The sequence below is a fragment of the Cupressus sempervirens genome, chromosome 10, assembly GCF_028749045.1.
Source record: "Cupressus sempervirens isolate cs-2001-9-10 chromosome 10, ASM2874904v1, whole genome shotgun sequence".
NCBI classification, from domain to species: domain Eukaryota; kingdom Viridiplantae; phylum Streptophyta; class Pinopsida; order Cupressales; family Cupressaceae; genus Cupressus; species Cupressus sempervirens.
Genome location: NC_143127.1, coordinates 749,666,179 through 749,810,357, shown reverse-complemented (window position 1 = coordinate 749,810,357; position 144,179 = coordinate 749,666,179).

The window sequence follows — 144,179 nt, the reverse complement described above, 5'->3', positions numbered from 1 at the left end:
TTTAGAATCAATAGTCAACTCAATAGCATAATAGTTCAAATAATTAAGCAGTAGTTTGAAAATCCGTTATGTTCATCTGTATATAGAAAATCCAATCCACCCATTAATCTTTAAGATCCATGCCACACAAATGAATTAAATGGTAAATCTATTAGATTAGTAAATGTGGAGGTTACAAAAGATTCTTTCTTGTCTTTTTACTTTCCATTGGCCCAATGGTTACTTTCCTTTATTACAATTTTACTTTCCCATTTTTCACCAAGCTGTGGAGAATTAAGAACGGAGTACTCCGTGAGTAAAAATCTGCTCAGCCGGATTTTGAATAGAATACATTCCTCAATGTGATTGACATGCTTCCCTTATTTTTTTAGCCTCCTGTAATCAATTTGTCAAATAACCATGCTTGCAAGAGTGATTTTTTGTTGAATGCAAAAAACAACATTCATGGGTAGAAACCCCGTAGAGGAGAAGATGATTTCCAATTTTTTGCTTTTGCCCTCATTTTACCTTCTTTGCCCTAACCACTTTACTTTAGCCTTCAAAAAATATAAAACTAACTTCGCAAGTGAAATATGGGACCCACTAACTCCCTTTATTCTTTTACAAATGCTCTTTCAAAAAACTGATTTCTTGGTTCGAAGCCTGCCGAGGAGAAGCTATTTCTGAGTTTTCCACTAATGCCCTTTTTTATCACCTTAGTGAGTTTTGAAGGGTCCCCATAGTGTAAAAATGGCAATACTTTAATGATCTATCCATAAGATAATTCACTTTTCTTCATTTAAGCTCACAAATTGCATTTGTGAATCTCAGTGGAGTTTCACCTTCAGGGTGCGAAAACCCGCCAAGGGGAAGACAAAACTAGATTTTTGACCAGTTCAACTTTCCATATGTTTGAAACAAAATGAGCTGCAAGTAAGTTCATCTAAAGTAACATAATTTAAGAATGTCCATCGAGAAAGGTCCTAAACTACCCCAAAGACTCATGATGATAAATAAAACCCACCCGACCATACAATGTGAGAGAAGGGAAAAGATGAAAACCTGATGGAGATACTTATCACTTGAGGAAGAAAGGACCAAATAACTTGAGCAAACTAAACATAATACAAGTTATTTTCCATTTTGAAAAATTAGTATATGATGAAAAGTTGGGTAATAGCTGATTTTTGGTGACTCTGCTGGGGAATACGAACAATCGCTTGATTAAAAAAAGCCTATGTCATGAGGGAAAATGGTACTACTTCATGAAAAAATAATCCTAGTGCTCCAACCTAACCTTGGTTTTCAAGATGACCAAGAGGACACAATTTCATCCCTTAACACATTCATTTGGAGGCACATAAGGAACACTAAACATTATTAGAATGCTAGCCAGGTATTAGAGGAAGAAGAAAGAAGAGTTGAAGCCTTTGAAAGAGCTATTCAAAAGAGAGATATCTGGAGAGTAGCAAGACAATTAAGACAATAAGCTTAGAGATAAAACTAAACCCAACATCCTCGAACAATTTAGGTTCCTCAGAAGTACCGAGGAATAGGGTGGGCAGGATTCCACATTTGATAAACTTGCAGAGCTCGACTTTCCTATTTTAGACATCCCAAAGTGGAAAGGTGAAGGTAAAAGTTAGAGTAGATCCCCTTCCCCTATTGGAAATTAGGATGCTAGCACTTCACATTTCACTTGTCACATGTTAGCACTTAACTGAGTTACTACCCCTCTAGTTGTTAATTTTCCACCATACACCACTAGAACAATCATGGCTGCTCCATGGGCCATGGTGATAGGGCAGTTAGCATTGTACGCTTACCATCCACTCCCAGCTAGTTCAAGGAAGAATTTTCCTAAATTCTTAAGTGATTGAAAAGTCACTACAGATGAACACATTAAATCTTTGTGGCTACTCATATCTTAGGAGTGGGACATGAAGATGTTTCTATAAGATTGTTTGTAGAAACCCTCACATATAGTGCAAAAAATTGGTTTTATCATCTACTTGATGGCTCAATAACTGATTGGGATATAATGAGAACAAAATTTGAGACTAGATTCAAAATTGCAGAAGATGAACATGCCTTGCTAACATAGTTGACTTCAATTAAGAAGCAACTAACTTTGAGCATGAGGGATTTCATTGCCAAATCCAATAAGATCAATAGCAGAATACCTACTATTGATAGACCCACACCTGGTAATCTAAAAACTTTCTTTATTAGTTCTATGCCTCCAGATATCAATTATGATCAGAGAGGAGCACATCCCACTGATCTAGCTAACACACAGAAGAAAGCTATTGAATGTGAGGATGATTTAATTTCTAGAGGAAAATGGAAATGAGAACTTCAAACTAAAGGGATTTCTAGTAATACCACATCATTAGAAGAGATGATTCAGAAGTTGTCTAATGAACTAGTAGCAATGAAAAAATAGTTACGTGAATTCAATAGCTCTTATCAGCAGAATTACCAAAACTCACCAGGAAAAAGTAATGAAAGTAAATTTCTGCAGCTTACAAGTTCACAACCTAGGTTGCAAATTGAGGTAGCATCAAAAAAAGGAAATATGTGCATCTTTCATTTGACCATAGATCATGATAGTGAAAATTGTCTGGAGACTGCCCGCATGATGTAGTTGTTATGTACTAATGAATTAAACACTATAGCTCCTTATTCAGAGCCTTATTCTTATTCAAATGACAACTCTAGAAATTTATTTTTAGAATATGAATCAGATTCTAAATCAAAAGGTGAGTGTTATGCAACTATTGATGGAACTTCATACACAGTGTTCACTCGTGGACAAAGGTTAAAGAACCAAACCTCTGGTCACACTCATAGGAATGACTTCAACCCTTCAATGAACAATGTACATATTGATCAAGGGACATCTACTTCAAAAATAGGTAAGGACAAGACATCATTTGATTTCAATCAATTTTGTGAAGAGTCAAAAATTCAAATTTCCACTATTGATTATTTAGACTCACATCCTTCTGAGTTAAAAAGGCTTGTAGATTGATGTAAAGGAAACACATCAAATGCTAATTGTAATGTAATGGTTGAAAAAGAAGATGAAACCTTGACATCTAGTTTGTTTAATCAAGAAGATTCCATAGTTTTAGCAACCTCTCCTCGAAAAAAACCTGAACCTTTCTATATATCATTGTACATCAATGGATGTAAACTCAGTAATTGTATAATAGATTCAGGTGTGTTGAATAATGTTATGCCTTATTCTATAGCTAAAGATTTGGGTCTCAATCTTACTAAAGTGCATGGAAGATGCTATTCAATGGATGCCAAACAAGTTCCCTTACTCAGATAGATTAAAGATGCTTAGGTTCCTTTAGCTTTACATCCAAAAGAAAAGATCCTATTGACTATCCTAGTAGCTAATATCCCAACAAGCTATGGACTTCTGTTAAGTAGAAGTTTATGTCATGATGTAGGAGGAGAAATAAAGCTAGACTGGTACCAAGCAGTAATACCTATTGGGAATAAGAAAGTCAAAATAGAACCTAAAGAAAAGGCAAAGTTCACAGTGTTGAAATTAGACAACCCTAAAGCTCAGATCCTATATCAAGAATTAGAGTTTGGCAATTATATGTTTTTCACCAAAGAAAACCCAAAAGAAAAAATAGACAAAAATCCAAACAATAAAGTTCCCAATGAAAATAAAGATGTATCAGGTATATGGACACTTGAATTTGATGGAAGTTGTACTTCTTTAGGATCTAGAGTAGGTGTGGTATTGATATCCCCAAAAGGAAAACCTTAACCTATGGCTTTCAAATTGGGATTTGGGAATACAAATAATACTACAGAATATGAGGCCTTATTACTAGGAATAATGTCAGCAAAAGAAAAAGGAATAAATATTTTAAAATCCCAAGGTGATGCAGAGCTTATTGTAAGGTAGGTAAAGGGGCAATATTCTATTAAAAATCACAAGCTAAAGAATTTCAAGAACAGAGTCTAGGATGAGATTGAAGGTCTAGATGCCTTCTCTATTCAAGCAATTCTAAGAGAGATGAAAACTAAAGCTGATTCTTTAGCTGTCTTAGCCTCCCTATTATTTCCTCACAAAGATTTCCAAGACAAGAAATACAAAATCAAAATTGTGTATCAATTTCCCATTCCAGATAACATAGAAGCATGGCAAGTTTTTAATGATGATAAAATTTTGTAGATGCTCCTTGAGAATGACAAGTCTAGTTTTGAACATGAGTTTAGTGGAAGTGATCATGAAAGCTCTGATGCAATTGAGGAATAGAGCCAAAATGTGGAAGTTCAGTTGAAAAGTAACATTATTCCCCCATATTTTGTGGCCTTACAAAAACTGTTTAATAGACATGATGCTTACATAAAGCAGAAGAGAGTAGAAAAGGGGCCAACAATAGGTGAATATGAAGGAGTTAACATTGGAGATATTCATAATCCCAAACTGATTAACATTGGGAATTTTTTCTCACCTGAAGAAAAAGAGGCTACAAAAAATCTATTGATAGAATATAGAGATGTTTTCACTTAGAGATATGAAGATTTGAAAAGTTATAAAAGTGGAAAGGTAAAACATGAAATTCCACTAAAGCCTGATGCAACCCCTTTTCGGCAAAAACAAAGGAACCATAATCCTAAAGTCACTGATGCCATCTTACAAGAAGTAGATAAGATGTTAAAAGAAAGAATTATTTATCCCATTCATCATTCCACTTGGACAACCAATATAGTACCTGTCATAAAAAAGAATGGAGCAATAAGAATCTATGTTGATTTCTATAATCTAAATCAAGCATCCCTGAAAGATAACTTTGCTCTTCCTAATATTGACAATTTATTGCAAACAATAGCAGGATCTGAAATGATGTCTATGCTTGATGGCTTCTCAAGTTATAATTAGATTGAAGTAGAAGAGAAAGACCAGCATAAGATGGAATTCACTACTCCTTGGGGTACATTTGCATATCACATAATGCCTTTTGGACTTATCAATGCTAGTGCTACATTCCAAAGGTGCATGAGTAATACATTCACTGATTTGAAAGACCAAATCATAGTCATATATCTTTATGACCTTACAGTGTTCTCAAGAAAAAGAAAAGATCATATGGGAGATTTGAGGAAGGTGTTAAAAAGGTGTCAAGAGCTTGGAATATCTCTCAACCCAAAGAAGTCAATTTTCTATGTGACAGAAGGAAAGCTCCTTGGCCATATAGTGTCCCAAGAAGACATTAGAGTTGACCCTGAAAGAGTGGAAGCTATTCAGAGACTGAGCCTACCCTTACACAAAATAGGGGTTAAATCTTTCTTTGGGTAGGTAAATTTTTTCAGAAGATTTGTGCTTGATTTCCTGGAAACTACTAAGCATATAGTAGACATGATGAAAGTGAATTCAAATTTCAAATGGAATGAGGCTGGGAGGTGAGCTTTTCATGATATAAAAACTACTATTGCTAATGCTATAGTACTAAGTCATCCAAATTATAAGTGAGACTTTATCATTGATTTCTATGCTTTTGAGCTTACATTGTCAGCTATTCTTATGTAGGAGAATGATGAAGGAGTACAAGCTCCTATTGCTTTTATGAGCATACCTTTAAAGAACCATGAACTCAAATACTTGCAAATTCATAAGCATGCTTTCTCAATGGTCAAGGCTCTTAAATATTTTTGGTTCTATATCCTACATTCACATTCAATAGTTTTTATCCCATATGTAGCAGTAAAGAGTGTACTGACACAACAAGATATAGGTTGCAATGTTAGAGGAGAATGGGTAGCAAAAATACAAGAATATGATATAGAGATTAAGCCTACCAAGTTGATAAGAGGGAATGCTTTATGCAAGGCAATTGTAGGAAACAAAATCCTTGGAAGGTTAGAAGAATTGGGCAAGAAGCAATTGGTGTTAGCTGTAGGTCTCCATGATCCATGGTTTGAAAACATCTCTTACCTTTTAACATATGGTGAATGTCCAGAGGGCCTAAATGCAAACCAATGAAGAGATCTAAAACTAAAAATAGCTAAGTATGTCATCTGGGATGGTAAGCTTTTCAAAAACTCTATTGATGGTACTTTCCTTAGATGTGTAGATAAACAATAGTAAGAAAATTTGTTGAAGACATTCTATGATGAAGCTTGTGGAAGACATTTTTCTTCTTCAATCACAACATTTAAAATACTAAGGCAATGTTATTGCTGGCCTGGGATGTTTAAAGATGCATATGCATGGGTAGAAAAGTATCAAAAGTGCAAGATGTTTTCTAGACATCCTCAATTAGCTACTTTACCTTTCAGACCTGTTGTCATCAAAGGGCCTTTTCAATAGTGGGGCCTTGACTTTGTTGGTCCTATTAGCCCTACATCCATTGCCGGTCATCAATATATGATAACTGCAACTGATTACTTCACTAAATGGGTAGAAGCTAAGGCTACAAAGGAGACTACTTCCAAGGTGGTGTGTGAATTCATAAAAGAAAACATTTTTGTTAGGTTTGGTGTCCCTATTAAACTAGTGATGGATAATGCATCTTATTTTTCTTCAATCAAAATTACTGATTTCTCTTTTGAGTACAGGATCACCATTGGTCATTCAACTAATTATTTCCCTCAAGGGAATGGCTAGGTAGAGTCTAGCAATAAGAACCTAATTAATATTGTTAAGAAGCTAATCTCAAATAATCAAAAAATTTGGCACAAAAAGATTCATGAGGTACTCTGGGTAGATAGAGTAACACCCAAGAGGGCAAGTGGTATATCCCCTTTTTGAGTTGGTTTATGGAACTAAAGCCAACCTGCCTCTACCTCTTGAGTCAGCCATGAACAAAATCAGAATAGTATTTGAGGATGATGTCTATAAGGATGGTCTAGAGAAGAGGATCTTATATCTGAGCAAACTCAGAGAGAGATTGTAGACCACATTACACAACACCAGATGTGAGTGAAAGAGTTGTTTGATAAAAAGACAAGATGTAGAAAATTTATGATAGGAGACATAGTGTTGCTTTGGGATAAAAGAAAGGCTTTGAAAGGAATGCATAAGAAGTTTGATACTTTGTGGAAAGGCCCATTCAGGATTTATCAGGCGCTAGAAAATAATTCTTTCAAGTTGGCATACGAAGATGGTGCAGTACTACCCCTAACTTATAATAGTCAGGATCTCAAGCTCGATAAAATTGCAAACTAAAAATAGGTAACCCCTGTATTGTATTATAGTTACATTTTAGTTCTTGTCTATGTTTTCCTAGTTAGATTTTCATTCATATTTTGTCTCCTTGTTTGTCCTGCCTTATTTTTGTTGTGTTGCTGCCTTTTATTTCCTTTGCGAACTAGAGATTCTAAGTTCCTTACTTGGGTATACTCTACCCAAGTCCCCAGTCAGAGCCAATTGTTGCCTCACTTTTCATCATATACCAATTTTGAAGAATGAAAAATAACTTGTATTGTGTTTAGTTTGGTCGAGTTAGTTGGTCCTTTCTTCCTCAAGTGATAAGTATCTCCATTGGGTTTTCATCTTTTCCCTTCTCTCGCATTGTATGGTCGGGTGGGTTTTATTTATCATCATGAGTCTTTGGGGTAGTTTAGGACCTTACTCGATGGAGATTCTTAAATTATGTTACTTCAGATGAACTTACTTGCACCTCATTTTGTTTTGAACATATAGAAAGTTGAACTGGTGGAAAATCCAGTTTCGTCTTCCCCTTGGTGGGTTTTCTCACCCCAAAGATGAAACTCTGCTGAGATTCACAAATACGATTTGTGAGCTTAAATAAAGAGAAGAAAATTATATTATGGATAGATCATTCAAGTATTTCCATTTTTTCACTGTGTAGACCCTTCAAAAATCACTAAGGTGATAAAAAAGGGCATCGGCAAAAAACTCAGAAATAGCTTCTCCTTGGCGGGCTTCGAACCAAGAAGTCAATTTTCCAAAAGAGCATTTGTGAAAGAATAAAATGAGTTAGTGGATCCCATCTTTCACTTGTGAAGCCATTTTTATATTTTCTAAAGGCTAAAGTAAAGTGGTTAGGGAAAATAAGGTAAAACGAGGGAAAAAGCAGAAAAGTGGATATCATCTTCTCTTCTGCGGGGTTTCTACCCATGAAGGTAGTTTTTTGCATCTAATAGAAAATCACTCTTGTGAGCATGGTTATTTGACAAATTGATTATAGGAGGCTAAAAAAATTAAGGGAAGCATGTTGATCACATTGAGGAAGGTATTCTATTCAAAATTTGGCTGAATGGATTTTTACTCATAGAGTACTCCACTCTTAATTCTCCACAGCTTGGTGAAAAATGGGAAAGTAAAACTGTAATAAAGGAAAGTAACCATTGGGCCAACAAAAATAGTGAAAAGACAAGAAAGAATCCATTCTAACCTCCAAATTTAATAATCTAATATATTTATCATTTAATTTTTTTGTGTGGCACAGATCTTAAAGATTAACGGGTGGATTGGAATTTCTATATAGAGATGAACATAATAGATTTTCAAACTACTACTTACTTATTTGAATTGTTATGCTATTGAGTTGACTATTGATTCCAAAATTCCCACAGTTACAAAGTTCTACCCTCTATCCTATTTTGAGTTTTAGTATTTCCAATTTATCTTTACCTCAGTCAAGATGGCAACAAGATTTGCTAGATTTGATGGATTGGGTGGAATCAAGTCTACATGGCAGAATATCACAGACACTTCACTTCATTTCTTTGACATGCAAGATTTCCAAAGAAGGTTGAGGATGAAACCAATCCATCCCATAATGGAGAAAATCCTAGGAAGTGGGCTGGTAGAAGTAGCAAGATTTCCTATAGCAGTACAAGCCCTAGAGCTAATTATTGAATGTATCAATCACTATAACCCAGATACGAAACAAATCTTATTGCCTAATCAAATGGTGTTAATCTCAGTTGATAGGCAAGTAGTAGTCAATTGTTTGTGGATTCTAGAAAGAGAGGAGTTCTCTGAATTAGCAATTGGAGGAGGTATGTCTTAATTCTCTCTGAAGAAGATGGTGTGGCAAAAAGAGATCATGAGTTCTTGGTTCCAGAAGCCAAGGGGAGCTAAAAGTAAATTTCCTAAAACCATTTTTGGCACTAATCTCAAGCCCGAGATCATGGACATTCTAGTTCTTTTACATCGATTGAAAGGTGAGGACGAAGCCCTTAATTTTGTAGGACAATATTTCTTCTTGGTACAAGTTATTTTCTCAAATACACAATATGTGGACAAGGAATATGAGGTAAGTGAACATCTATCTATGGCTCTCAGTGCAGCTAAGTTCTACAACTCATTTTATATGTCTTCTTTCTTGATATATATGTTGGCTTCCCTACAATTATGGTCGGGCCTTCCTAGAGTAGAGAATTTTCTAGATGATGTAAAGAGTTATGAATTTTACCCATGCTTGCAATTACAAAATAGCTATGCAAAGTATATCAGAGTTAATGATGCATTTACAATGAGGCTTTGTAGGGAACTCCAAGGGTGTCTGAAGAGGAGATTCAACCCGGAAGCAATGGTGACCATCAGTCAATTTGGTAGTTATTTCATCCAATTCTCATCCTCCTCATATTTATGTCTTGTAGCTTTCGATGGATTTCCCCTCAAGCTGCCCAAATATCCAGATGACATGATCATGCTCATTGAGATTGTGAGACAAGCAATCTAGATGAATGTCCTGAGCACTAGTTTGAGGAAAATGGGATATGAATTTCCCATAAAAGTTGGGGCCTACAGTTTAGAGTCCTGATCAGATGCCAAAAACATGCTCAAAGTATTCGAGAAAAAGTTCAAATTAGAAGAATATGAAGTGGTGAGGCCTATGTTTGACCCAAATGGGTATGCCAGAGATGTGCTTCAAATTTGAAGCATGATCAAGCATGTTACTACTATGGAAGATTATTGGGTGGATTGTAAAGATGAGTTGGAAAGTCAAGATTGGGCTTTTGCTAGATTGACAATAAATCAAATAAAGACATATGGCATTAACTTAGATGTGGAAGGGCTAGAAGATCATGGAAAAAATATGTATAGTAATACATATTTGACCAAATTAAGAAATACTCCAATCAGTTCTAAGCCATATGTTGATATGGAAGAAGACCTTGGTGTTTTGATGGCATGTATCATCAAAAGAACTAGAAAATTTGGCGAGTGGATAGAAAAAAAGGGCTTGAATAGGAGCAAGACTAGTCAAGTTTCTCCAACCATTGCTACTCCCACTTCTTCTCAAAGTGCCACACCTAGTGTTTCAACTATGGCTACTCAAGGACTTGCTCAATCTATAGGAGGAGGTGACCAACCCCCAGAGAAAAAAATTTCAATAGCTCCAACTTGCCAAGGCGGTCCTCTACCAGTTATTGGAGCCCAAGCTAGCACTGAAGAAAAGAGGACTGAAGGGCCAAAATATGGTGTTACTACTCTAGTCTCACATCCTCATGTTACTACTCTAGTCTCATCTCCTCACATTACTCCAACTCCATCTCCTCATCATAGCCCTAACCCACCTGCAAGCGCTCCCCTTTTGAAGCCAACTGGTTCCCCCATTTAGATAGTAAAGATTAGGGATGAACAAAGCAGTAGTAGTGAGTCCACTAAATCTGGTGAAGCTACGAGGAAAAGTCAAGAGGAAGAGAGAGCCCCGAGTTCATCTAGGCTTCTTTTTCAAGATCCAAAGAATCCTTTTTCTATGTCTATAGTGGTAGTGACTCTTGTGAGGAAGAAAATGTTCAATATAGAGTCACTTGGGGCTGCGTCTAAGGTGATTAATATAGAGTCCTAGCTAGAAGACACCTTAGAAAGGAAGAGAAAGAGGAAAGAAGAGACCATCCCTAAAAAAGATATTGTGTCTCAAGTAGTTTGCTCTGGATCTACAATAGTGAATGCTAAGAAGTAAAAGACTTTATCAATACTTGGGCAAGATCCTAAAACAAGACACTTAACAATAGAGGTAGAAAAGCCAAACAAAATAGGGAGAATTGAAGACATGACACATGATGATTTCACTCTGCATTCCATTGATCTTGGAGAGGCTAGACATGATACAAAGGTAGACCTATGGAGATCAAGTAATGAGGTGATAGAAGAACAATTGGAGAGCCTCAAATTGTCAAAAATCAAGATGAAGGCTGAGATTGAAGAGTTGAAAAGATTTATTAGGCATTTAGTTGTTTTTTTGGCAACCATTACTTGTGTGCCTGCTATTGAGAACCCCACATTAGAGGAAGTGCAAGCTTTCATCTCACAACTTCAGAAAGATAGACATTTTGGTCATGTCAGAAGAGAATGGATTGAGAAACTCAATGCATATGGAATTTCTCTGATTGATCAAATTGGAAATATTATCCTTCGATTGGAAACTGAGAAGGACAATATCATATCTAATCACAACACTTTGGCTATAGAGAAGGCAAGATGTGATGAATGCATTTCTCTCCTAAAAATGATCATCCAAATGAAAGCAAAAGAGGTAGTCAAAGGAAAGATTTTTAAGAAAGGGACTGAGCCTCTATTCAAATGGCTTCAAAGCATGCAATTTAAGTTGGAGATGATTCAAGAAGCTAAAGAGGGACTCAAAGAAAGAAGTCTTTAATCATCTCATTTATATTTCTATTAGTATTTTTTGTAGGTTAGTTAAATGTTGAGTAAATGGATTCATAAGATTTGTCAGTTCTATTGCTTGGTTTATAGATTAGAAAGTTTTTCTTGCCTGAATCAAGTTCTGGTTAGACTTAATTTGGTTTGCCTCTTCTGCTCTCAGGTTAAGAGCATACCCAGCATTAGTTTTAAGGACAAAGCATAATTCCTTGAACATCATTCACATAGGGAGTTGTACCTAAAAATTTAGAGACAAGCCGGTAATCAGAGAATGGATTTTCAACTATTGTAAATAGATATTGTTCATCATTTGGGTATTAAGAGTCATATTTTCAAAGGAAACAAGAAAGGAAAAATTTGTATACGAACATGGTGAGAAGAGAAAATGACGGTAAGAAAATATTTAAATGTTGGAATTGTAATGAATTTGATCATTATGCATCTAAATGTCCTAAAAAGAGAAAAAGTATAAGGGAAGGTTTAACCCTAGAAGAGATAGAGTTAGAAATTGTTTGTATGTAAATGAAGATGAAGAATCTAATGAAAAATGTCAAAGTGAAAGTGATGATGAATTAGGATTTGTGGCTATCAAGGAAGATGATCTTGATAGATAGATTAGAGAAGAAAGAGCTCTAGTTATCCAAGTTGAAAAGAAATTTGATTGGATAATTGACTGTGGTTTTTCAAATCACATGACTGGTGATACGAATAAGTTTGTTAAGTTCAAGAATCATGATGGAGGAATTGTTAGAGTTTGTAACAATGCAACTTATCATATAACATGAATTGGATCCATTACTCTTGATTTTAAAACTAACACTAATGATGTTTCTTTTGTTGATGGATTGAAGCATAACTTGTTAAGTGTTGGATAGTTGGTGGACAAGGGTTATCAGTTGTAGTTTATTGAGAAGACCTACATTATCAAAGACAAATATGGTAAATTAATTAGAATTGGCACTAGATCCTAAGGTAATGTATTTCAGATGAATCCTACTGAGATGATTTTTTTGGTAGCTAAAGCTGATAATAGTTGGTTGTGGCATAAAAGATTTTGTCACATAGACTTTGATAATATTGTGAAGGTTAGTACCATTTTTGCATTCAAAGACTTGCCTAATATTGTTAATCCTACTAATGTTGTGTGTAAGGAATATATTTTGGCTAAGTAGAAGAAAGTATCATTCCTTAGCAAGAATTTCACTACCACAGAGAAGCTAGAGATCATTCACACTGATTTGAGTGGTCCTTATAGAACAAGAGGATTCTATGGTGAAAGTTACTTTATGAATTTTGTTGATGATTTCCCTAGAATGATGTGAGCATAATTTATTAAAGATAAATCTAAAGCTTTTGAGAAGTTTAAGATATTTAAGAATACAATTAAGAATGAATCTAGTGTTAAGATTAAGTGTTTGAGATCAGATAGAGGAGGAGAATTTACTTCTAGAGAATTTAACATATTCTATGAAGAAAATGGAATCAAAACACAACTATCTACACCTAGAACACCTGAGCAAAATGGGATTGATGAGAGAAGAAATAAGTCTTTGGCAGAAGTAGCTAGAGCTATGCTATTTGATAATGATGTTCCTAAGACATTTTGGAGAGAAGCAGTGAATAAAATAGTGTATACCCTAAACATAGTACATATTAGAAAATATATGGATAAGACACCTTATGAATTATGGTTTGGACATTCACCATCAATCAAATATTTAAGGATATTTGGGATCAAATGTTATATTAAGAGAGGCAATGGAATTTCTAAGTTTGATCCAAGAAGCAATGAAAGTAAGTTCCTTGTATACTCATTGAAAAGTAAGGCTTTTAGATGCTTTAAGTATAAAACTACGACAATAGTTGAGTGTGCAAATGTAAGGATTGATTTGAATTTTTGAACTAAAGAAAATATGGTAGATTATAATTTGGATGAAGAAGAGGATAACTCTAGAATTGTTAGATAGAATGTTGAAGTTTTCTTTAAGATTAAAAATGACTAGTAGAATGATGTGAAAATTGATGAGAAAAGAGTGGAGCAGAGATATAAACCTAGAGAAGAGATAAGAGTTGAGATAACAACTCCTACCCCTAGCAGGAATCTGACAAGGAATCACCCTTCTAAGAAGATCATTGGAATTAAAGAAAAAGGTGTAATGACAAGGAACATAGTAAATGAGGAGATATATGTCTAATATCTCAAGTTGAACCTAAGTGTGTAGATGAAGCAGTAAAAGATAATAATTAGATCCAAGTCATTAAGGAAGAATTGGATTAGATAGTGAGGAATGACACATGGAAACTAGTCCCTAGACCAAAATTAAAAAATTTGATACAAACAAAATGGGTTTTTAGGAATAAGATGAATGAGCAAGGAGAATTTATGAGAAACAAGGATAGATTTATTTCCAAAGTTTATTCATAGCAAGAAGGTATAGATTATGAGGAAACCTATGCACTAGTGGCAAGAGTGGAAGTAGTAAGGATGTTCCTAGCTTATCTAATGAACAATAAATTCAAGGCTTATCAAATGGATGTAAAATCAACATTTCTAAATGGAGAACTAGAAGAAGAAGTCTATATTGAGAAGCTTGATGTTTTCCTTTATCAGAAGACAAAGACGTGGTATGTAGACTAAAGAAATCTCTTTATGGTTTGAAGCAAGCACCAAGAGTTTGGTATGTAAGGTTGGACAATTACTTGGCAAAACTTGGATTTGATAAAGATACGAGAGATAATAACTTGTATTTGAAATAAATTGAAGATGGTTCACTGATCATTGTGATATTTATTGATGACATCATTTTTGGAGGTAATGATGAAGCTAGTGATAAATTTACTGAGGAAAACAAAAATGAATTTGAAATGAGCATGATAGGAGAAATGATTTTTTTCATAGGATTTTAGATTGTATAAAATGATGATGGCATATCCATTTCACAAGATAAGTATCTAAAAGACTTGTTGAAAAGGTTTGGTTTGGAAAGTTGCAAACCTATTGGTACCCCTATGATAACTAGTCACAAGTTATCCAACAAAGATGAGACATTTGCAGTAGAATAAAAGAAGTATAAATCAATGATTGGAGGATTGCAATATCTGACTCACACTAGACCACATATAGAGAATGTAGTTGGGATTATAGCAAGATTTCAAGTTGATCCCAAGGAATATAATTTTTTAATAGTAAAGGGAATATTCAACTATCTAAAAGGAATAACTTGTAATGGAATTTGGTATGATAGATCAAATGATTTCATTTTTGTACACATATATTGATGTAGATTGGGCAGGTAGTATGGGTGATAGAAAGAGCACCAATGGTGGAGCATTCTTTCTTGGAGGAAGATTAGGTTCTTGGTTAAGTAAGAAGTAAGATTGTATTTCACAGAGTAGAACTAAGGAAGAGTATGTTGCAGCAACAAATAACTGTAATCAAGTTATATGGATGAAACACATGTTAAAAGATATTTGAATTGAGATGGAAGAATCTAATATTATTTACTATAATAACATAAGTATAGTGAGTATGTCTAAGAATCATGTATTTCATTCTAAGATATAATATATTTATTAAGTATCATGTGTTGAGAGAGAAAGTAGCAGTAAAGGAGATCAAATTGGAGTATGTAAGTACTAAGGATCAAATTTCATATATATTTACAAAGCCTTTACCTAAAGATACCTTTGAGTACCTGAAAGGTATTCTTGGGGTTATGCTCCTTCCTATTTCAGAGTAGTTAATGCAGAGAGTGCATCAGTCCAGTGGTGTAGAGCACTATTATATGACTAGACTGGATGATGATGCTTCCCATATGGGGGAGTATATGGTATGTACTAAGTCATTAAGGACTCCTAGTATTTGGTATTTTGTATTTTCTATTTAATAATGTCTTTGGACACTCAAGCTATTTGATGAGTTGGAGTAGTTGATGTAACAATTGGTTGTAATATTGAGATTGAGATTGGGACCTTTAACATTATTGTTAATAGGGGAGAGTATATACATGAAAATAATCTCCTAATGCATGAAGGAGAATATGCATGAAAATAAATCCTAAGTTATATGGGAGTGATACTTCCTTAGAGAGATTTAGAAAGAGGTAAGAAAGTAGGAAGCTGGTCAGCAATAGCAGGAGAACAATTTTTGGTATTTTTGGAACTTGGATATTTTTCATCTATGTTGTCATCAATGCCAAAGGGGGATATTGTTAGCATGAATTTTGATGATACTATATTAGGTGAGTATCTTGAGCATTGGAAAATATTGATATGTTGCATTCATGACTATGTTCGTCATTGATCTCAACATAGCATTGTTTCTATAAAGATTAGCAGAGTAGCAGATGGAGATTGTGATGGTACAAACAAAAATTTGATTGTCTAGTTATGCAAAATTATGGACATGTACAACACAATGTCTTGATGATGTGGTTAACTGTGCAAAAGATGAGTCGAAGATGTATAGAAGTTATACTTGATTTACAAAGAGTAGTTTAGAGATAGAATCTTGGGAAAGCAATTCCTAATGTTTATTACATATCCTTTATAGGAGATGAAATGAAGAGATGAGAAATAAAGAAGTGACAGAGGATATCTATTAGTGATGTTAGTAAGTGTACAATATTTGGTATTGCACGTATGAATTTTTTGTATCAACTGTGAGTTGATAGTGCTATTGTAATAGTATTAATTTAATTATCTTAAAGCCTCAAGGCTGACTCAAGGAATTATTGTAATGATATGGTATAAAGGAAAGATGTTTTCCTTGTTTTTAATATGATGTGAAGTATTGTGATCATGGGAAGAAGTCCATAGTGTGAAAATCAATAGAATATTTGAGGAATGCATGTAAGTGATCCAAGGGATTATTAGATGTGCAGTTTGTGATCTAGTTACATGATTTGATGGAGCAGAAGTCCAGTTGATAGGATAGAGGAAGAGAAAGGAATAGTATAGAACCAATTCTATTATTCAACAGGAATAATACAAAGATTACTTGGATACTAGGTTCATTAGTCTTTCCCTCGAAGCTGTTTAGGTAATGGGTCCAGCTATATTCCATAACTCCTAACAAGGTTGGCACAACTCCTAACAAGGTCCATCCTCTAACAAGGAATATTTATATTAGTACATCTTCTTGTGGGTACCATCCCCATTGGGGTTTTCCCTCTAATCAAGGGTTTCCCTAGTTAACATATCTAGTGTTATTGTGCATGAGTATCTTATTATGGTTTTAGTCGATATTGCTCTTATGGTTAAGATTTTTTAAGTTTGATAATTGTGTTATTAGTTGGATAAAAAATTTAGCCCCCCCTCTTAGTTATATTAGTGGATTATATACTCTAATAGATCCAACATGTAGGTAGAAGATGGTGATGTCAATAGCAATGTAGCAGCATGATGATGAACCAACAAGTTCCACATGGCACAAAAACTGAGGCAGGCCCAAATTTCACAAGATCATAGTAGTCAAGACATGGTTAGGCCTAAACATGGTGATGGTGCAAAATGGTCATAGTTAACTACCTCATGACCTCACAATAGTTAGTGTGCAATTAGAGAAAATTGCAAAAAGGGCATGAAAATGCTTGGTCATATCATCACAAAGCAAACATATAGTTAAGTCTAATAGGTGCAATCGTGCAAAAGTGGCTAGTTAACTGCCAACCACATGATCACAGTGGTTAAGGTGTGGCTAGGAGTTAAGGCCCCTGAGGTTGTGAAAAATTGACATGTGGAAAGGGGTTGGTGACAAAGCAATGATGTACCAAATTCGACCTATCTAGATGCAACACATGGCCCTCATTGGGCAGTCAACTAAAAGTTTGACTAAAGTAGAATGAGGTAAATGTAAAATTTGAAATATTTAAAATATTTAAAAATTCCATAAAAAGGGTTATATATGCATTCTCAAGTTTGAGAATTTGGAATAAATTTGAGAAATATAGTATGGTTCAGACTATGTTAAAATGTTAAATATTTTTGACATTTAAATAGTTTGTTCATGGCCAATGACCTGAAACTTTGAATGCATGCCAGAGGTCTCATTTTTTCCCAAAATATAGAGTGCAATATACCATTAGAAAGGGGAGAAGATGAGCTTTCCAAATCCATAGTCAGAATATATGCAGGTCATCCATGGTAAAAGTTATAGGAAGTTTTGTAAAAATAGGGGCATTTTTAGCAAGACAGATATTTTTCATCATGGAGTTTTAGAATCAGTTGGAAAGCAAACAAAGAAGTTTGATGGATCTATCTTTTGGGAAAAATGTTTTTAAGAGTATCATTTTGCCTCTAAAGTCATTCAAAAATAATTGGCATGTGTTTTAGTAATAGATCTAGTATCTTTTTCAGTTAGTTTTTTCTCCACCATTTTGGTAATTTCAAGCATTTTCAAATAGAATGATCGAGATCTATTTTTCAATTGAAGGAAGAGAGAAGACATAAGCTTTGTAGTAGCATGAGATGAAGATTCAAGTGGACATGTGTCACTTCTAGATCAAATACAAATTCTTCTTCTTTCTCTATATCTTTCTCTTTTTCTCTCATTGTAAGGGTTGGTTCCAATTTATTGGAAGGTTTTTCATTTCTGTGATACCACCTAGGTTTTTGGAAACTTTTTTCTTGTAATCTATTGAGCTGAGATCTAGCTGTGATACTACCATGCCCAACATTTCTCTCTTGTATGAACAATAGTTAATGAAATTACAAAGATAGTTCTAGTCTATTCAGCTATTTTATGAGTTATTTTCATGCATCCTCATGTATTTGTTTCAAGGAAATAAATAAAATACCATAATTGAGTTTTAGCTTTAGTTTGATTTGTGTCTCCTATTAATGTTATTTGTAATCTTTTATGGTTTTTGAAAAAAGCGCACAAACCCAATTGCAATATGTTTTAAGTTGTATGTTTTGGTATTATTTTCTTATGATCCAAGGAGTCATTTAAATTCTTAATTTACCATAATGGGGTTGCAAATTTCATGAAGGGATAGGTTGAGTATGAGATTCAATTTTGATGTAGATGTCTAATTCACAAGGTGAATGGATAGATCTGGAATCTTGATATATGAGATGTATTAATGATTTTCAAGGATGTGTGTTAGTAATTTGTGGAATCGCCCAATGTTTTTTTGCCCATATCTTGGTTATGCTGAAATCAACACATTAATCAAAGTCTTTTCCCTTTTATGTTGAAGAGTTGAAAGGATTTTCCCTCACTTAGCTTGTCAAGTTCATATGTCATGTTATTGGCTATTTCATGTCTATGGTGTTTGCACAAAAAATAGAAGAATTGGGGTTTCAATCTATTTTATCTAGATTCAAATGTATATTTTGGAAACTGGTACCATATGATTGTATCTGAGGTTCACCTACCTAAGTCTTATAGAGCCTAAAAAAGAAGGAGTATAGCCTTATAGTTGTCCCCAATGTCTGAATAGATATGTTAAACATGGGAATCAGTCATGCCTAGATGTATTTGTTCCTATCATTGGGTTGTTGAAAATTTGTTAATTCAAGAGCCAAAAAATGGTGAATCTATTGGGGAGTATGTGAAGCAATTCATTGTTAAAAATATTGGAATCTCTAGTATAATCTGTGCATTTTCAATCATGTATGATAATAAAACATTGAGAATCTCAAAATGGATTCAACAAAGTAGGAAGAATTTTCTACAACATTAAGATTGTGAGTTTTTTTTCACTTCTTTGCTGAAGATTCATGCCTCCTAGTTATGCCTTATTCTTGATAGAAGTAGCTTTAAAGATTGGTGATAAATAATGTTATTAAGACCACTTTTGAGTTATCATGTTTTAATCCAAGTGATCATGAAGTGCTACTATAGATTTAAGAGTGAAGGAATATAAGTTTCTTTCACTTTATCAAGAATATGAAATTCCAAAGTTATTGAACAATTTTTTAAAATACCTACTATAAATTGGGACCAACTTGTTGTATTGTATAATTTGGGAAAATATTTTCTCATTGAGTGAGTGGCAACTCGAAGTTATATCTCTATACCAGTGCATTATGAAGTTGAAGGTATTGTGAAGGATATAACAAGGGGAAGAAAAATTTGAAGAAATGATTTGAAGTTCTTGGGAATAGTTGAAAAGATTATGTGGGATGCTATGTAAGAGTTACTAAATCAAGATGGGATTTGAATTTGTTGTTGTTTGCAGCATTGAAGTGGTTTTCAAGCATCACATATTAAGGTATTTTTCACTTTCATGACATTTGTTTTCCATGAAAGTAAGTTATACAAAAGTCTCTCCATCAAGTGATATTTTAGCACTAAGTAGGAGAATAGTTTGATGCATCTCTGCATACTTTATGAAAGATAAATTCAATAAATGTGTTTACATGTTGGATTATGTTAGAGTTTGAATTGGTAGAAAGAGTTTTCAGATCTGCTGCAAGTTATAAATTATGAAAGTTATTTTGGTGAATGAGTTGTAAGCTTGCAAAGAAATCTCAAATTTCTTTTCACCTAATATGTAGTCCATTGATAAAAATTGTAGACCTATTTTTGGCAAGAGGTACTTTCCATTACTTTTTGATGGTATTCATGGTTTCCCAAACACCATGCCATATGATCTTAGAAAGTATTTTCCTAACTTTAGTTGGAACCATTTGGATTCAACTAGTCATCATATTCAAATGTTTAGTGATTTGATTGGTAATTTTAAGATTTCTCATAAAGACGTACATATGGAGTTGTTTGTTCAAACCTTGGAAGGTGATGCTAGAGATTGGTTTTCCTTTCTACTAGCATGTTCTATTTCATCTTGGAGTGAGTTACATTTAGCCATTATGGAGAAATTTGGATAGAGAATAAGCATCTCTGATTCTTTTGAAAACTTCTTGAAGATCCAAATTAGGAATGGCGAGCTTACTCCTAAATTTAATATCAAATTTGTAAGACGTTTGAATGGGATTCCTAAAAAATTGTAGACCAAATGATCAAGTGTGTTTAGTAGTTTATCTTGATGCATTTGATGAAAAAATGAGTTTTATCTTGAGTGATAAAGAACCCAAGCCTTTTCATTGGGAAATCATGAACAAAATAGAGATTGAAAACAATATAAAGTATGCACTAACCAAGAGTCATTTCTCTAGAAATATTTGTTGGTAGGATGAAGTCAACAAGAGAAACCAATGTCATGTTGAGTGTTTAAATTCAAATTAGCATGTAGGTATCCATGCTATTGTAATTAACCATGTTGAGAGTTCAAATTTAATAACATGTGAAGATGAATTCTCTTTGTTGCAAAGAAGAGCTGATCATATTCTTGTTGAATAGAATGCATATTTTTGTAGTATTACAATAGTAGATGATAAGGTTAATTCACTTGATAAGTTAGATATGCAAGAAGTAATTTCAGTCAGTGTTTCTCCTATTGATGGTTTTCCTTGTGTTGAGAATGTTATTAATTATAAAGTTGAAAGACTTATGTCTTAGTCTCATAGGAGTGAAGAAGCTAAAAGTTATGTTTCAAGTGATGAAAACAAGGTTTTTGATCTAGTATGTCATGAAGTAGCATCATATGAAGAAGATGATGAGAGTGGTTACTCAAGTCAAGTTGAGGACGATTACAATATGTGCTCATCTTCATATGAGTCTGATGAAAATTGGGACGAAGAGAGAAACGATGGAAGTGAATGTTCTTATTCAAGAAAAGGAGTGGCCCTTTCTTCTAAATATAAAAATGGAATTTCATCTTTGAATTTAATGAATCAACATTTAGTTGATAGTTCTAAAGAGGAATTGTCTACATAATATGAGGATAAAGAGATTATTTACAAGGATGAATTACCAAGTTGTGTAGAAGAATACCATGAGGCTACAAGTAGTTGTAATTATTAGTATGAAAATGATTATAAGGTTGATATATCAACACCTATTGATAATTTAAGAGATGATTGGTGGTCTAGCCATATAAATCATTTTAGAGAAGACAATGCAAGTAATATTGATTCTTATTTTTCCTTTTCACATGCTGAAAGTATTCATGACAATGATGCTAGAAATGGTTTCAAGTTTTTCACTAATCCATTATATCATGAGGAGTTTGATGTTGATCAGCACATGACTTTTTATAATTCTTATCAAGGAGCTTTGCATGGAATTATCAACCCACTTTTTGAAGAGCACGTGGAATTCTTAGATTTGGTTAATGTTGATCTTGATGATGATACATTGTCATACTACTGTAGGAGATCATATTTTTTTCTTCTAGATGTGACAATGATTGTGATGCTAATATTGCATCTTATGAAGTTAATAATGAGTTGTTAGATGACATTTTTGTTGAAAATCAACTTGCAATTTGCAATGAGTTTTATGGTGAATGCTCTAATATAGTTGCTAATACATTTTTTGATTGTGAAGAGTCATTTGAGAACCCTAAATTAGTTTTAGATATTGACATCGATGAAATTTATGAGAATAAATTTGATTTCTTATTTGAATACCAACGAGTTACACATGAGGAGACACAATTCCAAGGTATGTGTGATCCCCTTCACCAATTTGAATATGAAGCTTTTGTATTCAAGGTTGATAGCATGTATCATTCATCTAATGAAGAGGAGTTTTAGTTTGATTCTAATATATTTGAGCATGCTGATCTATATTTTTATAGTGATAATTTTGTTGAAATGATTCCTAGTTTGTATATCTACTATGAATATGAACATGAACATGTAGATTTTGTTTGACCAAATGAGCTGATTGAAGATGTTAATCTGATTGGTGAAACTGATGGAAGTAACATTCTCATTTTACCTCATGAAAATGGAAATGAAAATTAGGTATATGACAGAGATAAGAAGTTTGATTGAAGTTTGGTGGCCTGGGGCCATTATTTGTATAATTTAGGTTGTCTTTTTTGATTTCAATAAAGTTATTTGAGAGAAAGTTTTAGAGCAGTCTACTTCTTCCAGAGATCTAAATCCTTGCCATGCCCAGAAGGGACATGCATCCCCAGAAAGAGCCACTATTGGCACTCAAAATTAAAGCCATAATTTTGAGTACCATTCTAAATTTTGAGTCAAATTGAGCTCTTATAAGAGCTTTTCTTGCATTTGTACCTGACTATCACTTTGAGGCCTATGAGGTGTTTTATGTTTCTATCACCTTTCATTCAAAATTTGCATGCATCCTATGATGAGAAATTTCTATTTTGAATCACTTTATGAAGCATCATTTTGAGCATTGTTCAAATCTGCATTTTTACCTAAGTGTTAAACAATGAAAGGAAGCCAAGTTTGAAATTAAATATCTTGCACTCGGTTATGTTTCATGACTCACCACTTTAGGAGTATTTAATATGCATATAAGAGAGCCTATGTTTTTGTTTTCAAGTCATTTTGATATGTTTTGACTAGGTTTTGAATCCCTCATAGTTGGTCATTTAATATTGTCATGCTGATGCATATTTCTCAAAATTCTAGGAAGCCTTGCTTGACTAGTTATAACTTTCAGCCAATTGACCCTATTGGGACTCAAAAATGCATTGTCGACTTGAGTACCATTCTAAGCTTTTAAGTCTTTTTGACCCCCTATAAGTGCATTTAATGCATGAGTACCCAACTATCCTTTTAAGGTGTAAGATGTGTTTAATGTTTCTAACACCTTGAATTTGGTATATCCATGCATCCCATAATGATAAATGTCCATTTTGAGTCATTCTATGAAGTTTTGTTATGAGTAATGTTCAAATATGCATTTTTGCTAAGTGTCAAACAATGACAAGAAGCCTAGTTTGCATTTGAATATCTCATACCTAGTAATGTTTCATGACTCATTGCTTTGGGAGTGTTTAGTGCACATATTAGAGAACCTATTTATCAATTTTAAAGGCATTTTGATATGTTTTGACTAGGTTTTAAATCTCTCAAAATTGGTTGTTTATTGTTGTCATACTGAATTTTTTAGAACTCTAAGAGGCCTGGTTTGACCCATTATAAATTGGACCCAGTAGACCTTAATGAGAAAATTATTTTTGAATTGCATTCTAGATGTTAGAGACTTGCTATGTTCTAGATTTGAGCTTATGACAAATCCATTTGATCAGTTTTCAAATGCGATTCCAAATGCAACTTGCGAAGTTTTACTGATGTCAAGAAATGCAGATTGATTGCTGCCCCTATTCGGGATGTCATAACTTTAAATACATGAGAGGTAAGATCAAATGGATTATACCACTATGTTCTACTTTGAAAATACTTTAAATGTGCTAGTTTTTAGTGTCTCTACAAATCCATTTGCACACTTTCCTAGGTCCATCGCATTTGTGAAAATTACTATTTTTCCATTGTTCCTAGTCCAAATGTGCACAATTATTCATCATAATCCCAAATCATAGATTTATATTTTTCTCACAATAGTTGACTAATGCTCTAGTTTTTAAGCCTTCAAGTGTCTATTTGACCTATTTTTGAAGCCAAAACTGAGCACATTTTATGGTTTTCTCACATGTTTGTTTGTAGGAAGTTTCATGAAGGAAACTTTGACAGTCAATATCTTTTGACCAAGGTACTTTCATGAAATTAGATCTAATAGGGTATGATAATGTCGAACAGACAATTAGTGTGTCAGATTTCAGGGCTTAGTTGTCAGTTTTAGTCAGTTTTTAAGGCCAGTTAGAGGACCTTTTGGCAGAAAATCATAGTTTGCATGAAAATGGTAAATTGAGTTTTAAATTGATCAATTATTGGTAGATTTTGATCTAGTTCAAATATAATCATTTTATAGAGTCTATTTATTGGATTTGATGGGTTAGGTGTTTCATTTTGATTTTTTTTAGTTGGATCCTCTTTAGGGGGCCAACTGAGTATGTCAATTTGTTAAGGTATTTGAATTTTAATATGTTCTAAAGACATGGTGATGAGGGTGCTAATCATTAGAAGGTCTAAGTGTGTACCCCTTTATTCAAATTAAAAGGAATGAGTGGGATTGTAGTATCATGGTTATTACTTATTAAACAACATGTGTTCTAGAAATAATTTTAGTGAATGACATGATTAAACCGAATGATAATTTTGAAGGATTTAAGGGAAAACAATAAGAGTGTTGCTATCTAACCTAGAGGATTCATTCCCAATGTGTAGTTAGTGAGAATATGAGGTGGATATCAAGTGGTGACTATAGTCTAATTTGAAGGAAAATCCAATAGAGTACAATGTGTTGTGTAGGATCCCCCAAGTTCGTTCTTAAAAGCTTGTTACTCTAGATTTTCAAATTGATCTAAGAACCTTTTCGAGGCTCAAGCTTGCTTGGAGAGTATAGGACAAGCTCTTGACATGGGGAATTAGAAACATTCACTTTGAAGGAAATTTGCAACTGATTGTTGCAACATCATCTTCAAGCACCATTGTTTTTTGACATTTCCAATATTTTCTCCAGCAGGTTTGGATAGTTTTGCCATGTTTCCACTCAAACATGATTTCACAATTTTTGGTGAACTTGGATTATTTTTTGTGAGGATATTGGTGGTTTTTTTTTAAAACACTCCAAGTGTTCCTTCCTAATGTAACACATGATTTGATATTCCTTCCTAATGTTACACATGATTTGATACTAGAATAGCTGCCTCCAACCAAATATGTAGCATCAACATCATATCGACAACATAATTGATAGAGCCTTGGTGGCCAAGGTGTGCTCCAACCCACAAAAATTATGCATTTTCTTATCTCACAAAATAAGCATACCACAAATAGCTTTTAGTTGTAGAGATTACCGATAGAGTATTTGAATCATCTGCTATGATGGCCAAGTTGAATTCTAGATTCAAGTGTAGTTTTAATTATTGGACTCCCACTATTTTTCAAGGTGATGGTATTGCCAAAGATTAAAAGGGCTATTTGTAGGATATCCAATCCAACCAAAAGTGGGGGACCTAACACTATTTCAAATTTACTTGTTTTTGGGGGAAGGTTTCTTCTTAATGAGTAGACTAGTGCATGTTAACATTTACGGGCTGTATGTAGGTTGCAAGTCAAAATGGATCCTTTGATCAATGTCCAAGTGATGCAATAGTTTATAGGAGGCATTGAAAAATGATTAAAGGCCAAGCTAGTGCAAATTTTCTCAGGCCTAGCAACATTTTTGAATGGACTTCCATAGTTGATCCACTATTTTGGAGGAAAATAGGCCAGAGTTTTGTCCCACATTGGTTGTGGGATGACCTTATTTTATGTATAAATAGAGAAAGACACAATAATGAAATCTCTAAAAGGCCATGCCTTTTAAGACATAAAGAAAAATATGCATAGGCCCACTTGGAAAAGTTGGTAGAAACATAAGGGAAATTTTGAATGACTAGGAAAATTGAAAATGATGACACAACACAATAACATGGCCTAACGATGAACCATAAGTTGACACATGGTGCCTAGATGGATGGACAAAAAAATACACATGGAAAAAATCTTAGAGCTTTGCACATAAATCAAGGAAGTATGACATTGTGAGATTGAAATGTGGTGAGCTCTAGTGCATTGTTGCATTCCTACATTGGCATGGTAGTTTGTTGACAAGGTATGCAGGGAAGCATTGTTGCAACACGTGGGAGTCGACAGTGACATGGTGACAAAAAGATCATATGCACAAGATGTTGACACATGTTAGATATAAAGGTTTTCACTTCTCTAGAAGATGAAGATGTAGGGAAGATAAGGAAATTGGGGAAGCATGGTTGTGACACATGGTAGTGGGCCATCGGGTGATGACAAATCAGTGTGAACAAATCAGATGACACCATGTAGCGATGACATGGCAAGGCACCTAGGAGGTAGATGACATTGTGGGATGACCATGTAAGGATATCTAATAGGAGATTGTCATGTGGTGTGTGTTAGGTGATAGTTGGCAAATCAGTGGACCAATTAGAGGGTGCCACATGTCAAGTTGGTCAAAGTAGGTTGCCCTAGATTGGATAATAGAGGGAAAATTCAAAATGCATAAAATTTAATTTTCCTCTGAAAATACACACACACACACACACACACACACACACACACACACACACACACACATGTTCTAAATTTTAAAGGATTATATAATATAGTTTCAACTTTGGTATAAAATCAAATATTTGTAAAGTTGAAAGGCCTGTTATACCAATTTTTGAATTGAAAGCTCTAGGAGCAAAATTTCTAGACTTGGAGTTTTTTTTTTGCATAGGAAACCATATGTTTGAGCTATTCATATTTTTTTTTCCTAGGTGTCTATTTTTCAACTACATTTAGTTAGGGCAGTTTAGACATAGTTTTTGGTAAAATGATGAATTGGGTGTTTGCCAAAGGTAGAAAGGATGTAGTTGGTGATGTTTTTTCACCTCCAAATTAGTTTAGTAAGAGATTTCACCAAAATTTTAGATGCATACCTGATATCTTTAACAAAATAAGGTTTCTAATGAGTTGGAGAAGACATTTTAGGTTTGTTAAAGCTTAATGATGAAATTCCTTTAAGATTTTGGTTATAGAAAGAAGATAGATGCTTTACAACAATAAGGGATGGAGATTCAAGTGGAAACATGTCACTTCTAGATCAGATCCAATTTCTTCTTCTTTTCCTATATCTTTCTTCTTTTCTCTCATGGTAAGGGTTGGTTCCAATTAGTCTATGAGACCACCTGGTTGGTTCCCAAGTTCTTTGAGCAAGCTTTTAGCTAGGTTTCCACCATTTTTTCAACATAGCCTCTTGTATGAATAGTAGAAATGAAGCTAATATCGATATTTTTGGTCTATTCAGTAGTTTTATGGGTTATTTAGATGCATCTTGAATGTATAATTTCAAAGAAATGAATACAATGAGTAGAAAACTTCTTAGTTTCATTATGATTCTCATCTCCTATCTATATTATTTGCAATATTTTTTGGTTTAAGAGAAAAGAACTTAAACCCTTTTGCAACCCCTTAGGGCTGTATGTCCTATGTGTTTTATTGTTGGAACAAAGGGCCAAGTAAATGCGTAATATATTTGATAGGGTTGTTGGTTACATGAGTATGAGGTCTTTATGAACATTTATGTTTGATTCACAAAGTGATAGGATAGATTTGATAATTTTATGTAGGGAATGTGTCACTGGTATCATGGTTGTATGTGTGTGATTTATGGAACTACCCAATAGATAAGACACTGATCAGCTATAGGATCAACATCTTCTTGTTGCTATATATTTGGGATTTTCTTAACTAAAACTTAAATTAATTATCCATTTCCCTTTCTATTTAGGAGCTTAAAGGATGCCCTCACTTAACTTGTGGATTTCATAGGTTATGAAATTTTCTACTACATATCTTTGTCATTGCATAAGTATAGGAGAAATAAGGGTTTTATTTTCTTTGTCCAAATTTAAGTGTGTGCTTTAACACTAGTACCATATGAATGAATTTTTGGTACACCCACCAAGGTTTTGTAAGGCCTAAAGTAGGAGTATATCATTATAGTTGGCCCTAGTATTTGAATAGGTACATTGAACATTGGAATTAGCTACCCATAGATGTATGTGTCCTTATCACTGGGTTATTAAAACACAGTTAAATCAGAAGCCAACAGACCCTACTGAGAAAATTATTTTTATACTACATTCTAGGAGTCAAATGGATTATATGTGTTGACAATTGGCTAGTGAAGATATGCAATTATTTTAATTTAAAACAACATATGATGTACTTGTTTATATGAAACATCAAAAATAAAGATACTTATCTTTTGGCACCAAGAAAATTGTCTAAGTATGAATTTGGTTTACAACAATGTATTATTTTGTATGTAACTTGTTACTTACATCATATTATGACTAGTGAAGTTAGATGGAGACAACATACATGTTGATGATGATGTTTATAACTTTGAAAATCATTACAGACTGTACAGAAATGAGATATTTGTGTTTTACTAGTAAAACAAGATAGTAGAATTATTTGTTTACAAAATAATTACTTGACCAATTAGGGTTGACATCCAAGATGTTTACACTAAGTTGGAAAATTATATTATGGTCTTAGCCAACCTAGCAGTAATTTGAAAAAAGGCGTGGTATTTATGCAAAGGACATCTTGCGATAAGATGGTGTGCTATTGTGTTGTATTAAGTGATATGTGAACTTTCTGTGAAGCGATATATGTGAAGTTTTGAGAAGCTAATGTTGTGATCCAAGATCTAGCTAAGGTCAAAGATTAGTTAAGAAAGAAGTTACAAGACCTATATGCCAGAGGACTAATTACATGTTTGGGTAGTGAGCTCTTCTTGTAATTGGAAGTGCATGTTTGGGTAGTGGGCTCATCTTGCATCTATTGTACTACAACTCCTAATAGGGTTGGAATTTCCTAACAATTTTTCAAAGTCTCCTAATAGGGACTCTCTATACTGAATTTTCTCATTGACTCCTAACAGGGTCCATCCTCTAACAAGGAACATATATATTAGTAAATTATCTAGCGGGTATCATCCCCATAGGGGTTTTCCCTTGGCTAATGTTTCCCTAATTAACAAAATATGGTGTTATGAGTTATCTTTGTGCATGGTTACTATTATTTTTTAGCATTACTTTATTACTTTCTTATGTATGGTTCAAAGTAATAAACAATATTTAGTTGGCAATTAAAGTTTGTAAATTACTAATTCAACCCCCCGTCTTAGTAATTCCTATTTCTAACAATTGGTATCAAAGCATAGTTACTTAGAAAGGGCTTAAAAACTTGAGTAAGATCCTTATGGATATGGAATAGTTGATGAAGAACCTTAAAGAAGCACTTGAACAAATTGATCTCCTTACTAAAGAAAGAGATAAGCTAAAGGATAGATATGAGGACTCCAAAGTATATATTGGACAATTGAAGGACAAGATTGAACATCTCAAATCCAAGCTTAAATCTACTAAATCTGAAACTGGTGATGATGATTATTCAAAGCTAAGGATAGAGTACAAGATCTTGAAGCATGAATTGAAGATTTCCAATCTAAACTTTACTTTGAGGAATGATCCTAGTAACATTGAATCTGATTTGAAGACTGAGGATATAGATCTTAGAGAAAGTCTAGCAAAGAAGACATCTAAATTTGAAACATTGAAAGAAGATCATGAAGAACTTCATATATACAACACTATTGTGAAAGGTGAACTAACTCAATGCAAGGAAGAATTTGAGAATCTTTATTCTAGCAAAGAAAAGCTTGATGATTCTATGTCAATACAAAGACCTACATATGATAATACTAGTATTGGTTATCTATGTAACATGTCTACAAAGAAACCTAAGATTAGATCAGATCTAAAAGAAAAAGATAAATCTGATGATAAGATTGAATCTAGTCAATCTTCTGATAAACCCAAAGAAGTTGGACAAAAAAAGGAAGTTAAGATTTTGGATGAACCAAAGAAAGTGAAATCTCCTAAGGAAATAAAGTATGAATTTAGAGGTAAGTGTTTTTCATGTAATGAAATAGGTCATATGAAAAGAGATTGTACAAATAATTCATTTAATCATGTTAATGATTATTATTGTCATAATTGTCATGGTATGGGTCATAAAAAAAATGATTATAGGAAAGCTAAATATGATAATGATAGAAAGAATAGTAGAATTTCTTGAAATATCAACCCTATAGATAGAAGAAGATCTAATGAAAGGACATCAAGTGAAGGAAGACCTTATGTAGAAAGAAGATAGATCATGTGTTATAAGTATAACAACATTGGACAAATAGCTTGGAATTGTCATGCACCTGATGATTAGTAGAATCCTAGAAGAAGAACTCTAGTATGTTAGTTATGCAACAACTTCAGACATACAACAAAGTATTATAGAATGGATAGAAGCTTTAGAAATAGAAGGAACAATGGAAGAAAATTCTGAAATAGAAGGCATGATCAAAGAAATGTCATAAAGGATAGAAGGATCCATGAAAGGAACTCTAAAACTAATCTAAAGACAATGAGGAACAAAGGAATGTAGTCAATAAACTTTGAGAAGAACTCAATGAGGAATTTTTAAAAGGATTAGACATCTTAGAAGAAAAGTTAGAAGATGATGAGATAAGAAGATTGAAGTCAGCAATCAAGTTTGATTCAACTAATTTGAATTAAGCTTTTCATAACATCAAAATTTGAAAACGTCATTTAGAGATCAAATAATGAGTAGCAAAGTTGGGACAAGGTGTATCAAGATAAATTTAGACTATATCTAAGCTTGTTCAAAATTTGGAGCTTATATAAACTAGTTATGAAGGAATTAAGAGTTACTATTATTATAGAGAAAGTTAATTCTATAGTAGAAGATGAAAACTATGTTCTTATTGAGAATTTCATGGAGCAAATTTTTGTGGAGCATTGTCATGATGGGATGAGGCTATGGTAAACCTCAGGTAGCATCTAAGGATCTGAAAGAAGATCTTGAACATATATTTGATTTCAAATGTAATTGACAACTTTTTCATGTTTGCAAAGTATGCAATTAATAAAAATTCAAGTTGATGAATAAAATAGAGTACAAACTCAATTACCACTTCATTGCAATCATATGTGAAACATAGTGAACTCATAAGTGACTTGATAAGTCTATTTTGAAGTAGACCCTATTTTTAGAAAGAGGTATTTTATCATTTATTTGCAAAAATTCTTTGATAAAATTGTATATTTGATAGAACCATGGATATATATGTTATTCATAATGTTGAGAATGAGGAGAGACTGAAATTGAAGGTTGTTTTCATCAAACCTATAGAAAGGAACCCTAGTTCAACATTATCCATTATGTCGAACAATGTAGTTTATTTGGAAGATGTAGGAAGTTATCTTAAAAACAAGTTTCAATCTATTAGGAGTGAGTATATGAATAAAGATATGGGATTTGTTGTTAGAATTATTTAGAATAACTAAGAGGGGGGTGAATCAGTTATCCAAGGTCTAATGATGTCCAATTAAACTTTTTCTACAAATCCTTGATGGCACATAATTGAAATTATCATGTATGCAATTGAACATTAAACATCCATGAAAATTAAACATGCATCACACCATAATACTAAGGATTTGATAACCCAGAAACCCTCCAAGAATAAAAAGGTAAAATTGAAGTAGGGATGATGCCCACAAAATAAATGCATAATTGATTTCAACCACTTCTGATGGTCTACCCTGTTAAAGGCCTACCCGGTTAAAGGCTACAACACATTGTTAAATGTGACCTTGTTAAAGGATTTAAGAACATTCAACTTGGAATGTTACCCTGTTAAAGGATTTACATAGAGCTGTTAGGCTCAGCCAAGTCCATGGGATTTTTAGTCACCTTCTCAAAAGAATCTTCCATCCCTCTCTAAGGATCTCTTATCCTCCTCCTAAGGATCTCTTTATCCATCTCCTAAGGATCTCTTTTCCCTTCTCTTGGGGATCTTCTATTCTTTTCCTGAGGCTTGTCCACCTAGCTGTTAAGCTAACCTAGCAATGTAGGGTTTCAATATCTAATACAATGGTAAGAAAGTATTAGAAGGGTTTTGACTTGATACAGATTCGCAACCCTCACTGTGTAGATTTCATATCACTTCTTCAGTTCTCTTCTTTTCTTGGCTTTCCTCCTTTGTAGTGTAGATAGCTTGTTCACCCTTCAAGATCTGTCTCCTTGAGTTCTTCCACTCATTATGCCAATGCAATCTCTTTGGTCACTTGGTCAACTTAGATTCTTAATGCTCTATTCTTACTCCTCTAGGCTTCTTCGTATGATCACACTTATGACTAATTTCCTCTCTTGCATGCACATTTTATCTCTAACCTATAACTCCTTATAAAGAAGTTATGTACTCAATTTCCCTCTCAAATCTTAATTTACTCTTGAGAAAGTGGTATTGTTTTCCCTCCAAATTGTTTCTTCTCGAAACTTCATGATGAATCCATTTGCATTCACCTTGGATTGATTTGCATGGATTACATAGAATTCTGTGACATCTACTCATCATTCATAACTTCCAACTACTTCACAAAATTTGATTTAACAACCTTATCACTGCTGATCTGGTGAATCTTGTCTTAACAAATAATGTAGCAACTCAACATTATTGGTTTACTGATGCTCAACACCTTTTGTGTTACTTGGCTTCTCAATGTTATCTTTACTAGTGCTCAGCACCTGAAGACTTACTTGACATCCATTATCTTTTTCTACTACTCGACACCTGAAGCATTTTGTGTTACTCAGCATCTGAGTAATCACTCGGCTTATAATAAAGTTGAACTTGCTCGGCTTCAACTGAGAATCTGTTCAGCTTTAACGAGGACTTAGTTAATCCTTGTGTCTTAGAGTATTTCATCAATATACTATTTCATCAATGGCTTAATTGATCCTTATACTTCATTATATCATCATAATTTCAACCTTTTCTCTAGGTACTCTAGTTACATCTTATTGATTGCCACCTCCTTGTCAATCAATCAATTAATAGTATTTGGATCACTAAAACAATTGTCATTCCTATAAGTAGCAAGTTTGACATCAATGACAAAAGAATGATTGAAAACATTCTTTACTAGTTCCATTATCCTTCATTCATGATCTTTTCAATCATTTCCAACAATCTCCCTCTTTGGCATTGATGACAAACCAAACTGATCAAATGATTAAGCTGTTCAACTTAGTTACCACCAAAATCTGAATCTTTTGTTTTGCTTCTCCCTCTGTATTGCTGCATCTTTACTCTGTATTCCTCTTACTTCATAGTTGCTTTTTGAATCTCTTATTTCTTCCGATTCTCCCTCTTTCTTATACATCTTTCTTATATATCTTCCTCTTACTTTATATTGATCAGTTTCTCATATTTCTCCCTCTTTGACATAAATGCCAAAGATGTAGCATCTTCAACATGCTAAATATAAGCTTTGTATTTTCATGTTTTTCTCCTTCTCTCACCATGCTCGTGACTAATCTAGAATTTCTATTCCTATTGTCATCCTTTGCATCATTCTTCTGATATTTCAATGATCTGCTCCTGTTGATGTAGGGCAGCTCCTATGTTTCTTTAGACTGCTTGAGTTAGGGGCATTACCCCCAACTTGCCTCTAAGATATTCATATGCATCCTTGGGTAATGGTTTGGTGAAGATATCTGCAGTTTGTTCCTTTGTGTGAATGTACTCCATCTTCACTTGTTTGTCTTCCACCAATTCTCTAACATAGTGATACTTGATTGTAATGTGCTTGGTTTTTGCATGCATCACTAGATTCTTGGATATGTTTATAGCACTTGTATTATCACAATACAATGTCACAGGTTTATTTACCTCTTCTTTCATTCCTTTCAATAAATGTTTATGCCACACAATGTTTGTGCAATTGACTACTGCTACCATGTATTCTGCTTCTATAGTGGATTGAGATGTGCATGTTTGTTTCTTACTAGTCCAAGTAACTAGCCTTTTTCCTAAACATAATGCTCCTCCACTTGTGCTTTTTGTGTCATCAATGTTTCCTCCCCAATCTGCATATGTATATGCATTAAGCTCAAACTTCTCATTCTTTTTTTAATATAGGCCAAAATCATCAGTTCCTTTGAGATACCTCATTATCCTTTCTATTGCCATGAGATGATCTTCTCTAGGATCGGCAGAGAATCTAGCCACTATTCCAACTGCTAGTGCTATGTTTGGTCTACTATGTACAATATATTGTAGTTTTCCAATCATGGATCTATACATTGTTTGATTAACTTTAGCAGATTCATTATTTTTAGATAGCTTATTACCTATTACCATTCGTGTACTAACTAGTTTGGAGTCTTCTAATCCAAACTTCTTGAGTATCTCCTTAATGTATTTTGATTGTGTCACAAATATACCATATTTTAGTTGATGTACTTGCAATGCTACAAAGAATTTGATTTCTCCAAACATAGACATTTCAAACTCATGTTTCATTTTGTCAGCAAAACTTTTGCAAAGCACTTCCTTTCCTCCAAAGACTATATCATCCACAAATATTTGAGATACAAGAATATCCTTACCTTCTTCTGATTTGATGTACATGTTGCTATTGTCATCAATTCTTTCAAATCCTATTTGCACCAAATACTTGTAAAGTCTCTCATACCAAGCTCTAGGGGATTGCTTTAATCCATATAGAGCCTTGTGTAGTTTACATACCTTATTTTTGTTCTTTACATCAACAAAACCTTTTGGTTTCTCTATGTAGACTTCCTCTTCAAGTATACCATTTAGAAATGCAGACTTTACATCCATTTGATAGACTTTAAAACCTTTATATGCAACATATGCAAGTAAAGTCCTTACTCCTTCCATTCTAGCAACTGGAGCAAAAGTTTCTCCATAATCTAATCCTTCTTCTTGTGCATACCCTTTGCAAACTCAAGAAGTTTGCATACTTACTATTTTTGGTTCCATTTTTTTGAGCAAACATGTTTCATTTCTGAGTCTATTCCTTTTCATTGGTCCTACCTTTTTATTTCCAATAATTTTATCTACAGGATGATGTCTTTTCACATACTTTGCCAATATAGGTTCTTTCCTTGTTTGCATGTTGTCTCTTTCAAAATTTGTAACCTTATGCATATTTTCATCAGGTACTTGTTCATTTTCTTCTTGTTGGATATTCTCAGAGTCTAAATGAATATTTTTTGTATTTTGCAGCTTGACTTCTGAATGTGTCTGTTGTTTGGCATTCACTATCTGTGACTCGACAGATAGTAGATTTTGTTGCTGATGATCATTCTGAGTTGCAACTTCACCATCATTAGGTATGCCTTCACAAAAGTATACAAAAGTCTTGTATTCCTCTGCTTTCTTGGTGTTTTCAATACTTTGAACTTTTGCAAGCTCATCAAATTTTACATTTGTGCTTTCTACTACTTTGTTAGTGTTAACATTCAAGTACTTATAAGCTTTGCTTCTAGTAGAATAACCAAGAAATGTGCCTTCCTCACTCTTTGCATCAAACTTTCCATTTCTAGACTCTTTATATATAGCATTTGCATCCAAATATTTTGAAATGTTTTACATTAGGCGAATGCCCATACCATAATTCAAAAGGTGTTGCATTTGTACCTTTCTTGACTTGACCTCTATTGAGTTTGTAGACTATAGTACTTATAGCTTCTCTTCAATATTTGAGTGCAACATTTTTCTCCATCATTAAGGTCTGGGCATAGTCAATAAATTATCTATTCCTTCTCTCTAAAATACCATTCTGAGGTGAAGTTCTAGGTGCTAATGTCTAACTTTTGATTCCTTTTTCATTGCAGAACTCTTCAAATTCTTTTGATGTGAATTCACCTCCTCTATCAGATCTGAGACATTTTAGGCTCTTTCCAATTTCTTTCTCAACTCTAGCCAAGTACCACTTGAACATTTAGAATGTATCTAATTTTTGTTTTAGGAACATGAGTATCATCATTCTTGAATAATCATCTACAAATAGCATTATATATCTATCACCTTTGTAGCTTTGTACTTCTATAGGACCACACAAGTCAGTATGAACTAGCTCTAATACTTCATTAGAAGTATAAGTCTTGCTTTTGAAAGTTGACTTGGTCATCTTCCCTAATTGGCATTGTTTGCACACAATGTTATCAGGCTTCTTCAACTTTGGTAGTCCTCTAATTTTCTTCATCTTGCTGATGCTTATCAGATTGTCAAAATTTACAAGACATAGCCTCTTGTGTCATAACCATACATCATTAGTTTGAACAATAAGGCAAGAAGCACCTTCCATGTCAAGGTAAAACAAATTACTCCTAGTCTGATCACCTTTTCCTATTAGACTTCCTTGAGAATTATAAATCTTAGCAATTCCTTTTTCAAATTCAACCTTACATCCTATATTTCCTAACTGTGAGACACTTAACAAGTTATAATTCAATCCTTCAACATAGTATGCATTATCACATGATATGTTTTCAGTAAGCTCGATACTACCTTTCCCTTTGATCTGACATGGTGTATTGTTACCAAATCTAACACTATTTACTTCATATTGAGTAAAGGAAATGAACTTACTTTTATCTCTAGTCATGTGATGAGAGCATCCACTATCTGTGATCCATCTATCATTCTTGTTTATGCAAGTTACCAAGACAGTTACTTCTTCTTCATCTGATTCATCCTTCATAGCCACATAGACTACTTCATCATCATTTTCATTAGAATCTTCTTCAAAAATGTAGCATCTTTTTCCTTTACCTTTATAGTCCTTGTTTTCCTCTTTCTTTTTCTTGAAGTTGCCTCCATCTTTGTAATTTTTCTTTTGTGTGCATCTAGCAGCAATGTGACCAACTTCATTATAATTGAAACAAATGATTGGTAGCTTACCTTTGAATTTGCCTCTTCTTTTATGAAATCTTCTTGCTAGTAATGCCTCTAACTGGTGTACATCATCTTCATCAGTACTGTTGTCACTAGATACATACTTTTCTTTTCCATTCTTTCTCTTGGTTTACACTTCATCATTGTCTTTTATCGTCATCTTAGCTTTGAATGCAGATTCAAAGTTTTTTTGCTTGTAGTTGTCAAAGTTGGATAAATCAAAGGTAGTGAGTCTTCCAATTATTCCTTCAAATGTCACTGTGTTGCTTGGTACACACCTTAGCTCTTAGATGGCTGATACTCTTATAGCATAGATGAGAAGTAAAGTTCTCAAGTATTTGCTACATACTATTTCTTCTGCTAACTATCCTCCTAGGCTTCTTATGGCACTGACTACTTCCTTCATCCTTGCACCATATTGAGTAGCATTCTCTCCTTCTTCCATTTTCATATCATCAAATTTTGCTCTTAGGATTTCTCTTTTGGCTCTCTTGACATTATCATCTCCTCCATAGATTCTTGATAATGTATTCCACATCTCACATGAAGTATCACATCCTTTGATGTCATCATACTCAACATAGCTTAGTGCTGAAGCAATATCCAACATTTCTTGATTGTGTTCCTTTTTCTTGCTCATGTCATCTATAGTGAGGGGTCCTACAGGGTCTACATGGTCAACTGTGATTGAGGTCTATGCATAGTTACCTATTGATTCGAGGTGTAGCTTCATCAAACTTTGCCATGCAACAAAGTTGTCTTTGTTTAGCTTGGGAACTTCTCTTTTGGACATCTTGATCTTTCTGTTGCTAGTACCTTGAAACAAATCAGTAGTCTTCTCTGATACCAATTGTTAGAACTATTTAGAATAACTGAGAGGGGGGTGAATCAGTTATCTAAGGTCCAATGATGTCCAATGAAACTTTTTCTACAAATCCTTGATGGCACATAACTGAAATTATCATGTATGCAATTGAACATTAAACAACCATGAAAAGTAAACATGCATCACACCATAATACTAAGGATTTGATAACCTAGAAACCCTCCAAGAATAAGAAGGCAAAACTAGAGTGGGGATTATACCCACAAAATAACTGCACATTAATTTCAACCACTTCTGATGGTCTACCCTATTAAAGGTCTGCCCAGTTAAAGGCTACAACACATTATTAAATGTGACCTTGTTAAAGGATTTAAGAACATTCAACTTGGAATGTCACCCTATTAAAGGATTTACATAGAGTTTTTCGGCTCACGCAAGTCCATGGGATTTTAAGTCACCTTCTCAAAAGAATCTTTCATCCCTCTCTAAGGATCTCTTATCCTCCTCCTAAGGATCTCTTTATCCATCTCCTGAGGATCTCTTTGTCCTTCTCCTAGGGATCTTCTATTCTTTTCCTGAGGTTTATCCACCTAGCTATTAAGCTAACCTAGCAATGTAGGGTTTCAATATCTAATACAATGGTAAGAAATTATTAGAAGGGTTTTGACCTGATACAAATTTGCAACCCTCATTGTGCAGATTACAGATCACTTCTTCAGTTCTCTTCTTTGCTTGGCTTTCCTCCTTTGCAGTGCAAACATCTTCTCCACCCTTCAAGATTTGTCTCCTTGAGTTCTTCCACTCGTTATGCCAATGCAATCTCTTTGGTCACTTGATCAACTCAGAGTCTTAATGCTATGTTCTTACTCCTCTAGGATTCTTTGCATGATCACACTTATAACCAATTCCCTCTCTTGCATATGCATTTGATCTCTAACCTGTAACTCCTTATAAAGAAGTTTTGTACTCGATTTCCCTCTCTAATCTTAATTTGCTCTTGAGAAAATAGTATTTTTTTCCCTCCAAATTATTTCTTCTAGAAACTTCATGATGAATCCATTTGCATTCACCTTGGATTGATTTGCATGGATTACATAGAATTCTATGACATCTACTCATCATTCATAACTTCCAACTACTTCACAAAATTTGATGTAACAACCTTATCACTGTTGATCTAGTGAATCTTGTCTTAACAAATAATGCTGCAACTCGGCATTATTGGTTTACTAATGCTTGACACCTTCTGTGTTACTCGGCTTCTTAATGTTATCTTTAGTGGTGCTCAACACCTGAAGACTTACTCAACATCCATTATCTTTTTTTGCTACTCAGCACCTAAAGCATTTTGTGTTGCTCAACATCTAAGTAATCACTCAGCTTATACTGAAGTTGAACTTTCTCAGCTTCAACTAAGAATCTGTTCGACTCTAACTAGGACTTAGTTAATCCTTGTGTCTTAGAGTATGTCATCAATACACTATTTCATCAATGGCTTAGCTGATCCTTATACTTCATTATATCATCATAACTTCAACCTTTTCTCTAGGTACTCTAGTTACATCTTATTGATTGCCACCTCCTTGTCAATCAATCAATTAATAGTATTTGGATCACTAAAACAATTGTCAGTCCTGTAAGTAGCAAGTTTGACATCAATGACAAAACAATGATTGAAAAAATTCTTTACTAGTTCCATTATCCTTCATTCATGATCTTTTCAATCATTTCCAACATTTGTATTTAATCATGATATGACTATGAAGCCTAGATTTGAACTTTTGAAGGAACTAGACCTGTTCAAATAACATTTATACCAAGAATTGGACACAGATGAGTGGAAAAATATTATATTAAGTAGAATACATGATGGTAAACTATGGATGAAAGATAATGTAGTTGATATTTTAGCTGACCTTATTCATGAGGTAACTAGTCTTAGTAAACAAGGTAGTGTACCTATAGGCGAGAAACTTGTTAAGAAAAAGGTTGAGAGTTACACAAAAACAATTTATAATAGAAAGGACATACTAATCAGCACCATTAATCAAGATGATATATGATTCCTAAGTAGAATTTTTTCCTACAAGTTCAAATATTGATGAATTGTTAGCCAGATTCATCGATGTAGCCTACAAGATATGTGTTGAGGAAGAACAAGTTAATCTTAGTGAAATTCTAAGAATGCAACTTCTTGAGAAACTAGAGAAAATTAAAAAGATTAAGAATGGCGTGTTTAGGTTTAAGTCACTGATCAATCATTCATTCTTTCATGTACTTAAGAGAATTCCATATTTATTAGTCATAGAGATTATGAGTAGTGATAGATGTACAATGGAGAAAATCACAAATGTATGTATAAGACATCTAGCAAATAAAATCTTGAATAGTGGGAATCTAATAATGAAAACATTTCAGAATGAGATGAGACAAAGATTCAGAATTGCACTTGCAATTATAGAAAGATTTAAAGAAGATATATGTGTTATGGTTTATACAGATTTTACTTATATTCAAGTAGCAAAACGTCAGGCAATAATTCTTGATCCCTTAGGTTATGAGATAAGTGATGATATAGCAATTGGATACATTGATTTATTGTTTAACTTTGAGAAGGACCAAGTTGAATATAGATTTGGAAACTATGATGAGATTACCCAGTCTGCTCATCAAGTATCCTTGGAGAAGGAATCTCATAAGAAGATAGAAACAATCATGAAGAAAGCTTTATAAGAGGCTAGTATGACTGAGAGTGAGTCACAGGAAGTCAGGCAAACTATGAAACAAGGTATAACATATGTGCAACCTTTGTCAGTATCTATTGTAGAGACATCTTTGGAATAAAGAATTCCATATGTTGTAGTATAATATGTAGGGCCAAGTGATCTGAAGAGGAAATTAGAGAGATTAGTGGAAGCTATGACTACAAAGACAAAGAGAGTCAAGAAACAAGCCACTAGACCTGGAAAGAGACAAAAGACATTGTTGACAATGGTTGAATCTAGTGAAGAAGAAGAAGAAGAAGAACTAGAACCTAAATAGGTAGAGAAGGTTACTAATTATAAATAATCAACAGGTAAAGCTCGACAACCCTAGAAGCCAAAGATAGAGAAGATTAATTTAGCTATTGCTAATGATGGCAACTTTGTTCAAATGCACATATTCTATGATTTCTATAATAATTTTGAAAAATATCAGATTTATATCTCTACTGTGAGATATATAATAGCCAATAATTTAAAACTTAAATATATTGAAGATACGATAAATCAAAAAGTCTATAATAGACTCATTGAAAAGAAGGCACCAGCTCAAGAAGAAGACATAGAACTTTGGAAGTCTATGCTAAGGATTATTTACAAGACTGATGATGAAGAAGAAATCAAGATTTTGTTGAGAAATTTGGCACCTTACTTAAGAAACAAAGTATGACCATTTCTATTTATGGTGGGTGAGAAGGATGAGATAAGAAGTGAAACAGTGAAGACCATGAGTCAGATGTTGATAGAATCCAAGGTAGCATCTTCACTAGCACCCAGAACCTCGGAAGTGTCAATAAGTGGTAACACAATGCATATAGATTAGACCAATGTAACCATTAACATTGATGATACAACCCTTTTGAGAGTTTAGAATAGCCTAAATCTCATGTCGAGGATATAGAAGATAAATTGAAACAAATTGAAGAGGAGAAGATGCTACTAGAAGAAGAAAAGAGGAAAATAGAAGAAGCCAAGCAGTAATTGCTTGAAGATTAAAAGAGAAGAGTTGAGGAAGAAAAGAAGAGAAAATTGGAGGAAGAGAAGAGGAAATTAGAGGAAGAGAAGAAAAGATTAGAGGAGGAAGAAAAGAGAGAAAAAGAAAGAAAAGAGAAGGAAGAGAAAGAGAAAGAAGAGAGAAGAGTCAAAGAGGTAGCTATAAGGAAGTAAATGGAAGATGAAGCTAAACCTTCTAGTTCATCTACTCCACTTTCACTTCCTAGCCTAACAACTAATGACTTGATCTCATCTTTGTCAAAACTTATTAAGAAGAATAGGAAAGTGAAGAGCCTATAGAGAATCTTGATGGAGGTTACTGATAGATTACATAGTACCCTGGTAGTCCAACATATAGAGGAAGATACTAAATAAAGAGCACAAGTAGTGCTAAAATCTTTTGATGAGGAATTCACAAATTTTTTGAATGCTATAGAATCTAAGGCATAGATTACACATGATAGTTAGTTCTTAATCACTATTTGTCAAAACATCAAGAACAATTTGATAATTCTTGATACTTGTATCAAGGAACTTCAGAAATGTCAATAGGATGGAAAGGTATTGAACATCAAGTGCACCCTATCTTACAAGTTCACCAAAGATCTTGATAGTCAGATTTAGGGTAAGATGAGTGAGATAGAGGCTCTATCTAGCCATATACAACATCCTTCTACCAAAGTTGATGACTTTGAAGGACAAGTGGCCACTATTCATTGCAATATCAAGAAACTGGAACATTGGAAGGAACAAATTTTAAATTTTTTTTGGATTTTAGAGAGTCTATTGCTTCAAAGATATCTATTGTAGAGAAATAGTTGGAGGAATATGTCAAGGCTAAGGATGCTTATTATAACATTTTATACACCGATCTTAATGCCATTGAGATTACATCATATGCCTTATGTGAAATTCTCACCTCTATTGAATCAATGAATGATACATGGACAAAAGGTATGAGTAGTCTTAAGGAAACTTTTGATGATTCCATGAAGATACCATTAGTTTAAGGTAGATGATTATAGAGTTTTTGATAGCAATTTTTGATTTTTTTTGGCATTCTGACCTTTGTCATTGATGTCAAAGGGGAAGAAGATATCGAAAATTGTAAATAAGGTAAAGGGGAGAAGAAAAAATTGTAAAGTATGAAATCATATTGTACGGGGGAGCATGTGTAAGATGGAAAAGTTGTAATAAATAATTAATATAATGTTACTGTATTGTTTTTGACAATTTTTTGGTACTTAGCCAATTTTCCCTATTTTTTTTGCCATCAATCCCAAAGGGGGAGATTGTTGACAATTGGCTAACAAAGATATGTAATTGTTGTCGTTTATAGAAACACATGATGTACATGCTTATAGAAAACCTTGAAAATAAAGATACTTAGCTTTTGGTACCAAGAAAATTGTCTAAGAAAGAATTTGGTTTACATCAATGTATTGTTTTGTAACTTGTTACTAACATCATATTATGACTAGTGAAGTTAGACGAAGATAGTATGCATGTTGATGATGGCATGTATAACCTCAGAAGTTAGTAAAAACTATATGGTAATGAGATATTTGTGTTTTACAAGTAAAATAGGATAAAAAAATTAAAGGAAAGGAATTATTTTGTTTACAAAATAATTATTTGACCAATTAGGGCAGACATCCTAGATGTTTACTCTAAGTTGGAAAAGTATATTATGGTCTTAGCTAACCTAGCAAAAATTTGAGAAAATGCATGGTATTTATGCAAAGGACATCTTGCAATAAGATGGTGTGCTATTATATTGTATTAAGTGATATGCAAACTTTCTGTGAAGTGATATATGTCAAGTTCTAAGAAGCTAATGTTGTGATCTAAGATCTAGCTAAGATAAAAGATCAGTCAAGAAAGAAGTTACAACACCTATATACTAGAGGACTAATTTTGCATCTACTATACTACAACTCCTAACAGGGATTCAAAGTCTCATAAGAGAAACTCTCTATATTGAATTTTCTCATTAACTCCTAAAAGAGTCTATCCTCTAACAAGGAACATATACACCAATATATTATCTAGTGGGTATCATCCCCACTAGGGTTTTCCCTTGGCCAGGGTTTCCCTATTTAAAAAAATATGGTGTTATGAGTTATCTTTATGCATGGTTACTATTACTATTTACCATTACTTTATTACTTTCTTATGTATGGTTCAAAGTAATAAATAATATTCAGTTGGTGACTAAAGCTTTTAAATTACTAATTTGCCCCCCCGCTCTCAATAATTCCTATTTCTAACAATATGTTCCATATTTAAGCCTATGATGAATTAGTTTGACTAGTTTTCAAACTTAATTCCAAATGCAATTTATAAAGTTTTGTTGGTGTCAAAAAGTGAATATTGATTAGTAGCCCTGCTCAGGATGTCATTACTCTAAACCTATGATAGATGAAACCAAATGGATTGTACCAATATGTTCTACTCTAAAAATTATTTAAGTGTGCCAATTTTCAACTCTTGATGAATTTGTCTACACATTTTTCTAGGTCCATTATATTTGTAAAAATCATTGTTCTACTAATGTTCCCAATTCTAAAAATTCAAGTACACCACTTCACACACTTTCCAAAGTTGCCTAGTTATTTGTCATGAGCCCTGTTGGTTTTCGATTTAACAGAATTTGAACAACCAAGTATGCAAGGCAAGAATGTGTCTATGGGCAGCTATCTCCAATGATGGATGCAATTTACCAAGAACCTGGGCTAACTATAAGGCTATACTCCTTCTGCACTTCAAGCTCTGCAAAACCTAGGTGGGTGAATCTCTTTAGATCTGACATATGGAACCAGTGTAATAAACATAATCAAGATCTATAAAAGCAGATGAAACCCCTAATTCTTCTATGCTTAACCAAGAGATCACAAGCATGAAATAGCCAAGGACATGACTCATGGAACTGGAAAGCTAAGTGTGGATTATACTTTGAATACCTTTCAACATAAAATGAAAATGATTTAATAGATTGATGATAGCAAGACCCAGGTATGAGCAACAGAATTTAATGATCCTATCTATGATCAGTGCCTTATCTATTGGGAAATTAAATGAATTATAACCATACATCTCCTGGAAATCTCAAAAATATTACTACATCTAGATCCCTGATCTATCTTTCACCTTGTGAATAGATATCTACATCAAAATGAATCTCATACTCAGAATATCCCATCTTGAAATTAGTAAACCCTGTGATAAACACCAAGCGGTTACATGGCTCTTTGTTCCATAAGAAAGGTATTTCAATCACATACATCAATAAATGAGATGCACCCTAATCTATGGTCTTTGATCATAAACTAGAAAAGATTATAGATCCACAAACAGGAGACAAGATTCAGACTGAATTTGAAACCATTGTTGCTCTTTATTTGCTTTCCTTGAAACCAAATACATGAAAGATGTACAAAATAATTCGTAAATCACCTAACAAACATGAACTATTTGCATAAAACTCAAAATGATGTTCAATACAAGAAGAAATGTTGAAGAATGGTCTCTCAGTCTAAAAACTGGAACCAATTGGTTTCTCAGTGCAAAAACTGGAACCCTTACAATGAGGAAAAGAAAAGAAGATATAGGAGAAGATGAAATTCTCGGATCTGATATGCAACTACCATCTGTCCACCTAAAAAAACCTTCTCAATAGGTTCAAAACAACCTTCAAATATTTTCCCTCGAATGATGAATCAAATCCTTTTCAGTTATGGCTCTAAAAGCATCAAATAGCTAAAATTATGATTGAACAAATAACTAATTTGATTCTTGATTTGGAATGGTAAAATTGAAAATCAATTTAAAATTCAACTTCTAAAAGCCAAGAAAATCTTCTACAATTGATTTTCATCACATACCGACTTTAAACATTATTCAAAACTGCTCTCTGACTGACTTTGATGCTCTAAGATCAAAACTGCTCCTTTCACTGAGAATGCCCCAGAATTTATAAAACTACTTATAGACTAAACCATTATTGACCTGTGCCTAATCTTACCTCAATTCTAGAAAATTCATTTCCTCCTAGTTCCAACGGTATACTGCACTGCCTATTTCGGACAAAAGATGCCCCTGATATGGCAATTTGAAAAACAGGCCTCCATGACTGAATCAGAACATTTAAAATGAGAAAATTTTAAAAAGTATATAGTTTGGACTATATAAAAATTCTAAATATTTGAAATTTTTCATTTTGATATGTTGATCCTCTTTGAAATTTTATTTGAGCTTTACTTTATCCTCTCCTTCAATCCGCTATTGCCACATGGCGAACTGTGATTGACTAAGCAAGATTTAAGATATTTTAAATTAATTAATATTTTAATATTAATTAATCTTCCTAAAGCCTTTCTCGTAGCCCTGGAGGCTTTTGAAAATTTCTTTACATTCATATGCTTGACCATCCTTTTACATGCTTACGACTTCAAGCATATCGTCGAAGCCGTGAAAATTTTGATTTACGTGCCTCCACTCATGCTATCATTTTTTGCTTTATGCTCATACGGGGAACGTTGCCCTTTACATTCTTACGTCCTCGAACGTAGCACCAGAGAAGCTTAAAGCTTCATTCATGCTCATACGGTGAGCTTCTTTCCCACGTGTCATCAAAAAACCTTGGAAATTCCTTTATGACTATACGGGATCTAAAATTTTTGGAGGAATGTAACCCTTTCATTTTACCTTTACGCATGTACGTTGCACGTATGATCATAGGCCTTCAAGTTTTTTCTCCTGATCATCCACTCAAGACCACCAATTCCTTTTTTAACATGGGTCAAAATACTTAGGCTCTTATCCGCGGGCCCCTCACACTTGAAGCTCGGCTTTTAAAAGCCGTGTGTCTATAAGACACAATGTAGTATGTTTAAAATTGCATTTAAAGACTTAGACAAACCTCCCACGACCCATGTGGGATAATCATTTTAAAATTGCCATCCCCTATTCCTTTACATGCCAAAACTTGACTGTGTGCTGACAAAGCTCCCTGCGTGATCTTATTTGGATCTTCTTTGTTTGGTGCTACTTCTGTGGGGTTGTCCTTTCGAAAAGGGGTAAACTCTATCCTTTAATTATTGGCAAATCTCATCTAAAACATTGCCTCTACGTGAGTACCCTGTCTTTACATCCATTGACTTAATTTGCATGGAGTCTCTTCTCTTTGACTGGTGTGAGTATTATTTCTAGTATCCGTTCCTTGCATGAGAAGTTTGTCTTATGCGCCTTCTTCTATAATATGTTGTGGGTGGTGATTGAAGATGCCTCCCCACTATTCTTTTATATGTTGAAGCTCTTCATTTAGCATGAGGTTTGTTTTACTGATGGCATGAGAGGTTTCTTTAGCTGATGGCAGCTCTGATTGACTGTGGCTTCCTCCTTTGGTGTGTGAATTACCTCTTCACAGCTTCTGCCTATTCTGTTGGAAAATGTGTGATCTCTGTTCCAAGTTGTTCATTCCTAAGAATGGATTGACTTTAGTTTTGACCGTTCACCATTCTTTCCATGCTCAATGGCACTTGCTTTGCTCCTTCCTACCTTTGGCTATGGCTTCCAACTCCTTGATGTGGGCAGTTCTGCTATGGATATGCTCTTTTTGTTTTTTTTATAGCTGTCTCTTCCTCCTGAAACAATGCGTGGAACTCTTTTTAACTACCTCCTCACGTGGGCTCTCAAATAGACTGTTGTCGCTCCTCTTCTTTCCTGAAGGTGCCTCCTCCTTTCAATTGTGCTATCTGAGATTGCCTCACTGCTCCTTGCATGTGGACTGCCTTGAAATACATGGTAAGCTACTTTGGCATGTTCTATTTTAATGCTATGGCTTTCTTTTAATGTGCTTTCTTGTCATAATGCGTACGTGTCTGTGTGGACTTCTTTTCTTTGATTGGCATCTTGGATGCTCTATTCCTTTATTGAGGAGCAGCAACAAGGTGAAAAACAAGTAATTAGGCTGCTCTCCCTGCTACAAATCCTACCTCAAATGCTGGAAGATCAACACATCCCAAGTCTCATTGCTTTCATAAACTTCAAAACTTAGTCCAAGGAAAGATGACAAAAGTAATGACCTCTAGTACAAACAAGTTGCAAGCTAGGTGCACATTCTGTATTACAGAGATTTCCCTTCATTAGATCCTTAGATGTTGTCGAAATAACAACGTTCCCAAATTTGATCTCACGAGCAACAATACCCACAAAGTCTCCTTTATCATCACCTAGCATGCCAGTCCCAATTTCATATATATCTTATTCTTCACATAGTTCATAAATGGCTTGCATTCACATTAAAAATTACAATCATTGTAATCATTATAATTCTTCTATTTAGAAAAATTTAACCCCAGTATACCTTATCAGTTTATTATCACTTAGTCGAGCCCCCAAAGCGGGTCTGACTAAAAAATTTTCATTTTCGAACAACTGAAATGCCAAGGTGATCCACTGGCCTTTTTAGACTGATTGGAATCAATTTTAATCATAGAATGATCATTAAAAAATCAGTTTATCACTTTCTGCAAACTATGAGTTTGGTGCTAGGAGGTCTATTGACTGCCTTTAAAAACTGACCTAAACAATTGACCAGGCTCTGAAACTTGACCTACTGATTCTCTGCCCCATGTGCTTTCACCCTGTCGAATCTCATCTTATGATGAATTCCCAGTCAAAAGATATTTTCTGTCAAAGTTGCCTTCTCAAAATTACTTGCAAGATAAATATGTCAGAAAGCAATAAACTAGGTTTAGAATTGGCTTGGAAAACTAGGCAAATGAGCACATCGGGAAACAAAAACTAGGACTCTCATTCTCTATCATGAGGACATTATAGATCTACAATTTAGGCTCATGAAAAATAACAAGGCGCAAATGGCGATCAGTCAAAGTGGGCTACTCAGAATTTTACAACTAGGAACACTGACTGAAAAGTGATTTTGGCAAATAGAATTGTCCTGGAAAAGTGTGCATGTGGATTCATCATGACTTGAAAACTGACAAGCTTGGAGTATCTTTCAAGGAAAATATAATGGTACAATCCATTGAATCTCACCAATCACAAATTTCAAGTTATAACATCTCGAATAGGGGTACTGATAAATTTGCAAATGCTGACACCAGTAAAAAGTCATAAATTGCATTTGGAATCGCATTTAAAAACTGATCAAACAGATTCATCAAGACTTAAAAATTGAAACATAGGAAGTCTCTGATGTCTACAATATAATGCAAAAGGAATTTCAAGATTTGGGTCAACTAGGTCAAAGTTATAGCACGGCAAACAAGGCTTCCCAGAATTAGGTGCAAAGTGCAAAAGCATGAAAACAATAATTGATCAACTTTGAGGGGTTCAAAACCTAGTCAAATGGACTTGAAACGACTCAAAATCTGAAAAATAGGTTCTCAGGTATGGATACTAGGCACTCTCAAAGTGGTGAATCACAAAACATTCCTGGGTGGGAGATATTCAATGGCAAACACAACCTCCTATCGTTGTTTAACACTTAGGGTAAAAAGCAGATTTGACAAATGCTTAAAAAGAGACCTCACGAAATGGCTCAAAATGTCAATTTAACTTTATGGAACAGGTGGATGGGCTAAATGGAAGGTGCTAGAAGCATTAAACACCTTTGGGGCTCAAATGGACAGTCGGGTACATATGCATCAAAAGCGTTTATAGGGCTTGATTTTCTCAAAATTTCAAACAGATGCTCAAAATGGAAATGCAATTTTGAGCACCAACAAGCCCAAACCCAAAATTCATACTCTCCTCATGACAGTAAATTAATGCCCCAGTTTCCATTTTCCCAAGTGTCCATTTGACCTATTTTCAAAGCCAACATCGAACGCACTTTATTATTTTTTGACATGTTTGTTCATAGGCAGTTTCAAGTGAGCAAATATGACGGTCAATATCTTTTGACCCAAATGACATCATGGAAAAAAATCTAACAGGGTACAAGAATGTAGAACAAAGAATTCATATGCTTATTTTCAGGGCTCGATTGTTTGTTTTAGTCAGTTTTTAAAGTCAGCTCAAATTCAGCTCTGACATACAGTTTATAGTTTGAAAATGGAGTAAAGTGATTTTAAATGACCAATTGGTGGTCAATTTTGATCTAGATTGAATCTAGTTTGTTTAAGGAGTCAAATCCATGGATTCTAGGAATTAGGTGTTTCAATTTGAATTTTTTTTCACCGGACCCACTTTGGGGACCCAACTAATTTTTTAGATTGATATGGTGCAATGTATGTAATGGTGATATTCAAGTCCAAAGGGGTATGTATTTACCTAATATTTCAAAAGAGGGAAACATATTCAGAGCAAGTGAATAGTAAACATCATTAAACTATGAAAATTTTAGTATTGACATTATTCATTTTAGAGGAAAATGGGTTTATAAGATTATATCTGATTATTAATAGTGAAGGTTCTTTTTTTTAAATGAACTGAAAGATCTCATGAATTGCACTCATTTGAGGGAAAAGTAATAATGGAGGACAATCTTGATGGATAATGTGTGATCAGTATATATAGGGTTTGACTTGTGCAAGGATTAAGTCAGTGGGATGAGTTTTATGTTAAAATGGAAGCTATTGTGCTAGATACATAAGAGCATTAAGAGATAAACAAAATGTAATTGACTTATCCTCCTTATATATTTGCACACAAACAAAAAAAAAAGAGTGGTTCAAATAACAAAACCAATGAATCATGATGAGGAATGTGGATTATATATCTATACTTGTTTCTCCCCCTCCCCAAGTACCTCTATCAGTTTAACTAAAGGGTGATCTGCATTTCTCTCCAAGCAATACCCTATTGGTTTTGTTGAGTTCCCTATAAGCTAGGAGGAGCCTATGTGGGTAAGGGTCATCCATTGTAAAAGTTCCCTGAAATCATTGGTTCCTTGGTTTGCAGTCCATTTAGGCTTGAGAAGTTAAAGTACGCATGAAGGGACGAGTGGAATTTGCATCATGTTTGAAGCTAGTTTAAATATCTTCGTAGTCATGTCTCTTACCTTAGCAAGAAATGGGAGAATTCTACCTATTTGCAGAGAGAATGAATAGGCTCCTATGTGCACAAGATAGTTATGCATGGATTGGTATGGTTGAGAGCCTCCAGGAAAATCCCTTGCATTGAACATCTCCTAACCTCCGCATATAGCCAGGCAACTGAAAAGGGGAGTGTAATGTTCTCCTCATCCTCTCCATTGAAATGTGAAACGCAAGTGCAAAAATTTCAAAGGGAAGTTCATAGATGTGTAAAATAGAGATGTTGAATGTTTTCATTAAGATATGCATTGCTAATAACAATATTTTACAATTATGGAGGATCGATGCGGGTCATCATTGATCCACTTATGGTTTTTAGGCAAGAACTGCATGTTTATGTTGGATACAATTGTTAATTGTGTATTGTCTTTGATGTTACACAAATGTCATATCAGCCATCAGACAGAGTCTATCGAGCTCAAATGGTTAGCAAAGCAATTTATAGTGACTACCGAGCATTCCTAAACATTACATAGGAAAGTTAACTTTTACCGAGCTCACTCGATAAGCAAAGGAAAGTTAGCTTTTACCGAGCTCACATGGTAAGCAAAGGAAAGTTAGCTTTTACCGAGCTCACTCAGTAAGCAAAGGCAAGTTAGCTTTTACCAAGCTCACTTGAGAAGCAAAGAAATGTTCTCTTTTACTGAGCTCACTCAGTAAAAAAAGGATGGTTAGTATTTACCAAATTAACTTGGTCTCTGAAGGAAGTTGCAAGGTTTGCAGTGTTTACTGAGTTTCACTTGGTTAACACGGGGAAACCATTTTGAAGCAGTGGTCACTGAGCTAGGTCGGGCAGCAAAGAATTTTATGATTCCAAAGAATTAAGTTTAATTTTTTTGTGCAGCCGACTGATTTATTTAGTTTTGTGTTGTTGTAAACTTGTAATTGAGCCAACTTAAACAATCTATAAGGTATATATGAAAAGTTAAGTTGTGAATTCAAAAGTAAGGAAGTGAATGGATGCAAAAAGTGCGAATGTATAAACAAATACATGAGAAAATGTTGAAGAAGAATTTGTCATCGCTATGAATCTACAAAGTTGCATTCGATTAGTGAGGATTTAATGAAGCAAAACAAAGATCTGTATTCAGCAAAGATAAGTTGCATATATCTCAGATCACTTCATTGTTTCTTTCTAATCATTGTAACAGTGATTCAAAATCTCTTAACAGAGTTGGTTTGACAGCCATTTTGTAAATCCTCTAACAAGGTGACAATTCAGTTGAATTGTTTTAAAGACCTCTTACAAGGCCACTTCTAACAAGGTGATCAAATCCTCTAACAAGGTCACACCTAACAGTGTGTTTTGTAACCTTTAACACGGTTGGCTCCTAACAGGGCTCACTTCAGAAGAGTGAAAATTGGTAACTAGTTACTTGGTGGTTTTTCCCAAAATTGGGTTTCCACATTAAATCTAGTGTCTCTTGTGTTCATGTTATTTCTTTATGCATGCATGTTAAACACTTTAAAGGCTTAATAAAGTTAACAGAACATCTATCTAGTTTCAGAATTTATGTGTGTGGTTATCTAGTGTCAGCAACAGTTGTATTTTAAGACATCTAAGGATCTGTAAGAAATTTTTTTTTGGAGTAACTAATTCACCCCTCCCCTCTCAGTTACTCCATCTCTTTTTCCAACAATTGGTGTCAGAGCTTTTGGTGCTTGTAGGATAAGATTTCAAGGATCTAAGCCAAAGATCAAGATGTCTTACAAAAGGGAAATCCCAAGACTTAATAGAAATAATTTCTTAGCATGGCAAGGACTAATGAGACTTCACCTAGCATCCATTGGTGATACAAGACTAAAGTACCTTGATGAAAAATATGCAGAACCATCTGGTACACTATCTGTTAATGATATTGTTGAAAAGAAGACTCACAACATTATGATGATAGATATAGCATCTGCTCTGAGTTATGAAGAATTTGATGATATCAAGGACTGCAAATCTGCCTTTGAAATGTGAGAAAAGCTAAAAGAGATATATGGAGAAGATGATAATGTTAGAAGAGCCAAAGCAGAAAGTCTGAGAGGACAATTTGATCAAATGAGGATGAGAGAGGATGAAAACATTATAAAATATGTTGAAAGAGTTAAAGCATGTGTCAGTGCAATCAAAGCTTCTGGAGGAGATATTAGTGAAGAGATAGTTATAAGCAAATTTCTCAGAACTCTCCTTCCCATTTATGCAATCAGAGTCTCTGCAATTTAGGAAAGAAGATGTGAAGCAAATCATAAGATAAATCTAGAGGCTATAGTTGGAAGATTGACTGCATTTGAACTGGACAACTTTGATAACTATATTCTAGCTTCCAAAAACATTGAATCAACATTTGAAGCCAAACTTTCACTCAAGGAGAAAGGCAAAATGAAATCTTAGTCAGAAAGTGAAGATGAATCAAACCAAAGTTCAGACAGTGATCTTGAAGTAATTGAAGCCCTTCTAGCAAGGAGATATTCTACAGGCAGAGGAAAATACAAAGGTAAAGTACCCCTAATCTATTTTTCATGTGAAGAAGTTGGTCATATTGTTGCTAGATGTCCAAACAAGCAGAATAAAGATGAAAAGAAAGATCAAAAATGGAATGGCCAGAAAGATTTCAAATCATTCAAGGACAAAGGTAAGAAAACGTGTTTTATGGCTAAAAATTCTAATGACTCTAATGATAAAGAAGAAGATGAGATTTTCTATATTGCTGTAAAAGATGAATCTGATGATGATGAAGAAATGGCACTCATTTCTCATATGAGCAAAAATGATACATGGATCATAGATAGTGGTTGTTCTCATCACATGACTGGTGACAAAACTAAGTTTGAATACTTTGAAGACTATGATGGTGGCAGTGTAAGATTTGGTAACAATGAACCTTGTTGTATAAAAGGAAGAGGAAGAATTCCCCTAACCAAAGAACTTATATGTGATAATGCCTATTGGGTAGAAGGACTAAAGAATAATCTATTAAGTGTGGCACAACTACTCAATAATGGAATCAAAGTAGAATTCATGCATGGTAAAACAAGACTATTGGATGGGAAAGGAAGGCTGATTGGATGAGGCACTCAAACTAAAGGTAACTTGTTCTATCTTGAACTAGGTGAATGTTCATGTTTCATTGCTCAAGTTGAAGAAAGTTGGTTATGGCATAAAAGGTTGTGTCATGTAAACTTTGATAATCTGGTAAAGATAAGAAAATTCAAAAAAGTAAAAGGCATTCCCAACATAAAGAAACCTGAGGTCGGTCTATGCAAAAATTGTCAAATTGGAAAGATGGGAAAGACTAGTTTTAAAAGTAAAAACTATTAGTCTAAAGACATATTAGAAATTGTTCATACTGATTTATGTGGACCTATTGGAATTGAAAGCTATACTGGAGAAAGTTCTTCATTCTTTTTGTTGATGATTACTCAAGAATGATGATAGTCATGTATCTAAGAAATAAATTAGAAGCATTTGAAAAGCTCAAATGGTATTTGGCCAGAGTAGAAAAGGAAATAGGAAAAAGATTAAAATGCTTGAGGTCAGATAGAGGTGGAGAATTCATTTCACCAGAATTCAATAACTTTTGCATTGAAAGAGGAATCAAAAGACAGGTATCAACACCTGGAACACCCCAACAGAATGGAATAGCTGAAAGAAGAAATACATCCATCATGGATTGTGCAAGAACATTAATGATTAAAAAGAGCATTGCTATCAAATACTGGAAAGAAGCAATCAGCACTGCAGTCTATACCTTGAATCGAGTATAGCTGAAGAAAGACTCATTCAAAACCCCCTATGAGTTATGGTATGGCTATAAAACTAATATAAGTTATCTTAAAGAATTTGGAAGTAAATGTTACATTTTGAAAGAATCTAGCAAAGGAAAATTTGATGGAAAAGATGATGAAGGTATATTCCTTGGATACTCATGCATAAGTAAGGCATATAGATGTTTGAACTTGTCTACTCACAAAGTCATAGAAAGTGCACATGTGAAAGTTGATGAGTTTTCAAAAAGGACTGAAGAAGAAAGCAAAAGGGAACCAAAAGATTATAAAAGGTTTGTCTTCAGTGAACTAGATATAGTACCAGTTACATCAGAGAATCAGGAAACTTCTACTCCCGAGTCATCTGTAACTGAGTTACAGGAAGTTCAAACCAAGTCACAACAAATCGAGTTAAACTCAGTATCTATCGAGCAAGTATTTACCGAGCAAACATCTACCGAGAAAATATCTACCGAGCCAAAACAGAAAGAGCCTGAAGTTGAAATGCAAAAAGATAATAATGAAATCCATTCAAAAGGAAAGGAACCTGTATTAGCCAAGTATGTTAGAAGACATCATTCAGCAGATCAGATCATTGGAGATAAATCTGAAGGAAACGTGAGAAGAAATAAGCTGAAAGGTACTTGTTTACTTGCTGATTTTGAACCTAGAAATGTCAAAGATACATTGGAAAATGATAGTTGGATTGAGGCTATGAATGAAGAAATAGAGAAAATAGAGAAAAAAAAGATGTGGACTATTGTACCCAGACCTAAAGACAAAAATGTGATTGGAACCAAGTGGGTATTCAAAAACAAGTTGGATGAAGATGGTAAGGTATTAAGAAACAAAGCTAGACTAGTATGCTAAGGATATGCTCAAGAAGAAGGAATAGACTATGGAGAAACTTTTGCTCCTATTGCAAGATTGGAAGGAGTCAGAACATTACTAGCATATGCTGCTCACAAGGGATTCAAAGTTTATCAGATGGATGTCAAATCAGCATTCCTCAATGGTATACTAGATGAAGAAGTCTACATTGAACAACCTAAAGGTTTTGTTAATCTAGATAAGAAGAACATGGTCTGCAAATTACACAAGACATTGTACGGTCTGAAAAAAGCCCTTAGAGCATGGTATGAAAGATTGCATAAATATCTTATTCAGATTGGTTTTCAAAAAACTAATGATAACAGTAGCTTGCATATTAAAGAAGGACCAGATAATAAGATTGTCTTGGCAGAAATATTTGTAGATGATACTATTTTCACAGGGAATGATGATCTGTGCAAAGAATTCTTAGAACAAATGAACAAGGAATTTGAAATGTCCATGTTTGGTGAGATCAAATTCTTTGCTGGTCTTCAAATTCAACAGAATAAAAATGGTATCTACATTACTCAATCAAAGTACAACAAAGAGATATTGAAAAAGTTTGGAATGGAAGATTGTAAACCAGTTGGGACTCCTATGTGTACCGAATTAAAAATTACCAAGGAAGATGAATCAAAGGAAGTAGATCAAACATTGTATAGATCTATGATTGGAAAATTGCAGTATGTAGTTCATACTAGACTAGATATTGCCCTTGCAGTTGGTATTGTAGCAAGATTTTCAGCAAAACCAAGAGAAAACCACTTGATGGCAATCAAAAGAATAATGAGATATTTAAAAGGAATCGAAGAGTATGGTTTATGGTATAAGTTTGGAGGAAATTTGGATTTGAAAGTATTTATTGATGCTGATTGGGTAGGAAACCTTGATGACAGAAAAAGTACAAGTGGAGGTGCATTCTTTCTTAGAAAAAGGTTGGTTTCTTGGACAAGCAAAAAGAAAAATTGTACATCTCAATCAACAGCAGAGGCAGAGTATGTTGCTGCAATAGTAAATTGTTCTAACATTGTTTGGTTTAAACAGTTGTTGAAAGGCATGAAGATGGAAATCAAAGAACTAGTTGTTATGTTCTGTAATAATACAAGTGCAATCAACATATCTAAGAATCCAGTGATGCATTCCAAAACAAAGCATATTGCAATAAAATATCATTTTGTCAGAGAATTGGTGCAAGATAAGGAGATTAGATTTGAATATATTCATACAAAGGACCAAATTGCTGACATATTCACAAAACTATTACCTAAGGATGCATTCTTGTATCTAAGAGCTAAGTTAGGGGTCACTCCCCTATCTGAAGTTCACTAAAATAAAGTTTTAGTGATGCATCAACTCATACTAGATTGAAGATCTATCAGTTGATGCAGCATAATTAGGAAACATTGCATATGAATCAGTACTAAAGGTACACTAAAATTTGTTTGAGTTTGAGTTGTCTTTGGCATGTGTTGTCAAAGAGGGAGAGTTTACTACTGTCATATCTCTCTAAAATTTGTTTAAAAGATTTTTTTTTATGCAATTTCTTCATAGAAGGAGATTACTGTAAGAGGAAGAGTTTTCTATCTTAGAGGGAGAATTGTTATATTGACATGTTGTGTTGCCATACAAGTGAAAGACTTGTTTTCAAATTTCATTTCTGCTATGACATGTTGTGTTTCCATCAATGCCAAAGAGGGAGATTGTTGGATACAATTGTTAATTGTGTATTGTCTTTGATGTTACACAAATGTTATATCGGCCATCAGACAGTGTCTAAGGAGCTCAGATGGTTAGCAAAGCAATTTGTAGTGACTACCAAGCATTCCTGAACATTACATAGGAATGTTAACTTTTACCAAGCTCACTTGGTAAGAAAAGGCAAGTTAGCTTTTACCGAGCTCACTCAGTAAGCGAAGAAATGTTATCTTTTAGCGAGCTCACTTGGTAAACAAAGGATGGTTAGTATTTACCAAATTAACTTGGTCTCCGAAGGAGGTTGCAAGGTTTTCATTTTTTACTAAGTTTCACATGGTTAACACAGGGAGACCATTTTGAAGCAGTGGTCACTGAGCTGGGTCGGGCAACAAAGAATTTTATGATTCCAAAGAATTAAGTTTAATTGTTTTGTGTAGCCGACTAATTTATTTAGTTTTGTGTTGTTGTAAACTTGTAATTGAGCCAACTTAAAAAATCTATAAGGTATATATGAAAATTCAAGTTGTGAATTCAAAAGTAAGGAAGTGAATGGATGCAAAAAGTGTGAATGTATAAGCAAATACATGAGCGAATGTTGAGGAAGAATTTTTCATCCCTATGAAGCTACAAAGTTGCATTCAATCAGTGAGGATTTAATGAAGCAGAATAGAGATCTATATTCAGCAAAGATAAGTTGCATATATCTCAGATCACTTCATTTTTTCTTTCTAATCATTATAACAGTGATTCAAAATCTCTTAACAGAGTTGGTTTGACAGCCATTTTGTAAATCCTCTAACAAGGTGAAAATTTAGTTGAATTGTTTTAAAGACCTCTTACAAGGCCACTTCTAACAAGGTGATCGAATCCTCTAATAGGGTCACACCTAACAGTGTGTTTTGTAACCTTTAACAGGGTTGGCTCCTAACAGGGCTCACTTCAGAAGAGTGAAAATTGGTAACTAGTTACTTGGTGGTTTTTCCCAAAATTGGGTTTCCACATTAAATCTGGTGTCTCTTGTGTTCATTTTATTTCTTTATGCATGCATGTTAAACACTTTAAAGGCTTAATAAAGTTAACAGAACATCTATCTAGTTTCAGCATTTATTTGTGTGGTTATCTAGTGTCAGCAGTAGCTGTATTTTAAGACATCTAAGGATCTGTAAGAAATTTTTTTTTGGAGTAACTGATTCACCCCTCCCCTCTTAGTTACTCCATCTCTTTTTCCAATAGTTTACTCCTACATAGATCCTTGTCATGATTCAATCAAGTTTTAAATGGAATGTCAGGAGCGATGGATGGGGGAAGTTGTTTTTCACCTTTGGATTGCAAGTAGTTATTTTTTGCTATTTGTATCCCTCTTTCCAAGTTGCACGCAGGCTTGTAGGGAAATGTTTTAAGTTATTTTTTTAAATCATTTTGTCCGACATTTAGTGTATGTGGATATTTTAAGGTGTTTAAGTTTCCCAACACACAAACCATACTTATCTCAAAGGCATGAGCCTTTCGAGACATAAGGCTCACACATGGGGCCCACACTCACCCGGATGGATAGCTGGCAATGATGAAAAATTTTATTTGATCCAACATGTAGGTAGAAGATGGTGACATCAACAATAGAATGATAGTACAATATAGACTTGGAAAGTTCCATGTGGCACAAAAACTAAGGCAGGTGCAAATTTCACACGATCATAGTAGTCAAGCCATGACTAGGCCTAACTATGGCAACGGTGTGAAATGGTCAAAGTTAACTACCTCATGACCTTGCAATAGTTAGTGTGTAGTTAGAGAAAATTGTAGTAAGGGCATGAAAAATGCTTGATCACAACATTGCAAGGAAAAAAGCCATGATTAAGGATAACATCTACGATGGTGTAAAAGTGGCTAGTTAACCACTAGGTGCATGATTACAATAGTTAAGGTTTGGTTAGGAGTTAAGGCCTCAAGGTTGCAAAAAATTAACATCTGGAAAGGGGTTGGTGAGGAGGCAATGAGGTGGAAAATTCAACCAATCTAGATGCAACACATGGTGCTAATGTGGTAGTAAACTAAAGGTTTGAATGAGGTAAAATGAGGTAAATGTAAAATTTTAAATATTTTAAATATTTAAAAATTCCTTCAAAAGGGTTGTATGTGCATTGTCGGGTTTGAGAATTTGAAATAAATTTGAGAAATATAGTATGGTTTAGGCTATGTTACAATGTTAAATATTTTTGACATTTAAATGGTCTTTTCATTGCTAAGGGCCTAAAACTTAGAATGCATGCTAGAGGCCTCATTTTTTGCCAAAATATAGAGTGCAAGATACCATGAAAAGGGGAGAAAATGAAATTTCCAAATCTGTAGTCAGAATATGTGTAGGTCATCCATGGTAAAAATTATATGCAATTTTCTAAAAACATGGGCATTCTCATTAGAACACATGTTTTTCATCATGGAGTTTCAAAATCGGTTGGAAAGAAAATAAATAAGTTTGTTTGCTCTAGATTTTGGGAATTTTTTTTTTAAGAGTATCTTTTTTTCTTTAAAGTCCTTCAAAGCCATTTGGCATGTGTTTTAGCAGCAAATCTAACATCCTTTTTAGTTAGTTCTTTCTCTATCATTTGGGTAGTTTCAAGCATTTTCAAATAGAATGATGGAGATCTGATTTTTAGTTGAAGGAAGAGAGAAGATAGAGGCTTTACAATAGCATGAGATGAAGATTCAAGTGGACATGTGTCACTTCTAGGTCAGATCTGAAGTCTACTTCTATCTTTATATATTTCTCTTTTCCTCTCATTGTAAGGGTTTTTTCTAGTTTATTGGAAGGTTTTCCATTGTTGTGATAAAACCTAGGTTGTTGGTGGTTTTCTAGTTCTATTCTATTGAGCTAAGCTCTAGCTACAATACTACCATGCCAAAAATTTCTCTCTTGTATGAACAATAGTTAATGAAATCACATAGATAGTTCTAGTCTATTCATCTATTTTATCAATTATTTTCATGCATCCTCATGTATTTGTTTCAAGGAAATAAATAAAATGCAGCAATTGAGTTTTATCTTCAGTTTGATTCTTGTATCCTATTTATATTATTTTTAATCTTTTGTTGTTTGTGAACAAAGAGTACAAACCCAATTGCAATATGTTTTATATTATATATTTTGGTATATTTTTCTTATGATTCAAGGAGTCATGTAAATGCTTGATTTACCATAATGGGGTTGCATATTTCATGAAGGAATAGGTCAAGTATGAGATTCAATTTTGATGCAGATGTTTGATTCCCAAGGTGAATGCATAGATCCAAAGTCTTGATATATGAGATGTATCAATAATTTCCAAGGATGCGTGTTAGTAATTAGTGAAATTTCCCAATAGATAAGGCACTGATCTGCTACAAGATCTATATGTTTTGTTGCTCATATCTTGGTTATCCTAAAATCAATGCATTAATCAAAGTCTTTTCCCTTTTATGTTGAAGAGATGAAAGGATTTTCCCTCACATAGCTTGTCAAGTTCATAGGTCATGTTATTGGATATTTCTTTTCTATGTTGTTTTCATAAGAAATAGAAGAAATGGGGTTGCATATTTCATGAAGGAATAGGTCAAGTATGAGATTCAATTTTGATGCAGATGTTTGATTCCCAAGGTGAATGCATAGATCCAAAGTCTTGATATATGAGATATATCAATAATTTCCAAGGATGTGTGTTAGTAATTAGTGAAATTTCTCAATAGATAAGGCACTGATCAGCTACAAGATCTATATGTTTTATTTCTCATATCTTGGTTATCCTAAAATCAATGCATTAATCAAAGTCTTTTCCCTTTTATGTTGAAGAGATGAAAAGATTTTTCCTCACTTAGCTTGTCAGGTTCATAGGTCATGTTATTGGATATTTCTTGTCTATGTTGTTTTCATAAGAAATAGAAGAAATGGGGTTTCAATCTACTTTATCTACATTTAGATGTATGTTTTGGAAATTGGTACCATATGAATGAGTCTAAGGTTCACCCACCTAGGTCTTACAGAGCCTGAAGAAGAAGGAGTATAGCCTTATAGTTTTCCCTGATGTTTGAACAAATATGTTTAACATAGGAATTAGTCACCCCTATATGTATTTTTTCTTATCATTGGGTTGTTGAAAAGATGTTAATTTAGGAGCCAAAAATTGGAAAATTGAAGCATCATAATAAGTTAAGTTTTTAGTGTCGAGTAAGTTGTCATCAAACTTAATCAAGTAAATTTGTTTGAACCTTAGTTCAAAGATGGTATCATCTATGTCTCTATCTATGAAAGAAATTTTGAGAGAGAGAAATGCATAGATTGTGAGGAATGATCAGTGTCCACCAAATTTCAAAGAATATCTAAATAGTGCACTGAATGATGATGAATTTGGCACCATGTCATCAATTCCTCCAAGGGTATTTATAGTTCATGATGTGCAATAATCTTATATATCTAAATAGGGAGAAATTAGAGACTATAAATTATGTGCAATATATGATACATTTTTTAGCATGAATGCTCATGGTATTCCTTTGGGGGAGTATCATAAGAATTGGTGAGCATGTGACATGATTATCATGTTGCATTCATGACTATGTTTGTCATTGATTAAAACATAGTATGGTTTATGTGAAGACTTATAGAGTAGAGGATAGAGATTGTGGTTGTACAAATAGAGGTTTTATGTTTTGGTGATGTACGACTAAGGACATGTTTGACACTATGTCTTGATGACAATTTTAAGTTTACATTAGTTAAGTTGAAGATATAAAAAACATATAAGAGATTTTTATAGAGTAGTAAAGAGATAGAGTACCTAAAAAGAAGTTTCTAATGTTTTCATTGTATCTCCTAACAGAGATATAATCAGGTCATGCAAAGTTAGACATTTACAAAGGATAGTCTGATGATGACATTAATGAGTGCATAAATTCTAGAGTCATATGTGTGAGAAGTTGTAAAGACTGTGAGCCAAGAGTGTTGTGTGATTGAAAAATAATTAATTATCTTAATGTGGTCCTATTATAATTAATTGGAAATTCCTCAAGGTTGAATCAATGAATTATTTTGAGGGCATGATATAAAGGAAAGATGTTTTCCTTATTTGAGATATGTATTTTGAGAACAAAGAAGTATGAATAAGAGTAGAGTGTTTGGTAAATGCGAGTAAGTGATTTAAGGGATTATTGGCTACAAAGTTGGTGATGTAGTATTTAGATTAGAAGGAGAAGAAGTTTGATTAATAGGACAGAGGAAGAGAAAGGAGAAAGTATTGTTTATTTCTATTATTCTACAAGAAATAATATAAATAAAATTTGGATAGTGGGTTCATTGGCCTTTCCCCTAAAGTTGTTTGGATAGTGGGTCCATTTACCTTTTACCACTTTTAATAGGGTTGGAATCTCCTATTAGGGACTGATATGTAGTGAATTTATTTCATAGAGTCCTAATAGAATCCACACTCTAACAAGGAATATTTATATGAGTACATCATTTTGTGGGTACCATCCCCACCTGGGTTTTCCCTCTAATCAAGGCTTTCCCTATTTAACATATTTTGTGTTATTGTGTATGAGTATCTTGTTACAGTTTTTTATTATATTTTTTATATGGTTAAGGATTAATAACATTGATAATTGTGATAATATTTGGATCCCTACCTCCCCCACCTGCCCCTCTAAGTTATATTGGTGGATTGTATATTCTAACAATTTATATCATAGCTTTGGGTCCTTGAAGAGAAAGCTTAAAAACTTTGGGAGATCAATGGAAAGTCACTTCAGAAAGGATAGTCCTAAATTTTATGGGGTTAATTATGATAGCTGGAAAGAAAATATGAAGACTCATTTTATATGTATGGGTTTAGGATATTGGCTTTTGACAAAAGAAAACAAAAAGATTGTGGAAGAAGACAAGCTCAAAGTATGTAGTGAAGTGGAGAGAGATTTGTTTATGTGCAATATGAGAGCTAGATAAGCCTTACTGATAGCTCTCTTGAAAATGAATACAGTCAAGTAAAGTCATTAAACACATCTCATAAAATTTGGAAAGCTTTAGAATCTTGGTTTGAAGGAGATAAACATACAAAAAGAGTAAGATTACAAAATTGGATATGCTTGTTCCAAGATGTTAAGATGTTGGAAGATGAATTTGTAAGAAGATATGTTGGTAGAATATCTGAGATTGTTGCAAGAATTAGATCATGTGATGGATCTAAGGAAGAAGATGAAATAGTATAGAAGATTTTAAAAACTTTGACACTTCCATTCAAGAAAGTAGCACAAATGATTGAGCTTTTTATACCATGTACTAAGAATTTCACTAGGGAAACTTTACTTGGGAGATTACAAGCACCATAAGCTAGTTTAAGATAGTTTGGACCATTAAAAAGAGTGGAGAGAACTTTTAATGCCTTAAGTTTTTTTCAATGCTTATCTAGAAGTGCAAGCACCCATGGAGATTTTGCTAGCAATAGCTAAACCAAATCTAAAGAAGATAGAAAGATTGAAGAAGGTATAGCCTTGCTTGTAAGAACAGAAATAAATGGTAAGAGAATATTTAAATGTTGGTATTGTAATTAGTTTGGTCACAGACTTAGAAATTGTTTGTATGAAAATGAAGATGATGAATCTGAGGAAAGAGTTTAGAGTGAAAGTGATGAGAAGCTAAGATTTGTAGCCATAAAAGAAGATGAGCTTGATAAATAAATTAGGGAAGAAAAGGCTCTATTCTCTCAAACTGAAAATAAATTTGATTCAAGAATGGAAAGTGGATTTTCACATCATATGATTGGTGATATGAACAAGTTTGTTAAATTTAGGAATCATGATGGAGGTATTGTTAGAGGTAGAAATAATGTAGTCTATCACATCATAGGGATAGGATCTATTACTCTGGATTCTAAGACTAACAATGATGATGCTTACTTTGTTGATGATTTAAAGCAAAACTTGTTGAGTGTTGGATAGTTGGTGGATAAGGGTTACCAATTGCAATTCATAGAGAAGACTTGTATTAAAAAAAGATAAATATGGTAAGATGATTAGAATAGGTAGAAGATCTAGAGGTAATTTATTTTAGTTGAATCCTACTAAGATGACATGTTTGCTTACAAAAGTAGATAATAGTTGGTTATGGCATGGAAGGTTTTGTCATATAAACTTTATAACATAGTGAAGGTTAGTAGAACATTTGTAGTTCGAGATTTTCCTAAGATCATGAAGCCTACTAATGTTGTTTGCAAAGAGTGTCACATGGTTAAGAAGAAGAATGTACCATTTTCTAGCAAGAAGTTCACTACTACAGAGAAGCTAGAGATTATTCATAGATATTTAAGTGGCCCTACCAGAACAAGAGGATTCTATGGAGAAATGTATTTTATGATTTTTATTCATGATTTACTAGGATGATGTGGGTAGCATTTCTTAAAGAACAATTTGAAGCATTTGATAAGTTCAAGATATTTAAGAATAGAGTTGAGAATGAATTTGGTGTGATGATTCATTGTTTGAGTTCAAATAGAGGTGGAGAATTTACTTCTAGAGATTTTAGCATGTTTTGTAAAGAGAAAGGAATTAAGAGACATGTATCATTAGCTAAGACCCTTGAGTAGAATGAGATAGAAGAAAGGAGAAACACATCGATATTAGAGGCAAAAAGAGAAAAGATGTATCTAAGATATTTTGGAGAGAAGCAATCAATACAACAGTGTACACCAAGATCAAAGTATAGATTAGAAAAGGCATGACTAATAATTCTTATAAATTATGATTTGGTCATACAACTTCATTAAAGAATTTCAAAAATTTTGGAAGCAAGTGTTATATAAAGAGAGATGATGATGTTGGTAAGTTTGATCCACGAATTAATGAAGGTATGCTTCTTGGTCATTCATTAAAAAGAAAAGCTTATAGATATTTTAATCATAGAAATAAAATAATTGTTGAGTGTGAAAATGTAGAAGATGATAAAAGTTTGGAATTAAAGAAAGGTGATGGATTATAATTTTGATGATGAAGAAGAAAATCCTAGAATTGTTAGAGAGAATGTAGAAGTTTTCTTTTAGGCTAACAATGATTTATAGAATGATGTACACATTATTGAGCAAAGAGGAGAACACAGATCTAAACAAAGAGAATAGATTAGAGTTGAAATTGGAACTCCTACACCTAACAAGAACCTAAAAGAATTACACTCCAAAACATATATTTGGAAGAAAAGATAAAGGAATAATGACAAGAAACAAATTGAATGAGGATTTGTGTCTAATTTATCAAGTTGAACCTAAAAGTGCAGTTGGGATTGTAGCTAGATTTCAAGGTGATCCTATTGGCTCCTGATTTAATAGTAATTTCAATTACCTTTTCTAATGTGAGAAAACCTAGGAATTAGTTAGAACCCATTATAGGAAATCTAAAAATAAAAAAGGACCAACTAACAAGACATCAAAGTCTTCTGCACTTTGAATTCTCCAAGATTCAAGTGGGTTTACCTCAAGACTTCAATTTCATCTACTCTTCAAATCATGATTTATAACATAAATTCCAATGACAATAGATTATTAAGACTTATTTATTATAATTCAATGATCTTAAAAGATGATAACTAGCTATTTTACCAAACCCTCGACACCATGAATCAAGCACATGGTGACATTTTCACACTTAATTAATAGAAATATAAAAGATTAACTGATTATAATATTTTGCATCATGAAAAACATTCCATTCAGATTAACTGACAAGGATGGCCAATGCCTTATCCATTGGGCTAGACTCATAGAGATATTTCATCTACTTCTGGATCTTATCTCAGCACTTTGTGTAGAGACTTATCTATATCAACTTCTAGATCTTATACTTATCATATCTTTACCTAGAACCATTATGTTCTTTCAATTTGCACTAAGTATTTACATAATCGACTAGATCATTAGCAAAAGAAAAATGAAATATAATTTGGAATGAATTACAACTGAAATCCAATAAACTTTGCTACAAAATTTTAGTGAACAAGATAGAGACAAGAAAAGAGACAAGGTCTCGAATGAAATCAACTCTTAATATTTGTATTCATTTGCTTTGAAATGTATATAATTCAAGGAGCATCTCTATCAAAATAACACAATAGACCTTGAAATTTAATTTTGTATTCAACTTTGGAATTGATTTATACTATGCATGGACTGACTTGAAATTTACAAAGACTCATGCAATGAAAGAAACTTAAACCCTCCTCTAGCCTTGGAAACTCACTTATATAGTGTATGTTGCAACAAGCTTTGGGCATACAGGGAAAAGGAAAATATTCCTTGGAACAAAAGATTTACAACAAGACAAAAATTGCCATTATTACAAAGATGCTCTAGAAAAGAATAAAATTGGTGTTTGTTTTCCTATTATAATAGAATGGCTTTCTCAATGACTTTCTTATGGTGGGGCTAGCTCTTTTGTAACTTCTTTTAGATCCAATGTACTTGATGATTTATTGTGTTGTATCTATTGTTCCCTAGGCTATAGGAACACATGGCTTGCACATGCTATGTGAAGCTCTAATATCTGGATATTTATAACAAATTATTTCTCTTCTGCTAGATCATAAGTTTGAGTGGCCATGTCCATTGTTGCAATTTTTTGCCCTTTTTCTCCTTCTGTCTGAACTACTTTATAAACTATATGTATCATTTCTCTAACAACTACTTTGTCCAAATTTTATTTTTCACTTACCATTTGTAATAAGTGTGATGCTAGGGAATATTCTACCATCCACTCATCAAAAAAAGTGTCATCTAGCTAGTTGAAGCTTAATAAATCATGTTCTCTCTTTAAGATATTTGTACCAATCTTCTTTATTTCAACAAAATCTTGTTTGAAAGAATCAAAAAATATTTGTAGTTTTATAATTTCCTCAGTTTTTCTAGGAAACCAAATGTAGTTCTCTTTGATTACTACTTTTTTTAACCTAGTGCTCATTAATTCTCTTAATTCACTAGCCCACTTTTCTTTTTCCTTTATTTTGCCTATGCCTTTAAGTGCATGAGGGAAGAGGTCAAATTTTTTGCCAAGATATTTCAAAAAGAAATTATTTATTCTCCTTCACAACAAGTTCCTCCTATGGTCAAAATTGAGGAGATCATTGGCTTAATCAAATATTTTCTCTATCTGATCATAAGAAAAATCAATGATAGAACAATAAAGGGTTGTGATGGCATCATCCTTGTTGATCCATTTGTTCAAAACTAGCCTCAAGGTTATTTCATTATCAGTCAATTCATTCAATATCTCTACTAACCTTGATAATTATAACTAGAAAATGACCCAACCTACCCCGTCCACTAGATACATAATGATATTCCTAATTCTATTTTCATGTTGGATTCCCAACTCCACATGTAGTGACCATATTTTGGCCTTCTCTATTAGAAGCATGAATTTTGATGATATTTCTATGGGGGATTATTGTAGAAACATGATTAGATCATTATCATGATGATATGTTACATTCATGACTATGTTTATCATTGATGCCAATGTAGCAATTTTATGTGGTATCTAACAAAAGAACAATGGTAATGATTGAGCTGGTATGAACAAATTATTCAATATTTTCACTAAGTGAGGTTATGGGAGATACTTGTAAGTATAGATTATATGTAGCTAACCTTAGTGTTGGCCTAATTTTTCACTATGCAGAGGTTAAAGGAAAATCTTGTGAAAAATCATTTAAAATCTTGAAATTTTGAAAATTAGGGTTTTATTCCTTATGTTTTTCAAAGTCATTAGATTGCCCTAGCTTTAGAATACCCTCAAAATTGTTTTCAGAAAAATGTTTTCAATGACATTTTTCCCCAAGGGAGGGCTTGCATAAGCATGAGGTCATTATATTTTTGTTTAATCTTACATGACTACACTTAGCATATAAATTGGTTAATCATTCTGTTAGCAATTACCTCTAATGACGTAAAGTCTTTTTTAATCGTTGATCTTGTTCAGATCAACGAGTATTGCATACCCACAATTTTAAGATGCAAGGCCTTTAAGTAATGTGGGCATGCAACTTGGTGACACATAGCCTTTACATTCCTAAATTTTGGTGAATCATAAATTGTCAGGAACTTTTGTAGGTTTGTTAGTACTTTTGCGCACATCCTAATTTTCTCGTGATATCATTGGTGGATTTTCCTACAGAGATATGTAGTTTATCACCAAGAAGCATCAGCCATTGATTTCATCTCAATCAAGGGCTAATGCTTCCTTGTAAGAAGAATATGCTCAACAGATAAATAATGTGAAGAAGTTAAAGTTGGACAAGTGGCACGGTCTAATGAGATGGGCCTACTGTTAAAAGAATGATGGTGAGATGTCCTCCATGGTGTGTGTCAGATGAGTTGGAATAGGTGGAGGAAAATCATTCATCACTATTAGCCAATATGCTACTCAAATAGCAAAGTTTATGTAACCGTTGATCTATCATAGATCAAAGGCCAGTGCATGCCCACAATTTGAAACTGCACAGGAAATAAGTATTGTGGGCAAGTGAATTTTTGACATGTGGCGAGATGGGGTCAGGTGTTTGCAAAGTAGTATGCCACACTATAAATGATTGATGACATGTACTGCCAGATGTGCCACATGGAGGAGTTTTGACTGCTGGATGGAAATGAAGTCTTATCAACCATAGATCTTTTGACGATCTACGGTTAGCGCAATCCTGCATTATGAAGCTACAAGTCAGATAAGAAAAGCAAGAATGCACCTTTGTGATGTGTTTCACAGTGGGACCATACCATGAAGAATGCAAGAATCACGCCATAGGTTTCGCCAAATGTGCTTAGCTAGAGCTATTCATGATTTGGGCCAGAAAGGTGTTAGAAATAAACACAATAGTTAGAACATGTGGGTTAAAAGTAGTCATGTCATTCACCCAAGTGGATAATGCGAGCATAAAATGAAGAGTTGTTTTTGATTATTGATTTTTATCCTGATCAATGAAAGGTGCTTCCCCGCATTTTGAATTTGAGCAATGTTTAAACAAAGCGAGAATGTGCCCTGTAGACACGTGTCTGTGGTGACATTGAAAATTCTGTTTAGATGCCCTAGAGGGTAAGATCATTATCATCGTTGATCTTTCAAAGATCGACGACTGGTCCAAGACTGTAATTTGAAAATGCTTGTTAAATAAGGAAAGTGGGAATGTGCTAGCACGACACGTGTACTAAATGATGCCAAGTGCTTACTCACCTAGAAGATGATATGGGATCTGCTGGCGTGGAATGTGGTCAGACGACATGAGCTCATATGGCATTTTCTTATTCGTCAGTACAGCTGACTAGTTTTATTAGAAAGTGGATTAGTCAAATTGTCGATCTTGTCTTGATCAATGAACAACACTTCCATACAATTCTAAGATGAAGGGATTTTAAATAATGTGGGGAAGTGGAATTGTGACACGTAGCATTGTTTTAAAAGCTATAATGCTTGTTACCTTTTAAATCAGGACCGTCCGATCCAGTGAAAATCTATGGATGGGATTCAAACTGGGATGCAAATTGTGGGTAACGGTTACTAAGAGTAAATATGATTCGGACCTTATGCATGCAATTTTATTGCATGGTAAGAGCCCATGATTTCACCATTAATGAACCACTAAAGCACAGAGAGAATATTAGGGAATACAAAATTTTTAGAGCAAGGGCACGAAAATTCTTAGTTAACAATCTAGTAAGATTGCAGAAGTTATCACATAGTGCAGAAGTGCAAATTTTGGCGTGTAAGTACTCTGTGGTTTTCTAAGTAAATTTAAAGTATCTGCTATTGTGAAATTTCTAGGGTTCATTCAAAATTCCTCCTCGAAAAGATTTTACTAGGAAAATAGATTATTTGAAACGTTCTATGCATGATGACTTTCTTGAACAATTCCCCTTATCAGTGCATGAAATAACTAAGGGGAGGGAACTCATCCCGAAACATCCCAGAATAGTTGTAGCAAAGGGTTTTTATGACAAAGCTAATTGGGTAAGAAATGCCCAAGTTTCCATGGGAGGTCTAGAGTTATTTAAGAAATGGTTTTCAGAGCGAAAACTAGACACTCCTATGAACAATGTTTGGGAGTTTGATATTGGTAAATTAATAGTCCCCACTGTTTTCTTTGATAGTGATTTATTGATGGACCTGGCTGTAATGCCCTGCCCAGAGATCCTTGGAAACAAGGATGAAAACAAGCCAAAATAAAATTTTTTTTTTTAAAGAAGTGTAAGTGCACATGACAACAACATACACGGATCATACAGATCACAACAGAAGACTTAATGACCATCTTGACACCCAACAGATCTCCAAACATTACCACTAACCAAAACACAAACAAGAAAACATAAGAGATCGACTGAGCTAAAAGATAAAAATAGACTCTCAAAAAATGGCTAAGTCTAAAATCTGAAGCCCTGAAATTTCCTAAAATCTTAATCTTAGCCTGTAGAGGTCTGAAACCCACCTCAAATGAATCGTCGCATATATTAAAATATATCTTAACTATAAGTTGACATATATTTAGTTTCTTATACTTTGACGTATATTTAATATAATAAATTAAATATACGTCAAAGTATAAGAAACTAAATATATGTCAACTTATACTTAAACGATATATTTAAAATCCTAAAGGTCTAAAATAGAAACTCAAAAATTGGATTTAAAGAAAAACCATTAGAAATCAAAATGCAACAACATAGGGTCGAAGAATGCTCAAAAGGGTATCTGGATCAACTCTTAAAAAAGTTTAGACTACTATGAAAAGTGCCTGCTATCCACATGCGTAGGTTTTTATAAAAACTGTGCGATACTTTAATGCAGCATAGAAAAGTGTCGCACGACATTTCTCAAGAAGGAGTGCGACACTTTCAAGGATTGGTCAATAATTTTCGTTAAGGCATGCGACACTTTAACAATGTCACACGACACAACTCTAAGAGGCATGCGATACTAGAAGGTTTCACGTGACACTTCTCAAAGAGGCGTGCAACGCTTTACAGAATTGTATGATACATTTTGTATGGGCGTGCGACACTTTTTAAATATTGCACATTGGTGAACAAATGTCGCCCATACAAAAAAACACTTCTAGAACTCAAAAATGGGGAAAAATTTACAAAAGAACCTCCACACCAGGGAGTACTGGATCCACATTTTGAGGCTAGAACACTCAAACTAGAACTGAGTAACTGAAAAACTAAAAACAAAATCTAACATCTAACAAACAGAGAAGGAATAGTACAGAAAGGAAACATCACCAAAACTGAAATAACATTGCAATGAACAAAACAACCACAAGTACATGGTTCCTCCCAACCATCAATGGCATCATAAGACCATCGTGGGCCCTAGCCATCTCCCGTGCGTAACATCCCAAGCCACCGATCAGATCATCGGTGTTGTCATGATAGCGACATCACTACTAAACATGCTACAATATAAGTAAATGAAATCTAACATGCTAGTAGAAAGCATAAGATAACCCTGTAATTAGATAACATCATCTACTATATGCTAAACATCATAATAAGGAATGCGTAAAACCAAAATCATGTAAACATGGAAAACAACATCCCAATGAAAGCATAAATTACTAGAAAGCATACTCCACAAATTGAAGTACCAAGTGATACATCCAGCAATGATCATGCTATAACAATAGACCATCTCTTTACACCGGTCCCTAGCAGTGGTGAAGGTAGCTATGCCTCCCAACCACATGGCACCCATAGGTCCACACCCACCGTGCTGATGGAGATATTGATCCAACCACACACACACAAAACAACAACCATGGCTAACACACACACGAAGTAGTATGATGACTGAATCCAAGACATAGACAATGCATAAACTATAGGTCCTAGTTAGACAACTCAATGGGATACTATGTAGGGACTGACATCATGGAGAGTCACTTGGCATCAAAAGCCCAAGCTTAGATCTATGTAGCTCAACTCCCTCAACAGACGGCCAATACACTATGTAGCTCAACTCCCTCAACAGAAGGCCAATACACAAAAGTACCATTTTATTTTCTCTAATTTTATTACCACCCAATGTTTATTTAATTATCACTTACTTAAAAATTCCTCTGCCAACCCTATGGGACTAAGGTCACCAAGCTACGAGATAGAATCTTCCTTTATATGCTACCCTACCCTACCCATGCACATCCAACCATGAGTGCCCATAAGCATGCAAACTCCCAACCCAACCCCAATGATCACAACTTTCAGAAGAACCACGGAAGATCAAGCCCCGTAGGTCACCCGACAATATACATGTGTGTGGCACACCACCATCATAGAGATCATACACAAGGATAGGATGAGAATGCAAACAAAAGTTAATCAACTAAAAACAAAATGGCCAGCACAATGGCCCAAAAACCCAAACCCCCATTTCAAAAATAGCTAAAATGTTCATACCCGACCAATCAGGCAGAACTAGCGAACAAAAACGGAGGGGAACACTAGTTCATAGCCTCCTAACATAATGCTACAAGAAACGGAAGTAGAAACAAAGCAAAAACATTAAAATGGGAAGGCCCTACCTGACAACAAAAAGGGCTGAAATTGAAACCCGTAGAATAAAATAAATACTTCGTCGAAACTGCTGAAACTAACAGCAAAGTGAGAACTCCTCAAGCTGAATCCAAGCAGACCAACCTCACAAAGATCCCATGCTCACAGCTCCCACAATGAGCAAAACAATAATCCTTCAGAAGAGGATTTCCAAATTTGCTCTCCAAATTCAATTTTCCAAAATGTGAGAAGTGAATAATGAATTAACTTTTCTAATATTTATTCATTTTTGAGTGAATAGTTCATTATAGAAATAGCTAGCTAGAAGAGTTAAACTTTTAAACAACCCAAATGAAAATAGGTTATTATTTGTAATGGAAATTCACCTAAGCTAAAGCTGCCAAAAATTTAATCCAAAAGATTTAAAACCCAAAAACCCAAAATTATTGAAAATCACTAAACACTTTCACAACGAATGCAAACTTCTAAATGCATAGACACGCTCACTGGTCTAATCACATAATGCAATGAGTTTAGATTTACTAATCACAGAAAGGTTTTAATATAAAACAACTAAATAAGGATACATCGAGCATATAGGACCGACATTGGCAAAATATGAACAGTTGAATCACTAAGTCCATAGGCCACTGCTAGGGATATAATTCCTACACACTAAAACACATGATCAAGTGCAATTGCATATAACATAATAGCCAAAACAATTAAAGCATTAAATAACTCATTAATCCATTTACACCACTCACATTCGCATTAATCATAAAAGACGAGAATGAAGTAAATAACCAAAGCATAAGGTCCATCACATCATAAAAACCATAGATGTGACCAATACATCATATAACTAGATAATCAAATATCATAGATCTACTATCATCTCAAAATAGCATCAACATGGAAATATGATAAATTGAACAGCATAGCAACAAGGCATCTATGGTACAGAAATCAAAATGTAACATTCGACCCTTGGGTCATCTCAAGGTACAAATATCAAAAGAGTATCAAGTATCTCTCGAATCAAAAAAATAGATAAGGTATAGACTGCAAACACGAGAGGCACTACATCCTCCCCCACTAGCATAGGCTTACTCCTAGAAGCCAACAAAAAGGTAGGGGTACAATCCCCTTAATCATGTAGCATTTTCCCAGGTCGCAGAGGTCTCATCGCTCGGGTCCCATTGGATCCTTACCTGCTCTATCTCCTGACCTCACAAGGTTAGCCTCCGCTTCTGTAGGATACAAATGGGCTCCAAAGTAAGCTGCTCATCTGCTACCTATAAAGCATCCCAGTCAAGAACATGGGTCACATTAGGGATATACTGCCACAAAATAGAAACATGGAAAACATCATGGATGCACGATAGCCTAGGTGGCAGTGCTAGATGATAAGCAATAGGACCAATCCTCTCAAGGATCTTAAAAGGTCCAACAAAACATGGCGCCAACTTAGAGCCTTTCCCATAATGGATAGGGCTCTTCCTTGGTTGCACTCTCAAAAAAACCCAATCACCAACAGAAAAGTGACGATCCAACTTATGGACATCTGCATACTTCTTCTACCTATCTTGAGCAGTAACCAAATGCTCCCTAATGCAAACAACCTACTGCTCCATATCCTGAAGCATCTCTGGACCCAAAAGAACCCTGTCCTCTAAATGATCCCAACTCAAAGATGTACAACATGGTCTACCATATAAGGCCTGAAAAGGTGACATGCCAAGAGAACTATGATACCCATTTTTGTATGCAAACTCAACAAGGTATAAATAGTCCTCCTACTTCACTTGCCTATCCATAACATACATGTGAAGCATATCCTCCAGAACTTGATTTACTCTCTCTATCTGACCATCAGTCTCTGGGTGATAAGCTGAGCTAAAATTGAGCTATGCGCCCAATGCATTCTGTAGAGACGTCCATAGTGTAGAAGTAAACACTGGATCTCTATCCAAAATGATCCAACAAGGGATCCCATGCAAACGAACAATATCCACCATGAAAACATGCGCTACGGAAGAAGTAGTGTAGGATGCTCTCATGGGTGAAAAATGTGCTACCTTGGACAACTTGTCTACTTTAACCATGATACAATCATGTCTCCGCGATGACATAGGAAACCCTATGATAAAATCAATAGTTATCGTATCCCACTTCCACTCTGGAATGGTATGTGGCTGCAAAAGACCCACCGGATGCTAATGCTCTGCCTTCACTCTCTGGCACTCAAGACATCTAGCAAAAAAGTCAGCAACATCATGTCTCATCCCTACCCAGAAGTATAACTATTTGAGATCAGCATGCAACTTCTCAACTCTAGGATGTGCAGAATATGGTGCACAATGCGCTTCTAACAAACTAAGGTACGAAGATCACCTGACAAGGGTACATAAATATGCCCTAAATGTTGCAATAGTCCATCAGAATCTAGCATATAACCTGAAAATCTCCCCTCAAGGGTGTGTCCAGACTCGATCTCCACCCTCACCTCTTGATACCAAGTGTCACTAGGCAAAGCCTCCAAAATATGACTTAGCAAATCCACTCCCAATGACATCACTGATACCTCATGTCGCCTCCTACTCAAGGCATCTGTGACAACATTCTCCTTCCCTTTGATGTAATGAACATCAAAGTCATACTCGCATAGGAACTCCATCCAATGACGCTGTCATGCATTCAAGTTTGGTTGTGTAAAGATATACTACAAGCTCCTATGATCGCTATGCAACTCAAACCTATGTCCCAAAAGAAAATGCCTCCAACGGACAAGGGCATGCACTATGGCCACAAGTTCCAAATCATGAGCGGGGTAGTTTAGCTCATGGTCCTTGAGTTTTCTAGACTCAAAAGCAATCACTCGACCATCCTGCATTAACACCGCACTTATGCCTTCCAATGAAGCATCTGTGCAAACCATGAAATCACCTACAGGATTAGGCACTATAAGGATTGGTGCACTGGTCAAACACTCCTTAAGAGCAACAAATGCTGCCTCACACTGGTCTAACCAAATAAACTTATTCCCTTTCGTCTGAAGAGAAGTGATGGGATGGGCTACTTGTGAGAAATCCTTCACAAAATGATGGTAGTAACCCACTAACCCCATGAAACTATGAACTTCTGAGACATTAGTGGGTGCCAGCCAATCCATGATAGCACGAATCTTCTCTAGATCCACTACAATTCCATCACCAATGATGATTTGTCCCAAATACTTCACCTCTGACTAGAAGAACCCACATTTACTCAGGTTTCCATACAACTGATGGTCTCTCAAGCACTGCAATACCTGATGTAAATGGACTTCGTGCTCCTCCACACTCTTCGAGTAGATCAATATGTCATCCAAAAATACAATGACACATTGATCAAGGTACATGTGAAATACCCCATTCATCAAACTCATGAACACCGATGATGCATTGGTCAACCCAAAAGGTACAACTGTGAACTCATAATGCTGATATCATGTACAAAATGTTGTTTGATGAATATCAGCCTCTTGGATACGAAGCTGATGGTATCCTGACTTCAGATCAATCTTGTCAAAGGATAATGGTTTCTCACCGTCACCTTATTCAACTGTCGGTAGTCAATACACAAATGCAAAGAACCATCCTTCTTCTTCACGAAGATGGCTGGTGCACCCCACGAGGATACACTAGGATGAATATGGCCCTTGGCCAATAATTCCTCCAACTAAAATTTGAGCTCACTCAACTCTTGAGTAGTCATGCGATAAGGAGCTCGTGAAATCAATTCTGCTCCTGGTACAAGATCAATCCAGAAATCAATGTCACACTGTGGTGGCATACCTAGAATTTCATCAAGAAACACATCTACATACTCATGAAGGAGTGGGTGATCATCAAGTGTTACCATATGGCTCTCAGCTTCCTTAAGATCACTGAGAGATACAAGAAACAACTAACAACCCTTCTGCACACTTTGCTTCAGCTGATTAGCTGAGATCATACAAAGTGAGACTGGTCACTGAACTCCCAAAAGTTCCACCTGCCCACCTATGTCATCCACACACTGTACCACCTAATGATGGCAATAAATATTTGCCTAATGGGTGGCTAACCAATCCATGCCCAACATAATGTCATACGATCCCAGAGGTAGAATGCGTAGATCCACTATGGTGGCAAAGGTTCCCAAATCCAAACAACTCCTAACCAATGAGTCAATAGCCACCTTAGAACCTGTGGCTAACTCAACCTACCACCTATCAACCTGATGCATTTCCACTAGCCCACATCGCTGAACAAGAGATGGTGAAATGAAAGAATCAGTAGCACCAGAGTAAAACAAAACTAAAGTAGAAATACCATGCAACATACCTGTAGCCTCAACTACCAGACCTTGATGCTTAGCTTGATAGTTTTCAACCATTACAAAAACTCTATGATTCTGACCCGCATCTCCTATAGTAGGCTCAGATCTCATTGTGCCCTTACCAGGTCTTGTAGATGGTTTGATGGGACAATCATAAGATTTATGGCCAGGTTGGCCACAAGAATAACAATTCCCAGAAAAGTTGGGTCCTGTCCCACGACCACTCTGAGTAGCACTAGGATATGTTGCACTACCCCTGCTGGAAGTCTGCTAACTGTTCTGAGGAGGATGATCCTGTTGAGATTTTTGTCCTCTATTCTGATTATCTCCTTTCTTTCCTAAATTACCAGAAGACTGACCACCTCCCTTACCCCAAAACTTCTGCCGAGGGCCATGATGTTTGCCACCCTGAGTTGGTTTTGATTGGGCTTGACCCTTTCCTGATGACTAGATAAATTGAGCATCCTGCCTTGCATTCCTAGCACCTTGGTTTTGAGAACCAGATCTACTACTGAAACCTCTAGCCAGATTTTCCTTCGTAATATGTGCCTTCTCTACCACAAGGACAAGAGTCCTAGGCTGATGCATGCGGACTTCTCCAATGAGGGAATCCTTCAGGCCTTGGATAAAATATGCACTAAGAGAAAATAATCATTATTGTAGCATGAATACTACCTAAGTTCAAAGAACCAAATCTCGTACTAATCCACAGTTATGTTCCATTGACAGATTGCATGGAACTCATCAGCACGGGCCTCCCGGTACTGAGGAGATAAGAATCTCTCTCAGAATCTCTCCTCAAAAATCTCCCAAGTGAGATTTGTGATGCTAAGCTGAAGCTTCTGACTCTCAATATTCCACCAAATGGATCCGTGGTCCCTCAACTGCATAATTGCACAACGGGCCCTCATGTTGGTTGAATATGGATACATGGTGAAGCAACACTCCATGTCCAATAACCAAGTCTTAGCCTTGAGGCCACTTTCCCTACCATCGAATGGTGGTGGTTTAGAACTCTGAAGGGACTTCATGATATCCAACCTGATGGAGTCCTCACTATTACAGTCTCTACCACCCCGACGGTGTCCTCTGCCATCCAATGGAGTAAGAGAACACTCATGTTCATGTTCCCCCTCTCTATGCTCAGAGTGATGGGAATCTCCATGATGAGATCCCTCTTCCCGATTCTAATCCTGCTAGCATTTTTGAACACGAGGGCCCAAAAGATCGAGAATCTGCTAGAGAACAAGCATCAACACCCCTACACCATTATGATCACTGATATTACCATGTTCTACCCCTCCTCCCTGGCATTCCTCTTCATGGTGTTAATTTCCACGGTTACCACTATGGGTACCACCATGGCCACAAGGTCTACATGAAGGAGGCATCACTAAAAGGAAGCAACAAGATAATGTCAGAACAATAGGATAACAAGCATAAGAGTAAAAACCATGAACGAGCAAGATAACAAATAAAAATAAAACATACAAAGCAACACACAACATCAAACAAAACCATAGTGGAAGCATAACACAGAGATCCCAATGTAGCAACATGGGCTCTGATACCAGATGTAATGCCTCACCCGGAGATCCTTGGAAATAAGGATGAAAACAAGCCAGAATAATTTTATTTTATTTTTAAACAAGTGTAAGTGCACATGACAACAACATACATGGATCATACAGATCATAACAAAAGACTTAACGACCATCCTGATAGCCAATGGATCGCCAAATGTCACCACTAACCAAAACAAAAACAAGAAAACATAAGAGATCGACCGAGCTAAAAGACAAAAATAGACTCCCGAAAATTGGCTAAGTCTGAAATCTAAAGCCCTGAAATTTCGTAGAATCTTAATCTTAGCCCGTAGAGGTCTGAAACCCATCTCAAATGAATTTTTGCATATATTAAAATATATCTTAAGTATAAGTTGATGTACTTATACTTAAACGATATATTTTAAACCCTGAAGGACTAAAACAGAAACCCAAAAATTGGATTTCAAGAAAAACCATCAGAAATCAGAATGCAACAACATAGGGTTGAAGAATGCCCAAAAGGGTATCCAGATCAACTCTTAAAAAGTTTAGACCATGATGAAAAGTGCTCACTGTCCACCCGCACAAGTTTTTACAAAAACTGTGCAATACTTTAATGCAGCATAGAAAAGTGTCGCGCAACATTTCTCAAGAAGGAGTGCAACACTTTCAGGGACTGGGCGATACTTTTCCTTTAAGGTGTGCGACACTTTAACAATGTCACATGACACAACTCTAAGAGGGATGTGATACTGGAAAGTGTCGTGTGACACTTCTCAAAGAGGCGTACGATGCTTCATAGAATCGTATGATACATTTTGTATGGGCGTGCGACACTTTTTAAATATCGCACATTGCTGAACAAATGTCGCCCATACAAAACAAAAACACTTCCAGAACTCAAAAATGGGGAAAATTTGACAAAAGAACCTCCACACTAGGGAGTACTAGATCCACATTTCGACACTAGAACACTCGAACCAAAACTGAGTAACTGAAATATAGAAAATAGAATCTAACATCTAACAAATAGAAAAGGAACAATACAGAAAGGAAACATCACCACAACTGAAATAACATCACAGTGAACAAAACAACCACAAGTACATAGTTCCTCCCACCATCAATGGTGTCATAAGACCATCGTGGGCCCAAGCCATCCCCCACACGTAACATCCCAAGCCACCGATCAGATCATCAGTGCTATCGTGATAGGGACATCACTACTAAACATGCTACAATATAAGTAAATGAAATCTAACATGCTAGCAGAAAGCATAAGATAACCCTGTATCAGATAACATCATCTACTCTATGCTAAACATCATAATAAGGAATGCATAAAACCAACATCATGTAAACATGGAAAACAACATCCCAATGAAAGCATAAATCACTAGAAAGCATACTCCACAAATTGAAGTACCGAGTGATACATCCATCAACGATCATGCTAGAACAATAGACCATCTCTATACACTGGTCCCTAGTAGTGGTGAAGGTAGCTATGCCTCCCAACGACATGGCACCCATAGGTCCACACCTACCGTGCTGATGGAGGTAATGATCCAACCACACACACACAAAATAACAACCATGGCTAACACACATGCCAAGCAGTATGATGACTGAATCCAAGACATAGACAATACATAAACTATAGGTCCTGGTCAGACACCTCAATGGGATACTATGTAAGGACTGACATGATGGAGAGTTTTTTGGCATCAAAAGCCTAAGCTCAGATCTGTGTAGCTCAACTCCCTCAATGGAAGGCCAATACACTGTGTAGCTCAACTCCCTCAACGGAAGGCCAATACACAAAAGTACCATTTTATTTTCTTTAATGTTATTACCACCCAATGTTTATTTAATTATCACTTACTTAAAACTTCCTCTGCCAACTCTATGGGACTAAGGTCACTAGGCTACGAGATAGAAGCCCCCTCCATATGCTATCCTACCCTACCCATGCTCATCCAACGATGAGTGCCCGTAGGCATGCAAACTCCCAACCCAACCCCAATGATCACAACTTTCAGAAGTACCATGAAAGATTGGGCCCTGTAGGTCACCCGACAATATACATGTATGTGGTGCACCACCATCACAGAGATCATACACAAGGATAGGATGAGAATGCAAACAAAAGTCAATCGACCGAAAACAAAATCGGGATGACGGATGCTACATGCATCCCAATGCAAAAAAAGATGCAAAAGTGTTCTGAATGGTATCCAAATGGATCATCCAGGTCCACGAACCACAATGTATCGAGAAAACTTGAGAAAATAGGGCGGCACGCAAAATGAGGTAAAAACTCCAAATTTTGGAAAAATTCCAAAATTAAAACCCATTTGGCCTTTGGGTTCAAAAACCCCAAAAATTCAAAAATAATTGAAAACAGACACCGTATGCAAAAATGGCCAGCATAACAGCCCAAAAACCCAAACCCCCATTTCAAAAATAGGTAAAATGTTCATACTCGACCAACCGGGCAGAACTAGCAAACAGAAATGGAGGGGAACACTAGTTCACAGCCTCCTAACATAATGCTACAAGAAATGGAAGTAGAAACAGAGAAAAAAAATTAAAATAGGAAGGCCCTACCTGACAACAAAAAGGGCTAAAATTGAAACCCGTAGAATAAAATAAATACTTCAGTGAAACTGCTAAAACTGACGACAAAGCGAGAACTCCTCGAGCTGAATCCAACGAGATGAACCTTGCAAAGATCCCATGCTAACAGCTCCCACAATGAGCAAAACAATAATCCTTCAGAAGAGGATTTCCAAATATTCTCTCCAAATTCAATTTTCCAAAATGTGAGAAGTGAATAATGAATTCACTTTTCTAATATTTATTCATTTTTGAGTGAATAGTTCATTATGGAAATAGCTAGCTGGAGTAGTTAAATTCTGAAACAACCCAAATGAAAATATGTTATTATCTGTAATGGAAATTTGCCTAAGGCAAAGCTACCAGAAATTAAATCCAAAAGATTTAAAACCCGAAAACCCAAAATTATAGAAAATCACTAAACACTTTCACGATGAATGCGAACTTCTAAATGCACAGACATGCTCACTGGTCTAATCACATAATGCAATGAGTTTGAATTTACTAATCACCGAAAGGTTTTAATATAAAACAACTAAATAAGGATACGTCGACCATATAGGAGCGACATTGGCAAAATATGAATAGCTGAATCACTAACTCCATAGGCCACTGCCAGGGATATAATTCCTGCACACTAAAACACACGATCAAGTGCAATTGCATATAACATAATAGCCGAAAAAATTAAAGCATTAAATAACTCATTAATCCATTTACACCACTCACATTCGCATTAATCATAAAAGACAAGAATGAAGTAAATAACCAAAGCATAAGGTCCATCACATCATAAAAACCATAAATGTGACCAATACATCATATAACTAGATAATCAGATATCATAGATCTACTGTCATCTCAAAATAGCATCAACATGCAAATATGATAAACTGAATAGCATAGCAACAAGGCATCTATGATACAGAAATCAAAATGTAACATTCGACCCTTAGGTTGTCTCAAGGTAAAAATATCAAAAGAGTATCAAGTATCCCTCAAATCAAAAAAAATAGACAAGGTATAGACTGTAAACATGAGAGGTGCTACACTAGCAAAGAAATATGATTCTATTACGGGATGGGTAATAAATCATTCTGGAATTAATCTTTTTAGGGTTTTCCCTGAGCTATTCAGTGACATTTTCAACCTTAACCCTAACCATGCTATGCATGAAATCATTGATATGGATGATCTACAAGCCAAATATGATGCACAACAAATTTACCTAAGAACAGGGCCACTACAGGAGCATGCTGCCAAGGTTGGTAATTTTCCTATGATTACAGCCAATAGCCCAGAGCCGTTGTTGAGAAGACAATTCAACTTGAGAGCTCAAGCACTATTTTTTTCTCTTTGCAAGATTTTTGGGATCGATGAAGGTGATCAAATTCCAAGTCCAATTGTCCTTATAATGGCTCAAACCCTTCAATTTGGAATGAGTACCATTTTGGATTTTGCCACTTTTTTATCAAAAGAGATTCACAATGGTTTGGTTGGAATAGCAAGGGGAAAAGTAAACAAACTATTCTGTTGGTATTCATTGTTGATGCATGTATGCTTATACAAGGGATACACTTTCTTCTCCAAGGGTATGGAATTGGAAACAAACAAGGATGGAGAAAGGAATCCAGTGCAGTTATGGAGTGTGGATATGACTTTAGAAGCCATAGATGCTAGTTATGTAAGGTTTTAAAAAAATTTCGCATCTAGGCTAAGATTGCTTTTGAGAAGGGACAGCCCCAAAATTCCACAAGCATTGTTGGAATTGGTTAGACCTAGAGATCATGCACAAGGGCTATTGGTTAGTCATAATTGGGGGGATATAATTCCTTATAATGTTTCAACTGTGATAAGGGTATATGGTTTTGTGGGATAGCCACATGTGTTGCCTTTTCATGTGCCTTTGAAGATTGGGATTGCTGAGCTCTTATGGTAGATAGGCACTATAGATGAGAGGGAATTGATTAAGAAGGCCACTTTCTTTCCAATTTTTACTGTAGTGCATAATTTTGTCTTTGTCAGAAAAGGGTGGAAGCACCTAAATTTTTTCTTGGATAGATATAACATGGTAGAGTCTCACGCCAGATTCATTGACCCTGAAGGATTCTATGAACTTTTAAAACAAAGGGTAAGAGCTTCCCATATGGTACATTAGGTTTACTATCCAGAGGATATAATCAAAAATATCTTCACATTGCAGGAACAAGAATTGAGAAAAGAGAAATGGATAGTTTTTAGTAAGACCTTGGAATTTATTAATGCTTTTGACCCCCAGTATGACCCATTGAAAGATAAGAAATATTGGGGAGCTAAAATACAAGCATTAATGAATAATTTTTCCATAATAATTCAAACCATTAATGAAAAGAAAGCTATGTATGTTGAAACACATCCAGACAAGGCTACAAAAGTACAAAGAAGAATAAGCAATAGAAATTTGGTAGCTCCTAGCCAATATACATTGCAAAAGAGGTCAGGTTATGTTATGATTCAAAATGTGCAACAAGCACCCTCTCATCAGAAGCAAAGGTCAAGAAGCCCACTTGTAGCCCACTCTCCAAAAAGGAAAAAATTAGAGCAGGGGTCTTCTTCTTCTCATAAGGAACAATACTCCTCAAGCCAATCCCTAATACATATAGATGATGAAGCATCTCTAAGGGAACAACTTAGAAAAATGGGTGGAGAAGGGGATGTGATTATCACTTCTACAAACTTGGATGTTGGGGAGCCACAAGAACCTCCTACACCTTCCTTGGACCTAACCATTGTTGATTATCAAGGTAAGGAAATTGACCCAATAGTTGCACAGGCTTCTGAAAGATTTATTAATGTTGAAAATTTTGTAAGATCTAGGGCTTTTTCTCAATTTTTGTGGAGATTAAATATGGGAAATTTTGAGAAAGCTTGTGAGAAAATTAAAGCTGAACAACCAAATAAACCTAACTTAGTTATTAAGGGAGAGGTGAAGTCAAAATTTTTGTATGACTTTTCCCAGTTTGCTCCTGAAGTTGGGAGGCAAATAGTTAGACAGTCAAGAGTCCTCCTTTTGCCAGAATGGGATATAGCAAATGCAATTGTTTTTGATTTAGTAAGGAAGCAGAAAGATGTTTAACTAACAACTGCTGAAGAAATATTACAAGCTCATAGAGGAGTCAAATTTAGTTATGACCACCAAGCCCTTGTTATATGGTCTATGGAAAAGAGGGAAAATACTAGGATGCATGAGTTTCCCACTGCAAAGCATACTGGTACATTGACAATATACAGGGCTGATGAAGTAAGTAGTAAGAAAATAATGGGAATGCCCTCTGAAGTGCTGAAATTGGGTGATGTTGTATCTGGCTAGGAAGAAGATAGGTTTACCCAACTTAATGCTAGGTTTGAAGAAGTTTTAAAAGCATATGAGGAAAGGGGTATACAGATACAATCACTGGAAAACAAAGTGTCTCAAATGGTAAAGATACTTGGGAAGAGAAAGGTGGGAGAATCCAGTGCACCTAGAATTGCATACCCTCCATAGTCATTTGATAGAGCAACCCCTATTGTTGAAATACCAGACACCCCCGAAAGGCCCCAATTCTATACTACAGAGGACTTTGAAGAAGAAAAAACCAAATTACATGACTTGCATGTAGAATTAAAAAATCAATATGAAGGAAAATTAAAGTAGGGTGTGATGTATTTAAGGGATAAAATACAATGGTCAACCTTCTTTGATCAGTTGACAAGAATTGCAACCCTCATGGATGGGTTGAATAGAGATAAGGATAAATTGACTCCCCTTGCACAGAAGTGGAGGGAGAGGAATAATGATATCACAATTATGTGTATATCTGCCATCCAAATGCCTTATCATCAAGTAGAGAAATTTTTTGATTTGTTAAATAAACTAGAAGATTTTGATGATAAAAGGGATTCTTTGCAGAAAAGATTAACACTTTGTTTTTCCCAGTATATTGCTGAAAAATTCACTTTATTTCCTTGTGCTTTAGAATCTGTTGATACAATAAAGGAAAAGGAAAAGTGGAAAAAGGTGTTGAATGAATTATCTTATGAAAGGATCAAGAACATCATGAGTGAAATTGGCCACTGGTTCTGGGCAAGGACAAATGAAGAATTAGTAAAGATACAGTTATTTTATAATTCCATGAGAAAAAAGATTGATGATTTAGAGGAAATTGCAAATTCTTTAGTGATTATAGAAAGAGAGGCTCTAAATTTTAATTGGCCAGATGATGTTGCTTATAATAAATGGAAAAATCAGTTTATAGAACAAATGTCAGAAGATGATGAGGAGGAAGATGCAAAAGTAAAAGTTACCCTCATAGTTAGTAATGAAGACATGGAAAATCCCCAGATTAAAGTAAGTTTTTAGGTAGTTGAAGATGACACGTCGCTTTTTAACCTCATGGCCACTTACTCTGAGGATGAACAATAAAGGAAGAATCAAATCATATTTTCTTGTCTCAACAATTGAGAAGCCTAACAGAAAGGGACCCACCAAGGAATGTTCGATGTAATAGCCTTTCTGTTATTTGCTTTTGTCTTTTATGATAGGTATATGTTAGTATCTTTTAGAAGATACCTGTCACTTTCTTTTAGCCTGAAGCTTGTTACATCTCACACTATTTAAGGGAGATTCCAAGGCTAAAAAATGGCCTAAATTCTAATTTTCTAAGTGATATGCTTAGTTTGTCTTTGGTCCAAATTTTTGAAAGCAAGTTTATGATGTATTTTCTCTATCAATTCTCTGAGACTACATGAATATAAAATGAGTTGTGTTTCTTTCTGAAGGTCATTCTGAGTCTATTGTAAATGATATACAATTTTCAAAGAAAATGAATACAAATTGTGAACTGTCCCCATATCAGTTCTTTCTAAATCTTGTCTACTGAATTACTTGGTTATCCTAATATTGTATAAGTAAAGGCTTGTGTAATTGAATGCAATCTAGTTAGGTTGTATATCTATTTATCACTGTTGTTAATTCAATGGATTAAATAAAAGCTTTGATGAATGTGATAAGGTTTCTTTAGTAATGGAAAGGGTTTTGAATGATAAATTGTGATAAGAATTGCTAATAGAATTTTTTGTAAGGCAACAAGTTAGATCTAAGAATTTTCTACAAACTTTGAACCCCAATGGATTAGGCACTGATCAAATTGATTCAGCTGAAGGAGAAGTATGTCACAATTGGTTGTCAAAAATGCATAATTAAATCAATTTTACTTTTGTTTCCTATAGATCTTCAAAGCTGGCCAGTACTTGTCTGCATGGAATGTTCTAGCTTCAGTTAGCCACTATTGTTAAGAACATCTGTAGATCTGTAGAAGAATTTTTGGCCATATCTATTATATGGGATGTTCTTATCAAGTTATTAAGAATTATGTATGTGTTTGAGGATTTTGAGATGAGAATCAAAATGAAACTAAAAATAATCCTCATACAATTTTCCCAGTCTTGAATCATCCCTGGGTATACCCACCCTGGTTTCGCAGAGCCAAAAGATTAGAAAACCACCTTTGGTTTTGTTGAAGTTGGGTCCAAATGCTCGACACATGCAATTGTTATTAAGAATTGGCTGACCTTTAGATTGTATGAGTATTATCATCTTGGTATTAAGCATTTTTTTGCTTAGTAGTTTTAGTCCTTTTAAAAACACCAACACTTAGGAGTGGGAATATTAAGTCTAGAAGAAGTTATACAAGTTTTGGTGAAGATTGTTCTAAGATAGAGTTTACAGAAGCCTGTTCTGGTAAACTTGTTATATCTCTTAGCAGAGTTGTTATTTTGAGAATCAAGGTTAAAGGTATATATAATAAATTTTGGAGATGGAATGGCTAAGCTTGATCATCATAATATAACACATGTAGAAAGTTATTCAAGTTTCAATGCGATAGTTTGATGTTATTGCTAAGTAAAATGTGTTCTTAATGAGGTTCTATAATAATTAATTGTGAAGGTGTAATGGCTAACTCAAGGAATTGTTTTATGGATTTGGTATAAAGGAAGGACATTTTCCTTTGATATGTATGGATTTAAGAAGTAGAGAAGAAGAAAAAAGAGTGGAGGAATCATATTAACATATGAAGATAAGCAGAGCAGAGAAAAGTTGGAGGAAAATTCATTGCTGAGGTTTTATTTTGAGACTCGAGGTTTGGTATTTGGATCCAAGGTTCATGACCTGGTCTACAAGGTCTAATAGTGATTGGTCTAGTTGAAAGTCTTGGTTTTTTTCAAGTATTAAGTACCAAAATACACAATACCAAGATAATGAAAGCACAAATAATCTAAGGATTAGCTACTTCTATTGGAAATATTCAAGACTATACTAGGTTACTAAGAGGTGAGGGGTGAATCAGTAACTTTAAAAACTTTACCAAATTCAGATCTTAATTGCAATAATCCAATTACCATTTAATTCATTAAATTATATCTAACTAAATGCATGAAAAATTAAAAGCATATGAATTTCATAACACTTGAACACAATAATTTGGTGATCCAGAAATCTTCCAAATAGAAATTAAAAATGGGGTGGGGATGATACCCACAAAACTTCAATACTGTAGCATAAAGTTAGCCTTTTAAGGCTTACAATGATAATTTTTGATGATCTTCCCTACTAGGAGCAATCAAGACTACTAGGTCCACCTTGTTAGAGGTTTTACAAACATATAATGAAGTATGCACTCGGTAAAGAGATTTGAGAAAAGACTATTAAGTCTTCCTTGTTAAAGGATTTGGATTGGTTCACCTATTAGGATGAAATAGTAGATCTCTAACTTAAAACTAATTTTCTAATAGAGATTCTTTGAAGTGATGAGCATATTTATATGATAGATATGGCTCTATTGCTCCTTTGTTGATCTGGCCTTACAATTCACTTTGTCTGCTGCTAACTCACATTCACATGCTTCTATTTCACATTATTTTTTACTATCACACATTTTTATTCTCACTTTGCTTCTACATTCATACTGCCTTGTATATGATATAATACATTACATATATATCAATCCAATTTACATAATTACAAAGCCAGCCAATATACAAGTTAACACCAATATTACAAAGTTAGCCCAAATGTAGACACTTAGGTTTTGAAGACTGACTTGGTGAAGTTCTGATATATGGCATCCACTATCACTACTTGGCATTGTCATGCAATCAATAGAAGTAGAAGATCAATCCATATTAATTATCTTAGAGTAGTCTCAAACTCAGTCTACACTAGTGACTCGGTAGATACTGTGTAACTTGGTAGAAATTGAATTACTCATTTACCATGACTGCACTCGATAAAAACTAATCATCACATAGCTCAGTTAAAATTAAATTTGCTTCACATGAACTGCTAGCTCAATAGAAACTACAAAGCTTGGTAACCACTGAACTACTTGGGTTGAGTTGCTAGACTTCAGACTATTTGATTCTACTCGGTTTGAATTTTTGCACTTCACACTAACTGAATTCCCTTGGTAACCACTAAAATGCTCGATAGGAACTATAGAGCTTGGTGGCTACTGAATTACATGGTAAACACTATAGATTGTTCAATGAGCTTGGTAGCCATACATAATCCAAATAAGTGTTGTCACTAATAAAAAAATTGACTGAATGTCAAAAATCTCCCCATTTGGCATCAGTGACAAAAGCACTTATCATACAAAACTTATATACATCACAGTATGGTATAGGCTTGATATGGTATACTATTTTTTTGAAATTTTTCAATATTTTTCTTGGTAAGTATATACAACATAATATATCTACAAATTCTCTACTATATAAACTTTTCTTTCCTTTCCATGATTCTCACCTATTGAATATACACAGTATCTCACTATACATAATAAGTGTCTCTCCTTATATATAGCATACTAGGTGTCACACCCCCTTTTTGACAATAATGCCAAGTATTTATTCAAAAATTATTTACATGGAGACACCAATATAATAAAGAAACTCAAAGTGTACCTTGAGTATAAGTGCTAGAGTCTTATCCCAAATTTCTTGCAAAACTTTGTATTTGTGTAGACTAATTTGCATTTCTGCAAAGAGTTCTATCATGTGGTGTACAATGGAGAGGCTATTGTCATGAATCAATGTTTTGTAATAAGAAATATGCTTTTGCATTGTATCCATTATGGAAAGGATCATATTCTAAATATCTATTAGTGTAGACAGGATCCTTACTTCTTCTCTCAATAACTTTACCTACATAACTGACAAGAATATGATTTTCATATGATTTGCAAAGCTTGAACTAGGGTCAAGTTGCAACTATTATGCACTGGCCTTTAGATCTTCATTAATATTTTTTAGTTTTCTCTTTATTTCCTTTTTGAACTAGGTAACATTACATAGATTTCCAAAAAGTGATATTACATTTCTGCAAGAGGTTTCAAGACTGATCAAAATTGAGGAAATCTCCACTTTCGGAATATCTATTTGCTGAGGCACTTTATTATCAAATTTTTGTTCTACTTTCTTGATGTAGGAGCATCCTAGGTTGCCTTGTTATCTTGCTCATATTTTTTCATTCTATAGTTGGTGCCAAGTTACTGTAGCATTTAGTTGGTGTTGAGTTACTATAGCACTCTTTATGTGCCGAGTTACTGTAGCACTCTTCATGTGCCGAGTTACTATAGCACTCTTCATGTGCCGAGTTTCTATAGCATTCCTTCATGTGCCAAGTTACTCTTCATATGATGAGTTACTATAGCACTCTTCATTTTCTAAGTTACTATAGCATTCCTTCATGTGCCAAGTTACTATAGCACTCTTCATGTGTCGAGTTACTATAACATTCCTTCATGTGCTTAGTTGCTGTAGCACTCTTCATGTGCCGAGTTACTATAGCATCCCTTCATGTGATGAGTTACTGTAGCATCCCTTCATGTGCCGAGTTACTATAGCATTCCTTCATGTGTTGAGTTACCCAATGTATGCTAAGTGCCAATTTTGGAAAGCTTTCTTTTGCCAAGTAATCTGTGTCTGGTTCCTATTTGGGCCAACTTTTCTCGCATTTAATTTTGGTATAGGTAGTTATATTTGCTGAGAGTCAACTTGTGGCTTCTCTATATTCTAGAATGTTCTGTAAGCCATTTTGGCAAGTATAAATAGAGTGTTTAGGCTTAGACTTAAGTTAGTTTTTGGAGAAAATTTTTTGGGAGAAGAAGTTTTTGGGAAGAAGATTAGAGAGAAAAACTGAAAGTGCAAATTTTTAGTTGGATCTTTGAATGTGAATGTATTTGTAATTGGTCCTAACCTAGAGGCCTTATAGCTGGGCATGTATGAAGATATCTTGATGAATCAATAAAAGTAATTCACTCTTCTTCCTCCTCTGGTTGATGTTCTTTGTGTTCATTTTCGTTGTGTTAACTCTTGCAAGGTGGTTTGGATAGTTGGGTGAGCCTTTGGCCTTAGTTATTCATCCTCACTGTATGCATCAGTTGGTATCAGAGCTTGAGGTTCGTCCTTGTGGAGATTGGATCATGTAGAACCTTGATTTTGATTTGGTTGTAGGGTGGTAGATCTATAGATTTGATCTATAACTTGTAGAGGGTTACGATCTTGTAGGGACCTAATTTGTAAAGATGGTTCATGGTAGAGGAAATAATGTTGATAATGCTATATTGGATCAGTTGAGACAAATTACAACTAGATTAGATGCTATGGAGATAGCCCAATGGAGAGGAGCACATCTTGATTATGTAAATGATGATGAAGCAGTAGCACCAAACCCTAATCAAGAACCTAAAGAAGACCAAGATGAGGAGAGATTGTTGAGAGTATTGTCTAGAGTGAATTCAAAGCCTATTGTAGAAGTTGTTCCTTATGATGGAAAATTGGACACCAATGTTGCGTTGGATTAGATCTCTGATATGTAGAAGTTCTTTGAGTATGAAAACACTCCTGATAATAGAAAGGTGAAGATTGTAGTCACTAAGTTGAAAGGTCATACATCACATGGTGGGAGCACTTGCAAACTGATAGACAAAGGAGAGGAAAGGAGAAGATCAGATCTTGGCAAAAGATGTTGAACAAGGTAAAGAACAAATTCCTTCATATTGATTACCAAGGTAGCCTGTTGAGAAAGATACAAAATTTGAAACAAAAGGACATGACTATAAAAGAATATATTGAGGAATTCTATAGATTAGACATCAGATCTGGACATGTGGATGATGATGTTGAGAAAATTGCAAGGTACATTAATGGATTGAGATCTAGAATACAAGATGAAATAAGTTTTGTGAAGTTGGAAAGTGTGGAAGAAGCATACCAATATGCCTTGAAGACTAAGGAGATCTTGACAAAGAAGCATGAACAAAGACAGAGAAGTAGAGGTGGTAGATTCCAGAGAGGCAGAGGTAGATCTTATGGAAAAAGTGGTAGATCTAATAGTTCTATGTAGGATAAAGGCAAATCTAAATGGAAGAATGATGAAAAAGGCAAGACTAAATGGAAAAGTGGTAATTCTTATCGAGAAGGCACTAATTCTTATTGACGAATAGGTAATTCCTATTGTAGAGGTGGATTTCATGGTAATTTTTTTAGATGTGGTAAAGAGGGACATAGATCTTTTGAATGTAGATCCTCTAAAAGTATACAAGGTAATAGAAATTCTATGATTCAGGAAGACATTGAGAGTTCACAAAGTGGACCTAAGGCTAGATAAAATTTGATGGTGAGAAGAACCTTATGTAATAAGGGAGGTGATGAGGAACCTATTTTAAGGAGAAGTCATTTCAAGACAAGATGTAAGATGGCTGGAAAATGCTATAAAGTGATCATTGGTAGTGGAAGTTCTAAAAATATGGCATTAGAAGAGCTAGTTACAAAGTTGTAGTTGTAGAGGCTAAAACATCCCAAACCTGATCATGTTTCATGGATCAAAGACGAGCATAAGATATTGGTAAGTGAGCAATGCCTTGTGAAGTTCAAAATTGGACATTACTTTGATGAAGTTTTGTGTGATATTATGCCCATGGATTATTGTCATATTTTGTTGGGTAGACCTTGGCAATATGATGGATATGTTGTACATGATGGAAGATTGAATCAATATACTCTTTGGGTAAATGGGAAGAAACAAACATTGTTGCCTTTGATCGAAAGTCCAGATGAGGTTAATTGTACTAGTATAAAAATTTGCATGGTTAATGGGAAAAAATTTGAAAGGAAAAGAAAAAAAAATAGGTCTGTTTTGCTATAATTCCAAGAAAATTGAGTTTTGTCAATGGAGATTGAGTGCAAGAAAATAGTGTTAACTGAGTGCTAGTCAGTGGTGACCGAATGAAAAATGGTAGTATTTACCAAGTGCCAGAAGAAATTGCAGAGTTGTTGAATGAGTATAAAGAAATTATTGCTGATGATATTCCTGATGGTTTACTTCTAGTAAGAAGTATAAGTCATTGTATGGATCTGATCCCTGGAGCTAGTTTTCCAAACAAAGCACCATATAGATTGACACGTGTAGAGAATGAAGAACTTAACAGACAAGTGCATGAATTGTTGCACAAAGGTTTGATCAGAGAAAGCTTGAGTCCATGTGTTGCACCTACTATATTAACACCTAAAAAGAATGGAGAATGGAGAATGTGTACTGATTCCAGAGCCATTAACAAGATAACAATGAAATATAGGTTTCCTATGCCAAGGATGGATGTCATAATGGATTGTTTGAGTGGAGCAAATTATTTTACCAAGATTGATTTAAAGAGTGGCTATCATTAGATCAGAATTAGAGAAGGTGATGAATGGAAGATTGCTTTCAAAACAAAAGATGGTTTGTATGAATGGTTGATTATGCCTTTTGGTTTGACTAATGTACCTAGTACTTTGTTGAGGTTGATGAATGAAGTTCTAAAAAGATTCTTGGGTAAATTTGTGATTGTTTATTTGGATGATATTCTAATATTCAGTAAGACTAAGGAAGAACACCTTGAGCATATTAGATAAGTATTGTAGAAGTTGAAAGAGGAAAATTTTTTGATTAATCTGAAAATGTGTTCTTTCATGCAAGAGGAGATTGTGTATTTTTGATTTGTGATTTCAGCTGATGGTTTGAAGATGGATCCTGAGAAGGTTAAAGCAATTTTGGAATGGCCTATACTTGAGAATGTGAGTGAGGTAAGATCATTTCATGGTTTGGCTAGTTTTTAAAGAAAGTTTATAAAGAATTTTAGTGCTATTTGTAATGCTATGACTGAAATAATGTGAGGAGATAAAAAGGAATTCTAGTGGACACATGGAGCTGATAAGATTTTTGAGACTTTGAAACAAAAGGTTGCTGAATTACCTATATTTGCTTTACCTGATTTTAACAAAGTATTTCAAGTTGAATGCGATGCAAGTGGTAATGCAATAGGAGCTGTATTAAGTCAAGAAGATAAGCCAATTGCTTTCTTTAGTGAAAATTTGAATGATGCTAAAAAGAAATATTATGTGTATGATCAAGAGTTTTATGCTATTGTTCAAGCATTGAAGAAGTGGAGACATTATTTGATGCCTAAGGAGTTTGTGTTGTATACTAATCATAAAGCTTTACAATACTTGGGAAGTCAACATAAATTGAATCAAAGACATATGAAGTGGGTTGAGTATTTGCAGAGTTTTACATTTATGATCAAGCACAAGAGTGGAGTTACTAACAAAGTTTCTGATGGATTGAGTAGAAGACATTCTTTGTTGACTAAAATGAAGGTTGAAGTTCTTGGTTTTGATGAGATGAAAGAGTTATATGATGTTGATCCTAATTTTTTTGAGGCATGGAGAGAGTGCAGAGCACCAAATTTGATAGACCACATAAGTAAGTATGATGAATATTTCATTCAAGAAGGTATGGTGTTCAAAAGTATTCAGTTGTGTATTCCTAGAAGTCCTATGAGGCTGAATTTGGTTAAAGAAAAGCATAGTGGTGGATTAGCTAGACATTTTGGAATTGATAAGACATGGAGTTTTCTGAAAGAGAAATATTATTGGCCACAAATGTATAAGGATGTTCAAAAATTTGTAAAGAGTTGTGGAGTTTGTCAAGTTGCAAAAGGAGTGAGTTAAAATACTGGTTTGTATACATCTATTACTATTCTTGAGAAACCTTGGATTGATATCAGTATGGATTTTATTCTTGGATTGCCTAAAATAGTGAAAGGATATTATTCTATATTTGTTGTAGTTTATAGATTTTCTAAGATGGCTCATTTTATACCATGTAAGTAGACATTAGATGCTGAGCATGTTGCTGAACTTTTCTTTAAAGAGATTGTGAGATTGCATGGATTACCAAGAAGCATTATTTCAGATAGAGACAATAAGTTTGTTGGTTATTTTTGGAAGACTTTATGGAAGAAGATGGGTATTGAATTGAAGTTTAGTTCTACATTCCATCCACAAATAGATGGACAGATAGAGGTTGTGAATAGAAGCTTGGGTAATTTGCTTAGATGTTTAGTTGGGAATAAGCTGAGTTATTGGGAGATGGTATTGGCACAAGCTGAATTTGAATATAACAATTTTGTGAATAGGAGTACAGGGAAGACACCTTTTGATATTGTTACTGAAATGCATCCTAGAGGTATATCAAATTTGAGAGATGTTGCTAGTGAAGAAAAGAGAAGCATTGTAGGAGAAGAATTTGCTAATTTCATGGAATCTTTGCATAAAGAAGTGAAGTTGAGGTTGGAACAAAGAAATCAAAAGTATAAAGAGAATACTGATTAGTCTAAAAGACACCATGATTTTCAAGTTGGTGATGAGGTGATGTTTCATCTAAAGAAAGGAAGATTCCTAGTTGGAACATACAATAAGCTCAAGATGAAGAAATTTGGGCCTTGTAAGATCTTGAAGAAGTTTGATAGTGGTAATGATTATGAAGTTGAGTTACTTGATGACATGGATATATCTCCTATATTCAATATTATTGATTTGTATAAGTATCATGAGTCAGATGATGAAGTTTTGGTATTAGAAGATTATCCTAAGAAGAAAATTGAAGAAGTTGAATAGATATTGGATCAGAGAGTTGGTAGGAGCACAAGAGGAAAATATTACTATGAATATTTGGTAAAGTGGAAGAACAGGCCTATTGAAGATGCTTCATGGATTCTGCAATCTAAGTTGGATTCCACTCAGAATCTCAATGATTTAGGAGAATCATTTCTTTCAACCCTGGTTGTTTGATGCAGGAGCATCCTGGGTTGCCTTGTTATCCTGCTCATTTTTGTTCATTCTATAGTTGGTGCCGAGTTACTGTAGCATTTAGTTGGTGCCGAGTTACTATAGCACTCTTCATGTGTCGAGTTATTGTAGCACTCTTCATGTGCCGAGTTTCTATACCATTCTTTCATGTGCCAAGATACTGTAGCACTCTTCATGTGCCAAGTTACTGTAGCATTCCTTCATGTGTTGAGTTACTGTAGCACTCTTCATGTGTCGAGTTACTATAGCATTCCTTCATGTGTTGAGTTGTTGTAGCACTCTTCATGTACCGAGTTACTATAGCATCCCTTCATGTGCCGAGTTACTATAGCATCACTTCATGTGTCGAGTTACTATAGCATTCCTTCATGTGCTGAGTTACCCAGTGTATGCCAAGTACTAGTTTTAGAAAGCTATCTTTTGTCGAGTAATCTGTGTCTGGTTCCTAATTGGGCTGACTTTGCTCACATTTAATTTTGGTATAGGTAGTTATATTTATTGAGAGCCGACTTGTGGCTTCTCTATGTTCTAGAATATTTTGTAAGCCATTTTGGCAAGTATATATAGAGTATTTAGGCTTAGAGTTAAGTAATTTTTTGGAGAAAAGTTTTTGGGAAGAAGATTAGAGAGTAGAACTGAAAGTGCGAATTTGTAGTTGGATCTTTGAATGTGAATGTATTTGTAATTGGCCATAACCCAAAAGGCCTTATAGTTGGGCATGTATGAAGATATCTTGCTAAATCAATAAAAGTAATTCACTCTTCTTCCTCCTTTGGTTGTTGTTGTTTGTGTTCATTTCTATTGTGTTAACTCTTTCAAGGTGGTTTGGATAGCTGGGTGAGCCTTTGGCCCTAGTTATTCATCCTCACTGCCTATGTCATTTCTCAATCAATTTGTCTTGACCACTAGAGTCCTCATTAAAATTCTAGAATACCTCTTCTAATTGAAACAAAATGTGTTGAGAAGTATCAGCTTTAACACCTATTGCCTCAGTCAAAATATTCTTGGCATCTTCAATGATTTTATATTCTCTATCTCTCTCCTCTCTCAATTTCTTTGATTTGGCCTTCTTTTGGAGGATTTGACCAACTATATCCATTTTTTCTGTAGTGATATTATCAAAATCCCATTTGGGAATCTCAATCACCTCATCTAGGTCTATATCCTCCTCTATCTCCTTTCCTCTACTCAAAAATCTTGTACTCGATTGAGCCTTAGGTTCAACTATCCTTGTACTTAATGCCTCTGATTTTGAAATGGAAACAATTTTAGAGATAGTAGGACTAGTAGTGAAAATTGATATAGTACCAATAGATGGAATAATAACGGGTATGCTTATTGAATCCAAAACTAAAGTACTTACAAAATATAAAAAATTGTAGAAGAAAAAACCATAGAATCTAAAATTGTAGAACTCAAAACTAAAGTACTTACTACTGAAGAACTCAAAATTGTGGAATAGACTGTACTCATTGCTGATGATGCTGACTCAAGAGCTTAAGAAGAGGGAGGTTTTAGCACAATAGATGAAGTGGTAGACACATCTATCAGTGATGTGCTGAGCTATGAGGGAGTGAAGAGTGATTGGATGTTTGATGTATCTGCTATGGTCACAATCAAACTTGTTGAAGCTATCTTCAAACTTGATGCTATTGAAATTTTAGCTAGAGAGTGAGGAAGTGAGGCAATGACTATGACTTCTATCTTCATAGAATCAATCTCCTCATCATCTTCTTTGTCTTCCTCAGTAGTTTCTTCCTCTTTATCTTCTTCAACTTCTTCATTGTCAAAATGTGTTGGCTCAGTGTATGTTTCTTCTTCCTCATCATCACTATCATCATCCTTGAATTCTATTGGGAAGTCACTTTTTTTATCCAAGTGATAAAAATCCTTCCACATACTTGTGGCATTCTTGACCACATGCTCTATATCATTTAACAAAATAAAACAAGTATTAAATCTAAGAGTCATCTTGTCTTCATTTTTCTTTATGGACTCTTTTACCTCAATATTTGTGATGCTTGGTAGAAACTACCTCAGGGTTTGTACATAGATATCTTTAGTTTTTTGCCTAAATGTAGACTTTGTCATTGTCTACCATGAAACAAACATCATCTTTGTAATATTCAACCAATTTCTTGGGAATCCTAAATTTGTTATTGATTTTCTCCTTAAAGACATCAAAATAGTTATCCATTATACCAACAAAATTTTCTCCCATTTTTGCAATATACTCATTAATCTGATATAGCATTGTCACATCTTTTCTCCATACTTTTGTGCCTTTTGAAAGGAAAAACTTTTGAACATAGAAAAATAGACATGTCTACAATGATCCAAATTTGCAAGGGTTGTTTTTGGAAGTCCTTATACTTTCCATGTTTTTGTTAAATTGCTTCAACAAAAAATCTACAAGATCATATGATAGATTATTCTTCACAACTTTGTATGCCAAGTCTACTGCTTCACATTACACAATATTTAGATGGCTAGAATTGTAGATCTTCTGAGCTATCACATGTATGCTGAATTTCAGTTTACAACTGATCTTCATACCTCTACCATCCCACTTGGCTACAATTTTCTTTCCTAACTCCACCCAACCTAGGGTTTTAGTTTGACCTTTGAGAACATGGGAAGGTCGGTGATGCAATCGATCATCTTCTTAGTGATCAAAACTGGTTGCTCAAGCATTAAGTGACCATTGTGAACTTGGCTTAGGATGTATCTAATCCATTTGATTTGGAAAATTCAAGGCAAGTGGGGAATGTGGGTTAAACTCTTATCTTCCAAGTGCTTATGTTCGGGTTTAAGAACACCATTCACACATAGTTCACCTAGGGCATCATCCATCTCTAGTGTTCCAATTTCTTAAATTGCACACTTAAAAAGAGTTCAGATATCATTAATGAGTAGTACCTTAGGAGGGATATGTGATTGTGCAATCGCCGACACAAGTTTGAAATTAGGTGCTTTCCATTTGACTTTGCAGACCAAAATTTCTAACCTTTTCCTTTCTTTGCTACTATTGCTTGATGCTGCCATGGTTACTCAGTAAGCTATGAAAAAATTGAAGGATTTATCTGCAAAATTCACTTGAAGTTGCTTGATTTCTTTACAATTTGCTTGATCACAATAATACTTAGAATTTGATTTCCTATTTTTTGTTAAAAAATCACCATTAATGCTTGATATGAAGGTAGCTGTGATGACATCATTATGCATGACAAACTATCATCTAGTATTCAATTGATTACTTGGTGAAGGTTTCATAACTTGGTAACCAAACATGTGTGACTAGTTACTCATGACCTTGCTCAGTAGAGTCTATGAGCTAACCTTACTCAATAGAGAAGGCAACTTGGTGATAACTAATACTAATATTCATTGATGATTTTTTTTTATCTTGAATACTAATTTGGATCTTTGTCACCTTTCAATTGGAATTGTTTGGATGCGATCATGATAATGCAGTTTCAGTTCTTCTTTAAGAACTTTGTTGGAAATGGTGGAGTTACCCACTTCTTGAGTAACATAACCATCATTTCTTGAATTAGCTTCCTTAGTAGATTTAGGAATCCATTGCTACCTCATCTACTTTTTAATTTTATCTACTTTTGTTTTCTTTTCATCTTCAATTCTACTTGTATTCATGCAATTCTTGGCTAGATGACCAAGTTTTGTACAAGTGAAACATCTTATTGTGGTATCTCTCTTCCTTTTGTAATGTTTAACATAGTTCATGCCAATGTGTCCATATTCTCCATAGTAATAACATCTACACCAAGTGTTATAGTCACAACTAAATATTCCTTTCACAATTTGCTTTGCTAGATTGAATGACTTAGTTCTACAGTTTGATGCCTTGTGACCTTGTTTCTTGCATTTGTGACACTTTCCTTCAAATTTTGGTTTCTCTTTGAATTCATTAGCCTTGTGATCATGTTGATTGCAATTGTATCATTTACAATTGAATTTTACTTTACCATTCCACCTACATCTATTTGATGTATGACCTATCTTACCATAGTGATTGCAAGTAGGTTTTTTATTCTTTTGAACACCATGTTTGGAGGATTCACCTTCTTCTTTGTATCCAATTCCTACTTTTCTTTTTTTTCTATAGAGATTCTACTCATTTAGTTGATTTAATTGATTAATATCTTCTTGGGATTTCATCATTCTTTCATTGATTTTCTTTTCAGTGTTTAGGTCATTTTCAAATCTCAGCTCACTTCTTATTCTTTCATTGATTTGTCTTTCCAAATTTAGATCATTTCTTAATCTTTCATTGATCTATCTTTGGCTCATGATTTTCTCATTTGCATTGGAGATTTGATCCACAAGATCTACATGTTGAAGGGATTGGTTCTAGATCTCATTTTTTCTTCCATCCATTTCTTCTTTCATCTTGTTCCTCTATTCCAAGATTTCACATAGCCTTACTAACTAAATTTCTTATTCTCTTTTGAGCTTTCTTACTTCTTCTTTTAGGAAACCATTCTTCTATAAGAGTTGTTTGATTACATCATTTGCTTCATCTGTACTACTTGAAGGGAAAAAAGTCTTCAATCTTTTCTTCAATGAATTGATGATCATTCATTTGATTTGCAAGTTCCTTCCTTGTTTTCAGGGATTGGGAAAGTTGCTCCTTAGCTCTATTGAGTTGTGCAATGGCCATTTCTAGATCTAGCTTTTCATTATCAATTGATGTATCAAATCTGAATATCTCCATTCTCCTTGATTTTTGCTCAAACTACCAAACTTTATCCTGAGAACCACAAAGCTCTGATACTAATTGTTAGAAATATTCAAGACTATGCTAGGTTACTGAGAGGGGAGGGGTGAATTAGTAACCTTAAAAATTTTATCCAATTCAAATCTTAATTGCAATAATCCAATTACATTTTAATTCATTAAATCAGATCTAACTGTAGGGTGTGTGCAAGATCATTATCAACCAAACTATGCTCTTAAGTCATAATAAAAAATCAGAAAATTAGGGTTATGTCAACTTGACGTGCAATTTTCTACTTGTTATTAACTTTATATCAAAAATTTGAGAGAAAAGAATCTCTAAAAAATTGAATCTAGTTTCTAAACTACTATGACTTATCTCAAAAAAAATAAAAGTTGATTGGCCAAAATTTTGAATTTTAATGCAATATTACAAAAAATTTAGAACAAAAATAAGAAATAGACTTATGTCAGACCACCTTAATCAAAATCAAATGATAATATTTTTTAATAATATTCTAGATATAAGTAGTAGACTCATGCTTGGACGTGACACATATTTTTTGGTATTTTTACTCTAAATAAATAATAATTAATTAATTTTTGACTTTAGTATTTTTGGAATAAAAAAAATTTCGTGTCTGACCATCTTAACTAATTCAAAATTTTATAAAATTCAATTTTTTATGTTTTTTCCTTGTAGTAGAAGAAACATAGAATGTGATGCATATTTTGAATTTTAAAAATGTTGTACCATTTGAAAGTTATAGTTGTTTTTCAAGTAGTGTGTCAGTCAACACTTTATACGTAACTTCATTAGAAAATAAGTAATAATTACTTACTAAACTCATAATTTGACAAACCTTACATTTATGGAAAGATAAGAACATTCTTAAGAAACTCTTTTCATTTCATCAAATTTTGGTGCAAAAAAAGTAGTCAACTACATGTTTGAAGTAAAAATCACATAAAAATAGGCCAAAAGCACATTTGTAGGATGTTTTAAAACTTGACCATATAGGTTTGGTAGCAAAAGATATAGTAGACCTTATAATGATATTAATTATTTTCATTTAGTATTAGGGTGGGTGGGAAAAAAGTTGGAATAGATTTTGAAGTGGTTTGAGATATTTCAAAACTACAAATTTTTTAGATCGCCACTTTTTGGCACACCATGCTCTTGCACATAACCTTCATGCATGAGAAACTGAAAGCATATGAGTTTCATAACACTTGAACACAATAATTTGGTGACCCATAAACTTTCCAAATAGAAAGTAAAATTGGGGTGGGGATGATACCCGCAAAACTTCAATACTACAGCATAAAGTTAGCCTATTAAGGCTTATAATGATCACTTCTGATGATTTTCCCTATTAGGAGCAATTAGGACTACTAGGTCCACCTTGTTAGAGGTTTTACAAACATACAATGAAGTATACACTCGGTAAATAGATTTGAGAAAAGACTATTAAGTCTACATTGTTAAAGGATTTGCACTAGTTCACCTGTTAAGATGAAACAATAGATCTCTAACTTACAACTAATTTGCTAATAAAGATTCCTCAAAGTGTTGATCACCTTTATCTAATAGATATGAATCTACTACTCCTTTTCTGATCTAGCCTTACAACACACTTTGTCTACTATTGACTCACATTCCTGTACTTCTATTCCACATTATTTTTCACTATCATACTCTTTCATTCTTACTTCTTCATTCATACTGCTTTGGGTATGATACAATACATTACATATATATCAATCCAATTTACATAATTACAAAGTCAGACAATATACAAGTTAACACCAATATTACAAAGTTGGCCCAAATGCAGACACTTAGGTTTTGAAGACTGACTTGGTGAAGTTCTGATACATGGCATCCACTGTCACTACTCAACATTGTCATGCATTTGGTAGAAGTATAAGCTCAGTCCATACTAATCATCTTAGAGTAGTCTTGAAATTAGTCTACATTAATGACTTGATAGATACTATGTAACTTGGTGGAAATTGAATTACTCATTTAACATGACTACACTTGGTAAAAACTAATCATCACATAGCTTAGGTAACACTAACTTTACTTCACATGAACTACTAGCTCAATAGAAACTACGAAGCTTAGTAACCACTTAACTACTCGATTTGAACTGCTAGACTTCATACTGCCTAATTATGCTCAGTTTGAACTGTTGCACTTCAGACTAACTAAATTTCCTTGTAACCACTAAAATTATTGGTAGGAATTGTAGAGCTCGATGGCTACTAAATTACATGGCAAACACTATAAACTGTTCAATAATCTTGAAAGCCATACAGAATCTGAATAAGTGTTGTCACTAATAAAAAAATTGACTGAATGTCAACAACTTCCTATAAACAATTGAATTTTTCTCTTATCTGGACCCAACTGCAATGAAGCCAAGATAGATTTTCTTCTCTTTAGGCTATATAGAACAAAATTGGGTATACCTGACGGATGGTTCAAAGAAATTAATACAAATGAGAAGGAATCTCTTAGCTTCATTTTGATTATCATCTTCTATTTTTGGCATATACCTACTTTTCTCATTCCATGATACTTTAATATAATACACATCCCTTATATGTAGATTTGGTCACAATTCTTCTTAGATTTACAAGTATTTCTAGGAATAGTAGCTAACTAAGGCGTAGAGATCAAATGTAAACAAGTGTTGACCAACATTGAGATCTTTCAAACAGTGAAGTAAAAATTAATTATGAGTTTGAGTTTGATGCTTGTCTATGATTTCTTCACATACAGATTAGATTTAATAGATCAATGCCTCATCCATTGGCATTCATAGTCCATTCAATTCCTAGATCTGATTGATTTCTTTACAATCAACATTATCAACAATTCTTACTAAAAATCATACTTACAGACATCATTCCTATTACCATGGAGACCCCATCAATACCACTAATGAATTTATTTAATTCATTAAAATAATATCAATGGTGAATTGATATATAATTTGATTCAATTGCATTCAACTAGACAAGCTTTTCTTATACAACTTCAAAATAACTAGGTAAAATAAATGGAGACAAGATTTAGCTAGAGAAGATGTGGTGACAGTTCAACTTTGTATTAATTTCATTTTGAAAACAATTTTAATCAATTGAACAAGACTCAGAATGACTCAAGACAAAACATCTAAATCCTATCAAATTGATGTATTCTCTTAAACCTATAGAGAAAAGGTATCATAAAGTATTCATCAAAAAGACTTAACTGAATAGACTTAGTATAGACTTAGAAAGAAAATAATTTGAACCCTTCTCTAGCCTTGGAATCTCACTTATATACTATGAGATGAAACAAGCTTCAGGCATAGAGAATTGATAGTTGTCCTTTAGAAAAATGATATTTCCATTTTGTTACTATCATAAGAGATAAAATCATGTGTAACAGAAAAAACTTTACATCAAGATATTTTTTAGATGGGCCTCTTTTCTATTACACTTCAAAAATTGTGAATTCCATGATTATTGTGACTCCTTAGAGTATGTAGCTATTAATCTTGTTAATGATGTACTTGAGAATCTTCACCATCTTCATCATGAATTGTTAAGGTAATAGTTGTTGGTCTCAGATTGGTTTTGACAATTGAGTGTCAACACACTTAGCCAATTTCTAAGTTGATGCCATGTACAATATAGATACCGAGCTACAATATGTGCCAAGCCAGAGATTCAACAAGTTTTGAGTAAACTTCAAGTGTTGACTCACTATAGGTTCTAAGAAAAGTATAGATGTTGAGCAAGATTAAGTTGCTATAGGAGCTGAGCAAGACAATATTTCTATATGTACTGAACATCAGTAATCAATAAGTGTCGAGTAACTAAAAATTAATGTATGAGTTTGTGGCTTCACAAACTCAGATGTAAACCATTTTTGAGCTGATTCAAGATGAATCTTGAAGGATCTAGAAGATAAGATCGAATCTTTTACATTCCCTATGTAATCAACATGCAACCAATCAAAAAAATGGAGAAAGCATGCAACCAATAGGAAAAGTGTAAACATTTGAGCAAGAAAAGAAGGATGAATATTGATCATAGATTCATACCTAACCCTAAGTCTTTGAAGCCTTTATAAGGAGGTTGATACCCCATAATTTAGTAGAGTGAGAGTATGTAAGAATTTATGGGAGAATGCAAGTGAAGTTTAGAGAGGTGCAAGGACCTAGAGGAAGAGCAACATTGTAGAATCTAGTTGTTTAGTATAGAGCATCATGACTTTGAACAAAGACATATCAGATAAGGAAGGATCAAAACATATTGAGAAAAACAAGGGTCTAGAATCAACAATTGAAGATTGTAAGTTATCAGATCAATACATTCCACTATACTTTCTAACCATTGTATTAGGAATGAAAATTCTATGATGATAGGTTGGTTTAGTAGCCATATTATAGATCCTTAATAGGGTTGTAAATCCTTTAGTAGGGTAACATTCCAATTGAGTGTTTATAAATCCTTTAGATAGGTCACTTTTAACAGAGTGCAATAGGGTGGGCCTTTCACAAGACAAACCATTGGAAGTGGTCAAACTTTGCAACCTTTATCAGTTACATATTGTTGCAGTGATAATTTTTGGGTATCATCCCCAACCCAATTTTACCTTCTAATTTTAGAGGGTTTCTAGTGACCAAATCTTGTGTTATATATTTTTCATGCATGTCTTTACTTTAATTTTTATTAGAGATGTTAGATGCATGTGAATAATCTCAGTTAATTTTTTTTAGAATTTAAATACTATTACTTCTGATTCATGCCCCCCCCGTAAAAGTAAATCTTCCCACTTTTAAATTCCAACAATTTTTATTAGAGACAAGTTTGCATAAGAAGAAGCCTTACAACTTAGAGAAAAGATCTAGAAATGGAAGTCCACAAACTTGGGAAGATCATAGAAAACTCGGTGATTGATATACAACCCGTTCTACACAATTTGGAACAAGCCATAGAAGAACTAAGAAAATCCTTAAAAAGAAGAAGAGATATTGTGATAGCTAAGAATGATACAAAAAATGGAAATTCCAAAGAATTTGATGCAGCAATAGTAGATCTGATGGAGAAGAATAGAGCTCGAGTAGAAGAGATCAAAGCTCTCAAGCTTGAACAAAAATCTCAAGCCATGATGCTTTGTGAAGTGACTGAATAGAAGAAAAGAGTTATTGAAGATAAGGATATGCAAGAAGATTACAAGAGAAACTTCAAGTTGGAAAAAAAAGTCAATTGCACTTGCAAGAATTTCCAATATGTAGCTAGACACCCTAAGCTAGATGATGAATGCACATCATGTGTTGAATGTCAAGGACATTGTAATCTCCACACTGAAGATGCAAAATGAAAAACTAAAAAATGACTTGAAAAGAGAGAAGGAGATTACAAAGAGCTTCAACAAACCCAATGAGGCAATCAAGTACTTTGAATAGCTACTAAAACCACCAAGAGCCAACAATGATACTTTAGGACTAGGATACACCAGCACTAAAAAAGGAGAATCATCCAAGATTGTAAAAGAAAGAAGTGACAAAGGTAAGAACACTAAACATACTTGTCATTTTTGTAAAAAGGGACAAACCTCTAATGTGTGTAGGAGCAAGAATGCACATTAGCATGACAAACCTAAGAATATGGGTCATTGTCAAAAGTGTAACAAGCAAGGACATCAAGCACATGACTACAGGACTAGGACTATCAAGATATAAAGATTTGAAGGTCACTACTACAATTGCAAGAAGTATGGACATAGAGCTTTTGAGTGCAAATCAAAGCCTATGTGGACACATAATCAACCAGCAAGGGCAAACTATCATGGACATTACTACAATTATGAATATAACACAAGGCATAACTATCACTACTGTCAAGAATATGGACACATCCCTAAAAATTGAATAAGAACAAATTTCAGTAAAAAGTATAGTAGATGGTTGAGCTAAACCACATTTTTTAGTTGTTTGGAGACTAGTCATATCACTGGAAATTGCCCAACAAGGTCAAAGGCACCCAACTTAGAGTTAAACAAAGAAAAAGGAAATGTAGATGTTGAACACATTAGAGGAGAGATGAATAAGACATGGAAGAAGAAAGATGGAAGCAACACATCCAATTGAGGGATCACTTCACCTAAAAGGTCAAGTGGTCACACTTCATCCAACTAAGCAAAAGAAGGCATGTGGAATGGATATACAAAGCTTTATCATACATTAATTCCAAGACAAGAAAAAACTAAAAGGGAGAGATCATCATGAATAGAGATGAAAAGTTAAAACTTCAAGTTTTTAAAAGTGTTGCCAAGTAAAATCCCAATACATGTCGAGTTGTTTGGTTAGTTGCAGGTGAGTTGGTAGAGGATGTCAAGAGAAGGGAAACTCTAGTGTATGTTGAGTAATTCAGAAATGATTAAGAAGCCAAGTGAACAGTTGTAAATGCACTAAGCATTAAATGTTGCAAAATAAGGGTATATGATCACATTTTGAATCATTTTTCTTTATCATGAACAAAGAGAAAAAATGATGAAGAGAGTTGAGTGAATTCCAAGAATTTGAGTAGATTTCTACACAAATTCAACATAGTTTCATTGATTTCAAGGTATTTATACTAGTGTTGAGCTATGTAGTTTCAAATTTTGTTCATGTTTAAACCCTAGATCAAAGAAATGGTCTCTAGTTCTAGGAAACCTCAGGAGTAAGAGCTATTTGAAGTCCAATTATTGTCAAATGAAGTTAAGAAACTTGACTTTTGACCTATCCCTGAAGTTGCCTACAAAAATGACCCAGTCAGAACCCTATTCATAATTCTTGCTAAGATAGTAATGGTGCAAGATGTTAGGAGATGTTATAACTGCAAGATAGGTGCTATAGGAGATATGGAGATTAGAGAAGCATGTGATAAATTGTGTGAAAATGGATTCTTGAAGGAAGAGTTTCAAATTATTGAGAGGAAGGGCTTAACCTGTGCCCTAGAATTCCTTACTATTTTCAAAACTAAATGGATCAGAATTGTGTTGATTAGGATTCATGATGGAAGATTATGGTTAGAAGATGGACTAGTCAATATATCAAAAAGGATTGTTCACAAGGTAATAGGGTATCCAACCCTGGATCGGCCCAAAACCCTAAGGAGTGACTCCAAGGAAGCCATTGAGAAGAATATAGGAGCCAAATGGAACAAGAGAGGCATGACCATAGATACCATTCAAGATCCTCTTATTTATTTTGTTGTTAGAGTCATTTCCCACAAGTTTTATCAATCTAGTAGACTCAACAGTGTTCAATGCATTGTAGTAGATGTTGGCTATAAAATAGTTAAAAAGGATCATACTTATGATCTAGCTAAAGTACAACTGCAACAAATCAATGAAAATCTTAGAGCTATAAGAAGAACTAAGGGAGCATAATGTAAATTTGGTGCAATTTTGATTTGGATATTTTTCTATGTACAGAATGAATTTCCATCTTTTGGAAGAGTTAGCTAGAAAAAAAATAGGTCCATTGTAGCCTAGGTAAGTGAATATATTGAACAAATGGGGGAAAAGTTTGAGACATTAATGACTAGTTATTTTGAAGATTTTAAGAAATCCATGAAATAGAGACTAAGAATACTTATTTCATTAGTTGAGCAGCACATAAATGATGTATGTTTTTTGTGGATATTGATTATACCTACATTCAAGTAGCCATACCAAGGGTTAGATGGCTTAGACTTCTGGGTTATGAGATAAACATTGATGAAGCATCTGTATCAATTACAAAATTGTTAGCAAAGGAAGTAGATAAGAGTGCACCACATTTTGGAACATATGATGTGGTGAGATCAAAGGTAGATATGGAGTTAAAGATAGCATCTACACTTAAGAAAAAGGATAAGTTAGTAAAGAAGCTCAAGGCCAAATTTGGAGAAGGGGTTGTAGAGGAAGAAGAAGATGAAGAGGTAGATGATGATGAAGATAAATAGGGCCAAGGGAAACTAGCATTAGTCCAAGGAATGGGTAAAGATGCTGAAGAAGAAGAAGGTCTTGAGCAGGAAGAACTTAAGGTAGAACCCAAGAAGAGGAAATAACAAAAATAGCCTGCTACATAACATAAAGGCAAAAAGACCCAGCAAAGCCTACCACAAGGACAAATACAAGGGCTACAAAAAAGGTAGCCAAGGAATAGGAGAAGTAGAAAGCTACACAACAAGGAGGGCTAGAAAAGAAAAAGAGAAGAAAATATGTGGCACCCCTAGAGTTAGATGAGGAGAGGAAAAAAATCTAATAATGAACAATTTAGAGTGGTAAGTCACACCACTAAATTTGACAAAGAAAATGTTTGTGACAATATTAGGGATAATGTAGATTTAACTTGATTGAAAACTATTGATTTTAATAAGTTGAGTAGAGAGGAGAAAAGATAGTGGAAGAGTCAATCTATACTATGATGGCCAAGTTCAAGAACACTCCACTTGAACTTGATAATACTATGCCTAAGGAGTTATATACAATTGTAGAAAATAAATGGCATTATTGCCTAAAAATGGAGAAAGAAATAAGGGAGTCAACTTTGGCTCAAGTAATTCCTAACCTCACTAAAGGTAAAATAAGAAAGGTGAGCAATAAAAATTGGAGCATGTTTGCACCCAAATATAGAGCCTTTAGCATTTTACAAAATAGAATTGAAGATGTTGTAAAGAAGTACACTCTCATGTGTAAAGTGATTTATGGCCTTCAAATAGTAAAGGAAGGACAAGAAGATCTCTTTGAGGGAAGAAATAATGATGAAGAGGAAGAGGAAAATGAAAAGGAGGAAGAAGGAGAGAAAGAAAAGGAAGAAGTAATAGTGGAGAAAGAAACACAAAAAGGTGATGAGGCAACAACTAAGAAGTAGCAACAATTGCCACCACCTAGTCCTCCACATGCTACACCTACATTTGCAACAAAAATAATTGTGAAGGATGTTCCTGACACCACTAGTCAGAACACCAACCCACTAACTATAGAGGATCTCAATAATATCCTTCACCAGACAACATTACAACCACAATTATGTACCAATCTAGTTTTGGTGAGTGTAGAAGAACTACAGAAGGAAATAGCTAAGATAACAAAGGAGAAGGTGAATACACAAGAACCGCCTTCACAAATTCCAATAGCTACAAGTGGACAACGACAAGAGAAACCAACACAAGATGCTTCTGCTAAGGTTGATTCTATAGTGATAGTAACTTCAGCTACCAAGGAGCAAGCAAAGGAGCAAACAAGAAAAAGGGTTACCTCTACTCCTATAGCACAAAGTCAAGGTGCACCTGCTCTGATTACTATAATTGATCAAGGCAGAACTAAAGAAGATAAGGAAGAGGAGAAGGCCCCTAAGGAGAGAGAACAAGAGGCAATATAAACATTAGTCAATTTTCCTACTACAAGGAATCCTACTAAAAAAACTAGCACCAATGCAGTACCGCTACAAATATCAACACTAGGCTCGAGCTCTACCAAGGTAGCAAGGGAACTTCACTATGGAGACCCTGCACTTGATGGGGAGATAGTCATACCAAAGAATGACTACAATAATGAACATATCATAGATCAATGAAGTGCAAGAGGTACTAAAGAAGAAGAAGAAGCAGGAGATACTCAAGAATGAGTATAGATAAAGGCAAGTATTGATAGAAATCAAAGATATCTTTCTTGATGCTTTTAGCCTACTAGTACTTGATGAAACAAATCCCATCATGGAGAAACTATCTAACATAGTAGACTAGGTACAAAATGAAGACTTGGATACTAATGTTAAATTACTTGAATGGTTTGAGAAGAAATTTTAAATGAAGGTAAACGAGAAAATATTTGGTGAAATAGCACTATCTCAAGTTGAATTGGCTAAGAAGGTAGAAAAAGTGAAAGTAGTACTTGAGAATATATTCTCATTGTACTCCAAATTGTGTGATTCCTCATATTTCACACAAGAGACTAGCCAAAGGATATTTAGCTTAGAGAATAACCTCAAGGTATCAAGCACACAAATACCAAAGGATCAAACTCAAAGTGAGAAGCATTTTGCCACAACACTTCACACCCAAAAGGAATTAGTTGTACTTACAGAAGATGAGGCTAACATCAAGGCCAAGTTGATATAGATATAGTCTTCCATAATGCCACACATGGAAGTATTGCATAAAGAGATGGCCTATGTAGAATGTTTTGAAGAAAGATCCAAATATTTCTACATTAGAAGGCCTGACACACCTTGTAGCAGAGACAACCATATAGCTTAAAACACTAGAAATTGCATTAAACAATTGAGATGCTTCTCTAAAGATTATAATGGAAGTAAATAAACCTTTTTGGCTAAGTATTCAATTTATTCATAGGACCCTTTGACATAAGTGTTAAAAAGGGGAGATATAATAAATTGGGGGAGATAATAAACAAAACCCAAAGGAGGAGATATACCCAAAGGGGGAGATAACTAAATTTTGAATTTTGAGGAGAGATAAGGAGTTACAACCAAAAGGATGCAAGGGAAATGTGTGAAAGGGGGAGTAGAAACATAGTAGATGGAAATAGAAGCAAAGGAATGATAAGGAAGAAAATGGAAATAGCATGAGAAAAAATTAGCTTAAAGGATTTGGGATATAGAAATGACACATTAGATCAGGGGGAGTTACAAGTTTTTGAGGTATATAGCCTTCTACAAAATTTTGAACAAGTTTTTGAAGTTTTGTACATATGCTAAATAGGATGCATATTATACTCATATAGATTAGATTCATAATGTTTAGTTAAGTGTTTTTGACACTCATGTCATAGGGGGAGATTGTGGTCTCAGATTAGTTTTGACAATTGAGTGTCAACACACTTAACAAATTTCTAAGTTAATGCTGAGTATAATATAGATGTCGAGTATAGTATGTGTTGAGCTAGAGATTGAACACATGCTGAGTAAACTTTAGGTGCTGAGAAAGTTTCAATTGGTGAGTCAAAATAAGTGCTAAGCAAAGTATAGATGCTGAGTGAGACAAAGTTACTATAGGAGCCCAGCAAGACAAAATTCCTATATGTGCCAAGCATTAGTAATCAATAAGTGTCGAGTAACACAAAATTAGTATATGAGTTTGTGACTTCACAAAAATTAGATGTAAACTATTTTTGAGCTGACTCAAGATGAATCTTGAAGGATCTAAAAGATAAGATCGAATCTTTTACATTCCCTATCTAAGCAACATCTAGCCAGTCAAAAAAATTGAGAAAGCATGCAACCAATAGGAAAAGTGTAAAGATTTGAGGGGGAAAAGAAAGATGAATATTGATTGTAGATTCATACCTAATCCTAAGTCTTTGAAGCCTTTATAAGGAGGTTGATACTCCATAATTTAGTAGAGTGAGAGTGTGTGAGAATTTATGGGAGAATTCTAGCAAAGTTTAAGGGGGTGTAAGGACTTAGAGGAAGAGCAAAATTGTAGAATCCAGTTGTCTAGAATAGAGCATCAACACTTCGAGTAGAGACATATTACATTAGGATGGATTGGAATAGATTGAGCAGAACAAGGGTCTAGAATTAGCAATTGAAGATTGTAGGTGATCAGATCAATACATTCCACTATAGTTTCTAACCATTATATTAGGAATGAAAATCCTATGATGATAGGTTGGTTTAGTAGCCATATTGTATATCCTTAACAAGGTTTTGAATCCTTTAACATGGTAACATTCCAAGTGAGTGTTTGTAAATCATTTAGATAGGTCACTTTTAATAGAGTGTAAAGCTTTTTATAGGTTAGAACTTTCACAAGATAGACCATTGGAAGTGGTCAAACTTTGAAACCTTAATTAGTTACATATTGTTGTAGTGATAATTTGTGGGTGTCATCCCCACCCCAATTTTACCTTCTCATTTTGGAGGGTTTTTGGGTAACTAAATCTTGTGTTATTTATTTTTCATGCATGTCTTTACTTTCATGTTTATTAGAGATGTTAGATGCATGTGAATAATCTCAATTTAAAAGTTTTAGAAGTTAAATACTATTACTTCTAATTCACCCCCCCTCTTAGAAGTAAATCTTCCCAATTGTAAATTCCAACAATAGTTACTTCTGTGTCCTCATCTACCCCATCATCTTCTACCAACTTTTCTAAAGACAAAAGTTCTTCTTTCCATTTGTTGAAAATAGTGTCATCGGGCAAATCAAAATTCAAGATTTCCCTCTACTTTTTTATCAAAAAATTTCCAACCTTTTGAATTTCAACAAACTCTTTTCTAATGTAATTGTAGAATAATTGTACTATGCCAAGTTATTCATTGGTTATTTCCCATAGTACATGCCCTTTTTCATTTACAATACTATTCATTCTTTGGCATAATAATTTGTCTAATTCTTTTCCCCATTCATCCCTTTCTTTTAATCTATCAACTTTTTTCAATGCACTAGGGAAAAGATCAAAGTTTTCTGCCATATATTTAGACAAACAAATTGCTATCCTCTTCTAAATAGAAAATGTTTTTTCACTAAACTCTATCAGATTATTAACCATATCAAAAGTTCTCTCAATTTGATCACAAGATAACTAGATCATAGAGATACACATAGAAGTGACATCATTGTCTCTCTCGCTCCACTTCTGGACAATGGGTTTCAACGTCTCTTCATCTCTCTTCATCTCATCCCACATGTCTAGAATTCCTTCAAACTGATTATAGAATGCTGGTCATTCAATCTTATCCATCAAGTATAAGATTGTTTTCTTGAGTTTTTCCTCATATTGGTTATTCAATTTAATTTGCAATTCATATAATTTTTTTTTTTTCTTCTTCAAACTGTTCAGTAGTATAGCAATCAGGTCTTTATGGGGTATCTAGTAATTCAACAATGGGGTTGAATTTAAATGGCTCAACTTGGGGGCAAGGATATGCAATCCTTGGTCTACTAGGTTCTCCAATCTTCCTCTTTCCTAATTTTTTATCCATTTAGGATATTTGGCTTTCAAGTAGTTGTATTTTTTTTCCTCTTTCCTAATATGCCTTAAGTATTTCTTCAAACTTGGCATTGAGTTCTAAAAATTTACTTTTCTCCTTCCCTACTACCACATCCCCAAAATTTAACATTTCCTGAACCATTCTTGTAACTTGTTGACTATCCACTTCATCAACCATGTACAATGTAAGAGCACCAATATATTTAGTAGTTGAGACTTCTTCAATCCTTGTCTTATTTCTTTTTTTAGTAGACTATATGAATAGGGCTTGATGATCATTACTAAATTTTATTCTCGTATGTTCTTGTAAAATATCTTCTTTTGTTTTATACTACACCTCTTCCTCCTTTTTGATGGATTCAAAAATCATATCATTAGCTATGTCCCATTCAGGCAAAACTAAGACTCCTAACTCTCTAACTAGCTTCCTTCCAACCTTAAGTGTTAACTGGGAAAAATCCTCCAATAATTTGTTCTTCACCTCTTACTCAATGTCAGAATCTAATTTATTTTTTGTTCTACCTTTATCTTATTACATCTCTCCTCAAAATTTTCTATATTTGTCCTCCATGCAAAATATGTAAAGGCCCTAGATCTAACAAAATTTTAATCATCTATGAATTTTTGAGAGGCTTTAGCAATAATAGGATCTATCTCCTTACCTATATTATTAGGAATGGTGAGGTCAAAGGAGGGCATAGGAGGCTCCTTAGGCAATTGTCTATCTATATCAGTAGTAGTAACCACTATATCTCCTTCCCCACCCATTTGTCTTAATTGTTCTCCTAAAGATGCTCCATCTTCTATTCGAAGTGGGATTTGAGTTAGTGAATACTCTTCCACATGAGAAGAGGATCCTTATTCTAGTTTTTGTCTCTTGGGTGCACTTGTGGTAGGTGGACTCCCTAGTCTTGGCCTTCTATAAGGGGGAACATGTTGTATGTTCTGAACCACAATATATCCTTCCATTCTCTATAATGTATACTGACCTGGAGTAACCGTCATTCTACTATTTATCCTTCTCTCCACCTTCGCTGCTTGATCAAGATATGCTTTAACTAAAATAGTCTTCTTTACATTCAAAGTTTGCATTATCACAACAAAATTATTCATTAATGCATTCATTTTGGTCCTCCAATACTTCTCATCTTCCAAGGGATTATAATCGGGGTCAAAAGCATTAATGAATTCTAAGATTTTACCGAAGAATATCTATTTTTCTTTTCTAACTTCCTATTCTTGTAATGAAAAAATATTTCTAATAACATCTTCTACGAAGTATAAATGTTGTGTAATAGCCTTATCTTTTGTCCTCTCCCTTAGTAGGTCATATAATCCCTCTAGATCAATGTATCTTGCATGGGATTTTTCCATGTGATATCTATTCAAAAATAAACTAAGATTCCTCAAATCCTTTCCTAACAAAAACAACATCATGAGCTACACTGAAAATAGGGAAAAAAGTGCCTTCACTTTCTCCTAACATGTCCCTTTCCTCAATTGTTCCAATTTGCCATAGGAATTCTGCAATTCCTATCTTTAGGGGCACATGAAAAGGTAAAACATGAGGTTTCCCCAAGAAACCATAAACCCTAATCATAGTGGAAACATTATATGAAATTATGTCTCCCCAGTTATGACTGAAAAATAGGTTATTGACATGGTCCTTAGGTCTAATTAGTTCTAGTAGAGGCTGTGGGAGCCTTGGACTATCCCCTCTTAAGAGAAATATGATTCTTGATGCAAAGTATCTATCAAAGCTAACATAGCTAGCATCCCTAGCTTCCCAAGTCATGTGAGCACTCCATAATTGAACTAGCAACTTCTCTCAATCCCTTTCTAGTTCTAGTTTCATTTCTTTGGAGAAAATATTGACCCCCTTATAAAGACATGTATGCATCAACAAGGAATACTAGAAAAAGGGCCTATTCACCTTACCTTGAGATATTCCAATTAAACCATTGTGAATTTCTTATGATAGGAAAGTAGCAAAATCAAGAATGGTGCTCATTCCAAACTGTAATGTTTAAGCCATAATAAGAACAATAGAACCCTAGATGTACTCCCCCTCATTCATCCCAAATATCTTGCAAAGAGTAAAGTGTAAGGCTTGGGCTCTAGAATGAAAGTATTTCCTCGTCAATTGCTATAGGTGCTTGGTGTAACCAAAGGTAGTGATCCAATCTTAGCAATATGTTGTTGTAATTGACTTGCTCTCAAATGTACCCCTTGTGCATCATATCTTGCTTAAAGATCATCTATATCAATACTCTCATGAATTGCATCATTAGGGTTGAGCTTAAAAACCTCACTAATCAATGCAGGTGAAACCCTAAAAAGATTGTCTTAAGCATGATTCTTTACAATTCTAGTGATATAGTCATATTTTTTGGCCATATCATACAATAGATCACTATAAAAGAAAACCCCAGGAACCACCAATTTATTGATATAAAATTCCCAAACATTACTCAGAGGGGTGTCTAGGTTACACTTAGCAAACCATTTTTAAAACAATTTTAACCCTCCTATAGAAACTTGGGCATCTCTCAACCAATTGTCTTTATCATAAAAACCCTCACCTACAACCAACCTAGGGATTTTTGGGATAAGCTCTCTACCTATTCTTATCTCATGTACAAATAGAGGAAATTTTTTATGGAAATCATCATGGATAGATCTTTTAAGATAATTAGTGTGACTAGAGAATTCCTTTTGTGGAAGCATTTTTGAAAAATTCAACTTCTCACAATTCTAATTCTGTCGATTTCACAACATTGGATGGCTTTGTTTAAAAAGAAAAACTATTTTGAAGCTTTGAATATCCTAGACATAATTCAAGTAGGCACTTCCCCACTTTGCTTAAAGTTCAAGCATTTTGATAATGTAGGTAAGCACTAGTCGTCGATCTCCTAAAGATCGATAGTTATGAAAATTCATAGCATCTTGCAAATAAAAAACCTAATATTCCAACCCAACTAGCATTCAATTTTAGCACCTTTGCATAATTCAACAAATGTCTATCATAACTAGTCCGACCTCACCACATGGTACATTGGCACTTCCCCACATTACTTAAATTTCATGCAACTTCAAATGGTAGGTAAGTGCCAATCATCGATCTTGTGCAGATCAACAATCACAAAAATTTGCACCAAGTTAGCTAAATTGACCAATAACATATCTTCTTTCTCGCCAACATTTTCTAACAATTTCCACAATAGAAAATTTATTATTACCTTTGAAAAGGATGGGTCCATGACATTGTTACCTGCTACGTGTCTTGTTGGCACTTCCCTGCTTTGTTTAAACATCGATCACTTTCTCAAAGTAGTAAAGTGCTAGTTGTTGATCTTGAAAAGATCAATGGTGGAACTATATCTTTCAAACATCATGAGACACTAGTGATTATGTCACCATGGACATGTGTCATTGAGGTTCTTGCCCACATTATTTAAAAATCTTGCAACTCAAGATAGCAAGAAAGTACTATCCATTGATCTGCCAAAGATCAACACTGAAACAGAGTTACACTAGGTAGTACTAAGTCAAATACATTGGCCAATGAATGCATTACACCTATTGTACTAGTATATGACCTCTGCCAGTAATAGTAATTCCTTTCAAAGAATGTGGTGCTGATATCATCATGTACTATATGTCAACAAGGTGCTTCCCTACTTTGTTTAAAAACCTTTCATCTTTATCTTGTGGGTAAGCACTAGCCATTGATCATGAAAAGATCAATAGTGGAAAATAAACATACCTAAGAGCTATATGTGACATCTTTCCTATTGTCATTTTGGATAGGTGTAAACATGGTGCTTCCCCACATTATTTATAGCTCAAGCAACTCCATCTTGTGGTAAAGTGCCAATCATTGATCTTGGAAAGATCAATAGTGCATAACAACTAAAATTAGATCAACCCACTAGGAATGAACCCACTAATGAGATCATAGGAAAATGGATCATGTCAGAGTGTTAGTGCACAAACAAGATCTGTCATCAACAAATGCTATGTGGAACAAGGGTGCTCCCCCACTTTATCTAAAAACCTTGCAACTTCTCAAAGCAATTAAATGCCATCCATTGATCTTATTAAGATCAATGGCTAGCTAAAATTACTCACCTAAAGCTTAAAAAGTTTCACAATAATGCTTAGGAGATATGACCATGGTTAAAATAAGCTTGGAAATTAAGAGGTCTATTCATGAAAAATAAAAATAAAGTAATCTTTATAAAAGAAAAATTAGGGTAAACTATATCCCATGCTATTTTAAAAATAAATACATCTTTGAAAACTAGGGCACACAACTTAGGGTTTTATTTTATCTTTTAGGAATTTTGAACTAGGGTTTTGACTAAGAAAAATAATTTTTTAGAATTTACCCTAGGGATTTTCACTATGAAGTTCAACATATGGTAAGGATGAAAAACTAGACCAACAATGGCAATATCTAGGGACAATGAATACACTAAATTCATATGAGAGCTCGAAATCCCTAGGAGAAGCAGACCATAACCTTGACCTCCCGATCTTGAGAACTTTGAGAGAGCAACAACAATAGGAAAATAATATACAAGAACTATGCACAATCATAAAGGATACACATATATACAAGAAGCCCTGAAACTATTGTTCATGGAGAAGACAATTATTTTTGCAAAAATACTTCTGCAAGAACTATCCATGTACTAGCAGCTCAAGAATATTACCTGGTAGATCCTTTAGCAAATAAGAATCCTCTCCCCATGAAGTTTCAATTAGATAAGGGCCCAACCATATAGGATCAAATTTTCCATGTTTTCCCTTATCCTCAATTTCGGGATTCCACATGAGTAATAAATCTTTAGACTCAAATTTCTTACTCACTATTCTTCTATCATAAAGTGTCTTAACCTGTAGTTCTAACTTCTAATTTCTAATGGATGCTTCCTTCTTGGTCTCAGTCAATCCTACCAGCTCATCATGTCTTTCCTGCATGTCATCAATAATGTTTTTATTATATTTTTGGATATAATTATAGGGTCCTACTAGGTTTTTCTGAGGCATCCTTTCTAAGATTCCATACACAATATCAAAGGGTGCTACTCCTATAGCCTTTTTTATAGTCACCCTATCAGCCCATATTACTAATTTTAATTTAGAATCCTAGGCTTTCTTATTATCATCTAGTGTCCTTTTTATTATTTTTGACAAGCTCTTATTTGTGGACTCAGCTTGTCTATTCCCTTGTGGATGATTAAGAGAAGATGTTGATCTTGTAATTCCATATTTATCACAAAATTTTATAAACTCCTTAGATTTAAAGCACATTGCATTATCTACTACAATCCATTGAGGATAACCAAATTTGGAAATGATGTTATTTAGCAAAAAATTGTTGACAACATCGCTAGTTGCATTTCTTGTAGGAATTGCCTCTACCCAATTTTTGAGGTAGTCATTAGCAATCAATATCCATGAATAACTAGTACTAGATTTTGGAGAGATTTCTCCTATGAAATACATTCCCCATTTCCAAAATGGTGCTTGAACTTCCACTGGTTTTAATGGAGTGTTTCCTAAAAATTTCAACTTACTTGCAAATCTCTAATAGTCATCACACTTTCTTACCATCAACTGAGCGTCTTTAAAATGGGAGGCCACCAAAATCTAGCTCTCATTACTTTGTATGTAGTGGTTTTGGCCATATAATGTCCTCCATAGATTCCATAATGCATTTCACTCAACACTTCTTGTGATTTTTCTTGATCAACACATTTTAGCATCACTCCTTCAAAGTTTCACCACCATAAGTTGTTTTGGACAATAACATGATGGCTTGTAACTTAGTGCTTCTTTTTTCATTTTCAGTCAAATGTGATGGGGCTTCCATATGTTTTAGATAATGAATAACATTAGTATACCACTCACAATCGTCCATGTCACATAATTTTGACCTTAAAATCATCTGTTACTATATTGATCTAATTAGCATCTAAGCCAGATTGAGCCATAAGCTTAGCTAATCCTTGACCTCTTACCAATTTTGTGATCTAAATTTGAACGTTAAATTCTTGGATCCTGTTGATCCATTTATATCTCCTACCTAACATCTCCTACTGAAAAAAAAATGCCCTTGATAGTTGCACTAGGTACAAATGCAATAATAATGGCACCTATCAAATAACATCTAAAATCCTTAACAACCATCACCAATGCATATGCTTGCTTCTCATTTATCTCATATTTTAGTTTAGTAGGCTATAATGATTTACTGAAGAAAGCAATAGTTTGTTCATATCCTTCCTTATTCTTTTTTAACAAGACTGCAACTACAATATGGAAAGATGCAAAAGATAATATGTTCATTGGTATTGTGTAATCTAGGGTCCTAAGGACTAGGGCATTCTTTATGGAAGTTTTAATGTCCTAAAATGTTTGTGAAGTTTCACCATCCCAGTTGATAATAGCTCCTTTCTTAAGTATTTTTGAAATGGGTCTACTAATCTCAGTAAAATTTGCAACAAATCTCCTCAACAAGTTTACTTGACCAAAGAAATATTGTATTCCTTTCTACATTTTTTGGCTTAGGCACCTTGTCAATAGCTGCCACTCTTTCAAGATCTATCTATCCTCCATCCTTTGATACTATGTGTCCCAATAATTTGCCTTTAGTTATCCCAAATGTATATTTCTTTGGATTTAAAGATACCCCATATTTCAAGGCTTTGATAAAGATCTTTTCCAGATGGTTGCAATGATCAGCAACTTTCTTGGAATATGTTGTAAGGTCATCTTGGTATACCACCATAAATTTATCAATATACTCATGGAATGCTACATCCATAGCTCTTTGAAAAGTGGCACATGCATTGATCAAACCAAATGTCATCCTCACATATACATAAGTTCCCATAGAGTTGTAAAATATGTTTTAAATTTTTCACTCTCCTTCATAAGGACCTGATTGTATCCTACAAACCCATCCATCATGGACATTAGTTGAAAACTAGTTACCTATTGGAACATAGCTTCCATATTTGGTAGTCCATAATTATCCTTCAGTGGTGCAATATTCAAATTTCTGAAGTCTACACATAATCTTATGTCTCCATTCTTCTTTTGGATAGGTACCAAATTTGAAACCCAGGTGGAATGTCTAATTGTCTTAATTATCCCTCCATCCCTTAGCTTCATCAACTCCTCTCACATTTTAGGGGCTAGAGTGGGATTTTTTGGTCTTTGTTTCTATCTGAACAATTTTACATTATCTTTTAGTGGTATGACATGTTGGAATAGATCTTCCCTATAAGCCTTAAAGTCATCATACAACCATCCAAAAACATGTTTATACTTCCTCACCAAATCAATCTGTGGTTTTCTAATTTCAACAGGCAAGTTTTGGCCAATATAAACCTTCTTGGGAGCCTCAAGAGTACCAAGATTTACTTCTTCTAATTCTTGAGGCTTAGGGTCCCTAGTTGCAGGTTTTACTCTGTCTTGCTTATCAAAAATATTCTCCAAAACCACTAACCCTTTAGGTATCTTGTTAGTTTTCAACTGCATTATCTCCTAGCTAGAAATAATTTCCTTACCATCAATGGTTTCAATTAAATCACTACAATCCATTTCTTGACCATGGTATTTGTCCTTACTTAACAGGAAGTTTAAAATATCCTTGTCATCTTCAAAAACTTGTCAATTTTCAATATTTTCAAGTATTAAAGGTCTATTTTGAACTTCTGTTTGTGAGATTCTAGTAAATTACATTTCCTTAGGCTTGATTGCTACATTTTCTAGTAAATCTACCATTTTATTCTAACTTCTATCTCTCCATGAAATACCGAATGTATCAAAACACTCTATCTAATCCCAAACTGCATTTCTATATTTTTTAAAGCATATGTTTCCTTTATTTGTGAGATAACTGATTCAAAATCACCTATGACATGCAAATTTTTGATTCCATGATGGGTGGCAACTTTTAGTCCTAACAATAGGGCTTCATACTCTGCTATATTGTTGGTACAAGAAATTTTTAGATTAAATGAATATCTAAAGGTATTATTTTCAAGAGAAACAAAGACTACTCCTACCCCCAAACCTTCTTTGGAACTAGCCCTATCAAAGTACATAGTCCATAGGACTAGTGAATCCATACAACATTATACTTCATGCTCAATCATAGTAGGCAATTTCTTAACTTCCTAAATAATTAGCTCTACCCTAAAAGCATTTACACTAGTGTCCAAAAAGAAAGTTGAATTCTTATCAATTCCTTCTTCTAGAATCTTATTAACCCTTGGCTCCCTATCTACTCTAACAACTTGTTCACCTATATGGAATGTAGTATAAGACAAGTCACACTATAAACTACCCCCCATAGTAGCACCCAATTTTCTAGAGAGCAACATCCCATATTGTGGGGGAATATCAACTACAAGGATTGACATAGTCAATTCTACCTTAGGGTATGTGGCTAACTTGAAGGGCAATGCATTAATAGTACCTATGACAAAGTCTTCTCTAGCATCCATACCTCTACATCTACCTTGTTTAGTATCTACCTTCAAACCTAAAGCTTCCATAACTTTACAAGGCATGATGGTGTTAGATGCTCCTAAATCTATCACATAGTTCTTTAGGGTTTTTCCTTTTATGATCAAACTGAGAAAAAATGGGTCAATATCCTATGTGTAGGCTACTTATGAATCATCCAAAAACATTTGTGACATTTGGGATATAATACCATTATCTTCTACCACTACTAGGGTTTTCTAAATGGCACTTGGTTCAACCATATTGCTATTATTTCCTATCCGACCTAACCATGATAAGGACTTAATCTTATGCTCCAAGATTCTAAATAATTCAAACAAAGGCACCTTGATAGTAATTTGTGACAACATAGATATCATATCAATAGGTTTAGACATAGTGAACTTCACAAGCATACCTAGAGTAGAAGTCCTTTGAATAGTAGGCACTCTAATCTACTTGGCTAAATCAAATGTTGAATTCTTTTCTTGCACTACTATTCTATGGGCATCACTTGTTTGAAATTGCACTTTCTTTTTAGGTTCCCACTTCTTGATTTTACTATCTTTGGCTTTTTTTGTCTCAATAGGAGTATTTTTGCTCTCATCGTTCATCTTGTGTGTAATATCCTTGATGAATATATCAGAAGATTTGTCGGCATCATTTCCAGTTGTCCTATTCCTTAAGTTATAGTTACTATGCACTTGAGAGATCATTTGTGCAATGATTTTTTCAATCTCTTCCTTTGAAGGCATTCTCAAGTTTATATTATCAAAATTCAAGGATACATTACATATTTTATCTTTATCATAATTTTCATTGTCTGAGAATACTTGTTGATGATGTAGTTGGTAAGAAAATCTCTAACTAGTAACATCATCCTCATGTTCCTCTAAACTAGAATCTACACAATCATCAAACATTCCTACCATATTACAACTTACATCATCATGGCTATGTTCTTCTTGTTCTTCATGTTGTGTACTTTGATCTAAAGAAATGACTGACCAACTACACAATAATCTATAGAGTGAGGTGATTGACATATAATTCACCATGGTACATCATCATTCAAATTAATAGATCTTCTTTGTAGAGGATCTATTGTAGCCTTATCTTTTACATTTTGGGTTTGGTTGTGAATTCATTTACCATCCTTCCATTGAGTGGTTTAGGGATAATTCTACATTCTTGGCCATCTATTGAAATGGTTATTATTTGACAAGGCCTTCTTGCCAATGATGGGTTTGTTTGAACTAAAATTTTATGGATTCATCTTCTTTAATGAGTCCAATGCTTGACCTATTGAGGGTTCTTTAGGTTTCTTACCTATATGAGTTTTATCAACTTCCATTTTTTTTAATTCTTGGGATTCAATAGCTTTGGATCATCTCTCCTCCCAAGCTTACTAGATGCTTTTCTATTAATTCCAATATTTACTATAATTCTAAAAGCATCCCTCAAAGTCTTAGGTTCCTTATCCCTTAACTAATAAGCCATCTTTCTATCAAAATCATTAAAATATGTTGTAACACAAACATCCTCATTCAATCTCATAACTTGAAAAAACTTATACATTCCCTTTTGAAAGATTATAGTAAAATCAAATATAGATTCATCAGGGTTTTTCTTAATATTACTAAAATCATTCAACATAAAACCAACATTAGTATTATCACCATATTGTTCTTTGAATGTTTTTTTCCATATCACTCTATGAACTAATGCAATCATCAGGTAATCTTCTAAACCAATCTCGAGCATCCTCAACCAATGACCACACAAACAATTTCATCACCACATCTTCATGCTCAAGTTAAAAATCATTTAGCATATCTACAAATACTCTCAAATGCTCCTCACTAATAACAGCATTGTTTCTATAGAACTTAACAACTTTATCCCTTAGATCAAAAGATATGGGATGAGGGAAACTAGGAATCCCTATGAATGATATTTTTTTAAATTTTTCCATATATATAGGTTTCTTTTGAAAATGAGAAACATTGGATGTGCTTGCTATATTAGCCTGATTATGGGCAATATTTTATGATTGTTGTATTTGGCCAGTAGGGATCTAAATACTAGTGGTGGATGAAGAGATAGGGGTAAACTGAGACATATCCTAACTAGATATTATTGGTCCACAGGTAGGTATAGAAATTGCATTTTGAGTAAAAAAGTTGGGTTAGGAAGCTAAAGTAGAGTTAGACTTAATCAACTAAATCTTTCTCCTAGTTTCTACTGCTTGAGGTTCATTCTCAACCTTCTCAAGTTCTTTTGCCAAATCCTCTTTCTCTTTTCTAGCCTTTTAAAGATCAAGTTCTAGTTTAGACATGGGAATATTGATAGATTTTCTTAATGTAGTTTGGTGTTCATTTATTTGAATTCCTATAGCTTTGTCCTTTCCTTTATCTGTGGGTTTTAACAGTAAGTTCTATAGGATCTTCTTGGATAGGATTGTGAGCTTGGGCTTGAGAAATGACAAGTTCTTGCCTTTGGTTCATGAGCTTTTCTTGTTCTAGAACCTTAGATCTTAAACTATCTACATCTCCAAACACATCAGCATGAAGGAGTGAGGTCCTTTCTTCTAACTTTTTTTTTTCCTATTCTTTCGAGGAAACCATCCTTTTAAGAAAGTTATCTCTTTCAATAAGTGCATTTGGACTCCTCTTCTACAACCTACTTCTTCAGTACTACTATCTCTAAAAAAACTTCTATAGGATCTATAGAAGTTGCTTCTAAGTTAGCAGGATCATCAAGATCTATAAGATTAGTCTCCATAAATGAAACTATTCCTAGATCCTTCATTACATTCCCATATCCTAACTTATGATTCATATCTAATCTATGAAATTTATCTCCTACTGAGGAAACATTCTTATCATGATAAACTTAGTTTTCTTATAGTGGAGTACTAAATATCCATCCCAAAAACCTCGTAGTTTTTGACTTAGAACTCAATGAGGAGGATTTCCTTCCTACAACTGGTTGGTATTGAGGGTAAACTAATGTATCATCCCTTGGTTTCCATGTGGGATTTGGATTGGCTTTCTTTTTTCCTTGATTCTTCCTACCACCTTGGGGAAAATCAATATATAAGGGTATATCAAGATTGGTACTTGTGTAAGCTCTTGTGTTCTTCCTTTTATTAGCCATTAAGAGGGAATTTCTTGTTAAATAAACACTGACTCCAAAACCTTGATTGAGTTGCCACCCTATTCTAGGGACAATATGATAGTAAGATAGCTTTTGACTTCAAAGAAAAAAATACAAGACAATACCAAATAACTTTACAACATAAAGGACCAATCACAAAAAGGACATGATTGCAACTCTTGCTTTATAGATAAGATATTTCATAGAGGTTGTGTACACCAATGTACACCTATGGCACTAGGGTTGTTTCTCTCCTTTTCTTAAATTCTCAAGGTTTGTCACTGAAAACAAACCTACTACAACCACAAAAAGTACTACAAAATGATCTAACACATGTGTGCACAATAGGACCAAAGAAACTACAATATATTTTACACACACATGTGTTAAGAGGTTCCCCAGTAGAGTCACCATTTTGTTCTTGTTTTTCAACTATTAAGTAACAAAATACTCAATACCAAGATAATGAAAGCACAAATAATCTAAGGATAAAAAATTGAATGTTTGTCTTATTTGGACCCAACAACAATGAAATCAAGATAGATTTCCTACTCTTTAGGCTTGAAAAAAAAAAGGTGCATATACCTGAGGGATGGCTCAAAGAAATGAATAAGAATGAACAAGAATCTCTTAATTTCATTCTAATTCTCATTTCCTATTTTTGACATATACCTACTTTTCTCATTCCATGATACTTTAAGATAATAAACATCCCTTATAAGTAGGTTTGGTCACAATTCTTCTTAGATTTACAAGTATTTCTAGCAATAGTAGCTAACTAAGGCCTATAGATCAAATGTAAACAAGTTCTGACCAACATTGAGATCTTTCAAATAGTGAAGTAAAAATTGATTTTGAGTTTGAGTTTGGTGCTTGTCTATGATTTCTTCACATACAGATTGAATTTAATAGATCAGTGCCTCATCCATTGGGATTTAGAGTCCATTCAATTCCTAGATCTGATTGATTGCTTTACAATCAACATTATCAACAATTCTTACTGAAAATCATACTTATAGACATCCTTCTTATTAGCATGGAGACCCTATCAATACCACTAAAACATTTGTTTAATTCATTGAACTAATAGAAAAGGTGAATTGATATACAATTTGATTCAATTGCATTCAACTTGACAAGATTTTCTTATACAACTTCAAAATAACCAGGTGAAAGAAATGGAGACAAGATTCAACCATAAAAGATGTGGTGTCAGTTCATCTTTGTATTAATTTCATTTTGAAAATAATTGTATACAATTGAGAAAGACTCAAAATGACTCAAGAAAAAAAATCTATATCTTGTCAAATTGATGTATTCTCATAAACCTATAGAGAAAATATATCATAAACTATTCATCAAAAAGACTGGACCAAACAGACTTAGTATAAACTTAGAAAGACAATAATTTGGACCCCTTCTCTAGCCCTGGGATCTCACTTATATACTGTGAGATGCAACAAGCTTCAGGCATAGAGAACTAACAACTGTCCTTTAGAAAAAAAATATTTATATTTTGTTACTATCACAAAATACAAAATCATTTGTAACAGAAAAAACTTTACATTACAATATTCTTTAGATGGGCCTATTTTCTACTACACTTCCAAAACTGTGAATTACATGATTAATTTTTTTGTTACTCTGACTCCTCATAGTATGTGGCTATCAAGTTTGTTAATTATGTGTCGTGTTCTAGTACCTACAAGTTAACCTCAACTCGAGAATCTTCACTGTATTCATCATGAATTGTTAAGGTAACAACTACTTATGCCTCCTCATCTAGCCCATCATCTTCTCCCACCTATTTCAAAGATAAATGTTCTTCTTTCCATTTGTTGAAAATAGTGTCATTAGGCCAATCAAAATTTACGATTTCCCTCTAATTTTTTATCACAAAATTTCCAACCTTTTCAATTTCAACAAACTCCTTTCTAATGGCATTGTAGAATAATTGTACTTTGACAAGTTCTTCATTGGTTATTGCCCATAGTACATGCCCTTTTTCATTTACATCACTATTCATTCTTTGGCATAATAATTTGTCTAATTATTTTCCCCATTCATCCCTTTCTTTTAATTTGTCAATTTTTTTAAATGTAGTAGGGAAAAGTTCAAACTATTTTGCCATATATTTAGACAAAGAAATTGCTATCCTCTTCTTAACAAAAAAAGTATTTTTTCACCAAATTCTGTTAGATTATTAACCATATAAAAAGTTCTCTCAATCTAATCACAAGATAACTAGATGATAGAGATACACATAGAAGTAACATCATTGTCTCTCTCACTCCACTTCTAGACAATGGGTTTTAATGTATCCTCATCTCTCTTCATCTCATCCCACATGTCTAGATTTTCTACCAACTGATTATAGAATGTTGGATAGTCAATCTTATCCATTAGGTATAAGATTATTTTACTGAGTTTTTCCTCATATAGGTTATTCAATTCAATTTGCAATTCATATAATTTGGTTTTTCTTCTTCAAACTCTTTATTATATAGAACTTAGGTCTTTGTGGGGTATCTAATAACTCAACAATAGGGGTGGATTTAAATGGCTTAACTTAGGGGCAAGGATATGCAATCCTTGGTCTATTAGGTTCTCCTATCTTCCTCTTTCCTAATTGTTTAGCCATTTGGGATATTTGGCTTTCAAGTAGTTGTATTCTATTTCCTCTTTCCTAACATGCCTTAAGTATTTCTTCAAACTTGGCATTGAGTTCCAAAAATTTACTTTTCTCCTTCCTTGCTACCACATCCCCAAAATTTAACATTTCCTAGACCATTCTTGCAACTTGTTGACTCTCCACTTCATCAACCATGTACACTATAAGAGTACCAGTATTTTCAACAGTTGAGATTTCTTGCATCCTATTTTTATTTCTTTTTTTGATAGACCATGTGACTAGGGCTTGATGATCATTACTAAATTGTATTCCCCTTTGTGCTTGTAAAATCTCTTCTTCTATTTTATACTACATCGCTTCCTCCTTTCTGATGGAGTCAAAAATCATAGCATTAGCTATGTCCCATTCAAGAAAAACTAAGACTCCTGACTCTCTAACTAACTTCCTTCTGGCCTCAAGTGTTAATTGGGAAAAATCCTCCAAAATTCTGGCCTTCACCTCTTCCTCAATATCAGAATCTAATTTATTTGGTTGATCTGCCTTTATCTTTTTACATCTCTCCTCAAAGTTTTATGTATTTATCCTCCACACAAATTGTGCAAAGGCCCTAGATCTAACAAAATTTTCATCATCCATGAATTTTTTAGAGGCTTGAGCAATAATAGGATCTATCTAGTTACCTCTATAATCAACAACAGTGAGTTTAAAGGAGGGCATAAGAGGCTCCTCAGGCACTCCTCTTTCTATATCAGCAGTAGTAACAACTATATCTCCTTCCCCACCCATTTTTCTTAATTGTTCTCTTAAAGATGCTTCATCTTCTATTCAGAGTGGGGTTTGAGTTGGTGAATACTCTTGCACATGAGAAGAGGATCCTTGTTCTATTTTTTGTCTCTTGGGTGCACTAGTGGCAAGTGGTCTCCCTAGTCTTGGCCTTCTATAAGGGGGAACATGCTATATATTCTGAACCACAATATATCTTTCCCTTCTCTATAAAATATACTAACCAAGAGTAACTATCATTCTACTATTTATCCTTCTCTCCACCTTCACTACTTTATTAGGATATTCTTTGAATAAGGTAGTCTTCTTTTCATTCATAGTTTACATTATCACAGAAAAATTATTCATTAAAGCATTCATTTTGCCCCCTCAATACTTCTTATCTTTCAAAGGCTTATAACTAGGGTCAAAAGCATTAATGAATTCTTAGAATTTATTTAATACTATCCATTTTTCTTTTCTAACTTCCTGTTCCTTTAATGAAAACATACTTCTAAATAACATCTTCTAGGAAGTATACATGTTGTGTAATAGCCTTAGCTTCTATCCTCTCCCTTATGAGGTCATAGAATCCCTCTAGATCAATGTATCTTGCATGGGATTCTGCCATGTGATATCTATTCAAAAATAAACTGAGATTCATCCATCCTTTCCTAATAAAATCACAATCATGAGCTACAAGGACACCAGGGAAAAAAGTGTCTTTACTTTTTCCTAACATGTCCCTTTCCTCAATTGTTCCAATTTTCCATAGAAATTCTTCAATTCCTATCTTCAAGGGCACATGAATAGGTAAAACATGAGGTTTCCCCAAGAAACCATAAACCCTAATCATAGTGGAAACATTATATGTAATTATGCTTCCCTAATTATGAATGACCAATAGGTTCATGGCATGGTCCTTAGGTTTGATTAGCTCTAGTAGGGGCTATGGGATCCTTGGACTATCCCCTCTTAAGAGAAATCCGAGTCTTGATGCAAAGTATCTATCAAATCTAACATAGCTGGCATCCCTGGCTTCCCAAGTCATGTCAGCACTCCATAATTGAATTGGTAGCTTCTCTCCATCCCTTTCTAGTTCTAGTTTCATTTCTTTGGAGAAAAAGGTGACCCCCTTATAAAGGCATATATGCATCAATAAGGAATACCAACAAAAGGGCCTGTTCACCTTACCTTGAGATATTCCAATTAAATCATTGTGAATTTATTTTGATTAGAAAGTAGCAAAATCAAGAATGATGCTCATTCCAAACTGCAATGTTTAACCCATAATAAGAACAATAGAACCCTGGATGTACTCCCCCTCATCCATCCCAAATATCTTGCAAAGAGTAAAGTATAAGGCTTGGGCTCTAGAATCAAAGTATTTCCTCATCAATGGCTCTGGGGTGCTTGGTGGAACCAAAGGTAGCGACCCAATTTTAGCAATATGTTTTCGTAATGGCCCCACTCTCAAATATACCCTCTATGTTTCATATAGTACCTGAAGATCATCCATATCAATAGGCCCATGAACTACATGGTTAGTATTAAGCTTAAAAACCTGACTAATTAGTGCAGGTGAAACACTAAAAAGATTATCTCCAGCATGATTTTTTACAATTCGAGTGACATGATCATATTTTTTGGCCATATCATACAATAGATCACTATCAAAGAAAACCCCAAGAACCACCAATTTACTAATATCAAATTCCCAAACATTACTCAGAGGGGTGTCTAGGTTGAATTTAGCAAATGATTTTTACAACAATTCTAACCCTCCTATAGAAACTTGGGCATCTCTCAACCAATTAGCCTTATCATAAAAACCCTCAGCCACAACCAACCTAGGGCTTTTTGGGATAAGTGCTCTAATTATTGTTATCTCATGTACATATAATGGAAATTGTTCAAGGAAATCATCATGGATAGATCTTTTAAGATAATCAACTTGATCAAAGAATTCCTTTTGTGGAGGAATTTTTGAAAAATTCAACTTCACACAATTCTATTTCTTTGATTTTCAATAGTTAAAAACCACTTACTCACTGAATTATGCTTCTTTTTCTCTGTGAATTGTGTTGTAATTCACTAAAGATTTTGTAGAATTTTTTGCCCTAGCCCTAAAACCCTTGTACTCTAAGAATTATTTGCAATTATGTGGTTTAATAATGGCAAATTTGCAAATTACACTAGGGCATTAAGATCACATGAAGGGGTTTTGAGCAATATTAATTTTCCTTAGCTATTAACTTTATGTTTTACTTCAAGTTTGAATTTCATTTGTCAAGTTCACAACATCGAACAGGTTTTTTTTAAAAGAAAAACCATTTCAAATCTTTGAATATCCTAGACATGTTTCAAGCAAGCACTTCCCTACTTAGTTTAAAGTTTGAGCATTTTGATAATGTGAGTAAGCACTAGTCAATGATCTACTAAAGATCATCGGTTATGAAAATTCACAGCATCTTGTAAAGAAGACATTTAATATTGCAACCCAACTGACATTCCATTTCAGCACCTTTTTCCAACCTAGCATAAGTTAGCAAATGTTTTTCATAACTAGTCCCACCTTACCACATGGAAAATTGGCACTTCCCTGCATTACTTAAATATCATGCAACTTCAAATCATGGGTAAGCACCAATCATCAATCTTGTGTAGATCGATGAGCATAAAAATTTGCACCAAGTCAGTTAAATTGACCAATAGCATATCTTCTTTCTAGCCAATGTGTTCCGACAATTTCCATGAAAGAAACTTTGTTATTACCCTTGAAAAGGGTGGGTCCATGAAATCAATACCTTTTGCATGTCCTATTGGCCTTCCTCGCTTTATTTAAACATCGATCACTTACTAAAAGTGATAAAGCACCAATTGTTGATCTTGAAAAGATCAATGGTGGAACAATCTATATCTTTCAAATAGCATGAGACACTAGTGATTATGTCAACATGGATATGTGTCATTGAGGCACTTGCCTATATTATTTAAAAATCTTGCAACTTGAGATAGTGGGAAAGCATTGTTCGTTGATCTTCCAAAGATCAATGGTGGAACAAAGTTACATCAGTTAGTATTAAGTCAAATACTTCAGCCAATAAATGCATTGCACCTATTGAAATAGTATATGACCTCTATTAGTAGCTATAATTCCTTTCAGAGAATGCATCACTAATATCATCATGTGCCAGATGTCAACAAGGCACTTGCCCACTTTTTTTAAAAACCTTTCATTTTCATTGTGTGGGTAAGCACCAACCATTGATCATGAAAAGATCAATAGTAAAAAAGAAACATACCTGAGAGCTATATCTGACACCTCTCCTATTGTCATTCTAGACAGGTGTAAACACAATGCTTCCTCACATTATTTATAGCTCGAGCAACTCCATCTTGTGGTAAAGCACCCACCACTGATCTTGGCAAGATCGATAGTGTATCATGACTAAAAGAATAACAACCCACTAGGAATGAGCCCAACAATGACATCATAGGAAAATGGATCTTGTTAGAGTGTTACGGTGCAAACAAGATTTATCATCAAAAAATGCTCTATGTGGCACAAGCATGCTTCCCCACTTTGTCTAAAAACCTTGCAACTTCTCAAAGTGGATAAGTGGCATCCCTTGATTACACTAAGATCAACATCGAGCCAAGATTGCTCACCTAAAGCTTAAAAAGTTTCACTTTACTTCTTATTAGATATGACCATGGTTAAGGTAAGCTTGGAAATTAAGAGGTCTATTCGCAAAAAATGAAAATAAAGTGATCTTTATTAAAAAAACTTAGGGTAAACTATATCCCATGCTATTTTGAAAGTGAATACCTCTTTGAAAAATAGGGTACACAATTTAGGATTTTATTTTATCTTTCAAGAATTTTGAACTAGGGTTTTGACTAAGAAAAACAATTTTAAAAAAATTTACCCTAGGGCTTTTCACTATGAAGTTTGGCATATGGTAAGGATGAAAAACTAGGCCAATAGACAAGACAAAGGAAAGAGGATAAAGTACATTATAAATAATTATTCTATAAGGAATAGTTGAGAGATCAGTTGGACAGGTGAAGTTTAGTGGTCTTGCCCAAGAAGCTATTTGGATAGTGGGTCCTTCTACCCTCTACAACTCCTAACAAGGTTGGCAAAACTCCTAATAAGGTGAGAATATTTTATGAAGGATTCAAAGTCTCCTAAAAAGGACTCTTATCTATTGAATGTATTCATAGACACTTAATAGGGTCCATCCTCTAACAAGATATATATATATATATATATTTGGGCATCATTCCCACGGGGGTTTTCCCTCTGATCAAGGTTTTGCCTAGTTAAAAAATCTGGTGTAATTGTGTATGTGTATCTTGCTATGGTTGTTGTTTACTTTGGATACATGGTTAAGATTAATTAGGGTTGATAAATATTTAATCTAGGATATTGGTTCTTGACAAAATCAATAAAGACAATTGTTCCCAAAGATGAGCTGAAAACTTGTACTGAGGATTAGAGAGAACTTTTTATGTGCAACATGAGAGCTAGAGAAACACTATTGTCTATACTTCTTGAAGTAGAGTAAAACTAGGTAAAAGTAGTTGATACTTCTCATAAGATTTGAAAAGCTTTAGAAATTAGCTTTGAAGGTGATGAACATTTTAATAATATGAGGTTACAAAACTAGATTTGTGCATTTCAAGATGCTAAAATGATCGAAGATGAATCTATAAGAATATATGTAGGTAGAATATCAAAAATTGTTGCATGTATTAGATTTCAAGGAGGAACTAAGGAAGATGATAAAGTGGTGTAGAAGATATTAAAGAGTTTAACACCACCATTTAAGATAGTAATTCAAATGATACAGTTGTTAATCCCTTGTACCAAAGATTTCACCAAGCAAACATTACTTGGGAGACTTGAAGCAGTTGAGAATAAGCCTAGATAGTTTGGAGAATTGTCTAGAATAGAGACAACTTTTAGTGCCTTAACATTCAACCTAATCTTTCAAGGAGCATAAGTGTTGGGGGAGATTTTGCTAGAAGTAGAAGATCTGATGAAGATAGAAGGATAGAGGGAGGAGTGGACCTTCTTGTAAGAAGATAAAAAGATTGTAAGAAAATGTTTAAATGTTGGACTTGTAATGAGTTTGGTCATTATGTATCTAAGTGTCCTAAAAGAGAGAAAAAGTATAGAGGAAAGTTCAAACCTAGAAGAGATAGAAATTGTGTGTATGTCAATGAATAAGATGAATCTGATGAACAAGTAGTAAGTGGTAATGATGATGAAATAGGATTTTTGGCTATTAAAGAAGAAAGTCCAGAGAAAATATCTTTGGTATACTAGGTTGAGAAGAAATATATTGGATGATTGATAGTGGTTGTTCACATCATATGACTGGTGATATGAACAAGTTTGTTAATTTCAGAAGTAATGATGGAGGCATTGTCAGAGTTGGAAACAATGCAACTTGCCATGTTAAAGTTATTGGATCCATAATTCGTGATAGTAAGATTAACACTGAGGATTTATGTTTTTTTGATGGTTTAAAACACAATGTTTTGAGTGTTGGAGAACTAGAGGATAAAAGTTATCAATTGCAATTCACTAAGAAGACATGCATGATCAAAGACAAAGATGGAAAGATAATTTGAATAGGAACTAGATCTAGAGGTAATGTATTTCAGCTAAATCCCACTGAAATGACATGTTTGGTTGCAAAGGTAGATGAAAGTTGGTTTTGGAATAAGAGGTTTTGTCATATCAACTTTGATAGCATTGTGAAAACTAGTAATATATTTATTGTTAGAGATTTTTCTAGAATTGTGATGCCTACTAGCACAATTTTCAAGGAGTGTGTAATGGCAAAGCATAACAGAGCTTCTTTTCCCAACAAGAAGTTTACTACTACAAAAAAGTTGGATATTGTATGCATAGATCTTAGTGGTCCTAAAAAGACTAAAGGATTATATGGTGAAAGGTACTTTATGATTATTGTTGATGGCTTTTCTAGAATTATGTGGGTTGCATTTCTTAAAGAGAAATCTAAGGCATTTGACAAGTTCAAGATATTCAAGAATAGAGTTGAGAATGAATTAGGTATGAATATTAGATGTTTATGATTGGATAGAGGAGGAGAGTTTACTTCAAATGAGTTTACATCTTTTGTGAGACTAATGGAATCAAAAGACAACTTTCAGCTCCTAGAAACCATGAACAAAATGACATTATAGAGAGAAGAGATAGGTTAGTAGTAGAAGCAACAAGATCTATGTAAGCTAATAATGATGTATCCAAGATGTTTTGGAGAGAAGTTTTGAATAAAATAGTTTACACTATGAATAGAGTGTAGTTCAAGAAAGACACAAACAAGACACCTTATGAATTATGGTTTGGTCACTCACCTATAGTTAAGTATTTCAAAAAATTTGGTAGTAAATGTTATATCAAAAGAGATGATGATATTGGTAAATTTGATGCTAGAAGTAATGAAGGTATGTTTCTTGGTTATTCATTGAAAATTAGAGCTTATAGATGTCATAAACTAAGAACTAAGACTGTTGGTGAAAGTGCAAATGTAAGAGTTGATGAGAAATTTAGGATACAAGAAAGAATAGTTGACTACAATTCTGATGATGATGAAAATATTGTTGTTACTAAATAAAGGAATGATGAAGTATTTTTTGAGACTAACAATGATTTTCAGAATGAAGGAGAGCTAAGGAAAGAACAAATCTCAGAACCTAGAATAGAGCTAAGATTTGAGATAACAACTCCTACTTCTGGTAAGAATATGGCAAAGAATCATCCACTAGAGTATATCATTGATAGTAAAGATAAAGGTGTGAAGACAAGAAGTAGAATCAATGAAGAACTATGTTTGATATCTCAAGTAGAACCAATGAATGCATATGAAACATGTAGAGATAATTGTTGGAAGCAAGCTATCAAAGAAGAATTGGATCAGATATTGAAGAATGAGACATGGGAATTGGTCCCTAGACTAGTAGACAAGAATGTGATAGGAAAAAAATGGGTTTTCAAGAATAAGATGAATGAACAAGGTGAAATTGTAAGGAAAAAAGAAATATTGGTATGTAAAGGATATTCATAGTAGGAAGGAATAGACTATGAAGAAACATATGCTCTTATGGAAAGAATTGAAGTAGTAAGGTTATTCTTAGCCTATGTAGCACATAAGAAATTTAAAGTGTATCTGATGGATTTCAAGATAGCATTTCTAAATGGAGAACTCGAAGAAGAGGTATACATAGAAAATCCTAAAGGTTTTCCTTTAACATATCACAAGGACATGGTATGCAAATTGAAGAAAGCATTGTATGGCTTAAAACAAGCACCTAGAACTTGGTATGCAAGGTTGGACAAATATTTGACAAAACTTGGATTTAGCAAAGGTATGATAGACAATAATCTATACTTGAAAGAAATAGATGATGGATTATTGATTCTAGTAATATTTTTTGATGATATTATATTTGGAGGAGATGATAGTGAAAGTGACAAGTTTGCAAAAGAAATGAAGAAGGAATTTGAAATGATCATGATAGAGGAAATGAAATATTTCCTAAGATTGCAAATTATGTAGGTTAAAGAAGGAATATTTATTTTTCAAACTAAGTATTTGAAAGATATATTGAAAAGTTTTGGTTTGGAAACATGTAAACTAATTTGAACACCTATGGTAACTAGATACAAGTTACCTACAAAGGTTGAGACACCTACTATTGAGAAGAAGAAGAGCAAATCTATGATCAAAGGATTGCAATATTTGACTCACACAAGGCCAGATACAACAAATGTAGTTGGAATTGTTGTAAGATTTCAAGCTAACACCAGAGAAGAAAATTATGTAGTAGTTAAAAGGATATTCAGATATCTAAAAGGAACACCAAAGCTTAGATTATAGTATGATATATCTAATGATTTCACTTTATATGCTTATACTAATGTTGATTGGGTGGGAAGTATGGATGACAAAAAGAGCATCAATGGTGGAGCATTTTTTCTTGGAGGAAGATTGGTTTCTTCGTTAACTAACAAGTAGGATTATATCTCACAAAGTATAGTAGAGGTAGAATATGTTACAACAGCAATCAATTGTAATCAAGTTGTTTGGATGAAGTAGATACTAAAGGATATAAGGATAGAATTTGGTGAACCTATTATCATACATTGTAATAACACAAGCACGATGAATATGTCTAAGAATCCATTGTTGCATTCTAATACTAAGAATATTTCTATCAAATATCACATGTTGAGAGAGAAAGTTATAGAAAATGAAATAAGATTGGAGTATGTAAGCACCAAAGAACAGATTATAGATATTTTTACTAAGCCTCTTCCAGAAATAGACTTTTGAGTATTTGTGAGGCATGCTAGGGGTTATGTCCCTACCTACATTAGAGTAGATGATGCAAGAGTGCATCAGTCCAATAGTATAAGCACTATTGTTTCTCTGGACTAAATATTGATGCTTCTTGTATGGGGGAGTATCTATGATGGATAGAGTCATCTAGGACTCTTGGTAGATGTTATTTTGAATAGTGTCTTTGGATACTTGAGCAAGTCAGAAAAAATTGTTGAAGAGATTGATAGAATGAAGTGATAGATAGTTTTTGAAACCTTTGACATTGATGTCAATGGGGAAGAGTTACAATATGAAAAACATCAAAAGAGATGGGAGATATTGATAAACATTGAGAGAGATGGAAGAGATTATAACATGGAATAGTTATAGAGAACATTGCAGTATATCAATGGGGGAGAAGCATTAATTGATGAAGAGGATTTGAAAAGAAAGGATACCAATCTTTAAAAGTTGGTATTCTTAGAACTAGATGGTTTTCATGTATATTTCCATCAATTCCAAAGGGGAAGATTGTTGGAAGAATGAATGTTGATAATATTCCTATGGAGGAGTATTGTAGAAACATGATTAGATCATTATCATGATGATATTTTACATTTATGACTATGTTTTTCATTGATGTCAACATAGTAGTTTTCTATAGAAACATGATTAGATCATTATCATGATGATATCTTACATTCATGACTACATTTTTCATTGATGTCAATATAGAAATTTTCTACGGTATCTTACAGAAGAACAATAGTAATGATTAAGTTGGTATGGATAGCTCATTGAGTATTTTTAATAGGAAAGGTTATGGGAGATACTGCTAAGTATCTACTATATGTAGCTAACCTTGGGAGAAGAAATATTAAGTCTAGAAGAAGTAATGAAAGTTTTGGTGAAGACTATTTTGAGATAGAGTTTATAGAAGCTTGTCCTAGTAAATTGTTATATCTCCTAGGAAATATGTTATTTTGAGAATCAGGGTTGAAGGCATGAAGAAGAAATTTTGGAGATGGCATGGCTAAGCTTAATCATCATAATATGACACATGCAGAAAGTTATTCAAGCTACAAGGCAAAATTTTGATGCTATTGCTAAGTAAAACATGTTCTTAATGAGGTCCTATAATAATTAATTAAGAAGGTGTAATGACTGACTCAAGGAATTATTTTATGGATTTGGTATAAAGGAAGGGCATTTTCCTTTGATATTTATGGATGTAAGAAGAAGAGAAGAAGAGTGAAGAGTGGATGAATTAGATTGACATGTGAAGATAAGCAGAGTAGAGCGAAGTTGGAGAAAACTTTATTACCAATGCTTTATTTTGGGATCAAAGGTTTGGTATTTGGATCCAAGGTTCGTGACCTAGTCTATAAGTTCTGATAGTGATTGGTTTGGTTGAAAGGATAGAGGAAAGATGATAAAGTATGGTACAAACAATTATTCTGTAAGGAATAGTTGAGAGATCAATTGGACAGGTGAAGTTTAGTGGTCTTACCCCAGAAGCTATTTGGATAGTGGGTCCTTCTACCTTCTACAATGCTTAATAGGGTTGGCACAAATCCTAATAGGGTTGTAATCTACTAACAAGGATTCAAAGTCTCCTAACAAGGACTCTTATGTACTAAATGTGTTTATAGACTCCTAACAGGGTCCATCCTCTAACAAGGAATATATATTAGTATATCTTTGTAGGCATCATTCCAACTGGGACTTTTCCCTCTAATCAAGGGTTTCCCTAGTTAACAATTTTTTTGTAATTCTGAATGTGTATCTTTCTATAGTTTTTGTTTAATTTGGCTACATGGTTAAGATTAATTATGGTTGAAAAATGTTTTAATTGGATAACTAATTCACCTCCCCCCTCTTAGTTATATTGGTGGACTATTATTTCTAACATTTTCTTCTTCAAAATCCCTAGTTGTGTAGACATCTAGCCTTTGAGACATGCTTGGAATTTCCACTATCGGCACAATTTTGAAAGGTGGCATAGGGGGAGGAGGAGCAAAAATTCTAAGGTGACTTGACTACCTCATGCTTTTCTCTTTCCAAATTACTTTTCAAATTGTGCAATTTTATTTTCCAACTAGAAGATCTGTTTACCCCTTTCATCATAGGCCTCTAATAATTTTTCAAATTTCTCATTTAGCTCAAGAAATTCATTCTTATCTTTGGTTTCTACCACTACACCAAAGTCAACCATTTCTTTGTTTATTAAGGCTACTTGTTCACTGTCTACCTCCTTAACTCTGTAGACCATGAGATTGCTTGTATGCTTAGAATCTAAGACTTCTCAAATTTTGGCCTTGTCTCTCTTCTATATGGACCACATGACCAAGGATTTTTGGTCATCACTATACTTAACCCCTTTATGGGCTAGTAACACATCATCCCCAGTTCTGAATTAGGTCTCTTTTTCTTTCCTAACTGCATCAAAGACCATTACATTAACTATTATGAAATAGGAATTACTATGAGTGGGGGTGAATAAGTAATTTAAAAACTTTTTTCACCAACTAAATATTATTTATTACTTTGAACCATGCATAAGAAAGTAATAAAGTAATGGTAAACAATAATAGTAACCATGCACAAAGATAACTCATAACACCATATTTTATTAACTAGGGAAACCCTAGCCAAGGGAAAACCCCAGTGGGGATGATACCCAGTAGATAATATACTAATATATATGTTCCTTGTTAGAGGCTGGACCCTGTTAGGAGTCAATTAGAAAATTCAGTATAAAGAGTCCCTATTAGGAGACTTTGAATCCCTGTTAGGAGTTGTAGTACACTAAATGCAAGATGAGCCCACTGCCCAAACATGAACTTCAAATTACAAGAAGAGCTCACTATCCAAAATATTAATTAGTCCTCTAGTAGATAGGTGTTGTAACTTCCTTCTTGAATAATCTTCAACCGTAGCTAGATCTTGTATCACAAAATCAAGTTCTCAAAACTTCACATATATATCACTTCACAAAAATTTCACATATCACTTAATACAATACAATAGCACACTTCTTTTCACAAGATGTCCTTTGCATAAATACCATGCCTTTTAAAAAATTTCTACTAGTTCAACTAAGATCATAATATACTTTTCCAACTTGGAGTAAACATCTAGGATGTTGGCCCTAATTGGTCAAGTAATTATTTTGTAAACAAAAAATTCATTTAATTTTGTTGTCCTATTTCATTGGTAAAACATGAATATCTCTTTTCTATATAGTATGTACTAATTTCCAAGGTTATAAACATCATCAACATGTATACTTTCTCTAACTAACTTTTCTAGACATAATATGATGTTAGTAACAAGTTACATATAAAACAATACACTGTTGTAAACCAAACTCATACTTACACAATTTTCTTGGTTCCAAAAGCTAAGTATCTTTATTTTCAAGGTTTTGTATGAGCATGTAAATCATGTGTTGCCATAAATGAAAAAAATTACATATCTTCATTATCCAATTGTCAACAATCTCCCCCTTTGGCATTGATGGCAACAAAATAAGGAAAATTGGCTAAGTACCAAAACTTGTCAAAAATAATATAGTAATAATGCATTAATCATCAATTACATTTTTTCCATCTTACATATGCTCCCCCTTATAATATGATTACAATTTTATCTTCTCCCCTTTACATTATTTACATTTTTTTGCATCTTCTCCCCTTTTGACATCAATGACAAAGGTTGGAATGTCAAAAACTGTCAAAACTATTGTCAAAAACTTTGTATACATCTTCCTTAAATTGATAGTATCTTCATATAATTTTCAAAACTTTCCTTAAGACCACTCATATCTTTTGTCCATGTATCCTTGGCTAATTTAGTAGAGGTGAGAATTGCTCATAGGGCATGTGATGCAATCTCAACTGCATTAAGATCATAGTATAATAAGTTTGAGTAGGTGTCGTCGGCTTTAACACATTCCTCCAACTATCTCTCTAGATTAGATATTTTTAGAGCAATAGACTCTTTGAAATTTGAAAATATTTTCAAAATTTGTTCTTTCCAAAGTTCCAGTTTCCTGATATCACAATGAATATTGGCCACTTTTCCTTCAAAGTCATTAATTTTGGTAGAAGGTAGTTGGATCTGGCTTGATGGAGAGCCTCTAACTCACTCATCTTACCTTCAATCTTTCTATCAAGATCCTTAGTCAGCTTATGAGATAGGGTACACTTGATGTACAATACTGTTCCATCCTATTGAGATTTCTAAAGTTCCTTGATACAAGTATCGAGACTTATAAAATTTTTCTTGATGTTCTAACAAATGGTGATAAATAAATTAGCATAATGTGAAATATGTGCATTTTTCTCTACAAAATTTAACTAATTTTTATATTATTCATCAAAAGACTTCAATACTTCTTGTGCCCTCTGTTCAAGATTTTCCTTTGTGTGCTAGATTGCTAGAGTACTATGTAATTTGTCAGTAACCTCCATTAAGGTTCTTTATAGGCTCCTCACTTTCCTATTCTTCTTAATCAGTTTAGTCAAAGATGAGATCAAGTCCATTGCATCATCATCATCACTTGTTAGGCTAGCAAATGAAAGTGGAGTAGATGAACTAGATGGTTTAGATTCATCTTCCCTTTGCTTCTTCTTATCTACCTCTTTGACTCTTCTCTCTTCTTTTTCTTTTCTTCCTGAACTCTTCTTTTCATTTCATCTTTATGAAATTTTTTCTTGGGTTCTTCTATTTTCCTCTTTTCTTCTTCTAATAGCCTCTTTTCATCTTCAATTTGTTTCAATTGTTCTTGAATATCCTCTGCATGAGATTTAGGCTTATCTAAACTCTCAAAAGGATTAGTATCGTCAATGTTAATAGTAACATTGGTTTGATCAATTAGCATTGTGTCACCACTAACTAACACTTTCGAGGTTCTAGGTGTTGGTGAAGATGCTACCATAGATTCTATCATCATATGAATGATGGCTATGGTTGTTTCACTTCTTATGTTGTTCTTCTCACCCACCATAAAAAGAAATGGTCTCACCTTATTTCTTAAGTAAGGTGCTAGATTGTTCATCAATCTCTTGACTTCTTCTTCATCATTAGTCTTGCATATTTTCCTTATCATAGATTTCCTAAATTACATGTCCTCTTCTCAAGATAGTTCCTTCTTCTCAATAAGTCTATCATAGACTTTTTGAATTACCATGCTTTCAATGTCCTTAAGTTTTAGATTGTTAGCTAGCAATTATATATCTCACAATAGAGATATCAATTTGATCTTTCTCACTATTACTATACAAATCATAAAATTTGTTTGTCTAGCCAAAATTCCCTTCATTAGCAATGTCTTAATTAATCTTCTCTATCTTTGGCATCAAGGGTTGCCGAGCTTTACCTATTGACTGCTTAGAAGTAGTTACTTTCTTTGCATGTTTAGCTTCTAGTTCTTCTTCTTCTTTACTACATTCAAAAATTGTCAACAATGTCTTTTGTATCTTTCCTAGTCCAGTGGCTTGTTGCTTGACCCTCTTTGTCTTTGTGGTCACAATTTCTACTAATCTTTATGATTTCCTCTTTGGCTCACTTGGTTGTATGTCTCACACTGTTGCATAAGGAATGCTCTATTTTGAAGATGTCTCTACAATAGACACTGACAAAGGTTGCACATACATTATACCTTGCTTCATGGTCTATCTAACTACCTATGACTCACTCTCTTTCATACTAGCCTTAGGTAGAGCTTTCTTAATTATCGTCTCTATCTTCTTGTGAGATGCCTTCTCCAAGGATGCCTAATGAGCTGATTGGGTAATCTCTTCATAAGTCCCAAATCTATATTTAGCTTGGTCCTTCTCAAAATTCAACAATAAATCAATATATCCTATTGTCATATCATCACTTAATTCATAACCTAAGGGATCAAAACATGTTTCTTGAGGCTCTATTGCTTAAACATAAGTAAATTTAGTATCAACCATAATGCATATGTCTTTTAAAAATCTTTCTACAACTGCAAGTGCAATTCTGAATCTTTGTCTCATCTCATTCTAAAATTTTTTCATTATTAGATTCCCACTATCCAATATTTTATCTACTGGATGTCTTCTACACACATCTATGATCTTCTACATTATACATCTCTCACTACTCATAATCTTTGTGATTGATAGGTAAGAAAATATCTTAAGTACATGAAAGAATATATGATTAGTCAATGATTGAAATCTAAACACACCATTCTTGGTTCTATTGATTTTCTCTAGGTTCTTAAGAAGTTTCATTCTTAGAATTTCACTAAGGTTAACTTGTTCTAGGCTTCATAGATGAATCCTACCGACAATTCATCAATCTCAGAACTTGCACATATAGAGTAGGAAATGATTTTTCTCAAGAATCTTACATCATCTTGTTTAATGGTGTTGGTCACCATGGCCTTTCCATTATAAACTACTTTTTTGTAACTCTCAACCTTCTTCTTAACAAGTTTCTTGCCTATAGGTACACTACCTTATTTTCTAAGACTAGTTACCTCATGAATAAGGTCAACTAAAATATCAACTACATTGTCATCCATCCATAGTTTTCCATCATGTATTCTACTTAGTATGATCTGGGTCCATTCATCAATGTCTAATTCTTGGTAGAAATGATATTTGAAAGATCTAGTTCTCTCAAATATTCAAATCCTGGCTTTACATTCATATCATGATTAAAGACTATTTCCATATCTTTATTCATATACTCACTTCCAATAGACTCAAATTTCTTGTTAAGATAACTTCCTATATCTTCCAAATACACTACATTGTTCGACCTAATGGATAATGCAAAATTAGAGTTCCTTTCTATTGGTTTCACAGAAATAACCTTCAATTTTGGTCTCTCCTTACTCTCAACATTATGAATTACTAACATATCCATGATTCTATCAAACATAAATTTTTTCAAGGAAATCATATGAATAAATGATAAAATACATCTTTTTGAAAATAGAGTTTACTTCGAAATTGCCTTATCAAGTTTCTTCTGAATGCTCTATGCTTTTGATGTAATCACAATGAAGTGGTAATCAATTTTGTACTCCATTTTATTCATCCAATTTGAAATTGCATTAATTTCATACTTTACAAACACGAAAAATCTATCAATTACATTTTCAAATCAAATATCTGCTCAAGATCTCATATCCGATCTTTAGATGCTACCCAAGGTTTTCCATAGCTTCCTTCCATTATGAAAATGCTGCACAAAATTTTTCTTAATGAAATTATCTGTAGAAACATAGTTTTCATCTTCTACTTCAAAATTTTTTCTGTAATAACAGTAACTCTTAATTCCTTCATGTAACAAGTTTTAATAAGATCCAAATTTCAAAAAATCTTAGATATCATCTAAACATATCTCAATACACCTATTCCCAAATTTTCTACCCATATTTTGGTCTCTAAATTATGTTTTCAAATTTTGATGTTGTGAACAAGCTTAACTTAACTTAGTTGAATAAAACTTGATTGCTGACTTCAATCTTCTTGTCTCACTGGTCTGCCTTACAATAGGTGTATCATAGTCATGCTCTGGGCTATGCTTAGGAATAATGTATTCAAAATAAGGACTGTTCTTCCCACTATGAGGTTCATTTAATCTTGTCAACCCAAGGACGTATACTTGAAATGGTTGGCACAGTATGTGCACTAGGTCTCTTAATGAGTCAATAAGCTTATGCTACAAGAAAGTAAAATGCAAGAAAAAAAACTTACACTATTATTGCAAGAAAATAATGCACTTAACTCTATGAATATTGGAAATACAATGAAAGGATAATAAATATTCCAACTTGG